This window comes from Eschrichtius robustus, chromosome 1 (assembly GCF_028021215.1).
Source record: "Eschrichtius robustus isolate mEscRob2 chromosome 1, mEscRob2.pri, whole genome shotgun sequence".
Lineage (NCBI taxonomy): Eukaryota > Metazoa > Chordata > Mammalia > Artiodactyla > Eschrichtiidae > Eschrichtius > Eschrichtius robustus.
The window spans coordinates 134,434,915-134,539,700 of NC_090824.1; the positions used below are offsets into that span (position 1 = coordinate 134,434,915).

General features: G+C 51.0%; 3 protein-coding genes across 11 annotated transcripts; 2 read left to right on the top strand and 1 right to left on the bottom strand.

Moving 5' to 3' along the window:
* The first annotated feature begins 5,636 nt into the window (after positions 1-5,636).
* On the top strand, positions 5,637-29,014 carry LOXL1 (lysyl oxidase like 1). Its single transcript, XM_068555258.1, has 7 exons — positions 5,637-7,125; positions 20,464-20,572; positions 23,358-23,495; positions 23,987-24,143; positions 24,735-24,830; positions 26,441-26,556; positions 28,676-29,014. The coding sequence occupies exons 1-7, from the start codon at positions 5,976-5,978 to the stop codon at positions 28,680-28,682; spliced, it is 1,773 nt and encodes a 590-aa protein (XP_068411359.1). The 5' UTR covers positions 5,637-5,975; the 3' UTR covers positions 28,683-29,014.
* Positions 29,015-47,874: 18,860 nt separating this feature from the next.
* On the bottom strand, positions 47,875-56,942 carry STOML1 (stomatin like 1). Of its 4 annotated transcripts, none has more exons than XM_068555297.1 (7): positions 56,712-56,942; positions 54,949-55,055; positions 53,737-53,886; positions 53,253-53,456; positions 49,999-50,194; positions 49,320-49,529; positions 47,875-48,796 (listed from the first exon to the last, which is right to left on the bottom strand). In XM_068555297.1, exons 1-7 carry the CDS (start codon positions 56,842-56,844, stop codon positions 48,603-48,605), a joined length of 1,194 nt encoding a protein of 397 aa, XP_068411398.1. In that variant the 5' UTR covers positions 56,845-56,942; the 3' UTR covers positions 47,875-48,602. The 4 variants fall into 4 exon arrangements, with proteins under 4 accessions (XP_068411398.1, XP_068411389.1, XP_068411380.1 ...); XM_068555288.1 differs by having other exon boundaries at positions 49,320-49,532; XM_068555279.1 differs by having other exon boundaries at positions 53,253-53,483.
* Positions 56,943-59,406: 2,464 nt separating this feature from the next.
* Positions 59,407-102,951, top strand: PML (PML nuclear body scaffold). 6 transcript variants are annotated; one of them, XM_068555306.1, is made up of 9 exons: positions 59,407-59,637; positions 61,345-61,811; positions 79,243-79,823; positions 81,363-81,433; positions 87,216-87,335; positions 87,739-87,997; positions 89,463-89,515; positions 98,228-98,378; positions 99,447-102,951. In XM_068555306.1, exons 1-9 carry the CDS (start codon positions 59,509-59,511, stop codon positions 100,229-100,231), a joined length of 2,616 nt encoding a protein of 871 aa, XP_068411407.1. In that variant the 5' UTR covers positions 59,407-59,508; the 3' UTR covers positions 100,232-102,951. The 6 variants fall into 6 exon arrangements, with proteins under 6 accessions (XP_068411407.1, XP_068411416.1, XP_068411425.1 ...); XM_068555324.1 differs by having other exon boundaries at positions 59,427-59,637; positions 99,452-99,593; XM_068555315.1 differs by lacking the exons at positions 98,228-98,378; positions 99,447-102,951 and adding an exon at positions 90,178-91,375.
* The last annotated feature ends 1,835 nt before the right edge of the window (positions 102,952-104,786 follow it).

Genomic DNA, 104,786 nt, shown 5'->3' on the forward strand with positions numbered 1-104,786 from the left:
ACACTCAGTGTTGAGAAGAAGTTAATTATCACTACATTAATCTATAAATTTAATCCAATTCCAATTCCCAGAGGGATATTTTGTTTTGTTTTTGTTTAACTTGGCAACAAAAAAAAATCTAGAATCCATCTAAATGACAAGCACACAAAATAATTTTTGGTGGTCCAGTGGTTAAGATACCGTGCTTCCATTGCAGCGGGCACGGGTTCAATCCCTGGTCTGGAAACTAAGATCCCACATGCTGCACGGTGCGGCCAATAAATAAATAAATAAATAAATAGGACTTGTACTCTCAGTTAATAACCCTTGTTTAAAAGTCACAATTACTAATATAGGGCATATCAGTGTAAAAATGATCTGATAAGCCAATGGAACGGAATAGAAAGCCCAGTCAAACAGAAGAATATTCAGTATGTGATAAAATGGACTTTCAGATCACTAGGAATTCATTTATGGATTAATTTATGATTCATGTTGGGACAGTGGCTTAATTTGTTTTAAAGTTGTGTTCTTACCTCTCACCACATATGAAGATAAAATAGTTCAATAAAAAAGTGAAATGAAATTATAAAATCTTGAAATTTAATTGAAAATGTATACATTCTTGATGAAGGCAAAGGCCATACAACGATAAAGTCTGAGATCATAAAGGAAAAATCAATAATTTGACAGCTTAAAAATGAAGCACTTCAGTATATCAGGAAAGTATTAAAAATACTGATGCAAATGACAAACTTCAAAAATTACTTGCACAATATGTGACAAAGTGATATACAAAAAGATGCTAAATATACTACATTTTATAAATCAATACTAAGCAGATGAACGTTACAACAGAAAATAGTCAAAGAATATGAACAGGAAATTCACCATTTATTCAACAAATATTTATTGAGTGACTCAAAGGTCACAGAGTCAGCACAATGATTCACCTCTATTCAGGACAGTCACTCTGTTCTTGTCTGTTTACGTGTATCACTCTCACTAGACTGTGAGCTCTCTGGGGATCCCGCAGCCAGCACAGGGCCTGCATGCAGCAGGCACCCAGGGAACATGCTGACTGAATGAGTGGACAAATGAAGGAATAATTGGGAGAAACAGATGAGGCAGAGTAAGAGAGATGTGAAAGAACAGAAACGAATAGTAGAGACTGCAAGCCACTGAAACGGAGGGAGACAGAGAAAATGAATGAATGAAAGAATGAATGAGAAAATGGGGAGTATTGAAAACAGAAACAAAAAAAGGTAGAGTAACCCGGAAAGACCCAAATGGAAGTTAAAGATATAGAGGCAGGAAAACAAAAGCAGAGAGACAGAGAGAGAAAAGAGCCTCCCTTAACCTTGCCAGGCTGCTATTAGAACCACTGGGTTCCTGCCTCAGTTTCTCTGCCAGTTCTCCAGAGTTTGCCACGCTGCAGCCCAAGGGACTGGCATCCTGCTTGGTCTCACCAGCTCTCTCCTTCGGGCAGGGGCCTCTGTTAGCTCCTTCTCCCTACCGCATGCTGGCTGAGTGCTACCCACCCCCCAACCTTGACATAAGGGGCTCTCCTACCCAGCAGGCCCCACCCAACATCTTCGGCAAAATCCCTCCCCGCAAGGAAAGCCCCTGGGATGATATCCCCTCTCCTGTTCCTGTAATAATGATCTTCCCTGCCTCTGCCAGCTCTGGACCCTGGGATGGAGGAATGGGGGGCGGGGGTGGGGTGGAGTGGGGTGGACAGGGAATGTTACCATTCAGCAAGCCCCAGAGCCCCGCCTGCCTCTCCCGAGGAGGAGAAAGTCAGGAAGGGGAGAAGCTGCTGGGCTGGTGGCTGAGGGGATCAGGGGATGGAGGAGGCTTCCTGCCTCACAGAGCTTTGCCTTGATGCCCAGACTATTTTATCAACTCTGGTGTTTCCAATTCCCCAGGGAACCTTGGAAGCTAAGAGGAAAAACAGAGTAGGAGGTGGCCAGGGCCACCGAATTCCCCTGGGTCCTAGAGAAGGGTGGGTTCCTTCCCTCCCCCACCTCCCCCCACCCCATTTGTCCCTCAAAAGACTCTGACCTCACCACCCCCATTTCCGGGCTTCTCCAGAGTTCCAGCCCTGAAGAGAGGCGCTTCCAAACCAAAGGCCCCCAGCCCCCTCCGAGGGCCCTTCCACAGCTGCCTTCCTTGGTTCTGGGGACCAAAGCCCCCCTGCCTCCCCGACCATTGCACCAGATGTGGCTTCGGGGGAGGGGTGGGCACAGGGCCCAGCTGGCAGTGGTCACTTGGTGGTCCTCTCCCTGCAGAGTCAGCGTGTTCTGTGCCAGCTCGCCAGGCCTCCTCACTCAGCACTTCCTCCAGCCCAATTCCTAGAGGCAGCGGCTGGGGCCTGCACAGTCCAGTGCTGGCTGGGCTGGGGCTTCCATCCCCAGTTCAGCACAAATCCCATCAATGGCCTTTGCTGAGCTGCCCACCCAGGTGCTGCCCACCCAGGTGCCCACCCAGGGTCCTGGGCTCAGCAGCCAGGGATCAGGGTGGGTGGGGGAGACCCAGGCCTGTCCCATGTGGGGGACAGAGGGCAGGGGCTCCCTGGAGCCTGCCTCATTGTTTTCCTCCAACCATAGAAACATTCTGACCCACAGTGGGCCTCCTGGTCCTTTCCTCTGCAAAGCAGTAAGGCATCCCACTGCTCCTGTCCTTTCTCGGCTTCCCAAACCCTCTACTGATTGGGTCTAAGGCCTCCTCGTTCCCCCACAGATTTTCCAGAGCCTAGAGTTCTAGCACAGGGTCAAAGAACACTGGCTGTCCCATGGGAAGCCCAGCAGCAGAGCAGCCCGGTCCAGAACGTATTAGATTCTTAATAAAGTCACACACTACCAACAAGCTCTTTCAGCCCTATACCCCAGCCCTCCAAGAACCCTTGAGCCTGGTTCCTAGTGCCAGGGACTGGCAACAAGCTTCAACCACATGGCTACGTCTTAAAACTGTGGGTGTGAACACAGCCTGTATGGACTGGGCCTAGTAAGGAGCTGCCCACCACCCCATCACCTCCAGACAGCTCAGGCCCAGCCTAGCCTGGTGACTGGAAGCCCTCATTTGACCCTAGCTCTGCATCCTTTGCAGCCTGCCCAGTTCTCTCTCAGACCCCCACTCTGCAGCTTCCAATCAAAGGATGCCAGGACCCCTCCAGCTACTTGGGCAAGGCCTTGCCCTGTGTGTGGAGAGGTGGAACTAGGCAGGCTCCCCTGGGCTCAGAGATCTGAGGGGGTGTTGCCAGCAACTTTGGGAGACCCAGACTGGAAGAGAGAAGGAGGACGAGGGAGGGAGTGGAGAGGAGGGAAGAGGACAGGCCCCAGAGGTTCACCCTGAGCTGGGCACAATGAAGGATGCTGAAGACAGATAAAACATATGAAAGGGACAGAGAAAATGGGGAAGGGGGGAACACCTTTGGGGATGAACCCCTCCCTTCTCTCACCAGTCCAGAGGAAAGAAAAAATAGTGGCCACATGCCTGGTACTGTGCTGGGTACTTTTCATAAACCTCTTATTTCATCCTCCCAAATATACCACAGGAAAGGTATTATTACCCCCAAGTTATAGATGAAGACTGTAGCTCCGAGAGCTTAACGAGCTTCCCCGGGGGAGCATCTGGAGGCCAGGCCAAGACCCCAGGTCTCCAGTCTCAGCAGAGATGGCTGGCAGGGCCACAGCCCTGGCCCCAGGAGCCTGTGCAGAGGCCCAAGCTATGTTCAGAGCAGAGTTTATTCAAACAGAGCCTAACAGGAAACTTGGCTCCTCTGACTCACTCTGATTCGACCTTATTAAGAAACAAGAAAGAGCAGCAGGAGCCAGCATTGGGTAGGGTTTCACGCCAAGAGTTGGCTCCCAGGCAGAGGCCGGCTGAGCACAACAGCCTGTGCCCTGATCTCCCCACAGCTCCAAAGCCCTGAGGCAGCCCCTGTCCCCTGCCTGGCTCAAGAAGAAGGGTTCTGCCTTCTCCACTCTGCCAGTGGGGCTCCCCTACCTCACAGCCATCCTGTATCCTTCCTCTGTTCCTCGTCTTCCCTTCCCCTCCCTGCCTGGGGGTACCCTGAGGCCTGTTTCCACTGCTCCTCCTCCTCTCCTGGCGCTGCTGCCCATCTGGCTGGCGGGAGGGCCCTACAGGACCCCAGGGATTCCAAGCAGCTGAGGCCAGCACTGCAGGGGGCAGGCGGGAGGGAGGGAAAGCTTAACCCTCCTGGTCCCGGCCCTCAGCATCTGGTTCAATGTCCTGAGCCAAACCAATTGCTCTTTGCAGGATTCCTGTCTGGAGTCTGAGATCAAACCCCATACCGGGGAGCTGAGGGGCCTGTGTTGAACGGTTGCTGGCTGGACTACGAGGGTAGACAGAGGCACCGAGTCACCTGAACCAAGCCTCATCCTGAAGCACAGTGGGATGGGGGAACAAATGCTGTCTGGCAAGGATGAGGAAGCAGGGGTCCAGGGTGTCTGAGGAATGTCCACTCTGGCTGTCTCCTCCCAAGGTGGTCTCCAGGCATTTCCAAAGTAGAAGGGGAATCTGGAGAGACCAAGTTAAGGGCAGGTTCTTCCTCCTTAGTGTATAAGCACAAGAGGGAAATTTCTGTCCTCCAGTTCCCATGACCAAGGATGGAGAAGGCAGTCCAGGGGAGGCATTCAGAGTGATTTCTTGGATGCCAAAGTGTTCAAACTTCTGAGGCCCCTCTTATTTCTGCTGAGAGAATAGAGAACCTGCCAAAGCACTCTTGGGGACCATCTGGTCTAATCCTCCACTGATCAGATGTGACTGGGTCAGAATGGGGAAAGGACTTGCCCAAGATCACCCAGCAACCTAATCACAGCAACTGGACTAGTCCCATTCTCCTGAATCCCCCTTTCTGCTATGTGCTTACAGCACATAGTGCCTCCCAATGACACCTATCCCATATCAAAGACAGCCCCTGAGTTTCACTTTATCCATGTGCACACTCAGGTTATTTCTAGGTTATACAGGACAGAAACCACACAGGATGGGCAGGAAGTTGATCTCTCCCATGAGTTCACAACTTCTGTTCAGCACAGGGGCATACTTCCGTTCTACGTACTGGTAGAGTAAGGCCCAGGGATGTGCCAAGAGGGAAAAAGCTGAAGCTCCATCTGCTTTGTGCTCAGGCCCAGTGAACTAAGGTACACCCGAGGTCCAGAATTAGAGAGTGGCTCAGCTGGGATTCAGCATCTCGCCCAAGAAGGCCCACCAACAAGGAGGGTGTCTGATCACTGGCTTTGGATAATGGGAGCCCAGGAATCCTGGGGAGAGGCTGGAGTGGACAGGAGTCAGGGGCTTATTCAAGCCCAAACAAGAAGCCAGTAAGGTGAGACCAAGGATGCTGGGTCCAAAGCAAAGAGAAACGGCCAGAGTGGTGCTGACACCTCAGCCCTGTTATGGCTGCCAGGGCCCCACTCACCGGGCCTGAGTCCCCAGAGGCCCCCTCCCACTCCCTTCTTCATTCCCTTCCTCAGAGGCAGGTCTGGGGCTTGGCTGGGAGCTCCAGGGACTGAGGGAGCACAGCAGCTGTGGGACAGGCCACATAGCTAAAACCCGGCGGGCCATAGGGCCCCGCGGAGGAGGCCCCAGCAGGCGGACCAGGCTGCCCGAAACCTCCCTACGCTCGCTCCCAGCCTGTTGCTTATTCATTCAGAGTGGGAAAGCGCCAGCCCAGCGGCCAGCCAGTGCCGGGCTGGCCATGTAAGGCCCCCAGGCGGTCCTGCCTGCCCGGTGCCCTGCAGAGAGCCTCGTGCAGCCCTGGGCACCGCCCCTGCCCTGCCCTGACCCCTTGGCCTCGAAATGCTGTCATCGGAGGAGCCGTCCCGCTCGGGACAAGGCCAGGATGGACAAAGCTAGAGCTGGGGCAGGCAAGGAGCCGTCCTGTCCTCGAGCCCGTGGGAAGAGAAGCACGCACAGGGAGCCACTCCTGAGAGCCTCTCAGTCCACCAGGCCTCTTCAGAGGGGCCACCATGGCTCTGGCCCCAGCCGGTTGGCAGCTGGGGGCCCTGGTGTGGGGCGCCTGCGTCTGCGTCCTGGTGCACGGGCAGCAGGCGCATCCAGGGCAGGGCTCGGACCAGGGACGCTGGCGGCAGCTGATCCAGTGGGAGAACAACGGGCAGGTGTACAGCCTGCTCAACTCGGGCGCAGAGTACGTGCCTGCTGGGACTCAGCCCTCCGAGGGTAACTCCCGGGTGCTGCTGGCGGGCGCCCCCCAGGCCCCGCATCGGCGCAGCCACGGGGGCCTCCGGCGTCGGCAGGCCCCGTCGCTGCCCCTGCCCGGGCGCATCGGCTCGGACACCGTGCGCGGCCAAGCGCGGCACCCATTCGGCTTCGGCCAGGTGCCCGACAACTGGCGCGAGGTGGCCGTCGGGGACAGCACGGCCATGGCCCGGGCCCGCACCTCCGTCTCCCAGCAACGGCACGGGGGCTCCGCCTCCTCGGTCTCGGCCTCGGCCTTCGCCACCACCTACCGCCAGCCGTCCTCCTTTCCGCAGCAGTTCCCCTATCCGCAGACGCCCTTCGTCAGCCAGTACGAGACGTACGACCCCGCGTCGCGGACCTACGACCAGGGCTACGTGTACTACCGCGGCATGGGCGGCGGTCTGGGCGCAGGGACGGCGGCCGTGGCCTCGGCGGGGGTCATCTACCCCTTCCAGCCCCGGGCGCGCTACGAGGAGTACGGCGGCGGGGAGGAGCAGCCCGAGTACCCGCCGCAGGGCTTCTATCCGGCCCCGGAGAGGCCGTACGCGCCGCAGCCGCAGCCGCAGCCGCAGCCAGCCGACGGCCTGGACCGCCGCTACTCGCACAGCCTGTACAACGAGGGCACCGCGGGCCTCGAGCAGGCCTACCCCGACCCGGGCCCCGACGCCGCGCAGCCCAACGGTGGCGCCTACGGCGGCGACCCCCGCCTCGGCTGGTACCCGCCCTACGGCAACATGCCACCCGAGGCCTACAGCCCGCCGCGAGCCGTGGAGCCGCAGCCCCCCTTCCGCGTGCTGGAGCCTCCCTACCTGCCGGTGCGCAGCTCCGACGCGCCCCCGCCGGCTTCGGAGCGCAATGGAGCGCAGCAGGGCCGCCTGAGTGTGGGCAGCGTGTACCGGCCCAGCCAAAACGGTAGAGGTGAGTACGACCCGTCCCGACGCCCAGGCCCTCCTCCATCCTTTACCGAAGGCCTCCCCCAGCTGCTACGTAAGGGCCCCCACCCTCCTCCCCATCGGCAGCCCCAGTGCTTCCCACCTCCCGGCCTTCGCCCTGTCCACGCATCATCATCGGTGCCACGATTTGGCTAGGCAGGCCGGGGCTCTGACTTGGGGGGTAGGGGGTGGAGGGACTGCACAGGCTTTGGAAAGAGACACCTTCCAGACCTGGCTTGGGTCATCTGAGGACAAAGTAAAGGAGCCCCTCTGGCCTCCTCTCCCTCATTCCCATCAGGGCATGTCCTCCACTCTTGGAGGTGCCCCTCTGCCAGCCTCACAGGGTGAAGCAGGGAGCATCAGGGTCAGAAAGGCCTTAGGGGACGCCTCTGGAGGTGTGGCAAGTTCCCGGTCACTGGCCCTGTGTGAGCTTGGCCTGAATGAACAGGAGGTTAGAAGAGAGATTCTGGGCTGACAGGAGTGCAGACTAGACAACCCAGAGTTCCTTCAGGGGCACACTGCAAGGCCCAGACTAGAGAGGCGAGTGGGGCACCGGCCTGGGCACCAAGAAACTTACTCATCGAGATAAGTAATATTTTAATGCATTTTTAAATCAAAAATAATGCAAAAAAATGAACAAAATATCAAAATTTTAAATAGAATCAGTTATGGTGCCATGCCAAACTGTATTCAAGCATGAGGCAAACTGAAAAATCAGCAATACTGATCGTCTTTATTTGAAATTTTGATGTTTTGTTCATCACAGATTTTTTTTTTGGGGTTAATTTTGATTTTTAAAAATATTGTCTGAAATGTTACTTCTCTTAGCTACTGAGTTTTTAGGTGCCCTCTTAAATTTTGCACCCCAGGCCAGGGCCTCAGTCACTTCACTCAGTTCGCCCTAGTCCTGGCCCTGGGGGAGAGTCCCAGGAGGCAGCTGTGGACAGGGGTGCAGGGGGTGTTGAAGATATGACCTAGTCTTGGGAAAGCCCAAGCCATCTACACACGAGGACTCAGTGGAAGGGGCAGCCTTCCTTCTTCAGATGAGCAACTCCACATATGCTGATAGCAGGCGGGCTACCTTGGCAAGGGCCCACTAGTGGTCTGGCCAGGGCTGAACGGCCATTGGTCCTGCTGTCCTAGAATTCCCCTTCCTGTTTCTGTCTCTGCAAGTCCAGAGTCAGCTTTGGTCAAGGTTTTCCATTCAGTCCCCAATGCATATGCGTTCCACCCCAGCCTTGCCTCTTTCAGGCTGCAATTAATACCCTGATTCTTTACTCCTGACTCTCTGCTCCACAACAACGTTTCTGTGCCAGGCGCACCAGGTGAGGGCTGAGCACTGCAGGGCTCAGGGGCACAGGTAGTGCACCCCCAGCCTTTGCTCCTCTGCCTCTGTCCGCACGGGGACGCTTCCTTGTCTCCAGCCATACTGACCTTGGGTGAGAGAGGCTGCCGCTGGGGTGCAGGGGTGGGGACTCCCGTCTCTCTAGGGGCTGCTGGAGCCCAAGGCTAGGGGAGAGGAGTGTCCACACTGGCAGTACTCACTCCCTCACATTCAAGGCGTAGCACTCAATTTGGGTGCTGAATCCCACTTTGAGAACCTGCAGGAGCTCAGGACAGGAGCTAGATGGAAGGCCCTTCTGTGATGTGATGAAGGATGCATCCTCCTGCCACCGTGGCCTCGCCCACATCTGATCCTCACCAGGGCTTGCAGCATCCCTGCAGCAGGGTTTCTTACAGCTCTGCATCAACTGCTCCCAGAGCTCCGTGGAGGAGAGCATGTTTTACCTATAGGCTAAACTTTTGTGGTGGCTTTTCTTAGAATGCAAGACCGCAGAGTGGGGCTCAGCCAGAAGGGCTCCACCTCTGGGCAGAGGAGAAAACCGAGGCCTCAAATAGCACTGCTGGCAGAGCCAGGCCTGGGACTTGACATCTACGCCCAAAGCCAGTGGGTTTTCTAAGGTCCTTCTTTAGCCTCTCAGTTCTTAAGGTTCAGAGGGGGACTGGCCAGAGCAAGGCTATATTTGGAGCGGGGGGTGCTTGGTGCTTAGCAGGGCCTCTGGCCATTGCCCCTGAGCCCCAGTGTTCAAATGGGATTAAAGACATTTCTCCCTGGAACGCAGTATACTAGATGCCAAGCTGAATCCAGGCCCTGCCCTGAGGTAGGAATAGAAAAGGGGGCACCTCAGTGCTGTGATTGGGCAGGCACTGGGGGGATGGGTTAGGGGACCCAGGGGAGGGGCCTCCCCAGTCGGGGGCGCTAGGAACTCAGGGAGGACTTCCAAGAGGAGGAGGTGCCCAAGCATTGCCGCAAGCTGTCAGCACCCTCCAAGTGCCCCTTCCCTAGTCATGGGGGGGGAAGGTTTGTGTGGGGCGGTGCAGGCTAAATCGGGGCTCACAGAGAGGCCAGAGAGGGAGCAGACCTTCTCCCCCATCACTTGTTCCCCTTCCCACCCTGCTAGGCTGGGACCATGGAAAATCCCGGTTTGGGGAAGGCCAAGCCTTGTGCTTGAGATCAGACCCCCAGGCCTGGTGTGGGAGTCCAGAGCGGATTCTCCGAGACTGACCTCATTCCTCCTGGCCGCACACCCAAGGGTCTGAGGCTGGGCGCTGGCAGCCCGCGCGCGTGTGGGCGTGGACGTGGACATGTCCTCACAACACCAAACACATGTGCGCACCACCCACGTCCTCCACGTTTGGGCAGTTTCCAAGCGCCTGTCCAGAGCCTGGTTTCTTCCTTGGGTGCCTGCACCCCCTTCCCTCCCACCCCGGGAAGGGGGGCTGCCCAAGGCCTCCTGCAGTACCGTTGTCTCTGAAACGTGTAACGGGAGGGAAGGCGAGGAAACAGAGGCCCAGGTCACATACCTGGTCTGCCTGTCACAGCAGATCCGTGCAGAGGCCTGGAGGGTGGCTGCCTGCTTCCCAGCCCCCTGCGCTGTGCCCCTCCCTCTCCCAAGCCGGGCCCTCTTCTCCTAGCCTCCTTGTCCCTGTTCCTGCCTCCTCACAGCCTCAGCTTCCCTGAGCTGGTGGTATCGGTGCAGACTAAGACGACTTCTGGCCCTAGAAGACCACGGCTTTTCTCTCAGGGCCTCCCCCTTACACCCTCAGCCTGATTCACTGCCTCTGGCCACCCTATGAAAGTAACGTGGAGCAGCCGCCCTGGCTGTCCTCCCGGGGCATCTCTGATGGCCATGCCCACCTTGCCTGGCGTGGGTCCTCCTTCCCTGTCCTCACACAACCAATCAGAGCGGTGACTGCCTCCACCCTGGTCCCTTCCAGTCCGTCCTACGCGTGGGGCAGATACACCCTTGCATTGCTGACCATATTACTCTCCTGCTCAAGAAGGCTCTGTGGCTCCCAAGGCCTTCAGGACAAAATCTCAGTGCCTTAGCCTTTTGCACCAGAACCTGAGGCACCTCCTTCCTCTCCTCTCCTCCTTCTCCCTCTCTCAGGCCTCCACAGCCCCCACGAGGATCGTGCTGCTCCTAGGCCTAGGTGTTTCATGTCCCTGCGCTCACACAGGGGTGTTTCTAGGGTATGTCCCTCTCCATCCAGCCTCCTGCACCCAAGAGGCCAGACGGGGCCCCTTAGTCCCTGAGAGCAGCCCTGGCTCCCTGCTGCACCCCCTACTACCTGCCCCCCTGACTCAGGTTGCCCACCCACCTCCACAAGGCTTGGAGTAGATGCAGGGAAGGACAGAGCAGGCCTGGCCACCCAGAGCATCCAGAGTTAGAGCCCCCAGGCGAGGATGATGATGACAACTTCAGCCATTGCAGAGGAGCACTTGCTGAGCTTTGTGGCTTGAATGTGCAATTTCATTCACCCGCACAGCCTCCTAGAGGGGTGGGGATTATGGTCCTCTGGTACAGATGAGAAAACTGAGACCTGGGGAGGTCTCACAGCTGGATGCAGCCGAGCCAGAATTCAAACAGCCTGTCATCTCTGCATTGCACTGAGTTGACCCAGGAGGACCCTCACACCACCTGCAAGCCAGCTGGGGCAGGACTTGAGCCTGGACCTCAGTTCCCCCAGCCACCTCCAGAGGGATAATTCTGTTAGCATACGTTGGACATTTTATACATCATCTCTTAATTCCCACAGCAACCCCACCAGCCAGATGCTGTTATCCATCCTGTTTCATAGATAAGGTGACAGGCTCACTTGCTGATTGTCACATGAACTCTTAGTAGTGAAACCAGGATATGAGTCTGCATGACTCCCCATCCTGAGTTCTTAACCCCCATGCATTATTTTTTTTTCTAAATTTTCATGTATTAAGGCTTACCTTGCACATCCATTTGGTCATTCAGCAGATACTTGACTCCTACCGTGTTCTGGGCACTGGTTGCGACAGAGTGAGATGAAACAGAGAGAGTGCACAGCTTTGAGCACTTCCCCAGTGAGGTGTTAGCGTGAAGCCTTGTCATTCCCACTCTAGACTCCAGAACATTTGTTTAACAAGCACATCTACAGCACCTGACACTGTTCTTGGAGCTTTACAATTAGCTTAATCCTCATAACAACCCTCGGTATTGTTATTACCCCCATTTTGCAGATGAGGAAACTGAGGCCCTCGGAGGTTAAGCCTAAGGTTGCATAACTGGTGACTGGTGGAGGCAGAATCACAGCTCAGCATCCCTCCTTCCTTCCCTGAAGTTGTCTCAAGTTGCTCCTTCAGAAAGAAATGGAGTCTTCAGGCTGAGGAAGTTGGGGTAAAGGGTCAGACAGCTATGGAGATAGAGGGACCTGGATCCTCTTGTTACTCCCCTGTTTGGCAATGGAAGGTCACTAGTGTCGGAACAAACAAGTCGTGTCCGGGGCAGCCTCATCGCAGGCAGATTTCCTGTCTCCTCTTGTATCATTTAGTTGCAAGGCCACATCCTCTCTCCCCTGTTCTCAAACTGGGCCATCCCTGCAAGAAGAGACAGCTCCCATTTTAAATAATCATTATAGCAACTGATATTATTGAACCCTTAATATGCACCAGACACTATGCCAAGCATTTTATTTTTATTTCCTCATTTAGTACCCCCAGCAAGCTTGTGAGGTAGATGATATTATACCCCCATTTTACAGAGGAGGCAACTGAGGCTAGAGAAGTTCAGTAACTCATCCAAGGTCTCAGAATTCATCAGCAGCCAAGCTCGGACCCAGGCTGACTCTCTCCCCCACTGAACCATCCCAGCCTTCCCTCTGCTTCTGCCCCTCAGGGAAGGGTATGTCTCCGTGTTCATTGTTTCTCTCAGGTCTAAACCCCCTAGGACACAAAAAGTTGGATTTTTTGCCTTGAGTTCACAGGCCCCACAGAGCCTTTTGGGATGGTGGCTGAGCAGGGTGGGGAGTCCTTCGGGACTTACAGGCACCAGGCTACTGCCGCACTTGGCCCAGGAATTCTGGCCTTTCGTCCCGGCCTTTCGTCTCCTCTCCTCCCTCTCTCCCCACCCCAGGGACCCCCATCTCAATCTCCTCTCACCTCCAAAGGGGCACTTCTCCCTAGTAGTCCCAGCCCAAGTCCACCCCACTGCTGTCCAAGCCAAGAGCACATGGAAAACTCCCCAGGGCAGTGGCTGGAATGGTAGGAGAGGAAGGGCGGGGGGAGAGGAGCGGGTGGTCCGCCCAGGCAGCCCGCACCTGCTTCCAATTCTGTGCCCGGCATTCCTGCGGAGTAGCAAGCCGCTTGGGAGGAGGCTGGAAGGAAAGGCTGGGTCTCGTGCCTCTGCTGCCCTGACCTAACAGCCTCCTCACCACAGGCAGCTGGACCCAGAGGGCCTTTTTGTCTGGATCCAGGATTACAGGGCCGGGGCTGCACCTGGGTCCCTCTCCCCCTTACTGATGGACACCCAGAAACTGGGCATTTAGGTATCACCTGAAAATGGGAAGAGGGTGTCAGAACACCAGAGCAGGAAGGTACACGAATGCGGAAGTCGAGGCCTGAGGGGCCTTTGCCACCAAAGTCTCAGGAGACAACCCACCCTTCCTCCCCGTTGTGGGCCAACTGGAACCATGGGTTTTCCAACCCCAAAGCTAATCCTTTTTCAAAAGAAAGGGCTTTTGGAGTCTGTCCCAGCCTCTGCCTGATAATGAAGGCTGTGCTCACACAGGCAGTGCCAACAGACCCTTTGTGGGGTGCCAGTATTTGTGCTTGTGCTCGCTGAGGGCGTACAGGTGCCAGGCCCTGAGCTGGGTACAGGGAATTCAGGGGCGGCCTGGACCCAACCCTGTTCTCACCGAGGTCTCAGCCCAGCAGCAAGAGACCAGGCAGGCAGGATGCCGCGGCCCAGACCCACTTCCATCTCACCCAACTTGCCAGCTCTCAGAATACGCTGTGCACCAGAGACCTGGGCCAGCAGCTGGGCGGCAGGCAAAGGACAATCCCACCCTCCCCTTCCCCCAGGGGCTCTTGCCTGGCTGAGGAGAGCAGATATCATCTCATGAGGAAATTCAGCCATTCAACAAATATTCATGGGGTGCCTTACTTTGTGCTAATGCTGGTCTAGAGCTGGGTATTCATTAGTTTTAGAAAAGAGACAAAATCCTTGTCCTTGTGGATCTTGTATTTTCATGGGTAAACATAATAAGTAAATAATAGAAGGGGGTAAGTACTGTGGAAAAAATACAGATAAGTCAGGGAGGTCTGGAGTGTTGGGAGAGGTTGCAAAGGTAGTCAGGGTGGGCCTCATGAAGGTGACGTTTGAGCAAAGACTTGAAGGAGGCAAATGAGTGATCCATGCAGCTATCTGCAGGTGGAGCATTCCAGACAGAAGAAACAGCCAGTGCAAAGGCCCCAAGGCAGGAATCCCCTGGGGCTTTCAAGTGTGTTCCAGTGTGGTTAGAGCAGCGTGGCATGGGTGTGGGTGCATTACGGGAGACAGATCAGAGAGGCAACTGGGTCCAGACCATGGAGAGCCTGTAGGCCACTGTGAGGACTTTGGCTTTTACTCTCCATGCATTGGGGAGCTCCTGCAGTGACATTTAAACAGGGTCTCTGACTGCTGTGCTGGGAATGGACAGTGGTGGGGGCAGGCAGGGGGAGTCTGAGAGGAGGCCGGTACAGAGATCCAGGTGGAGATATTGGTGGCCGGGCCAGGGGCAACAACGGAGGTGGTGGGCAGTCAGTTTTGGGATATATTTTGGAGATAGAGCTGATGGGATTTTCTGATGGATTGGGTGTGGGGTGGAAGAGAAAGAGAGGGGTCAGGCATAACAGAAAGGATTATGTCCTGTGCAGCTGAAAGGATGAAGTTGCCATAAGCTGAGATGGGAAGGCCATGGGCCGAGTGGGTTTTGTAAGAAAGATAAAAAGTTCAGGTCACTGTGAAGGGTCTGAGGGGCAGGGAGGGAACCCAGGAGACCGTACGATCCTCAGGGGCTTCTGGAGGTGGAGAGAGGGGCACTAAGCAGGGCCTGCAAGGGTGGGCTGGCAGGAAGGTAGGGGCTGCCTTCACACTGGGAAGAGTGTGAGTGAGTGAGGTGTGCAAGGAAGTGGCAGAAGGCTTGAACAGAGGGGAAGGGAGCTTACCTCCCCAAAGGTGAGCGGCAGCCTCCTTCCAGCTCAGCCCCGGCTACTTCCTGGGCAGTTTGCTCAACTGAACAAACACACATCCCCACCTCTGAGTCTGGTCCTGCCACTCAGAGGAGCAAGGTCATCGCTGCCCGTGAACTGCCTCTCCCAGCCTGGTGGGGGCAGCAGGCCCCTGCTGGAAGAGGGAAGAGGGAGGAGCACCGGGTGGTGGCAGAGGAGGGCCTACAGGCTTTATGACCATCCTGGCTCCTTTGCCTGGGCTGTATTGCCCTTCATGGTGGACCGCAGCAGATCCTGCAGCCACCTTGCCTGCCTGCTCGTCACTCAGGTGTGGCACTGCCAGGCTGATGCTGACAATTTAATGTCCTGATTATTAGATAATAATTTCTCAGGACCCAGAGCGCTGGCTCCCGCCCTGGAGGCCCTCCCAGCTCATCTTTATTCAGGCCATGTTCTGTGAGCTTTCCGCTTTCCCCACCTAGGGGCTCCTCTGCAGTCTGGCAGCTGGAGCCAAAATATCCCGCTCTGCGCATATTTCACAACCCACTGACCGGTTCCTGCTGGACATTGTTTATCCTCCAGCCCCAGGCTCAAGAGATTAGGGCTCTTTTGCATTCTGTTTTCCTTCATCTGCTTCTTGTGAGCAGGAGGCCTGGGGAGGAAAGATTTCAAAGGAGACGAGGTTTAAGGAACCCACAGAAAAAGGGAAGCCAAAAGGAAAACAGGTGAGGCGTGGGCAAAGCAGCAGGAATGTAACCTCAGACCCTCCACTCCGGGCAGCCGCCAGGAACTGCTGAGCAGAAGAGAACAGAATCCTCCTAAAGCAGGAAGGATTTAGGTCAGACGGTGGGAGAATTTCCTGGCAGCTAAAGTATCGTCTGCAGAGGTTGTGAGAGGTCTTGGGCTCTTGCCCAAGGCTGGGGAATGGACTGAATAGCTCCTGAAAATATTTTAATCTCCAAGTGTTTATGGAGCCATCAGAACTGCACTCAAGGGGCAGTTAGTCTAATCTCCCCATCGTCCACATGGGAGACTGACCCTAAGAAAGGGAAGGGACCTGGACAGTAGGGCGTTGGGCAAGATGGCAAAATTGCCTGCTGGAGTCTTTCCCACAGGAAGGCCCCGGCTGAGTCCTGCCAGGGAAGGGGAGGACAGTCCTCGGCTTCCCACGGGCTGGCATGTGGGCCAGCTGGCAGCTCCAGGCCCAGCCTGGGTGAGGTGGGAGGACATCGGCCCTGCAAGAGGCCTTGTGAAGGGGCCCTGGATCCCCCACAGAGGAAGCTCCAGGGGCAGAGCAGGGATGCAGAGTGCTGGTGCTTATCCCTCAGCTCTGTGTCTTCACTGCCCTGGAGGGTCTGATGGGGCCCCCTCAAGGCTGAAGGGCTTCCTCCAGACCAGAGGCTGCCTGCAGAATGGCCTTGGGACCCGATTCACTCACATCCAGCCCCTCCCCAGCCAAATAGCCTGGCTTTGGTCATCCCAGGGGTCTTTGCTACCCTCTGACTCAGTGTTCCCCCCAGTCCTGGTCCAGGCTGTCTGCAGCCTGAACCCCCGTGGTCAGCACATTGCTTCTGAGGAAGAGTTCTCACAGCGGGCCGGCCCCAGGCTCTAGGGCATGAGCAAGGTGGAGGACAGTCAGTCTGCATAAATGGAAGCAGTGAGGCCTAGAGAGGGGCCAGGCCCACCCAGGGCCACGCAGAAGATCTGTGACAGCAGGGTAAGAAGTCTGGCTCCTGCCTACCTCCTGGGCATGGAAGGCAGGATGCTGATGGTGACCAGGCCTCCCTGGGTAGCCTGAGCAAGACCATCCACCCAGCCTTTGAGTGGTCGGCCCCATCCGCAGGGGTCCATCCCTGGGAGACTGGCTAGATGGGCCAAGGAGGTTGCATACTGTGGAATCCTACTAGCAATGACAAGCAATGAACTTGACATATCTTAAAAGTTTACATTGGAAATCAAGAAACAGAATGAGACTATAAGACAATGTCATTTATATACTTCAAGGATACATACCCGCTTCCAACACACTGCAGATTTTACACAGAGACACAGATGTTCAAAGATACGTCTGAGGGTCAGGGTAAGGATAAAGGTTAAAAAAAAATTAATTACAAGAGGGGCCTTGCATAGACCAGTTTAGTTTGTTGGTTTGCTCTGAAATGAGAATTATGATCAATTCAGTTCTCTGCGTTTATGAAAACAGGAGTCTGTGGGAAAATTTCCCACTGGAACCTACTTTATAATGTCTCCAGTGCCAGGTGCAAGGGCTGGATGACTCCGTATGTTCTGGATAAGAGATCCCAGCCCCCCAACACACAAAAGTATATCCCATGACTGATGGTTCTCCCTGCCTTTGAGTAAGCTTTATCCTCTCTCCAGGATCTTCCCTTAAAATGCACACTTCTTGGGATGGTGGGGAGGGGTGGGGAGCACAGGTCTGGTTGTAACCGGACTTCACCCAACATTGGCCACCCTGCCTGGAGGGCCTGGTTGTACCCCACAAGCCAGAGACGGCAAACTGGTACCCTACATCCACAAGCCCCGACTCAAGCCTTCCCTCATCCTCCTTCCAACATCACACAACCCACCCACACACCCAAGCCCCTATGGAGGGGCTGAAAGCCCAAGCCTGCAGGCCCAGCTGCTGATGGAATGCCTCCTGGGAGAGCAGTGGAGAAGGAGGCATTGTTCCTTCCTGGGAAAACATACCAGCTGAGGGAGGGGGTCTGCTGTTCCCAGGGACCTCTGCAGGGATCCTGAAGGGGGTGGGGGGGACCCAACCTGAACTCCCAAGGCTGCTCTCTTTTCCAGCAGCTTACCCCAGGGCAGTGAGGGTGTGACAGGGGTGGAGGGCGGGCCAGGGGGAGCTGGTTAGGGGAGTCACAGGATCCCTGTGATGGTCAGAGATGCAGAACAAAGAACATAAAATAATGATCAGGGTGATTCCATTTAAGCTCTGGAAAAGGCCATAGCATCTAAGGTGATTAAAAAAAAGATCAGTGGTTACCTGGGGAGGAGGGAGGGGGGATTTACGGGGAAGGGGCTGGAGGGAACTTCCAGGGATGATGGAAACAATCCATAGCTTGATTGTGGTGGTAGCTACACCATGTATACGTTTGTCAAAACTTACCAAACTGTATGCCTAAAATCTGTGCATTTGACTGTATGTAAATTATAACTAAAAGAAATCATTTTTATAAAAAGAATAACAAGTAGAGTCCTGGAAGGAGGTTGGGACCTAAGAGCTCCTCCTGGGGCTTCCCTGACTTGCTGTGTGATTGGGCAAATTCATTGCCCTCTCTGACCCTCTGTTCCCTCCAGCACCTCTGTGTGCCCTGGTGTCCTGAGGGAGACAGGGTGAGGAGCACACTCGTGGATGACTGGAACAGTATAGTATGAAGCCAGTAATCATTAAAGAAGCCTGCCTGACAAGAGACTGACTGCCTAACGGTCAGTCAGCCCTGAAGCATGGTGGGTTGCCCCACTGAGGGGGTGAGTGGGGCCCAGGCCCTGCCCTCAGGGAGTGCATAGTCTGGAGGGGAGTAGACACAAGTAAATACGATAGAATCTAGTTTTAGATCAATACAGATCTAGTAGTGAGACAGAAGTGTGTGCAGCTTGGAATGTCACTGCCAATCAGGGAGGACTTCCTGGAGCAGGAGGCACCTGCCTGAACCTGAGATTCCTCCACAGTAAAAGGAAGATGGTCATCTTTGGCTCAGTATAGGACCAGGATCAGGACCCAGTATGTGATCATAGCCGGGGTGCAGTCAGAGGCCAAGAGTGGTACCAGCCCTTGCTGGCCCTGAATACCCCTGGCCTCTTAGCTGGCTCTTCCAGCTTCCCTGGACTGCATAGCCAACTCATGAGATGGCCTAGAGAGGAAGGGTCGGGCCAGAAAAGCTTTGTAGAGCCATCTGTGCAGTGTTTATTGAAACCGGGCCTGGGGTGGGCGGTGGTAGGCCATCTGGTGCCAAATGCTGGGTCTCATGAAGCTTCAGGCCCAGCTGACCCACCACCACATGTTGCTGAGGGAAAGGCTCTTTGGTAATGGGAAAGGGGACCATTCCTGTCTTCTTCACCTCCCCCCTCCCCCACACACAAGCTTCTAGGGACCAGAGGGTGAGAAACAGCTTGATACGGAGGTGGCCCTTGCTTTCAAGGCCTGAGGATCCCTTGGGAAATGACTGCAGGCATTCCTGGGGGCTTGAGTAATGGGGCCTAGGCTGGCCAAGACAGCCCCCATCAGCCAGGAGCCACCTCATCCTCACCCACCCTTGTGTTCCAAGCTTCCTCTTCATTCCGAGTAGGTGAGATCACACCGGCTGCTCCTGCATGAGGCCGGGGCCCCAGGGCAAGCAGGGGTAGGGTCTGGGAACCCCAGGCATGTGTTTGTGAGGGGTGGCGTAGCAGACACCTCTGGGAAAGGCTTAGAAGCCAGAGTTCCCCTCCTCTGCCTCATCTTCTGGACCTATAAGCTGACAAGAGGGTTTTGGCAGCAAGAAGGGGCTAGAAGCCTGTCTGCATGACTCAAGCCCCTTCACTGTGCCTGCCCCCCAAGAACTGAGGGCTTGAAAGAAGCTAAGAGGAACTTACAGCTTCATTTTATCATTTATCTGCCAGAATCCCTGCAGCCTGAGAGGGGAGGGTACATGGAGGTCCAGGCCCATTCCCGTTTAAGCCGGTGGCTGAGCTGAGATGGAGCCCAGGGCTCTGGAGTCCCCCTGCCCACCTCCCACCCCACCACGTGCCCCACCCCTTCCACACACCCAACATCAAGATCTTTCCTTCTTTATTCCATGTGCATAGGGTCTGGACACCTGAGTTCGGTTTCTGCTTATTCCTAATCATTCTCACTGGGACTAAGTTACGTACGGGGACGGGGTCAGGGTGGGAGGCAGAATGGACAGACCCCTGGCTCTAGCATAACCTGGGAACAAGTGATCCAGGGGCTGGAGCAGACTCCAGACTTCCCCTGGGCACTGGGCTCTAGGCCCTGCAGGGCAGGGAGCCAGGCCCTCCTCAGATTGGAGGCCTGAGGCTGCGGACAGGGGAAGGTGTGGTCAGGTCTGGGGGCCAATGACAGGATGAAAGGAATCCTGAGAAGGGCGGGCTGGGCGCCCAGGCTGAGAATCCTGCCGGGTCAGCAGCCTGCTCTGGGGACATGTTTTCCTGTGAGCCCCTCCCTTCCTCATCACCCCCACTTCTGCCAACCACCAGTTCACCTGGCTCTGCCCAGGAGCCTTCTGGGACCCACTTGGGGTCAGAAGGCCAGGGTTCTCTCTTGGCGGTTCACAAAGAATGCCAGCTTCAGGGGTGAGAGGAGCAGAGGGTGTCTGGGGTCTGGTGACCAGAGGCCTGGGAAATAAGGACACCAAGGGGAGTGTCTCTGTCAGGAAATTACTTGGTTCACTCAGTCCTCCCTCCAGGCCCTTGTTCATGCTACTCCCCCTGCCGAGAATACCCTTTTGTCTTCTCCCACCCCCCAAATTCTGCCCAGTCTCCCAGATCTGGCTCATGTCCCAGGAGACTCAGCGGTCCCAACAGCATGGAATTCCAGAGGTGAGCCCCTGCTCCCTGACCTCCCTGACCCCACACCTGAGCCTAGGGAGAATGGTTCAGATCACACACCTTGCTCACACTGGGAGGCTTCCAGGAGGAAGTGACAGCCTGTGTAGAGGAAGGAGAACAGCACAGGGCGTTTGGGGTTGGGGAGGTCTCTGGGCTTTAAACCTGACCAGCCTGACCCTCCTCAATGCCAACTATTACTCCCTCCTCCCTCTCTCCCTCTCCCCACTCCAGGTCTCCCTGACTTGGTCCCGGACCCCAGCTACGTGCAAGCGTCCACTTACGTCCAGAGAGCCCACCTGTACTCCCTGCGCTGTGCTGCAGAGGAGAAGTGTCTGGCCAGGTAAGGAGATGAGGCTGAAGCGTGGACAGTCCCCAGGGGTCACCCAGAACCTGTGTTCATGGCGGCTAGGCTGTCTGCAGGCTGCACGACCCTGGCCTCTTCTTCGGTGGGCCTTGCCTGCCCCAAGGCAGTCAGGAGGGGAAGGGAATGAGAGTGCGCCAACATTTCCGTATTCATCACTATATGAGGAACTTAATGGCATTTAATCTTCACAGCAGCCCCAAAGGTCTGTGTTGCCCTGTCAGTAACTGCGGAGCAGTGAGAGGAACTAAAACCTTCAGATCTGAGGTGTCTCATGAGAAGGTTCCTCGTGGGGAGCCCAGGGAAGTCTTATAGACGCCTTCAGGATAGAGGGCAGGATTATGCAGCCATCTCCACAGAGGACGGGTGTGGGTTGTCCAGCAGGGGCTGTGGGCATGGGTGACAATGAGGCCTCAGTTATGTGTTGCACTAGAGAGAAGGGAAGGACACCAGTTTACCTGAGCCTGGGAGGTGAGCACAGCCAACTCTCCATTATTCCTGGTTTTTCTGCCTCTTGCAGAGCTTGCTTCTGAATTTATTGACAGCGAATGTTCTGTTCAAATATGTATGCTTTGGGGACATCTCCCTGTGCTTAAAGAACTCATTAAAGATTATATTGACCTACTTCTTTTGTTGACATCTGTGTATGTTGAAAGCTCCATATATTTCTTAATTATTTGCTTTTTTTAAACATTTGAACTCTATTTACTTTCACTTTTGAGTATCTGGGAAGCCCTTTAGAATCTCAACATTTTCTCACTAATGAAACCTCGTTCACTGCCACTCAGAATAGCTGACCACAAATTGTTATCCGTCTGTAACAAGATAAGGAGCTTGCACTGGAATGTAACTCAACTCACTGCTTCCTTCGTCGAGAAAGTCTTGCTTCAAAAAAAGAAGTAGCAGCTGAACGAGACATTGTGATTCGTGATGTAGTTGTTTTACATGCTGGTGCAATTTCCTTATCTCACAACAGACTGGCAACAGACAGTGTGCAAACTGGCACCAGTCCAGGGACCACACGTGAGTTCCACTCAGTCGGCCTGCCCACTCAGGTCTCGTCCCTGGGAAGAGAGCATAATGTACTGCTCCTGCTACAGTTCCTCCAGTGGGGAGGAACTCAGCCTCCACGGCCGTCCATTGAGGCTGAGTTTTGAGGAGTTTGAGTCAAAACCAAACTGTTATTCCGTCTTCATGGAATACCCCGTGTGCCCACACCTGAGCTCCCAGATGGGCTGGGGCGGAGGCACTGGGGCTCCATCCCAGGGCTATCCCGGTCTAGCTGGAGAAAGTGGCCTCTTACCCAGAACCAAGTGACAGGGAGTGGAAGGAGAGCTAGAAGGAGCGGTTGGCAGGCTGGAACTGTGGGCTGGGCGGCCAGAGGAGGGAGAGGTTGGCAAGGGCTGAGGCATCAGCGGAGGTAGGGTGTGGGATACAGACCTAGAAAATGCAGCAGAACTGAAGCCCTGGAGCAGCAGGGCCCTCGGAGATTATCGAAAGTGTGGGCTGCAGACCGGTGCCAGTTCACAGACAGCAGGCAGAACTCAGATGAGGGAAGGGACTTGCTCCAAGTCTCACCACGAGTTTGTGGCCAAGCTGGGCCTAGAACCCAGACCCTAATGGTTTCCCACGGTGTGCTGAGCCCAACAGAGGGGTAGGACTTAACTGAACAGAGGGAAGGAGGATGTTTTGTTCCAATACAGACAAAGACAGATTCCAAGCCTCCCTCAGACAAGGCCAAGGGCCTTACGTCCTGGCAGACAGGATCCTACACCGCCTGTTGTCCAGACATCCTCTCAGAGAGAGCTAATCCCCATGACTGGCCACCTCCTGCCTCTAGCCTTAGGGCCCAGACCTTAATGATTGCCAGGGAAGTGCCCCTGAGTCTGGCCAAGACAGCTGTCCACAGTCAGCTGAAGAGGAAGGAGCCTTCAGCTAGCCCTCGTTCCTACCTATGGGATGTGTGATGTGTGTCCCCTCACTGCTGCCCCTCAGTTTTCTCTTTTTTCCCTTCTCTCCTCACAAGGCCTATCTCAGTTGGCAATTGGGGGTCAGCAGGTGAATTGTGAACAGGCAGTCTACACCAGACCAGTGCTTCCTGAGCAAAAAAGGGCAGGTCACTGGCCCTGAAGCCACACAATCAGGGAGAGGTGGCCTACTCACACTGACCCAGCTCAGGATGTGTATGGTATCAGGGTGTGTTGTAGGCAGCACTGTTAGATCTCACAGGCAGTCACGAGTCCTCTGAGTGGGGCAATCAAGGCAGACTTCCTGGAGGAGAGGACCCGAGTTGGGTCTAGGAGGCTGGGCGAGTTCTGGGTCAAGTGAACGGCACAGGCAAAAGTACAGATTAGTGAAAGAGTTAAGTCTGTTTAGGAAACAGTGTTTGAAGCTGGAACCCAGGTGTAGGGGGAGGGAGAAGGTCAGAATCTCCTGGATAGGGCTATTTTATAAAAGCCCTCCGAAGATTTTGATTGCCCCCACCCTCAGGGGCTGTCCCCAGCTGAGAGTCACCTGCAGGCATCAGGGACCCTCAGAGGGTCATTATCAGGCCAAATGCTGCTTTAGAAAGACTCCTTTGGCAGCTGCCAGCCACATGGCAGAGGCCAGAAAGGAGGGGATGGCCCGCAGAGGGGAGCAGAGGCCTGAGCCTTGGCTGCAGGGCAGGGGTCAGATGTGAGAATCTTCAGGAACAAGCCGACCTACGCTGGGTGTTTGCGTCTGGTACCCAAGCCCACTCTGGTCTCCCTGCCTGTCCCCACAGCACAGCCTACGCCCCTGAGGCCACCGACTACGACGTGCGGGTGCTGCTGCGTTTCCCCCAGCGCGTGAAGAACCAGGGCACCGCAGACTTCCTTCCGAACCGGCCGCGGCACACCTGGGAGTGGCACAGCTGCCACCAGTGAGTGGGCTGCCTGGCCCGCCCCCTCTTCTGGGCCAGGGCCCTGGGCCTGAGTGCCCCTCCCCAGGAGCACTCCAGAGGGGCAGTGCTGGTGGGAGGGCCCCGTGAGCTGTTTTCTGCCAAGGATCCATCACTGGGGCAAGGATTTGTCAGAGAAGCCTTAGCAAAAGCCGCAATGGAAGATGGGACACAGAAGGATCGGTCTTGATAGGGGACGGAAGTATCTAGAATACAGGGCATCACCCAAGGGAGGCCGGTACAGGTGGGAGCCCAAGAGGAAGTGAGGGGTCCTGAGGAGGTGCCCTCCTAGGGTGACTGGCTCGGTGAGGACACCAGAGATGCTGCCTGTGGGGCACAGCCACCAAGGAGCCCCAGGAGCCCTCAGGAGGCGGTGTCACAGCAGGGTCACCTGGGCCCATCTCAGGAGGGGAACAGGCTGGGAAGCCAGGGGTGACTAGGCCCTCTTCTCCCTCTTCTTCTCCTGCCCCCAGGCACTACCACAGCATGGACGAGTTCAGCCACTACGACCTGCTGGATGCAGTCACAGGCAAGAAGGTAGCCGAGGGCCACAAGGCCAGCTTCTGCCTGGAGGACAGCACCTGCGACTTCGGCAACCTCAAGCGCTACGCGTGCACCTCTCACACGCAGGTTGGGCTGGAGAGGCAGGGCAGGGGCTCTGAAGGACAGGGGGAAGCCCGCCAGGGATGGGGAGGCTGAGCCGAGCTAAAGACGGGCTAGTGCCAAGGCTCCTGGCCGCTCAGCTCAGAGAGTGCAGGTCTTCTTGCCAGTCCTGAAGCCACCAGAGAGCCCCTCGGGGACTACCCTCCACCTCCATTCCCAGGGGTGTCTGCTCATGGAAGGAGAGGAACATTTCAGCAAATTCTGGATGGCATGATATTCCATTTGCCTAGCTGTCCACCCGAATCCATCTTCCTGTCCAAACATCCAGAGAGTGTCCATCTATCCTGCCTGTCCGTCTCTCTATCCATTCCTCCATCCATCTCTCCCAGGCATCCCCCCACCTTCATCTCATCCCTCCATCTGACTATTATATCCATCATCTCTCTGGTCCATCCACCCAGTGGGCTTAGGATGGGGCAGACCTACTCTGAGCAGCTACCCCGGGCCAGGGTCAGGACGAATCACAGAGGAAGGAGGGCCCCAGGCTGCTGAAGTGGGCATGGGGTGGCTCTGAGGAGTGCACAGCACCCCAACCTCTCTTCCTGTCCCTTTTCCTAGGGCCTGAGCCCAGGCTGCTATGACACGTACAATGCAGACATCGACTGCCAGTGGATTGACATAACCGATGTGCAGCCCGGGAACTACATCCTCAAGGTGGGGCCCCTGGTTGGAGGCACTCCTCCAACCTGATGTTCACGCTCGGTGTCCCCGCCTCTGACATAAGCGTCACCCTCTGGGCATATCAGCTGATGACGTCCCTGAGGCCTGCACTTCCCACCTGAAGGTTTTAGCCTCAGGCAGACACAGCCTCTTCCCATAAAAACACCGAGGAACCTTCGGCCCAAGTGTGGTGATCCTAGAGGAGGTGGTGACTCTGTCTTCCCTAAGTGGCAGAGGACTTGGAGAGCCATGGGGTCCATTCCCCTGTCTGTGGGCAGGGCAGGCTCTGTGCCATCTGGGAGAGGACACTGCCCTCCCTGAGAGAGACCCTCAGCTCCTCATAGGACGCCTGCAAAGCCAAGGGCACTTGTGACCAATGGTTCCTTCTGGCCTGAACCCCTCCTCCATGTACACTCACTCCAGTGCCCCGTCCCTTGCGGAGACAAGTAGAAGAGCACGTTAAGGACACACAGCCCAACATGGAACATACATGCAGGCTGAGCGGGGGCCGGGTCATCATGACCTCACCGGGGGAAGACAAATCTTAGCCTCCTCTTTGCAGGTGCAAAGCGAGCGTAGGGCTCACTCTGCGAGGCCCCCTGGGCCCACTGCTCTATGCTGGAGTAAAGGAAGAGCAGAGAAGCTGGGCCTGGGAGGCGGCTTTAACCTGCACGAGGACAGGCTGCTGGGTGGCTGCATTCAGAACACGGCAACCTGGGAGCAGTTGGTTGCGCCCCAACCTGAGCACCTCTCAGTGGGCTCGGTGGGGCCTCTGCTCAGCCTCACACAAGGGCCAGGACTGTCAAGGTTATTCTTTTCCTTCCCTTATTCATCCACTCTCGACAAACTCGTGCAAAGGCCTTTCTGAGTTCTAGGTTCCGAGGATTCAAGACACATAAGTAATGCACAGTTCCTGCCCCTAAGGAATGTAACTTAAATGTAACATCATTTCCTCTCTTCTTAAATGCTCTGCAAATAAGGCTGGGTGTAGCCCACCCCAGCGAAGCCCTCCCCTATCAATCCAACAATTTAAAGGATTTCCTTGTGTCCGGACAGTTCCTCTTCAGACAGGTTATGCTTGGGTCATCATCTCAATGAGTGTCAGGTGCCTTGGGCTCCAGGGCAGGAGATGCTACCTGGCATCAGACAGGCCTTCCACGGGTCACCTAGACAGGCATGCAAGGTGAAAGGGTGCGAGCCTCGGAGTCGGGGAGACCAGGCATGGGGTCCCTGCTCGGCCCCTCACTCACTGCTGGGTTCCCTCGGGCAGTGGCTCTGAATGCCCCATGCGGGGCCCCCTGGCCTGGGCTCTGACTCTGGGGAAACCTATCTTCCAAGAAGGATGATGCAGTGATGCTTCCTTTGACTATGAGCTGTCTCTCTCTTCATTCCTCTCTCTGTCTCTCTGCATCTTCCCCCATCTCTCCATTCGTGTGTCTCTGTCTCTGTGTCTCTTGGTCTCTCATGGTCTTTCTCCATCTCCCTGTCTCCCTCTCTCTGGCTCCTCTGTGTCTGCCTGTCTGCCTCTCCGCCTTCCCTGGTGACCAAGTGAAGCACAGCCTCATGACCAGATCCCTTTTCCTTCTGTTTCTTTCCTTCTTCAGGTGCACGTGAACCCAAAGTACATTGTTTTGGAGTCTGACTTCACCAACAATGTGGTGAGATGCAACATCCACTATACAGGTCGCTATGTTTCTACAACAAACTGCAAAATTGTCCAGTAAGTGCTCTTCCCCCAACTCTCCATACCCCAGCCCCTCTCCTACCTGAGGAGCAGGCAGGGCCACGTGAAACACGTAGGATACCTGCCCTGTGGGTCACCTTGATGGCCGCACACAGCTGCGGCTGGACCAGCCCACAGGCTGGGCAGGAGGACCCTCATCCGTGCCCACCCCAAGTGGAGCGCTCAGGCTGCGGGCATTGATCCGGGGCGTGGCTCCCGATCTCTCCTCAAGTGGAGACCAGCAGCAGGCAGCGGGGTTGGGTGGAGGTGCACGGGCTCTGCAATCCTAGTTCTGTGACCCCCTCACTCTGTGACATCGGGCAGTTCACCTCACCTCTCTGAACTACTTTTCTCTTCAACACTTCCCACGCAGACTCGTGAGGAGGATTTAAAGGCCTGACATCTGTGTGTGTTCCAGGACCCTTCACACTGGTGCTCAATGAATGGCAGCTGTGTGATCATTAGTGTCCGTATCAGGTGGATTGAATTAAGCAGTCTCAGATTAGAACTGATGCTGGTTGGAATCACTTCTAAGCAGTCACCAGTCCCTGGGCCCAGATGTGGAGGCAGCTGATAAACTCTGCGGCCCAGGCCTTTGGCACATGGCTCCTCAGCTGTTGCTGCCCCGGACTGGCTATCCTCAGCCTCTCTCCTGATTCCTCACATGAAGTACTCTGCAGAGGGACCCCCTGCTTACGAACTCATTAAAAACCCCATCCCACTCCATGTGAATTTTAAATGCTTGATCAGGTCAAAGCAACTCTTGTCCATTTAAAAAATAAAGAAAAAAAGAGGAGTCTCCTAGAGCTTTAGTCCATCAGCTGAGGAACAAATGGCAGGGATTCCAAGGCCCAGAGAACCGTCTTTCCCCAAATATGTCTGCTTATTAATGGTTGATAGGTATGAGAGGTTTAGGCTGTCACCAGGGTCAGGGCTCAGCGTGTGACCAGGATTAAGGCTCAGCATGCGACCAGGGTCAGGGCTCAGCATGTGACCAGGCTCAGAGCTTGGTGTGTGAGGGCTCAGTGTGTGTTTAGAAGTAGCCCTTGCACCCTTGGCTGCTACCACTAAGCTAATGTTCACAGCCCTCCACCACACCGTGAGAACAGTAGCCTCTGGTTCAATTCAGAGATTAGGTTCCTCATTCACAGAATTAGATCAGAATTATCCAGGTCACAGAGCGTGTTTGAAACAACTGACTCCCGCCCCATCCCTGGCAACTTAGCCCTTCGGCAGGCCTGGGTTTGCAGCACCTTCTCGCTCCTCAGGGCTTGTCTTGTTCAGCCATTAAAAATCCAGGAGTCACCTAAACGGTAGAGGCTTTCTGGGAAGCCATTCTAGGGAAGGAGAAGGAGGGCAGGGGGAAGGGAGGCAGGGGCATACATGGGCTGAGGGGTGCAAGGGAGGTGGGGAGCCTACATGCCCTCTTGTCCCCCCCTGCTGCTGGGAAAGGTACATCCAAATAGCCTCCCACTTCCCCAGGTGGCACCATGAGCTGGGCCCCTCAGCGGGGCGGACAGAGAAGTTGCCCTGCGCCCCCCTCCAGCTACCCAGGGGCCTGTGGGCACAGGGCATGCCGAGGCCCTTCCTCCCGAGCCCTTTACATAAGTGCTTGGGGAGGCTCAGGTCTCATTAGTGCGTCTCCTCGACCCTGACCACAGGCGGGCAGCTGGGCCAGCGCGCAGGAAGCCGGACAGAGCGTTTCCAGAAAGGCCACGGGACTGACGCCTGTGGGTTTCAATCATGTTTCTGAAGAGGAAAGAGGAGGACTTTTTTTTTTTTTTTCAGAAGTACTGAGTTAGAGAAAACAAGAAAGTATTTCCAGACAGTAGCAGCTCTGCTAATGGCCTAGAAAAGAATCTGGAACTCAGGGCATGGGGAGGGATGATGCCGAGACCGTGCCCTGCATGGGAGTCCATGAAACCCCTCTTTTTGGAGCCCCTTTTCCTGAGCCCAGATTACTGACGGAAATGGAGGCCCATGCCTGCCCTCCCACTTGGGATCCAGGCTGTGGAAGGGAAGCGCTCAGCTGGGGAGGCAGTGGGCGCCTTGCTGACAGTTGAGCGAGGGGCCCACGCCTCAGCCTGCCTTTGACCTGCTCTCTCTCTTTCCTTAGATCCTGATCTCGGAGAGGGTGCGCAGATGGCCAACCTCCCCACCTCCCAAAGCAGGCCCTGCTCCCCAGGCAGCCTCCCGCCAGGACAGGCCCGGCCCGAGGGGCCCAGCCACCACCCACAGGCAGGGGCAGCTGGACACTGGGAGCATCCTTCCCTGCCCGCCTCAGGGAGCGAACGTGGACCAAAACCACAGGGATTCCGGACGCCAGGCCCAGTTGTGTACTTAACTTTCCCCTACAGCGTGATTTTGTTGGTTGTTGGTTTTTATTTTTTATAGTTTGGCCATACCACAGAGCAAGATTGCCCAGGCCTGGGCTGAATAAAACAAGGTTTTTCTACTCTGTGGTTCTGCACGTAGTCTGCCGGCCGGGTTGGCCAAAGCTAGGTTGGGCTCAGAGGACATCCTTGGGCTTCGTCCTTCCCTAGCAGAATGTGGAAAGGGCAGCCACCACCGTCTGAGGACCACAGCTTGACCAAGAGGGCCTCAAACCCACTGTGGAAACCCCACAGGGTTTATCTCAGGGCCCAGCCTGCTGCGTGGGAAGAAGCCCACATCCTGCTGGGGGAGGGGCCCTGGGTATCTTACCCTCCACCACCACCCACCCTGCAGCCTCCCACTCCCACCCCCCTACTCACTCACACAGTCACCCACTCCACCTGCGACTTGCTCTCTTACTCTCATATTGAGCACCTACTGATTGCCAGGCCTGTGGCGGGACTGAGCACACCCAGGAGAATCAGACACATTTCCTGCTCACAGTGGGGCGGGTGCACCCACCAGTGTGAACCCCATACCTAGTGAGACAGCCCCTGGGGGCAACTGTGGAGGCTTCATCTGGGAGGCAGCGTCTCCCAGGAAGGGAAGGGAGAAGAGTTTACTTGGGAGAGGCTGATGGGGGCGGTGGCCCTCTAGCCCCTGTCCTGGCAGTGGTACCCCGAGCTCCTGGACACTGGATCGGGGCAGGGAGAAGCAGAAGGAAGGCACCTCCCCTGTTCCTTCCCCTCCCAGAAGCCCTCAGGACACCTTTGCACCCACCTGCCTCCTGCCAGCTCCCTTCCTTCCCAGGGGAGTAACACTAGTGAGAAAGGGAGAGAAACTTGGTCCAAGAACCAGGGCTCTGGGTTCCAGGGCCAGTTCTCCTGCTCACTGTGTGAGCTGTGTGACTCTGGGCAAGGCATACTACACCTCTGGGCCTCCGTTTCCCCATCAGTAAGACAGGAATGCTCTCCTGCCTGGCCCACATGCTGACTTGGAGAGCCGGTAAGCTACTCCTGCAGAGGCAGGTACTGGGTGAGCTGCAGGGTGTTGGACCCACCCCTCCAGATCACTGTGGTCTCCCCAGCCTATTGCACTCAGCACTCAGAGTTCTCCAAGGAGAAGGGGGTCCCCCCTTTTGGCTCTCACACTATTCATGCCTCAGGATCCCTGGCAGCAAGTAGGTACTCTGACAGGGTGGAGAGGGGGTGCTTCTTGGAGCCATGCTGTGCCTCCAGAAGGACCTGGCCCCAACCTACTGGAGCCCCTGGGCCACTCACCAGCCCAGGCAGGGGATGGAGCGGAATGTGGCTGCAGCCCCTCTAGCCTTCCCTCACTGAGTCCGTCCTGGCATGGGGTGAGTGCTGCGGCTCTGCCACTCTCCATCTGGGGCCGGGTGGCAGGACTGAGACGGGGTGTGGGCAGAAGCCTGTCATCCAGAGGTCACCGTTCTGCTGCACCCTGCACCCATGTGTGCCTCAGAGATGCTGTCCTGATTCCAGCCCCACCCCTCTTCTCCTTTCTAGGTGCCCCCAGGAGGGAAGGGGAGGGCTGAGACAAGGTCACCAAACTCCAGACTGTCTACCTATGAGGTAGAGTCAAAAGTCCCCAGATCCCAGGTCAGAAAGCTGAAGCCTAGAATGGGAGCCTATCCCACTGAGGCCACAGGCTTCAGCAGATGCTCAAGGGGCTCCTGGGGAGGCACAGTGCTCTTGGTTCGGGGAGGGGGTGCTCTGGCTCTGGAAGGGCTAGAGGGTGGGGATGAGCGAGACCACAGCAGGAGGAACAGAAGGGGAGGAAGAGCAAACCGCCTTCGTGCCTGAGCCAGAAAAGGGTTGTTCCTTGGACGCCGTATTCCAAGAAAACAGTATGGGGCTTTCCTGGGCGGCGGGGGTCTGGGTACCAAAGAGGCTCTCTCTTGGTCCACAGCAGTGCCTGTGCGTCCAGCCCCTCCCCTCTGCGCTGGAGGTCCCTCAGCCTGCTTCCACGGCACCTGCGCCGGCCCCACACCTGATGCCCACCCCTTGGGCCAGCCTCCTGAGGAAGGTTCCCGCTTGCCCTGCTGATTCAGGCTGAGTGAGGTTAACAACATCTGCCCTTCCAGCTTGGGGCAGGGGGATCACTCCCCAGCTCCCACCGGGCATCTCCCCTTCATGGTCAAGATACCAAGGCCATCCTCCAAAGCCTCTGAGCCCTGCCGGTCACGCCCAGGGATGGGGCCTCCCCAGCTGCTCTCACTGTGGCTGCATCAGGTACACACCCAACCACAGCATTTGTTGGGAAGCCCTGCATGTGTCCCCACCAACCCCTGCCGTCCCCCAGATTTAGTCTTACAGGCAGTGTCTGCGGGCAGGGTTGGCACCAGAAGGCCAAGGAGAATGAGAGGCAGTGCCCACACCCTGGAAACCTCACTGAAGTCCGGGGATTTGGGTGAGGAGAGCAGCCAGAACCCGGGACCCAAGGGTGCATCTGACACACATCACCCTGGAAATAGCAGCAGAACTTTCTAAGAGTGAGAAAGTCCTGAAAAAGCTTTAACAAAGAAACTCAAGGTATGGAAGGCAGGGGAAGCAGATATGGATTTTGGTTCCCATATGCCCTGGCTATGTGAAATCACTTATTTAAAAAAAAATTTCTAAATAAAATTTAATCCACTTTGAGCCTCTGGCTACCAGGTGGGAAATTCAATGTCCTGAGTAATTTTACTCCCACCCTGGAGGCCTCAAAAGGCCCAGAACATCAGAGAGGGGCCCTGCGGTCTTAGGTCCCATCTAGTCACTGCATGCAGGCTCGTTGACTGAACCCCCGAGGGCGGGTGTCTCCACTTCCTGCAAAGCTTGGGCACAAGGACACCCAAGCAGCGTGTCCCTCAAGGTTCATACCTGCTCAGGGCACCACCAGGAGCAGGACACCCTCCTTGCTACTAGCAGAGCCATGGCCCCCATCTCCCAAGTCTGGGGGAAGCTGTCTCGACCTCTTTCCTCTGCCTGCTTCCACCACAACCCCCCTAACTCCTCACTCCTTTCCTCCTCCTAGTTGGGGCAACCTTCCGTCACCCCACAGTGTGCCTTGGCTCACCGAAGCCACCTCAGATCTGGCCCTTGGGGTGGGGAAGCACAAGTACCTCCTGGGGGTGGAGGGAGAAAAAGAGCCAGCAGGAGAATACCACTAATGATGATGTTTAACTTCTTGAATAGTTAGCCATGGCCAGGCTCTGCCCTAAATGCTATACAAAGGTTATCCTATTTAATCCTCACAATGACCCTACGAGGAAGGCACTGTTATTATTCCCATTTTGCAGATGGGGAAGCTGAGGCATCGAGAGTCATGTAACTTGGCCCAGTCCCCTCAGCTAGTAAATAGGAGAGCCAGGGTTCAAAGGCAGGCAAATTTCTGGAGACAGGGGCGTGGCTTCCACCAGATCCTCAAAGGCATCTGAAACCAGACAAAAAGCCACATGCCAGTGCTTTGAAGCACAGCCAGGTCACTGTTCAAAGCTTCATCTCCTTCCTCCTCAGCTCTCCGGATTCATGACTCCTGGAAACAGCAGCTCAAAAAGTGGCTGGGCAAGGAGAAGCATAATTCCTCCTAGAAGTAGTGGAATTCATATTTAGATTGTTCTTTATGGGAAGAAGCAAATTAAAATAGACAACCCATCAACTGGTCTAATCAAGAAAAATAATACAAAATGTAAGGTTAGAAAGGAAATATTAACACAGCTATGGAGATGACTTTTGTTAATGTACTTTTTAAAAAATATTTATTTATTTGGCTGCGTCGGGTCCTAGTTGCGGCACGTGGGATCTTATTTGCCCCACAGCATGTGGGATCTTAGTTCCCCAACCAGGGATCGAACCCATGTTCCCTGCATTGGAAGGCGGATTCTTAACCACTGGATCGCCAGGGAAGTCCCTGACTTTTGAAATTTAAGAGAATAGTACATACATTCTCTGTGCTTATTAATTAGTGTTTCAACATTAAATAAAAATATTCTAGGAATATATTTGTAAATTGCCAAAATTGACTCAATGAGTGAAACACCTATAACTACAGAAGAAATTTTACAGGTCATCTCTAAAATAGATCCGAGATGCAGAGAGTATTCTCATGAATTCTTTCAAACTGGAAAAACAGGTCACTTCTACTTCTCTATTTCAACTTTTCCCAAGCATATGGAGGAAATGATAGATGGATTTTATGCTTCTGAATTGATTTTACGAAGCTCACGTAATCCTGACACTCAAATCTGACAAAGATAAGCATGCTACCCTACCCACCTTCATGATGATAACCACAGACCAGTTTTACTTTGGCAATGGATACAGAACCCTGGATAAAAGGCCAGCAAATGGAACCCTGTATTATGGTGTTGCCTAATGCTGTCAGCGTTGCCCACAATTGTCCAGCACCCAGTGTTTGGCATGCTTTCCCGTGCCCCACATCTGTTCTGGGGCAAAACTGGACCCGATATTTGGATCCAGGCAATTTGGACACAACATTCCCTTTTTATGGTCCTAAGTGCCCCTCTTAGGAAGCAGAGAAAATAAAATGGAGCAGGTGTGCAAAGCTTGCAAAAATACAAAAAGGCTACAGCTTGAAAAATTGCCGCTTGTTGGAAACTTGCGGTCAGCTAGAATATTCCGTTAGGTTGATAATTTGTCATTTCTTTTCCTTTTTGAGAAGTTCTTAAGTGTTTGTTTGTTTTTAAATGTTACATTCTCTGCTTTCTCCCTGCTGGGCTTGGCAACGTCTGATTAAATAGTTAAGTCCTGGCGGAATTCCCTCTTTGCTGTATCAATATGCATACCCCCCAAAAACTTGGGGACAGTGCCTGCGGGGACCTGGGCAACAGAACCCTGGGCCCAAGGGGCTTGATCCAGCTGGCAGCGCACCCCTGGCAGACAAGAGAGGTGGGTCCTTGGCCTCTGTCTGGGGTCCCGGTAGCCTGGGAGTTTCTCAGCCAGCAAATAGGACTGTCACTGCCCCTGGAGGCCACCAGATGGCGCAGGACTCTATTTCCAGAATATGTGACATCAAAGGCCATCTTATTTCTTTCTTTTTAGAAATATGATTTCTATAGGATAATTTTTTAAAATTACTTTATTCATTTAGTTTTGGCTGCGTTGGGTCTTTGTTGCTGCACGCGGGCTTTCTCTAGTTGCGGCGAGCGGGGGCTACTCTTCGTTGCGCTGCGCGGGCTTCTCATTGCAGTGGCTTCTCTTGTCGTGGAGCACGGGCTCTAGGTGCACGGGCTTCAGCAGTTGTGGCTCGCGGGCTCTAGAGCACAGGCTCGGTAGTTGTGGCACAGGGGCTTAGTTGCTCCGCGGCATGTGGGATCTTCTCGGACCAGGGATCGAACCCACGTCCCCTGCTTCGGCAGGCAGATTCTTAACCACTGCGCCACCAGGGAAGCCCCAGGCCATCTTATTTCTGATTCAAAGCTATTGTCTCTTTCACTTTTGAAATATAATTCAGGCATATTAGGGAATAATCCGCATCCAGTAAAATTCACCCATTTTAGGCATAATTTTGACGAGTTTTGACAAGTATGTGCAGTCGTAGAAAACCCCCCACAATCAAGATGTAAAATATTCCATCGCCTTAAGTTTTCTTATGCCTCTTTGTAGCCAGTTTTCTACCCTCACCCACCATCCCCTGGCAACCATTAATCTGCTCTCTGTTCCTACAGTTTTGTCTTTTCCAGAATCTCATATAAATGGAATCATTCAGTATGTGGCCTTTTGCCTCTGTCTTCTTTCTCTTAACATAATGCTTTTGAAACTCCTCCATGTTGTTGTATGTATCCGTAGTTTGTTCCTTTTTGTTGCTAAGTAGTATTCCACTGTGTGGACCACAATTTGTTTTTCCATTTATCAGAAGATCTGTCTTTGGGTTGTTTCCGGTTTGGGGCCATTATGCAAAAAATCTGCTGTCAATATTCACCTACAGGTCTTTGAGTGGACGTACGTTTTCATTTTTCTTGGGTAAATACCTAGGAATTAGGTTTAGTCATGTAAGTGTTATGTTTAACTGTACAAGAAACTGCCAAACTGTTTTCCAAAGCAGCTACTGCTCCACTAAGTGGCTATTGCCAGCAACTTCGTATCGTGTGTGTGTTGTTTAAACCATTCTAGCAAGTATGTAGTGGTATTTCGTTGTGGTTTTAATTTTCATGTCCCTAATGACTAACCATGTTAAGCATCTGTTCACATACATATTTTCCATCATATCCCGTGCTTGATTTAGTGTCTGTTCAAATCCTTTGCCCATTTTTAATTGACTTGTCTGTCATTATAGAGTTGGCAGAGTTCTTTATTCCGGATACAGATCCTTTATCAGTTATATGTTTTGCAAATATTTTTTCCCAATCTGTGGTTTGTATTTTCATTTTCTTACCAGTACCTTTGGAAGAGCAGACGTTTTTGATTTGGGTGAAAGCCAATATAATCATGGTTTTTATTTCTTTTATGGATCGTACTGTTTATCTTATCTAAGAAATCTCTACCTAAGCAGCCATATTCTCTTCTATTTTCTAATATAGAGCATGTAACGCTATAATTTCCCTCTAAGTGCTGCTTTAAATTTTGATATGTTGTTTTCACTTTCGTTTAATTAAAATGTTTCTAATTACTCTCATGGTTTTTTCTTCTTTGAATCATGAGTTATTTAAAAATGTGTTGTTTAATTTGCAACTATTTGGGGTTTTCCAGATATCTTTTTGTTATTGACTTATAGTTTAATTTTATTATGATGAGAGAACAAACTTGCGTGATTTTAATTATTTTTAATTTGTTGAGACTTGTTTTATGGCTCAGCATATGGTCTGGCTTGGTGCAGTTCCATATGCCTTGAAAAGAATGTGTATCCTGCTGTTGTTGGGTGGAGTCAATCCTATAAATGTCATTCGGATTAAGGTGGTTAATAGTGTTATTCAAGTTATCCATAGCCAGGCTGATTTTCTGTTTAGTCACTCATTCTATCAAATATTGAGAGACAAGTGGATTTGCCTATTTCTCCTTTCAGTTCTATCAGTCGTACTTGTATGTATCCTGATGGTCTGTTCTCCAGTGCATACACTTTGAAGTCGTTTTTCTTCTTGATGAACTTGACCTCTTTATCATTATGTATTGCCCCTCTTTATTCCTGGAAATATTCTCTGTTCCGTAGTCTACTTTGTCTCGTGTTAATATGGACACTTGAGCTTTGGATCAGTGCACGTCTTTTTTTCATTCTTTTACTTTTAACTAGCTCTTTAAGATGGGTTTCTTGTAGACAGCCTTGGGTTCTGGAGGGTTTTTCCCCCGCTGTTTGCCTTCAGAGGTCCCTGCCTGCCTCCACCTCGGAGCGGGTCCCTCTACATGCTCTTGCTCGCCCCCTGGTGGTAGACTGCTGTTGCTGTGTCTCGGTCCTCCTGGCCCAGCCTCACTGAGCCTGCGCACCTGGGGCTCAGAGGGTGGGCCTTGGCAGTGTTCCTGAGGGTCGTCTGTGGGTCTGGACAGGAGAACCTTTCCTGCCCCTCCCACAGGGACAAGTGGGTGCGTTGACTTACCCTTCCCCCAGAAGCAGTGGATCTTAGTTTCTGCCTCTCTTTCAGCAGCCCTGGGACCAAGTCTGCTGTGGCCTGCCCTCGCCCCCCTCTCACACAGTGGCTTTTTTTTTTTTTTATTTTTTTTTATTTTTGGCTGTGTTGGGTCTTCGTTCCTGTGCGAGGGCTTTCCCTAGTTGCGGCAAGCGGGGGCCACTCTTCATCGCGGTGCGCGGGCCTCTCACCATCGCGGCCTCTCCCGCTGCAGAGCACAAGCTCCAGACGCGCAGGCTCAGCAGTTGTGGCTCACGGGCCCAGCCGCTCCGCGGCACGTGGGATCCTCCCAGACCAGGGCCCGAACCCGTGTCCCCTGCATTGGCAGGCAGACTCTCAACCACTGCGCCACCAGGGGAGCCCTCACACAGTGGCTTTGAGAGAACTTCCTTCAGGAAGAAGGTGAGGTTGTGAGCCTGCCCTGCAGCAGCAGCCAGTGAACCCCTTGCACGTCTGTGCCACCAAGGGGGTCTCCTCCCTCTCCCATTACTGCTCTGCCTCCAATCCTCCTGGGAAAGAGCTGGGAGGTGTGGAAAACTCCCCACCCCCATACATGCTCTCCCCAAGGCAAAACCCTTGGGCTCTTTGGAATTCAATTCTCTTGGTTGTCTATGATGAGCTCAGTTCTCTGATGGGTTTAAAAAATTATAGTTTTGCAAATTACCTGGCTTCTTCTTCTTGTCAGAATGGGAGTGACATTTTCTTGTGGCTTTCTACATCCTAAGAGGAAGTGAAACTCTGCTTTCACTTCTACGTGCAAATAATCAAAGGGGTTTCTGTACACTAAGTGCCCTCTGAGTGAGTCCTAACGCTTTCTCGGGCAACATCTGTGGCGTGTCTCACGGGTTTTTTCATTTCCCCATGGTTTGGGTTGTATTTGCTGTCACTTGTGTAGCTGACTGACATTTACTGAGCCCTCACTATGTTCCAGCACTAAGTGCATTAGCCCATTTCAAACCACCCCTCTCTTTTTCTCTCACGCCCACATCCAATCTATCAGGCTATCCTTTGGCTCTATCCTTAAAATATACCCAGTTCAAAACTAAAAACAGACTTAACAAGGGCCCAGCCATATGCCAGAGAAATGAAGACTTATTTTCATGGAGGAACTTGTATACGATCGTTCACAGCAGCTTTACTTGTAATAGCCCAAACCTGGAAATTACCCAGATGTCCTTCAGAAGCGCAAAGGTGAAACCAACTGTGGTGCATCCACACCATAGAATAGCACTCGGCAATAAAGGGGTGAACCGCTGACACATGCAACACCTAGGATGCATCTCCAGGGACTTAGGCTGAGTGAAAAAGCCAACTTCAAAAGAATACATACTGCATGATTCCATTTATGCAACAATCCTGAGTAACACAATCACAGAGATAGAGTGCAGATTAGTGGCTATCAGGGTTAGGAACAGGAAGGAGGGGTGTGGCTATAAACGGGTGACACCAGGGATCTCATGGTGATGGTACCATCGAGCATCTTGATTGCTGTGGTGGTTACTCCAGGCTACACACGTGACAAAATTGTGTAGAGCTACACACACACACACACACACGCGCGCGCACACGTATAACCAGTGAAATCTGAGTAAACTTGATTGATTATGCCAATGTCAGTTCCTTGGTTTTGATGCGGTTCTGTGGTTATACGAGATGCTAGTATGGCTGGGAGAGGGGCACATGGGACTTCTCTGTGCATTTCTTTGCAACTGCTAGTGAATCTATAATTTCAAAATAAAAATAATAAAATATGCATAACTGTAATCCAACCCCTTCTAATCGCCTGCCCTACTGCCAGCCTGGTCCAAGCCACTATCATCTCTTGCCTGGATTATTACAATGGCTTCTTAATGGGTCTCCCTATTTTACATACAGTCTGTTCTCAGCAGCTTTTATAATGTAAGGCAGTTTCCGTCATTTGTGGAAATAAATGAAGACCAGCCAAATGAGAAAAGCAAAGTCTGTTTTTTTGGAGCTTGCAAGGGAGTCAGCCACCATCGCTCTGTTTTGGCAGAGACTCAAAGACAGGCAGAGGAGTGGAAAGCTCTGTAGTGGAAGACAGGGAAGGCTTCAGGTGTGCCCTGACCGGAGGCTGCGAGCCCCAGGAGCTGGAGGCGGGCTAACCAGAAGGGGGCAGCCTATGTGATTGGTTAGGGATGCATATTTGGCTTTCTCTGGTTGGTCCCAAGTTGGAAGCAGGGACAAAAATTAGTGAAGCTGTGAGTTATTAATCGAGTCCTGACTATTGGGGGCTGATTGTTACGGAAGTTATTGTTTTGCTTCCTGGATTGTCACTCGAGATAGCAGGCTGGCTTCCTGCGAGTCTGACTTCTGGCAGGCTGGCTTTCTGGGCTGACTGTTGCATATAAGGGGTTGGTTTCCTGGCACGTTGCTGCAGGTTGAGGATCAGAGTTGTTTTTATATGTGGTCTGGCCCTTGTCTGTTTGTACAGTCAGTCCCCCACGTTCCTCTCCTAGAACTCTCCAGCCGCATCCCACTGCACAGAGTCCTTACAATGGCTGCAAGGCTCCACATGAGCTGGCCCCATTTTCACCTGTAGCCTCATCTCCCACTCTCCCCCGCTCTCCACTCCAGGCACGCTGGCCTCCGTGCTGTTCCAAAACATGCCAGGCCCTCTCCCAAGGCACCGGTGGCCTTCTAACATACTGTATGACTTTATTATTTTTTTTTTAATTATGTATATTTAGGCGAAGGGGCAGTGATCAGGGGAGCTGGTATCAACATAAGCTGCCCTCTGGAACCTTCATCCTCTGTGCCTGAGTCGCAGACTGGGTTTTTAAGGTGCCAAAGCTGTTTGGATAATCGAGGCTGTTTGCAGTTCTTCCCAGCCCACTATCCCGTTCAGCACGGGTGTAAAAATCAGTTCCGGATGAGCAGGCCCTCATGCGGTACCCATGTCCTTTCTTATTCTTAATGCTTGTTGTTTATGCCTGGCTCTCCAAACTAGAATGTAAATTCCACAAGGATAGGCATCTTGGTTTATTCGTTCACTACTATTCCAACACCTATGACATTGCCTTGTCTAGCACAGAGTGAGTGCCCAATACAATTTTTTAGAATGAATGATTCAAAGAAGAGGGGATTATGCGTGTGTGCAGATATATTTAATGACATCTACTAATTCTTATGGGGTGCTTGGAGTTCACTGGGCATTGTGCTTAATGCTTTCATATATTATCCCATTTTTATTCTTTATAGCTCTCCTATAGGGTAGGTATTATCAGGGCCACTTAATTGTTCAGGTAAGGTAGTCCCAAGGGACACAGTGCCCAGAGTTCCAGAGCTTCTCAGGAACCTACATAAATGATTAAAACCTGAGAAAAGTCTGACTCCAAAATGCAAAAACTACAGAATAACCCAAATGAATAAATGTTTAATCAAATGTCTACAAACTGTCACAAACTGTTAATTTAGGTCATTAATTCTGTGTCAATTTCTTTAATTATTAAATGTAGTGTTCATAAGAACTTCATTCTATTTGAAAATAATTTGTAGATTTTTTTAAACTCTGCAAGTACTTCCAGAATGCAAACGAATGCCCACAGAGTGCTGAGAACTTGCAGATAATTATACTGTGAGTGAATTACTCTTAGCCAAATAATTTCCAAGGCAAACTTACGAAAATCACTTCATATTATTTTACAGTAATATATTATATTTAATGTAGCAATTCTGTGCATTTTAATAATTGATTTGGGGGAGGAACCTCCAAAACTAATAGCACCTTATCCTAGGAAGGTCTTAAAATGGCCTTTGATATAATTAGCCCCATTTCGCAGATTTAGCTCCATGATCTGCAGTTTCCTGGTTACTCTGGTCAACCTCCCCCAATTCTCCTGGCCAAATTCTCCCACTTTCCTGTCCCTCACTTCCCTCCCTAACCCCATCACCGCTCAGCCCGCCCTGGGCCTGGGTGCACACAGGGATGTGTGTATGTGTGAACGTGTATGGGGAAAGTCAGGCAAGGTGAGCATCTCCTAGGCCTGCACCTCAGGCTCTGGTTCTGCTCTGCACTTTTTCTCCACAGTGGCAACTCCTCTGTCCCCAAGATCCTTCCCAGCCCTTGCAAGCACATCGGGAAAGAGAAAACCAGCCATCTCCCAAACTGCCACAAGATGGTGCCACAAGCTCATGACTGGGCTTCTGTGGGCTCCCTTCAAGGGGAGGAAACTCAGACCAGGAGGACAAGGCGCCCGGGAGGCCACGTGGGTGCCATCCTCACAAGCGTCTTCTGCTCCTCAGGGGTGACTCTGGCCCCTCCAGGGTGACTCTCAGGGCCCTGTTCTGGGCCCTGTGGCAGGCACAGCGGTTTGGCTCCTACTTCCTCTTGCTGCCCCTGTCTCCCTGTTTTGTCTCTCCTTGTTCATCTTCCAGCCTCCCTGTCTGTCTGTCTCTATCTTTCCCTCTCTCTCAGTCTCTCCCTCCATCTCTATCTCTGTCTCTCCTCTCTCCCTATCCCCACCTGTCTCCCTCTGTCCTCTGTCTGTCTCTCTCTACCTCCACCTTCCTTGGTAAATCTAATGCTGCTTCATCTTATTCAACAAGTCCATTTTAAAAACCAGCGGCTGGGACTTCCCTGGTCATCCAGTGGTTAAGAATCCGCCTTCCAATGCAGGAGACGCGGGTTCACTCCCTGGTCGGGGAACTAAGATCTCACATGCTGTGGGGCAACTAAGCCCACGCGCTGCAACTACTGAGCCCGCATGCCGCCATCTACAGCGCCCTGGAGCCTGCGTGCCACAACTGGAGAGAGAAAACCCACGCGCCACAACTAGAGAGTAGCCCGTGCGCCACAACGAAGAGCCCGCGCCACAACGAAAGATCCCACATGCCTCAACTAAGACCCGATGCAGCCAAAAAAATAAAAAATAAAGGAATAAAAGAGAAATAACTATAAAAAAATAAAAATAAAAACCAGTTGCTGGTGCCCATTATATGGCGGACACTGTGCCAGGCTCTGGAAAGTCGATGGCAGGACACTGGACTCACAGTCCAGGGGAAGAGGCTCCCAGCAGAGGACTGTGGTGGGCAAGTCCCTTTTATCCTCAGCCTCCTCCCTCCCCTCGCCCCTCCCTTTCCTCTCTGTTCTTCTCCCGTCTTCTCGCCTTTCCTCTCTCTCTTTCCAGCCTCTCTCCTGGCTTAGTGGCAGAGAATCTGGGGCAGCATGTGGGGAACGTGTCCCTCTCTGTCTACCCCTACACAGTCCACACCCATCCCCATACAGTGGAGTTGGGCTTAGCAGAGCAACACAAAGCCCCAGGATCTTGAGACCCCCTTTATTCTAAGCCATTCCCACTGCCCCACGGCCCCCACTGATGTAGAGGAAGAGTCATGGGCTGGGAGCTATGAGACATAGGTTCTGGGCCCAGCCATGCCACAAATCCCTCTGGGAAGGCTTTCTCTGGGCCTTGGTCTTCCCATCTGTGGACCAATCATCTCCTGCTCCCTTTCAGCTCTGCACCCTAGTTCTCCAGGACTGTCCCTACCTGGCCACCTTCTAGGCTCACCTTGCACTCCCAGCTTCTCTTTGTCAGTCTTGAAGACATTGGCCTGTGGCCATCACTAAACGACTTGCTGTCATGGCTGGGGAGCTGGACTCCACTTGGCCTAGGATGGGAATCAAGAACCACTCACCAGGATGAGCCAGAAAACTTCGCCTTCCAGCTACCCCTCAAACACACAAATCTCCCCAAGTCCCCACCCCCTCATCACTCTCATTTCATGGTTTTTGGCTTGGAGGCCCCACCGAAAGGCTAACCCTGTGAGGCCTGTGTGAATGACCCAATGACTAAGATTCTACCACTAGCACTTCTTTCCCTTGAACTCGTTACAGTTAACAAACATCCCAGAGCTGCACCCCTACCCCACCCCATCCCCATGTGCTAGGCTGTGCGTGGGGGAGGGGTGGGGGTGGGGTTTGCCCCCATCCTTATTTCCTCCCTTCTTTCTCCAGGGTTGAGGGAGGTGTCAGTCTTCGTCCACAGCTAATCCCTCCATCAGGGCTCAGGGTACCATTCCCTTCTCTTCCTCTAGAGTCTCCCTCTCTCTCTCCCTACTGGATCTTTCCCCTCAGCATAATACCCTCTCACTTCCACCTTAAAAATACCCACCTCTATGCTAACCAATGCAATTACACAAGAGAAAGCATTTTAAAGCACTGAAATGAGGAGGTGACGTTTGCAGGTGATTGTATATTGAAGATGAAGTACTAAGAATAAAAATACAGTTAGTAAGGTAAGAATTAAGTTAGTACGGTACAGAATTCCTACAGAGCAGTAAATTGCGTTCTGATCAGCTAATATAATGAAAGGAAAGACCTTATTTATAGTAATAGTATCAGAAAAGGTCAAGTACCTGGGAATAAGCTTGATAAGAAATGTTCAAGACCAATATGAACACTGTAAAACTTCTGAAGAACATTTTAAAAAAGACATAAAAACATGCCAAGTTCACAGATAGGAAGAGTCAGTATCATAAAGATTGCAATTTTCTGAGTTACTTCACACATTTAACATGATCTCAATAAAGATATAAACAATTTGTTTTAACTAGACTGGGTAATTCTAAAGTTTATTTTTAAAAAAACAAAAGAAGAAGAAGAAGAATAGGCAGGAAGAATTTTTTTTTCCTTTTCTTCTCTTTTCTTTTTTAATTTGGCCGGGCTGCGCGGCTTGCAGGATCTTACTTCCCCTACCAGGGATTGAACCCACGCACTCTGCAGTGAAAGCACGGAGTCCTAACCACTGGACCACCAGGGAATTCCCAGGAAGAATTTCTTAAGAAGCATTAAAAAGTATTAATCTTACAGATATTACACATTTTATGAAGCCTCAATCATTAAAACCATGTGGCCCCAGTGCATGGACAAACATTAGTCCAGTGGAACACAACAGAAAACCCAGATATGGACCCCAAGACAAACAGAAATACATGGCATTGAAAAAAAAATGTGGTTCTATATATTTTATGCTCATTTAAATCCCGAGTGGGTCAAACAGCTACATGTAAAAAATAAAATAATGGGAGTACATGGAATTCCTTTATGATCTCAGAATGGAAGTTTTTCTTATGACTTAAAACCTAAAAGCCATAAAATAAAATATATATCATTTCAAATACATTTGTCAAATTTCATGGAAAAGTATCATAAGCAAAGTCAAAATACAAACAACAAATTGGGTTAAAAAAATTTTACAGCTCATATAAAAAACAGCTAATCTCCCTAGCATTTAAAGAGCTCCCAGGTGTCAAAAGAAAAATAGAAACAACCAACACTAAAAAAATGGACAAAGTAGATGAAATAACAGTTCACAGAAAAAGAAACACAATGGCTCTTAAACATATTACAAAATATTCAACTTCACACAAAATAAGAGAAATGAAAAAATTTAAGTTTCGAGGTAATTCAATGGGGAAAATATATCTTTTCAACAAGAAGTGCTAGAATATTTGGATACCCATGGTGGGGAGGGAAGGGGGGGAAACACCTCAGCCTTTTATCTCATACCATACACAGAAAGTAACTCAAAATGGATCACAAGCCTAAAAGTAATACCTGAATCCATAAGCTTTTAGATTTTAGTAGAAAACATAGGGGAAAATCTTCAAGGCCTTGAGCAAAGATGAGCAAAGACTTCCAGGAAAGGACACAAAACCTCTAACCATTGAAAAGTTATAGGGCTTCCCTGGTGGCCCAGTGGTTAAGAATCCGCCTGCCAATGCAGGGGACACAGGTTCGAGCCCCGGTCCAGGAAGATCTCACATGCCACAGAGCAACTAAGCCCATGCGCCATAACTACTGAGCCTGCACTCTAGAGCCTGTGAACCACAACTACTGAAGCTTGCGCACCTAGAGCCCGCACACCACAACAAGAGAAGCCACCACCCGCTGCAACTAGAGAAAGCCCACGCACACCAATGAAGACCCAACGCAGCCAAAAATAAATAAAATAAATAAATTTAGGAAAAAAAACCTGGATTAAAAAAAAGTTGTAGACTGGACTTTATCAAAATTAAAATCTACTGCTTTTCAAGATAAAGCACTAAGAAGTTAGAAAGGCAAGCTACAGACTGAGAGAAAATATTCCAAATATGTGCTAAAAAACATGTATCCAGGATTTACTAAGAAGTCTTAAAGCTAATACGAATCTATACCGACAAGATAAATAAGCCATTTTTTAAAGTGAGAAAAAATATTGGAGACATATGTCCAATAAGCATCCAAAAGGAGGCTCAAAGCCATCAGTCACACCCAGTGAAAAAGACTGACAGCACCAAGTGTTGGCACGACTATCTTGGAATTGGTTTGTTAGTTTCTTGACCCAGAAATTCTACTCCTGAGTATTTACCCAAATGAAAACATATATCCATACAAAGACTTGTACACAGACAGATGTTCACAGGAGCTCTGATAATCAAAACTGAAAACTACTCAAATGTCCATGAACAGATGAGTATATAAATTGTACATCTATCCATACAACAGAATATCACTAACAATAAAAAAGAACAAACTACAAATACACATAATAACACAGATGATTCAAAAACACTAAAGGGAAAGAAGCTAGACACAGAAGGGTACACACGGTATAGTTTCACTTGTATGAAACTCTAGAAAAGTGAAATTTAATCAACAGTTACAGAAAGCAGATCAGTGGTGACCTGGACCTGGGGGGGTGGGGGCGGGGACAGTGAGGCTTGAATGGGAAGGGACACAAGGGAACTACGTGAGTTGATAGAAATGTTCTATATCTTGATTGTGGTGGTTGGTGGTTACACGGTGTTCACATTTGTCAAAACACATCAAGCACATTTAAAATGGGTGCATTTTATCATATCACACTTAAAAAAGTAAATGCTGGAGAAAGACAGCAAAAACCCTGTGCTTTTGCTGGGACTGAAAATCCAAGTCTTAAAAAGCAATAAACAATTGAACAACTTTAAAAAATTACACGGAGATGTAATTTTTCACTTACTAGACTGTCAAAAAATCCAAAAGTTTAAAAACACATTGTGTTGGCATGGATATGAGGAAAAACAGACTCTCACTCACTGATAATGGGAGTGTAAATTAGAATAACCCCCAGAGAAGGCATTTGGGCAATGTTAAATTAGAAACGCTTTGACCTAGCAATTTCCTTTCTAGGACTTTATCCCACAGATGAACTTCAACCACAGGTGAAATAGCATATGTGAAAGATTATTACTGCAAGATTGTTTGAAATAGCAAAACACACACAAAAAATCTGAATGTCCATCAATGCAAACCAGGTTAAATAAACTATGATACACCCATTCAATGGAATCCTATGTAGCTACAAAACTGAATAGGGAAAGTCTAGGTGTGCTAATATGGAAAGATCCTCAACTGTAAGGTTAAGTGAACGAATCAACATTGTATTTGCTATGCTGCCATTTCTGTAAAAAAACAAAAAACAACCGACCCCCGTCCAGAGAGTAATATATTTGGATTTTCTTGTAAATGTATTTTTTTTAAACCTCAACTTCTGGAAGAATAACCAAGAAACTAATACCATGGGATTCCTGTTTGAAAATATGTGGATGGAATCAGGAGTGTGAGGGACAATTTTCATAGCACGCCTTTTTAAAATTCTCTATTCAAAATTAAATACTTATTTAAAAGTAACATCAGAATAATACATTATATATCAATATAGCGTAATAATATAACTATTTATCACTATTCATCAGGTTATCTTGAGGAAAACAAATACAGGAAGTGCCTAGTGCAGTACAGGGGCATACTTGGCACAGTATCAGTTACTACTGTTACCCCCTCCCCCCCAAATCCCTGCCTACATCCCCCTTCAGACTTTAGGTTCCACTTCCCCAAATCGGAGGTGCCCACTTCCTCTTCCTGTGCTCTCACAGGGACTTTCCCCTCTGCCGAATGTCCTTCCCCCATTTCCTTTCTTCTCTCATCTCCATGTAGCTGTGAGTCTCAGGCATCACCTCCTCAGGAAGCCTTCTTTGAGGGACACCCTCCCCCTCCCTCCCCACACCCTGGCCCCATTAGGTGCCCCTCGTCCCCCACTGGGGACTACAAAGTCTGCTGGGTCCTCCGAAACTCAGAGGCCTTGAACCTGTGGGCTCCCTTTCCTGGAGTGCTGGCTTCACCAAGGAATGAGTTCCCCTCGACAGGAGGGTATTAACCGCGGGCAGCAGGCTTTGCTCTCCACCCACACAGACATCTAGAAAAGTTTGTTGCCCCTGTGATGCTGGTCCTCCAACAGCCACGGAGAAAATCTGAGTTTCGGTTTCCCTTAAGCTTTCAAGAGGAAGACGCCTGGGGTTTCCCCTCTTCCCCCTGGGGCGCTGTGTGCAGTAGCAATGGAGGGAACAGCGATGGACGGCTCAGGCAGGAAGCTCATGGTCCAGCAGGGAGGGTGGGCACTTACACAAGACCCGACAGACACAGTGGGGAACAGGCACAATGACAGCGCCAGAGCAGAGGGGGAGCCCAGGCCAAGCAGAGAAGATCACGCCCCACCAGGGCTCACGGGCAGCGGGAGTGTGGCCGGTGGGGATTGGAGGGAAGGCTTTTGAACAGGCAGCCCTGGCTGGGCGGCCTCCAGGAGTGGAGAGAGGGACAGGGCAGGGGCAGCAACCTGGGGCTCTGGCCCTCCAGGAAGGGGCCCTGGGGCTGAAACCGGAACCCAGTGGTGGTTTGGTCTATGCTGGGAGGACCTACAAGAGGCCAAGGCGGGCACTGGCAGGAACAAAAGGGCAAACTGGATGGAGCCTGGTGCCAAGGCAGCTGGAGAGGGCCCTGAGGGGAAGGCCTGGTGCCAGAGCACAAGCCAGAGACTGCTCCTCAAAGAGGAGCCTCAAATTTCTGTGGTTTGTTTTTTTTTTTTTTTTTTTAACAAGTCTCTCCAGGATGTGAGATTCATCATTTCTTAGAACCCGAGATGTCTAAGGCCCCCCCCTTCTCCGGGGTCCCTGAGGTTTGGGCCAGAACAGTAGGGAAACAGTGACCAGGGGTATAACATGAGGGGCAGCTGAAAGCAGCTCCTACCCCTCTCTTGAATGTGATACGAGCCCCCAGCCCTGCCTTCGTTAGGTTAATGTTTGCCAGACCAGCTCTGTCACACCCACACCCGCTCTTTCCTGCCAAACCTCTACCCTGACTATAAAGAGGAACAGAGTGCCCTGCTTCTGCCTGCTTTGAGACCCATGGCAGGAAGGGGAACTGTGGGTGACTGAAGAACACTGTCAGGGCTTGTGCCACCCTTCAGGGCCTGGGCCCCGGTCTGGCAGCAGGGGCATCACCTCAGAGACCCTCCGACCCACCTCCATTACCCCTATTTCTCTCCAAATACATTGTAAACATCACATTTATTTGAGGTTTTCACACCTCCGGGAAGCACAGGAACAGCAGGGCTCTCCTTCATGCTGCCCTGGGCTCCAGTCCTTCAGGCATGCAAGACCGAGCTGGGAGATGAGTCAAGACATCTTCACGAGCAGGGCCGGGGAGGAGCCAGCCCCTTTCCTGTCCCCATCCCCCCCAGCCTGGGCCTGGACTGCAGTCAGCGGGGCGGACCCAGCCCATCCCCAGATCCCTCCCACTGCAGGGACCTCTTCTTGGTGGCCACCTTCCCTCTCCCTCCTCCAGCCTCTCTGACCCCGCTTCTGGAGCTTGGAGCCTGAGCTGCATGCACTGCTCCCTCACACTGGGACCAAACCCGCGGCTGTCAGGCTGTTTTCTGTCAGCCCTGACTCTCCAGTCAGGCAGCCAGCAGAGCACAGCAGGCCTGGCTCTCCTGTCATGCGCTGTGTACCCAGCTCAGACCGGGTACTCGGCAGGGGACCAGGATCAGCAAAGGCTTGTCCAGAGAACCACTGTGGGTGAGAAGGGCAGGGCTGCCTGACTCGGCCTTTCCCAGTCTCCAGGGTCTCCCAGCCTCCACTCATTGGCTCTTGCTGGGCCTGAAACTTCTCAGGGCCTCAACAATCCAAGGTGCAGTGTCAATGACTCCTCCTCCAAGATGCCCCCCTGGCTTGGTGCCAGGCTCGGGGCTGGGCTATGGACAGTCAGACAAACCTGCTACTTCAAGGCTCTGAGGACAGCCTCCAGCTTCATGGCCACAGCCAGGTCGCCCTTCACCTTCAGCCGTCCGCTCATGTAGGCCCCCAGGGGCCGCAGCTCCCTGCACAACAGGGCCTGCAGGTCCTCCTCAGCCATCTCCACCACCACATCAGGGATGGCATCAGGCACCCCATGTCCCACCCTCCCTTGCCCTGTGGGGAGAAAGAAAACTGAGCATTAGTACGGGGATGACTATGCTGCAGGGGGTAGAAGAGGTTAGCATGTCCCACTGGGAGGGGTGGAAATAGTGGTTAAGCGTTCAAGTTCTAATACCCTGGGTTCAAGTCCCATTGGCTGTGTGACCACTCAGAGCCTCAGTTTCCAAATTGGTGAAATGGGGACGACGATAATCCCTAAATCATACGCTGATGATAAGTAGGTGAGATAACGCACAAAACAAGCTCAGCACTGAGCCTGCCATGAACAGGACTGCAACGTGTGTGGGGCTCTTGGTACAGGAAGCTCGGCCATCTGAGTTGTCCTGCTGACGAGGACAGGGCAGTGAGATCGAGGCCTGGATAGTCAATGTCCGCAAATGGCATCTGAGCCCCTGACTGCTATGGGTTTGCCCTAAACTGCTGGCAGGAGCAAGGCCCAGTCTGAAAAAGGATCATGGGTGGTAGGGGCTATGAGCAACCCAGGTGGGAAGGAAGAGAGCAGGGAGGGCAGCTGCACCTGTAGTGAGGTCCAAGAAGTAGATGCTCTGAGTGCCACTGGACAGGACGACATTGAACTGGTAGCAGGCCCCGACCTGGCTGACCAGGGCCTCAGACAGGAAGGGCTTCAGAGCCATCAGCAGCCCCTCGGCCACAGGCTGCTTGGGGCTGGACCTGGCACCACCATGAGGGGCAGACGGCTCAACCTCGTTCACCATATCCAAGGTATCTGCTGGGGGTGCCAAGGGGATTGGGGAGGGAGGCAGAGAGAAGGAGGTCAATGTGCTGCCAAGGTCAACGTGTGGCCTCCGTACCTTCGCGGCAGTTCCCTCTTACACACTCTTCAGGCCCACGTTCAGTTTCCTCCTCATTTTCCTAAGAAGCTGCCCTTGAGTTTTTAGCCATAACCCCAAATCCCATTTCTAAGCTACTCCAGCCTTGAATCCAAAACTCTTTTCTGGATGCTGTTGCTTCCTCCCATGGAGGCTCCCAAAGGCCTCCACACACTCAGACACCTGGACTCTTCTCACTGCCTTAGCTCTGGTCAGCTCTAGAATCGGGGTGGCCTGAACAGCTGGGCGGGGTGTGCACTGCACAAGCTGCTTGGTTAAGGGAACAAGCAGCAAAGTTCAGCCTGTGCTGGACGCCAAGCTGAGCGCCCTGGGGAGCACCCTCGCTCTTTCCCCGAGGCTCCTTACCCGGCTCGGGGAGTGGGGCACCTCCTGCCACTGAAGACATGCCTCCTCCCAGGAAGTGGAGGGCCAGCTGCTGCAGGGTGCTGTCCAGGCTGGGCCCAGCTGGACCGTCCTGGGGCAGCTGGAGCACGGCCTCCACTGCCAGCTCCACGCGGTCCACCTCCAGCCCCCAGGCCCTGGTCACGTCGTTGATCTCCAGCTGGAGGATGGTGTGGGGAGAAATGGCACTCATTCAACAAACCTTTCCAGAGCACGTTCTTTAGGCAGGCTGGTATGGCCATGGTGGCACATGAGGCACCAGGCCTGCCCTTGAGAAGTTCCCAGCCTGGGACGGAGGCAGAGGGCAATTACAACCCAGCTGTGGGCAGCTGGTAGTGAGCAATCAGGAGAGGGTGTGGGGCAGGGAGGAGGGGGTGATGCCAGGAGGAGGAGGAATCATCCAGGTGAAGGGGCATCAAAGGAGGACCTTTCCAGGCAATGGGAACAGCAGGTGCAAAAACGCAGAAAGGAGCACCTCAAATGTTCGGGGAACTGTGAGGAACCACAGTTCCATTCAGCTGGACCCTCAATTGTGGCCTGGGACACCAGAGACAGCCGAGGGCTCAGAGGAGGCTACTCCCTCTCACTTGGATTTATTCTGAGGCACAAGGAGTCCCGGAGATGAGTATAGCAGGCAAGTGTCAGAGCAGTCTTGCGTGTTGCAAAGATTCTCTTGGCGGCTATGTGGACACTGGATTGGAGGGGCTGAGGGTAGAGGCATGGAGACCAGGTAGGACGTTGTTTCAAACTGCAGGCAAAAGTGATGCAGATGCGGTGTCAGGCAGAGAGGCAGCTGTGAGCCGAGACACACCAGGGGAGGGGCACAACTCTGTAAACTCTATTAAGCTACAGAAGGACACCAGAGAAATAGAACCGCTGGGCTTGTCGGCTGCCCGGATGTGCGAAAACAAGGAGGGCGGTGAGGAGTTGGAGGAGTCACGTTTCTAGTATGGCTTCCTGCACGGATCATGAATGCGGGCGTTTATCCAGAGAGCATACACGGAGGAAGACACAGATTTGGGGGTGGGTAGGGAAGGAATGGTGACTTTTTAAACACGTTAAGCTTGAGGTGTCTACAGGACGGCCAACCGCAATTGGATAAGTGGGGCCAGGAAGCAGGGCAGAGTGGGACTGGATCAGAGTGTTGAGAATAATTAGTGTCTAGAGTTAGCAAAAAGCCTCAGGTGGGTAAGCTCTCCTGGGAGGTCACAGGTGAGAAGAGACCACTGAGGGAAACCTGGAAACAGAAGGGCAGGAGAACAGGGAGTAACCAGGAGTGTGGAATAATGGAAGCCCGAGGAAGCAGAGGATCCAAGAATAAGAGAAGGATGGGTCCATGGAGTCAAAGGCTGCCTCCAGGTGAAGTAAGGGGAGGACTGAGAAGTGCCCCTGTGCTAGCAAGAGGGAGGTCACCATGAGGTCGGCAGTGACGTCAGTCTTAGGAGCGTGGGGGGAGCCTAGATTAAGGACAGAAGGGGAGGAAGGAAAGGGGAGAGAGGGGTTAAGAGCTAGAGGGGGTCTGGGACAAAGGGAGAACATGTGTCCTTGCAAAAAGGCAAGAAGAGGCTGAACTGAGGAAGGGAGCCGAGTCCTGGGACCAGAGCACTGCCCGGTGCAGAGGAAGCAGATGCTTCCAGTGAGGCAGGAAAACAGCACAGATGTAGATGAGTTTGAAGGGGTGATGCTGGAGGAAGCTGAAAGAGTTCTCACCCTAGAGTGTTTTCTCCTGAGGATTAAGAGGCAAGGCCTGTGGCAGAGGGACGGGTGGGGTGGCAATGGGGGAGGCTGGGCTGGGGCAGTGAGGGGTGAAGCGGCTGGCCTGGAGCACGCGGGTAAGCAGCTAAGGAGGGCCCAGCAAGTGAGAGGTGGGGAGCGTGCAATCCCTCTAGAGGAAAAGTACGCAGAAGTGGAGGCGCGGTGAGAATGAGAAACGTATGCCTGAAACAGGCCTTAGGGAGGTGTGCTGGATTTCCTGAGATTTCATTTTAACCAGGAACTGACCCCACTTTACCAGGAGCCAACTCAATCTGGGCAATGGCCCTACATGACTCTAATGCCCTGGTATGGGACTCACTCCCTCAGATGGCCTCTCTTGGCTTTGTTGCACCAAAGCCATGTACAACAAGGCCGAGAGCAATTTTCTCTTCCTAAAGGTAGATCAAAACTGAATGTGGTTTCATGAATAAAAATTATCAAATTGTGATCTGAGTTGTATAAGACTGAGCACTGGATGGGGGGATGGGGGGGCAGGTGATCTGGCTCTGGTCCAGCTCTGCCCTGACCACAGCTCTTAGGGGCAAGTCAAATAATTTCTGAGCCTTAGTTTCCTTCCTCCAAAATAAAACAATAATACCAGCCTTTGCAGCAAAATGTAAAGCAGAGATACACTGAGGCAGGCAAAATGCTATGCATATGAGAGCTTCTCTTGGGAATTTCACCCAGATGATTTACTTCCTGAAGGGATTGCGACCTCCAGGACTGGCATTACCCCACTCCCCTTCCTGTCCTTTAACCCTGGGGAAAGCAGATCTTAGGGGAACGAGGGGAAACTTCACCCACGGTCCCCTGCCAGGACACGGGAGAAAGCACAAGGTGAACGTGAGGAGCAGGGGACACGCCTTCACACGTGTATTTCAACCCCATCTTGTCACAGGAGGGATTTGAGATGAATGCCAGTGTAATTGCTCACACTCAGAGAAGAGGCAGGAAAAAGGTCCAAATGTCCTCAGGTCCCTTTGTTCTCTTCAGAACAAAGAACACAAACCCACAAAAATGCACATGCTGCCTCGAGGAGCATGGAATTCCCCTGAAGGTGACTGGGCCAGGAAGGCCCCTGCTCCTTTCACCCACCTGCCTGCCCCGAGGCTGCTGAGTGCCCCTGAGGCCCAGTGTTGTCATGGCAATGCCTGCAGAGCAGTGAAGAGTAAAACCTCAGGCAGTCGGGGCAGGACCCAAGAATTTGTGTCAGGCCACTCCCCCGTCCCAGCCCCTTCACCTCTCAGGGCTAGATGTGCCCAAGATCCCTATGGTCTGTGCCACCTTCTGTTCCTCAACTCACAGTCCCACCCAGACCACTGACTCTTCAAAAGTTGTTACACTCTTGGGACATAAGGTAAACTGAGGCCCAGAGTGATCTCGTGCTCTGCTAAAGTGCCCTGGCAGGCAGAGCTGGGCCGAGGTGCCAGCCATCGAACTCTGCCCTGTGTGGAGCTGCCTACCAGGAGCTGGTCGCTGATCTTGAGCTTCTCCATCTGGATCTCCCGCAGAGGCCTCTTGAGCAGAGCCTTGGTCATGGCATTCTGGGCCGTCATGCGTGTGGCTGCGTTCAGGTCCTTCACTGTCATCACCGACAGTACCGGGTCCCAGATGCGGAACTGGACGTCAGCCCCCACAGACAGCACAGCCCCATCCTTAGAGGCCAACTGTTGGGGGAGGCCATGAAAGAGGGGCTGGGGGTGCAAAGAGGCCAGGCCCACTGAGACCACCCCACTTGACCCACTCACCTGGTCACTAGCTCCTCAAGAGCAAAATGGTATCCCCAAGTGCGTGGGCTTAGGTATATGGATCAAGGATGTCCTCCCAGCCCCCTCCCCCTTTTTCTGGTATCTTCCTCATTCCTCACCCCTAATGGCTACTCACAGGCCAATACACCCAGCATAAGCCCCCACTCCCTCTGTCCAGGGGAGCCAAGAAGCCCCTCACCTTGCAAGGAGGGACACTGAAGGCTCGTGTCCTCAGATCCACCCTCTGAAAAGAGTCAATGAAGGGCAGGAGGAGAACCATACCGGGTCCTTGAGGGGTGCGGATCCGGCCCAGTCGAAACACGATCATGCGCTCATAGGTGGGCACGATCTGTCCATAGCAGCAAGGGAAAGGGTTGAAAGCACTGAGCTGCTGCTGGCAATGATGTCTCCCCAGGTCCCTCCCTCACCTCTCCCTCTGGCCTTGTTCAGTGTCAGGTATCCTGAGCTCTGTCTTTAGATGAAAAAACCAAAGCTCTGAGACGTTAACTGATGTGCTCAAAAATCACAAAGCCCCCAAGTGAAACACGCAAGATCTGAACGCAGTCCTGAATGACTCCCAAAGCCATGCTCTCATCTGCCATACTGTATGGACTTGATCCTCAGTGAAACCTTTCACCTGTGTGATCTGAAGCTAGACATGACTCAAACCAGGAAACTGTCTGCCCTTGTCTTAGTTAAGGGAAAAGCTGGGCTGCTCTAATAGCAGCCCCGAGCAAAGGGTTTTGCCAACTTCAGGTTCCTGGAGTCCTCAAACAAGGAAATATGTCCAAATTGAGAAATGAAGGCTCAGAGAGGCAGTGACTTGCCCAAGGTCACATGATATTTGTTTCAGTGGCAGTTTGGGGACTAGGATTTAGGAACTTCTAAGGACTCCCTTCAAGACCACACCAAACCCCAAGCTTTCTAGAGACACTGGCTGTTGCCTGGGGCCGCACGAGGGTAGGCTTCCACCTTCACTGCAGCTCTCAGGTGCAATCCTCAACTCTAGCTCATCCTTTCCCATCTGCACCATCCCTTGTTGAAAACGAGGCCTGAATTCCTATTACTCATCACCTGCTGGGCCAGGTTGAGTGATTTTCATTTCTAATTTAACCTAACCCTAAGGGAGGAAGATATCTGTGTGCACCTTAAAGCCAGTGTTCAGACCCCCAAACTTGGGAGTTTGGGAAGACTTGTTTCTGCCACTTATTGGCTCCCAGTATGACTTTGGACAAGTCTGAGCTTCAGTTTCCTCATCTGAAAGGTGAGAATGAACAATTCTTGTCCAGCCCATTTCACAGAGCTGTGATAATATTTAGGGGAAGGGGGCAGAGGATGGGGAATTCACCCACCAATGCCAAAGCTCTCAACATGGCCCAACCATTCTGGGGGCTGACCCAGCCAGCCTTACCTTCAGGGCAAACCAACCAGAAATGGGGAAGGTGATCAGCAGCAGCAAGAACCCCAGGAAACTGATGAGGCCATGGCAGAGGCAGGAAGGCCAGCTCTGAGGTGCATCTGGGGACAAGAGAGCAGAGGTAGTCAAGGAATGCCAGCTGGGTCTGGCAGGACAGCTGCTGGCTGAGTGAACTCAGTCAAGTGTACCTTTTGCCCACCTCCCCTTTCAGTGGCTCCTTCCTTTTCAGGGCTAAGATGTTCTTTCCTAGCTCACAAGTCTTCACTCCACTTTAGTGCCGTGCCCTAAGGACCATCAAATACTCGCCTTGCCTAATACTACTCCTATATCTTTGGGCAGGTGCTAGTTAAGGACTGTTCCTTCCTCCCATACACCAAAACAAATCTGTCCCAAGTCCCATCCTCACAAGGCCTATTCTCTGCTAGACGGTAGTCATTGGAGTTGAGAAGCCAATCACACGATGCTCTCCTCACTGGGCTGAGCAGGAGTCAATCCTTTTGTCTGATTTATATTGCCTCCCATAGCTGGCAAAGCCAGGAGTACCTGGGCATCTGTAAACACACGCTGGGTTGAACTGAATGCTGCTGGCATAACACCTCCTCTACTATCAGCCCCAGAAGTGTGCTTTCAAGGAGTCCTTTTGGAGACAGCCTAAGGCTATCTGGTGAGGGGAGAAAGCACAACTCCAGGTGGCATCACTGGACCTTAGCCTAAAGGGATAAAGCATCAATTGCTCTTCAACAGATGCCAGAGATGAGGGCAAAGCTGTTCTTTCCTAGCTCACAATTCTTTACCCCCCTTTAATGCCCTCTGGGCCATGCCTCGCTTGAAGCAGCTTCAGGTGAGAGGTGGGGGGGCGGAGAACTAGGAAAATGAGATTCATCTGAACCACAGGTCCCTGCCCCTGTGAACCAGAAGCCCAGAATGGGAGTGAAAGCTGAGAAAGCCCCAGAATCTGGGAGAGGTTATTTTCTGCTCTCTTTCCTCTCCCAACCCTGAACAGAAAGCAGACAGGAGCCGCTACTCCACACTTCCAGGAACCCTATACTTCTGGGCTCTCTGAGCCCCAGAATGCTTAATCTCCTTTCTTGCCTCGTTCTGACCCATGTGGCCCCTGCAGGAAAGGAACCCTTGGATAGGGGCAGCTTTCATTAGAGGAGGGTCACAGAGGGGCCACATCCTCTGAGGTTTTGGTTGTTAGGCTGTGGCATGTGGGATCTGGCCTACGGGCCAAGGGAATTACTCAAGGATTTGGAGCAAGACAGGGCCTGGAAGACATGACAGGCACCTGAGGGCCTGCCTTTGGGGCCTGTGCATCTCCACCAGGAAACAGGGAGATGCTCAAGCTCAGGGAGTCTAGAGGTGCCCCCTGAGGTGAAGATTCTGCCATTTCTCTGCAGCCAAGTGCCCTTGGCGTGCTGGTGACCTCCTATGCCTAGACCTTAGTTTCTTTCTAGGCAAAATGGAAACCGAAAACCTCTGGGCTGATAAAAGCCGAGGAGAAACGAGGTGGGGAGCGGCTTCTTGGAAGATGAGAGAGCTCTGGTGCTGCAGCCCCGTAGCCCTCGGAGGGCTGGATCAGCAGTAGCATCCCAGCGCCTGGTCCAAGCCCTTCTCCACATTGTGGAGACCCCCTCTCGGTCCCTCCTCTTAGAATGTGAGCGCGCAAGACCGGCTGACTCCCGAGAGGCAGAGAGTTCGGGCCCAGGGGTGCCAGCCGATCTCTCCCGGGTCCGCTGTGCTGGGCGGCCACTCACCGGCCCCCGGCCCCACGCCGCCCGGCTCCGGGGACAAGCAACCCTTCTGCGAGCCCAGGAAGCCGAAGCTCGACTGCTGGAAACGGTCAAAGTCCCCCAAGGGCAGCGCCCGGTACCCAGACCTGCCGAGCATGGCTCCTAACGGGGGTTACGCCCCGCGCCCCAGCACGGTGCGGAGCCTGACCAGCCGGCCGCTACACTGCCCCGCCCCTGCTGGCCGCCGCTCCCGGTTTCGCCTGCGCGGCCATGGGCGGTGGCCCTGGCGCAGGAGGAGGAGGCAGGTCGGGCTCGGCTCTCACCGTCGCACAGCACCCCCTGCGCTGGGAGGACCGAACTGCGGCCGTGGGGCAGGGACGGCGGGTAGTCTGTGCTCCTGGAAGCCCGCAGGAGTCCGTCCTCCTACACCCTGCTCCCACTAGGCCTTAGAAAAGGAGCAGGAAGAGAAGTTGAGCTTTGTAAGGGGGTTTTCAGGAGCTGAATCTTCTCCAGAAGCAAGGAAATGCTACCAGCCTTCTCAGCACAAACTCAAAAACTAGGGACGGATTTTGGGAAGGTTCCCCTTATATGGAATTAGGGTTTCTCCAAGGCATGATAAACAAATTATTCCTCTTTGTGTCCCCCCAGCCCGCAAGCAGGGCCTGGCACAGAGTGGATCCCAGTGCTTATCTGTTGAATGAAGGAGTAGCCAGGTCATTGTGGGTCAAGGTGGGGCAGGAGGGCCTGAACTTGGGCACACAAAGAAAGAAATTTCGTGTGCACACCTCAGGGAGCAAGGCAGAGTAAGGAAGGAGGGGATTGCACAGCGGTAACCCAAGGCAGCCCTCCAGAGCATCACAGAGGTGAGATCCTCAGTCTTCCGGATGCAGAAGCAGCATGCCCCTTGATCCAGGTACCCAGAGGTAACTTGTCTGTCCATGGCTTGAGAAAACTCAAATGCAGATGGTGAATTTACTCTGAGAAGCATTCATTTCCAACAAGGTGTTGGGCAGGCTGTCTTCCAAAGCGGGCAAAGAAATTAATAAAGCTTTCCTTGTCTCACACATGCCAGCCCTCAGGCCCCTCAGTCCACTTCCAGGTCCCTTCTGCAGATGGCTGCTTACCATCTTTGGCTTTTACTAGTTTGATGGCCTGATTCTAAACCCCTGGGGGCACTGATCAAGCTGCAGGGTAGGGTAGGCTCTTGAGGCTTTGCACTGTCCCTGGGAAGTTAGTTCTCCCCGCATCCCCCCGCCCCCACCCCAGACTATAAACTTTACAAGAGATAGGCCCTGTCACCATCCCTCTAGTCTGTCCCAGACTGGAACTGAGCACAAAATGGGTACACGGGAGTCAGCACAACGACTGGGATGCTTTGAAGTTTGAAGACAGGGGTATTGGCCCAGTGATGCCACCTGGAGTTGTGCTTTCTCCCCTCACCAGCTTGGAGCTGGGCTTCTCCTTTGGCCAAGAGCTAACTTGCTCTCTCCTCATTTTTTTTTTTTTTTTAATAAATAAATTTATTTATATTTGGCTGCGTTGTCTTCGTTGCTGCGCACGGGCTTTCTCTAGTTGCGGCGAGCGGGGGCTACTCTTCGTTGTGGTGCGGGGGCTTCTCATTGCGGTGGCTCCTCTTGTTCCAGAGCACAGGCTCTAGGCACGTGGGCTTCAGTAGTAGTGGCATGCGGGCTCAGTAGTTGTGGCGCATGGGCTTAGCTGCTCCGTGGGATCTTCCCAGACCAGGGCTCGAACCCGTGTCCCCTGCCTTGGCAGGAGGATTCTTAACCACTGTGTCTCTCCTCACTCTTCTCATACCTGCCCACCGGCTCTTCCCATTCCCTCCCCACTCCCTACTGCCTCGGATTCACCAGCCCTTCCAACTGTCACACAAGGCATCATCTTGTTCCCCTCATCTCCACTCAGTGTCCTCCTAGCGTCTCTGACTCAGGTCTCTCCCCACATCCCACAGCCACTATCCTAGACCAGGCCACCTGCCCCTAGGTTGTCAGAATGACTGTCCCAATATACACAACAGATCATGTTGTTCCTCGTTTCCAAACCTTTCACCGACTCTCTGTTGCCCGCAGTACTTGTCCATCTGCTTAGCTATCACCTTGCCCCAGGCCACTCCTGGGCCGACGTTACTCACGGGTCCCCTCTTAAATCTGAAAATAACCAAAACTGAAACTGAAAACTAGTTGTTTTCTCTCAAAACTAGTTTCTAAACAAGCTCTCCTGTTTCAAACCTCCATGCCTTTGCATGTGCTGTCCTCTCTGCTTAAAGTGTCCCTCCAATTTCTGAATCCCTGGCGAATTCCCACCATTCCTTCATGTCCCAGCTGAGGGATCTCCTTTCCAGCCAGTCTCAATACTGTGTGAAAATCTCCTTTTGGGGGCCTGCTCCTCCATTAGACCTGGGGTTCTTCCAAAGTAGGAGCCACGTGTGGCTCACCTCTGCGGCTCCGGCTCCCAGCTGAGGGCTGGCACAAAGCTGTGCCAGTGTGAGATGAATGAATGTTTCAAAACCGAGGGCGGGGGCTGCCTCCTTCCTGGTCAGCTCTGACACTGTCCAGCTGTGCGTCTACTCCTCTCCTCCCTCTTCCTCCTCCCTGCTCGGGGCGAGTCTTCGGAACCCACAGTCGATTTCTCCGCCCCTAGAACCGCCCACAGCTAGTGTCTCACTTCCTCTCGGGAGGCGGACCCTCGGCGGGCCCCTCCCCTTTCGGAGGCTTCGGGAGCTCAGACGTCTGGCGCACGCCTCTGGTTCAGCTTCTCCCGCCCTTCAACATCAAAACCGAGAATCGAAACTGCGCTGGATTCCATGCAGCAGGAGGCTGCACCCGCCCGATCTCCGGGGCCCCAGCAGGACCCCGCACTGCCCCACGCCCCCACCATGCCTCCCCCGGAGTCCCTCTCCGAAGGCCACGAGCCCAGCCACAGCCCCACAGAGGTACTAGTACTGCGTTTGGGGAGATGGGGTTCAGGCTTTGTTGATTTTGCTTGGGGGAGATGTGGGGAGGGACAGGGGAACTTGGCCACGTACCTTAAAGAGTGATACAAAGAAGGAAGACCAGGCATGAGGTCCTGACCTTCTCGGTTTGGGGTAGCTGTCACGGAAAGTAGAAAATGGGACGAGGATAAGTAGGGGGGGCTCTCTGGGCTGCGATTCTCCACGAGCAGGGGGGGTAAGATGCTGAGGGTCAGTGGCACCCCGGACCGGACTCTTCCGCCCCCACGCTGGGACCTTCCTCTTATCCCCTGCCTCAGACGAAGGACCTACCTAATAGTAGCCTTATTGCACCGGCCTGGGAACCCCCAACATGTCCCAGGTGTGGAAAAACAAGAACCCTAGTGCCCAGATCAGAAAGTGGGAGAGAGGTGTCTTGGCTAAGGCCTCAGAGTTCCTGTGGTCTCTCCTTTAGGAAGCTTCTTGGATCCTTTTCTTGGAGCACCCTGCTCCCCTAACCCCCATCCCCAAGGGGTTTATTAGGGGTTTATTAGTCTTCTCCTGCACAAACCCCCTAGCCAACCCCGACCCCCAAAGGAACTACTTAGATCACTTGCTCTATGTTCTTCCAGGCCCTTTTTACTGTCCTTCATGAAAGTACAAATAACACCATATTGCAGTAACTTTCATTATTTGCATTTACACCTAGGAATAATATTAACAATACTAGTTAACATTTATGAATATTTCTCATGGGCCAGGTACTGTATTAAGCACTTTTTTTGTGGTAAAATGTTATCAAATATATATATTATGTATGTTTTCTCCATTTCTAAGTGTACAATTCAGTGGCATTAAATACATTCACAATGTTGTGTAGCCATCACCACCGTCTATTTACAGAATTTTTTTATCCAAACAAAGTCTGTACCCTTTAAGCAATAGCTCCTCATTCCCCTCTTCCCCCAGTGGCTAGTAACCTGTAATCTACTTTCTCTGTGGATTTGCCTAGTCTAGATATTTCCTATAAGTGGATTCCTACAATATTTGTCCCTTTGTCTCTGGATGATCTTACTTGGCATAATGTCTTCAAGGTTCATTCATGTTGTAGCATGTGTCAGAATTTACTTTTTAAGGCTGAATAATATTCCATTGTGTGTATATACCACATTTTGTTTATCCATTTGTCTGTTGATGGACACTTGGGTCGTTTCCACCTTTTGGCTATTGTGAATAATGCCGTGTACAGAATAATGAGTGTACAAGTATCTGGGTACTTGTTTTCAGTTCTTTGGGGTATATATCTAGGTGTGGAATTGCTGGATCATATGGTAGTTCTATGTTTAACTTTCTGAGGAAACATCAAAGTGTATTAAGCACTTTATGTGAGGTTATATGATGTACACTTAATGAATCTCCTTTTTAAACTTAAGTTCCTTGAAGGCAGGGATTTGTCCTATACATCCTTGTATCTCAGGGCCTAGTACTGTGTCTTAGGAGAAGTAGATGCTCAGTAAATTGTGAAGTGAGAGTGGGAAGGCCTGAGTAAGTGGAGGATTGGGGTACTGATAAGCCTGGATTTCGCATCATCCAATGACAGCCTGGTATGGAATAGGAAGTCCCACTCTGAGCCTGCAGCCATAGGGGCGGGTGTCCATTGGGTGGAGACTCCTGGGACTTCAGATCTCACCTCCCTCTCTGATCCCCCAGCAAGCCACGGAGGAAGAGTTCCAGTTCTTGCGCTGCCAGGGCTGCCGGGCAGAAGCCAAGTGCCCCAAGCTGCTGCCCTGTCTGCACACGCTGTGTTCAGGATGCCTGGAGGAGCCAGGCATGCAGTGCCCCATCTGCCAGGCTCCCTGGCCCCCAGGCCCTGATGCGCAGGCCTTGGACAACGTCTTCTTCGAAAGCTTGCAGCGGCGCCTGTCGGTGTACCGGCAAATCGTGGATGCGCAGGCACTGTGCACCCGCTGCAAAGAGCCGGCCGACTACTGGTGCTTCGAGTGCGAGCAGCTCCTCTGCGCCAAGTGCATCGAGGCGCACCAGTGGTTCCTCAAGCACGAGGCCCGGCCACTGGCGGAACTCCGCAGCCAGTCGGCGCGGGACTTTCTGGATGGCACGCGCAAGTCCAACAACATCTTCTGTTCCAACCCTAACCACCGCAACCCTACGCTGACCAGGTGAGCAGGCCTGCCCAGGGTGGGGTGAGGCATCTAAGAGCGAGGTAGAAGGTGCGGGGAACAGAGTTCCAAAGTCTCACAGCCGGGAACGTGGGTCAAGGAGCTTCTAACGTCTTGCAACTCAAAATAAGGTCCACAGACCAGCAGCATCAATAGCGATGACCACAATTTATGCTGTCCCGTGCGAATGGATGGATAGCAATAGTTTCCAATTTCCGCTTATAAGAAATAATGCTGCAGAATCATCTTTTCACCCATATCCTGTCATTTCTTCAGGATAAATTTTTAGAAATGCCATTTCTAGGTGAAGGGTTATGAAAGTTTTACATTTCGATACATGTGGCCAAACTGCCCTTTAGAAAGTCTTATAGTGGAATTTTCCAGAAGCACTGCCATGGAGTCTCAGTATAGCTGGATTCTAGAATGAGATGTGGGTAGTTAGTTTCTGTCTGAAAAGTCAAAACCGGAACACCGCACTTCCTGTGAGTGTCTGTATGAGAAAAAAAAAAAAAAGTCGTGTCCAATATTAATGATTTTTACTAAACAGCACAGGATTTTAATTCAGGATTTTTTGGATAGATAATACATTTATATGGTGCAAAAAATTACAAAGAAAATTTATAGAGAGGACAAAGTCTCCATTCCACTCTGTCCCCCATCTGCCTAATACCCACCACTTCTCCCTCCCCCATCCACGTTTAACCGTGGTTACCAGTTTTGAATGTTTCCAGAGTTTGTGAATATACACACAGGTAGGAGTATATAGTGTTATAGGTCTCATTTTTCCTCCTTTAAGCAAAAAGGTAGCATACCTATGTGAACTTTTAATACTCCCCCCCACAATAGATAGCTTGTATAAGATTCTTGGGGATCTGCTTGCAAAGTGAAGTATTCTTTGCCCATTGGGGGCACACTCAGACAGAGCTCCATTCCTGCTAAACTGACTGTGGCTTGCTTACTTCCCGCTTGGAGATTTACCACCTGTACTACCAGATTCCTCCACAGCTGATACTACTGTTGGAATTTGGATTTCTTTGTTTATTGTTAAGGTTGAGGTCCAGTGGCTTTTCATGTGTTTGTTGGCCATTGAGCTTCTGCATTTGTGAATTGCCTCCTGAGGTCCTTTGCTTCTTTGTTTGTTTACTTTTAGGAATTAGTCTTTAATTGTAAGAGCTTGTTATAGTGCAGATATTTTTCCTGTGTTGACCTTTGTCATTCATTCAATATGAGGTGTTGTGTTTAAGTTTTTAGTTCTATGTAGTCCAATCCATCAATCTCCTCCTTTATGGTATCTGGCTTTGATCATCCTAGGAAAGATTTTTCCCACGCCAATGTTGAAAATATTTACTTATACTCTATTTTAATAATTTGTTTTTATAGTTAAATTTTTCATTCCCATGGAATTTATTTTTGTGTGTGGTATAAGGTAAGAACCCTTGCTTTGCATTTCTCTCCAAATGGAAAGCCAGTTCTCTCAACAACTTTTATTGAATAATTCACTCTTTTTGTTTGTTTTTTTACCATTTTTTAAAATCGAAGTATAGTTGATGTACAATATTCTATGTTACAGGTGTACAATATAGTGATTCACAATTTTTAAAGGTTATACTTCATTTATAGTTATTATAAAATATTGGCTATATTCCCCATGTTGTACAATATATCCTTGTAGCTTATGAATAATCCACTCTTGCTTTGATCTGAAATGCCCTTTTAATCTTGTACTAAATGTCCATGTAGTCATGAATATGTTTGTAAATCTCTGTTTTGCACCAAACTATTCTTATGCTAATCCTTACTACTGTAAGGAGTTCTGTAGCTTTATATTTGATAGGGTGAATTCCCATTCTTCTTCAAAAATAATTTTGCTTTCATAATTTGTACAGTTGCTTTTGCTCTTACAATTCATGCAGTTTCAGAACTTACATATTCATTGAGATTTTGACTGAGATGGCATTAAATCTTGGAAGAATTGGCCTCATCTCTGGTTATATCTTTGGGTTTTATAGTTTTATTCACAAACATCTTGAACTTTTAAATTATAGTGAAATTTCTAATATGTAATAATATTATGAATGGAATCTTTTTCCATTATAATTTCTAACTGGTTACCATTAACATTCACTAATGCTATTAATTTATGTATATTTATATTACATCTAGCCAGCTTATTGGGCTCTTTTATTCTTGTAAGTTTTTCAGTTGATTTTTTGGATTTTCTAGGTAAACAGTCATATCAGCTGCAAATAATAAAAACTATTTTCTTTCCAGTATTTATACATATTACCTCTTTGTAGCTTTGTTTCATTGGATTGGCCAGAACTGCCAGGACAGTATTGAATAATGTGAAGCAGTGGTTAGAAAAGGCAACTTTGTCTTGTACCTATCTTTCATGAGAAAGTTTCTTATGTTTTCTTGTTTAGTATGATGCTTATTATTGATTTCCTTAGGTGACTTTTAAAAATCACATTAAGTTGCCTCCCAGTTCTAGTTTTCTAAGAGTTTTGTTGTTGCTGTTATTTTGTTTTATTTTTAACTCAGGAATAGATGTTCTTTTGGACTCTGAAGATGTCCTTTCACCTTTTAATATGATGAATTATATCAATAGGTTTCTTTATGTTGAACCATTTTTTAATTCCTGGGAGGAAGAACTCTATTTGGTCATGATATACTATTATTTTAATTTCTAGCTAGATTCCATTTAGTACTGTTTTATTTAGGCTATTATCTATATTTATAAATGTGATCAAATTTTATGAATATGTATGATTTCCTTGTCAAGTTTTCTTATTCATTTGATAAGACAACTCTTTCAATGAGTTTGCAAACTTTTTTGAACATGATAATATATATAAATTGCTTAGCATAGTGCCTGGCACATATTAAATACTCAATAAATGTTAAAATGCTACTCTTATAATTTTTCTGCTGTAGACTAGTTTAAAGAACATAGCAATTCAAGCTTGTAGAAGTTTCTTGAAAAACTATCTGATACAGGTACCTTTTTTGAAGAGTAGGGTTTTTTCCTCTTTTTTTTGGATCTTGAATCAGATTTTTTGGAATGTTTTCTAGTTCATCCTGAGTTATCTTTTATAATTTAAAAATCTCCTCTATACCTGTAACTGTGTTCCCTTTCTTATTTCTAATGTTGTATATTTGTGGTTACTTTAGTGATCTTTTCAAAGCACTGGCTTTTTGGTCTTTCCTTTTATTGCTTACTGATATTAATGTTTTCCTTTTTTCTAATTAATCATTTTGTTTTTAATCATCATTATTTTCTTTCTTCTACTTGTCTCTCATTATTCATCATCTAACTGAACATTTAATTCATTTATTTGTTATCCTTATTGTTTAATACGTTCTCCTGTGAGTATGACATTGGCTGCATCCCATAACTTTGATGTAGTGTAATCATAGTCAATCATTTCTCAAATATCTATAATTTCAGTCTTTTCTCTTTTTAAACATTTTTTCTTTGATAGAAGAGTTTGGGGGAGGGAGTTTTCTAAAATTTTCAAGTGGCTTGTGATGTTTGATTTAAATATTTGATGTTAATTTCTACAGTATGGTCACCTAGTATTTGAGTTATATCTGGGACTATACTGATGTTTTCTTTGGGGCCTTGGACCATATTCCGTGGACTAGCATATTCCTAGGATTTTTTAAAAATGTGTATTCTTTGTAGAGATATATCATATATATCTCTCCTCTTTCTATTCTGGTTTAAATTTTTAACAAACATATTAGAACATGTGTGTGTGTGTGTGTGTGTGTGTGTGTGTGTGTGTCTCTCACCATCAAGAGTAGATTACAATTGTTCTTCCAGATAAGATAAAACTTTTAGCATACTTTTTCTTCTCCCCTCTTTCTCTTCCCACATTCAGATATAGTTGAAATAACATGAAATTTTAGTTCTAGATTATTACCAAATTTTATGTCTTTTCTATTCTAAGCATCCTTTTTTGACAGTTATTAAATGTCATCATCACATTATAACCCACTTGTTATCTATAATCTTAGATTTTAATTAGTTTCATTGCTCACAATAATTTTTTCTATAACATATCTTCCTCTTCAATTATTTAATGTTATTAATTTCCCATTTGGCTGGAATACTTCAAGTAATTTTTTTTTGGTTGCTTTTCAGAGTTTACTTTCTGGAATCTTGATTGTCTTAACTTGCATGTCCTTCATTTGCTGTCACATTTATTTTTTAATTTATTTTTTATTTTTATTTTTGGCCATGCCACACAGCTTGTGGGATTTTAGTTCCCTGACTAGGGATCAAACCTGGACCCTCAGCAGTGAGAGCATGGAATCCTAACCACTGGACCGCCAGGGAGTTCTCTGCTGTCACATTTAAAGGAAAGTTTAGCTAGGTGTAAAATTCTGAGGTCACAATCACAAATCTTTCATCTTGGAATATATACACATTGCTTCATAAATTTGTGGCCTCCAGTGCTGCAGATGAGAAATTTAATTATTATATAATTATTTTTCCCCTGTGGGTAATCTGTTTTTGTTTGCTAAGGATTTTTATATAATTTTTCTTTATTCTTGAAAATGATTGATCAAGCTATAGGTCTTTTCTTTTTTCAATAATCCTCTCTGACGTTGTTGAACTGAAAATTCAAGTCTTTCTTCAGCTCAAAGAAATTGTCTTCTACTTTTCTGTATATTGATTTCTGTTCATTTGCTTATTTTTTCTTTTTATAACTATTGTTTTTTTGTGTGTGTGGCTTTTTTTTAATTAACTTTTTATTGGAGTATAGTTGATTTACAATGTTGTGTTAGTTTCTGCTGTACAGCAAAGTGAATCAGTTATACATATACATATATCCATTCTTTTTTAGATTCTTTTCCCATATAGGTCATTACAGAGTATTGAGTAGTGTTCCCTGTGCTATACAGGAGGTCCTTATTAGTTATCTATTTTATATATTGTACTGTGTATATGTCAATACCAATCTCCCAATTTATCTCTCCCTCCCCCACTTTCCCCCACAACCCTTAAGTTTGTGTTTTACATCTGTGACTACGTTTCTACTTTGTAAATAAGTTCATTTGTATCATTTTTTTAGATTCCACATATAAGTGAGATCATATGATACTTATCTTTCTCTGCCTGACTTATTTCACTCAGTATGACAGTCTCTAGGTCCATCCATGGTGCTGCAACAATTGCAATCATGTTTTTTTAATTGCCAAACAAGGTCAGTGTTCTCAGGATGCTTTTTCTTGTCAGCCTGTTCTTGTTTTCTCAGTGTATATTCTTAAATCTCCCTGAAAAACAAACTTAGAATTTTTAGAAGGTTTATGTTTCCTATATTACCCTTTTTTTCAGTGAGAGCCACGAATCAGTTTGGTCCCCATTTTGGCTGCTGATTCTCTTTGTAGGTCCTGTGGTTCTGTGTTGTCTGCTCACATGTACATGTGGACATCTAGACTGCACAGTCTTAGTAGCTGATAGGGGCTGGCAGCAATTGTATAAACCACAGTTTACATCTCCTACCCTGCAGTGAGGATGGGGCCTCTCCCAGAGCCCCAGATGGTGGTAGCTTACAGAGTGCTTCACCTCTAGTGTGGGGAGTGGATTTCTCCACAGTGGGCAAGGTACAAGGGGCAAGGAGGTCCAGCCAGCAAGAGAACAGGATTCTTTTCCCTTGAGCATGGTAGATGGCTTCAAAAACCTGACAGTATTGCTTAAAAATCGTACACACACAGTCACAATTCACAGTTGTTTCATAATCTACCATTGGTTACTAGGAAAACTCAACTTGTTTCTTCTGCACAAAACCTCAGTGTCATAAATAACCCACAACTTCCTGCAGGTTACAAGTCAATAATAAACCATTCCATCCTTTGACATTGAGCTGACTTAGGGCTCACACTGGGAGCGGCATCAGAAGTGGCTTTAAACTTTCAAACTCAGCTTGGGAGTGTCCTCCCTGGGGCCATTGGCATTTGATCACCATGCCTGTGGAGTCCATTCTTTCAGCCCACATTCCTACTATGTAGCAAGCCCTCTGCTAGGTGCTAGGGTATAAGTACAAACAGATACAGCCCTGGCCCTCTGAGGTCACAGTCTGCTGGAGGAACCAGATCTGCAGTTAACAATCAAGGCTGCAAAGTGCTTCAAGGAAGCCTGCTCACCATTGTCACTCTGTGCTGATAGTCGCCCTTAGGACAGTGTGATAAGACACAGTCCTCTCCCTCATATTTTCCCTTGCCAGACGGCTGACATCCCGTGTGTGCTCAGTTATTTAAGGGCAGAAGGAAGAAGGAAGGCAGGCACCAGGCATGTGATCTCAGAAAAGGCCACCTGCCCAGCCTGGATTGGCTGGGGATGGCAGCTTCCAAGGGGGTGTCACACTTAGCCTGGCCTGTAAGGAAGCAGAAAGGGGAGGGAGCATGTGCAAAGGCAGAGGCACCAGCAAGTCTGCTGCATTTCCGGAACTGCAAATAAAGGCTGTGCTGGAGGGCAGGGTCTGGAAGGGTGAGCTAGGGTCAAACATGGGAGAGTTTGGACTCTATCCTACAATTTCCGGGACAAAGGAATGTTCTCAGTTTGCTCCATTTTCCTGCAGTTTACTCTTGTACCAGCGAGTATCCTGTAGAACACAGTGTGAATGGACCTTTGGGGACTCTGTTGGAAACCCACTGGTGGTATTAAGGCAGAGAGTGGGATAATGTTCAGATCCTCTTCTGCACTCTGGTACTTTGATTGAAGTGGGCAAGTTTAGGAGCAAGGAGACCAGGATTTTTTTTCTTTGGCTGCATGCTTATTTACATTTTACCCTATTCCATAAAGAATTTGAGATTTACCACCTTACTGTTGGATATATGACCCAAGCGGAACTGAAGCAAAGAATCTGGACCTGGGGAAAGGGAGCTGCATTAGGAGGCTGAGCCATGGTGCAGGTGGGGGTGAGGCCTGCAAGAATGCAGAGGTGGCAGCATGGGGAGAAGGCCAGAGTCTCACACGGCCATGACCTGCCTGACCTGGAGGTCAAGGTGGCTGCCAGCCTTTTCATCATATGTGCTGGGGAGCGCTGCGGAGTGCCTTGCAGCCAAGGGTAATGGGGGTTTAGGACTGTCGATGAGACCCATGTTGGGGTGTCAGATCCCAAAGCTTGGCTGGATGGGGTAGGGGAATTAATCCAGGACCATCAAAACTTGTAGCAGGAAGAGCTTTAGTTACAGTTGAGTGGGGAAAATGAAAGACCTGTTATTCAAGTTTGAGACGTATGATGAGATCATAAACTGGGAAAAGAGCTCCCAAGACCAGAAGTTGGAGTGATTGGCAACAGGTGGGGAGAGGCATCCTGGGCAGCCCAGGGGAGGGTTCAGGGCAGAGGTGGACGTCACGCAGTGGTGGCAGGAACCAGAGTGCAGGGGACAGGCTTAAAATCAGCCTTGAGTGACGCTCCCCGATCCCTTGGTACCTGGGCAGCACCTTTCAATAGGAAACTGAAACCTTTTCCAATATGGTCAGAGAATGGGCTCTTCTGGTTGGATTTAACCTCTTCTTAACACAATAAAGCACTTTCCTGTCTTTTGAGATGTTTTTTCCTGTGCTGTTACCTTAATTCCCAGACCCTCCTATGAGATTATTGAGGAAGAGAGAATTGTTGCAAGAGGCCCAGACATTAATGGGAGCTCATCCGCAAATAGAAGATCTTATCCGAGCTAGGGCCAGGACAGGATGCAGGATTTCCTGACTGCAGACTCCGCAGAGTCTGTCCTGGTGCTGCCAGCCTCCACATACAGGTAGTTTTCAACTAACAACCCGGCCGAGTTGCAAAAAAAGGATTCTGCAAGTTGCTTGTTTCGAGCTCAGAGTGTATCTTCCCTTACAATTAGCTTATTCAAAGGAAGCATGCTATTTAAGCAATGTTAAATTTAATTTTCCTTGACTTTGATGAAAGAAAAAGATACTAAAGTAAAATTAGACTTGCTAAACTTCAAAGAAATATTTCTTCATCCTAAAATATTTCCTAAAAGACCTCTCTAAGATTAAGCAAAAAAATTACCAAGGCATCAAGAGGCTGGAGTCATTATAGTTTGTTTTTAATGAAATGCATCCATTTTAGACAGTAACAAAGTCTTTGCCCTGAAAGATCAGGATGGTCCACTCCCATGTTTGTAGTCTTGGTTCCATGTCACAATGGCTGTAATTCACAGCACTGGTCCTTTCACTTTAACACCACTTTTCATGGATTCTTTTTGTTTTGATTCAGCTCTTGGTTGGACGGATGTTGTCAATCAGCAGTTTTTCTCAAGAAGGACTTCTGTGTTCTGAATTCCTAGAGTGTCTTGGTGTTGAGAATGTCTATCAGTTGCTTTTACGCTTGCATGACATCTTGGCTGGGTGTAATATACCTGGTCACGGTCTTTCCTTTAGAGCTTTGTAGACTTTGCTGCATTATCTTCGAGCATCAAACAAACGTCCACCAGGAGAGGCCTGAGGCCAAATTTATTTGCTTTTTCTGTCTCGATGCCTAAAGATATTTTTCATTCCTTAAGTTTATCAATTTAACCAAGCTGTCTTGGTGTGGAGCATATTGTATCAAATTATTCTGAAACCTGGCTTGCTCCTTTAGTTTAAAAATTCTGTTTATTTCAATGAAATTTTCTAACATAACCCCTCCTCCTCTTTCTTCCCATTCCTTTCCTTCTCATTTTCCTCTTGCTCTATTACCATTAGTATTACAGTTTTTAATTTATGATTTTATTTTTTTTCTGATTAGTAATCTTAAGAGTATTACCACAGTTTGGGGGAAACTTAAATATTTAGTGAGTATTGAATGAGTAACAAAGATCAGAACCACAGTATACACTCAGAGCTACATAAAATCATTTTATACCTATTTTAATAAAAGTACTTCTGGAGGATATCAAAATTGTTTGTGTCACGTAAGGAGTTACTGCTTGTTTCTGATGTCACCAGATTCTATTAACATTTAATGATTAACTTTATAGTCATTGAATTTTGTAACAAATGCCTGCTTTGGCATATTTTTTAAAAAATAAATTTATTTACTTAATTATTTTATTTTTGGCTGTGTTGGGTCTTCTTTGCTGTGCGCGGGCTTTCTCTAGTTGGCGGCGAGCGGGGGCTACTCTTCGTTGCAGTGCGCGGGCTTCTCATTGCGGTGGCTTCTCTTGTGGAGCACGGGCTCTAGGCGCGCGGGCTTTAGTAGTTGCGGCACGTGGGCTCACTAGTTGTGGCTCACGGGCTCTAGAGCACAGGCTCAGTAGTTGTGGCGCATGGGCTTAGTTGCTCCACGACGTGTGGGATCTTCCTGGACCAAGGATCGAACCCGTGTCCCCTGCATTGGCAGGCGGGTTCTCAGCCACTGCGCCACCAGGGAAGCCCGCTTTGGCGTGTTTTACAGTTTGGATTTGTTCTGCCGAAGCTGTTAGAGTTGGGGAGGTATTTTGAGATAGGTACAACTAAATAGAAGAGCTGCCTGTTTATACCATATATTATTTAATACAGTATTAAGTTATTGTTACCTTAATATCCAATAACATTTTTCTTATTCATGGCTTTAGTTAATTGATTGTTTCAGCTATTTCCATCTCTTTTGCCGTTTTATTTATTGAAATTAGGTTGGATTTAAGTGAAATAGCTTAATCAGATTAATAAGTAATCACTGTACTTATCTATGTGATAAACTTTGCCTTGTCCTCTTGCAACATTTACTGGCATGTAAATCCAAATTGTGTTCATGTTCACTAATATCCAATACTATATAATTATAGTGCATTATTATAAAACTCAGTGAATCTGCCCAAGTGATCTTTGTTCAAAAATTGAATCTCCTTCATTAACATATTACTTATGTGTTACCTAAGATATTTCTTGCACTTGATACTATTCTGACTGTATTTCCAAGGGGCATCATTGCAGTCACCTCAGTGTATGGTGATAATCACTTTTTTTTTTTTTTTTTTTTTTTGGCTGCTCCACGCGGCTTGTGGGATCTCAGTTCCCTGACTAGGGATCAAACCAGGGCCCTTGGCAGTGAAAGCACGGAGTCCTAACCACTGGACCGCCAGGGAATTCCCAGATGATCACATTTTAGAAATACCATGTGGTGGCACTGGGAAAGGTTGATTGGAGAGACCAGAGGCAAGGAGGCCTATTAGGGGACAGTGCTAAAGGAGATAAGCCATAATTGGGGCAAGAACAAAGGCAGTATCAATGGGAACTGATGTGACAGATTTAGGAACCAGAATTCTACCTTAATCGTCTCTACATTCTAACCCCATACCTGTACATAGCTGGTACTCAGTAATTTTTTTTAAGTAAATGAAGGTAGACCTTAACAAGACTTAATAATGAGTTATTGCTGAAGCAGTCGAAGAGGGGAGGAATCTGGAATTCGCCTTGATCTTTGGCTTGAGTGGCCTTTGAACAGTAGTGCCATTCACTGCCATAGAGAGGGCAGGAGAGGCAGGGCACCCATGTGCAGCAGTGCACCTGCTACCTACTGAATGAGTGACGTGGCCCAGCAGAACACTGTCCACCATGGATATGCCAGTCTTGAAAGCAGAGACCTACATAGAAAAGAGTGGGGAAGGGAAACTACAAACTTTCTCTTCCTCTTTCTTGGGTGTGGGACCAGCATAAGACCATAGTGTGAAATAGACAAGCCTCCCTCCTCTCCTCTTTCTTTGCTGCTTCTCTTTTTTTTTTTTTTAATTTATTTTATTTATTTACTTTTGGTTGCGTTGGGTCTTCGTTGCTGCTCGTGGGCTTTACTCTAGTTGCAGCGAGCGGGGGCTACTCTTCGTTGTGGTGCGCGGGCTTCTCACTGTGGTGGCTTTTCTTGTTGAGGAGCACGGGCTCTAGGTGTGTGGGCTTCAGTAGCTGCGGTGCGTGGGCTCAGTAGTTGTGGCTCGTGGGCTCCAGAGCGCAGGCTCAGTAGTTGTGGCGCACGGACTTAGTTGCTCCGCGACATGTGGGATCTTCCCGGACCAGGGCTTGAACCCGTGTCCCCTGCATTGGCAGGCGGATTCTTAACCACTGCGCCACCAGGGAAGTCCCTCTTTGCCGCTTCTCTTAACTTCTGTTATCTTCCTCTCTGAGACCGCAGGTTTTCCTATCTCTGTCACCACCTTCTCAACTAATGAATAGTTGGAGGAGGGGAGGTCAACAGGAATAATGCTTTCACTCTCTTTGAGCATCCCAGTCTCTACAATTAACGCATCTCCTCTCCTGGCTTCAGAAATCTTATTTCCTCAACTGTGTCACCCTGGAGATGGCAGGAAACCAGCCTCATTAAATGCATCCATACTACTGTGTAAATGACTGACGGACGGATCCCTTTAATTACCCTCTAGCTAATTATTTGAATTTCCAAAGGAGGCTGCTCCTTTCCATACTCCACCAAAGTGAGATCCCCCGTCAACCCTTGTTGAGATGGGGGCGGTGAAGTGGAGAGTTTTTCCATCACCATTCAGGCAAGCCAGGGCCTGCCCTGGAGTTTTGCTCTGGGGCCATCTCTCCTCCACTGGTCCTGTTTTCATAGGATTTTTGCTTCCTGCATTCTGAGTTACCCTGTTTCCTAGGACAGCAGAAGTGCCATGCTGCTCTGGTCCTAGTGAGAAGTGCGGCTGGTCTAGGGCGGCATGTCCCTACTGGGAAGGGAACAGCCCAGAGACCACACTCAGTGGTGATGTTTCCTTACTGCCTGAGGTTGAGAGGCTCACCCACCAGCAGCAGGGCTCTCCCATGCCACGTGTACATGTGTGGTTAATGCCCCCTCTTCTTTCACAGCTCCAGAATGTCCAATGTGTATCTGGCACTGTGCTGGTCACTTCACATACACCAGCCCCTCGTCTTTGTAACAGTCTATGAGAGAGCATCCTTATGCCCATTGTATAGATGGGGAAATTAAGACTCAGAGAGAGAAAGTAATTTACTCAAGGCCTCATAGCTAGGAATTGTGGAGGAGCTCAGATTCAGGCCTAGGTCGGGCCGTCTCCAGAACCCATACCCTGTCTGCTGTCACGTGGCCTCTGGGATGGCAGTTTAGACACAGGCAGCTTTTGGATGGGAAGACTGAGAACCCAGGAAACATGTTGGGGTTTCTATTAAGATATTAATCATGCAGTCAATTCGCTGAACAGTCATAAAGGGATAAACAAAACAATATATCACAAGGCAGAAGAGAAAGAGCTTGTTGTAATTCCTAGAAGGGATGTTCTTTTACGGTTCCCCATTGCCTCCTATTTGAAGTCCAAACTCGTTTGTTTAGAATTGATTACGGAAACTTTTGGAAAATCTCAGTAAGTAAAAACGGGGAAGGAGGAAGAGAAAGAGGTAACTACTATCAATCTAGACTTTTTCCTTTCCTTCCTGCTGTCTCTATAATCATCTAAAACAGAATGAACAACACTTAGTGTTACAAAGTGTGCTTTTCTTATAATAGGAGGTCATGAATGTCTTTCCAAAAAATAGATAGTTTTGAATTTTCAGGCAGCTGCATCTGTTGATAGTATGATTTCTTCCACTTCTTCACTGGTTATAAGGTCTTTACCGTCATGAGAGTAAATAGTCAACTATTATGTCTCCGTGGTGTTATTTTTCATATTTAACTCCGATTCATCAAAAATATATCTTGGTGTAGTGTATGAAGCAAAGCTCGAACTTGATTTATTTCCCCCCCTGTAGCCAGTTTTCATGATCTAATAGTTGAAAATCCTTTAATGTCCGTTAGTTTGGGATGCTTTGTTTATTATATAAAATATTACATTTTGATAGATGCCAGGGCCTCTTTCAGGACTATCTGGTCTGTTGTGCTGATCATTCTCCTAACTATTAGACTAGTATGTACACTTTTAATAATGGTAGTTCTATAATGTTGTCAGTGGCAGAGAAAATCCCCTTCCTTACACTGATTTTTCAAAAAATTTCTTAGCTATTTGATCTGTTTACTCCTTCATGTGAAATTTATTCTTTTTTCTTTTTTTTCATCATGTGAGATTTAGAATCAGTTGGTTGAGTTTTAAAATCTCATTCGTAATTTGGCTCAAATGGCTTTAAACCTTTATATTAACTTGAGGAAAATTAATACTATACTATTTAGTCTCTCCAGTCGGGACCTTGATACACTTTTCTGTTTTTAGACTTTCTCTCTTAGTGGGTTTTTGTCATTTACTCCATATAAGTTCTATGTATTTCTTGCTAGGATTATGTCTAGGTTTTTTTTTTTTTTTTTTAGCATTTTTAAAATTGCTGTTGTGAATGAGAACATGGAAAATTTTTCCATATTTCTTTTCATTTGCTTTGCTGGAATAGAATTAAGCTGTTTTCTTCTCTTAATTCTGGTATAATCCAGCCACTTTGCTGAGCAACTTCTTATTGATTCCGTGGTATTTTAGTTCATTCTTTCGAGTCTTCCAGAAGCAAATAAGTGCCCTTTTGCTTTCCAGAGCTACACCTCTCTGTCTGTGTTAAGTCTGGGTCCTTGTCATGGAGCTCCTTGTGGGTAGGTGCCCACCTCACCTCTGTCTCCCCCAAAAGTGCCAAGCACACAGTGGGTGCTCAGTAAGTGTCCTTTGAATGAGGGTGAAGGAACCCTAGGCCAAGGAAGTCATCCTTGGTCTTGGGTGGCAGGCCCAAAATGGGTCATTCTGATTCAGGGTTTGCACCTCAGTCTTATCAGAAAGTTGGGGGCTTTGGACCCCAGGGCGTCCGATGTAGGCCCCTCAACAGAGACCTGAAGCCAATTGTCTTCTTCCATCCATAGGGGCAGGGGTGGCTGGTTTCCCTGGGGAGACCCCATTTGGGGCAGAAGGGGCTTAAGAAGAGGACCCAGCAGAGACTGTGGTCCCCCCAGCAAGTCTTGCTCTCCCTCCAGCCAGGCCACCCTAGGGGTCCCCTTCCCAGGCCTGGAGCACTCTTTCTAAGGAAGAGTCACTCACCTCGGTCTCAGCCCCTCTTCCCATGGATCCAAAGCTAGGAAAATGACAACTGGTTCTAGTTCTCCCTTTATTTCTATAGCCTATCTAATTGCCCACATCTAGTAGAATTCTGTTCTTTAATTAAAAACATAGGTAATATCAATACATTCACAAGGTTCAAACATGAGAGCAACCTAAAAGGCATACAGTGAAATGCCTCACTCCACCTCTTCCCTGCCCCATCCTGTAAATACTTTTATTAATTTGTATCCTTCCAAGGTTTCTTTATTCAAATGCAATCAAATATGAATATATTCTTATTTTTCTCCATTCTTACACAAAAGGCAGCATCCTATAATGCACTTTGGGTTTTTTTTTGGCTGCGTTGGGTCTTTGTTGCTGCACGCGGGCTTTCTCTAGTTGCGGCGAGCGGGGGCTGCTCTTCATCGTGGTGCACGGGCATCTCATTGCGGTGGCTTCTCTTGTTGCAGGGAATGGGCTCTAGGCACACAGGCTTCAGTAGTTGTGGTGTGCGGGCTCTAGGGCGCGCAAGCTTTAGTAGTTGTGGCACGCAGGCTCAGTAGTTGTGGCGCCCGGGCTTAGTTGCTCCACGGCATGTGGGATCTTCCCGGCCCAGGGATCGAACCCGTGTCCCCTGCCTTGGCAGGCAGATTCTTAACCACTGCGCCACCAGGGGAGGTCCCCTATAATACACTTCTGTGCCTTGATTTTTTTACTTAAAATGTACATTGGCATAATTGAACACATTATATGGTAGTCACTGTTCTAACCTTTTATATATATTAACTCATCGAATCCTCCTAATACTCCTATTATTATCCTTATTTTGCCAGAGAGATTTTTCCATATAATGAACTTCCTCAGTGTTTTTCAGCTGCATAGTGCTCCACTGTACGGGTGCATTGTAATTTATGTAACTCATTGCCTAGTGATGGGCACTTAGGTTGTTTCTATTCTTTGCTATTATGGACTGTGTTACGTTGTACAAATGTTATTTTTTATGTATGGAGATAGAGCTGCAGAAAAGATATCTAGAAGGGAGAGTGCTGGGTCAAAGGATAAATACATTTGTAATTTTGATGAATACTGCCAAATTGCCCTCTGTCGAGTTATTCATTCCTTTCATAATTGCTTAACATTTCTCATTAGTAGTGTCTAATTAGGGAGCACTAACATTTCAGTCAATTATAATCATAGTCTTTTTTAAAAACATTCATGTAGGGCTGACCTCATTTGATCCTCTCCAGCACTCCCATATGAGGTAGGAATTATCCCTATTTTACAGGTAAGAAAACTGAGGTGCAGAGAGGTTAAATGACCTGCCAAGGAAGGGCACAGAGCTGAGGTCAGATCCACATCTGCCCAGCTTTTTTCTCTGCTCCACCTGCCACTTACCACAGCCACTGGCCCTGCCTCTGGGTGACGTGGGTCTCTGTTACTTAGATGCGATTTCCTGAGGCTGGAGGAGCTCAAGGCTTATGACCCAGTGGCAACCCCCATCCCACTTTCCACACACTTTTCTGTCTGCAGAAAAGCTTTGCTAGCATGGCATAAGTCTCCTGTGTTTGAGCAGGAGGGTCAAGCCCTGGGACCCTACCACCTTGGGTGACTTGGGTAGGTTGAGAGCTGGCAAAGCTGAGGACTAGTACCTGGTGTCAAGATTTTAGAATTGGGTCGGCCAGCAGGCTCTCTGTTGGCAGTTCTGGGACAAGTTGATCTCAGTAATTAAGGCCAAAGTGGCCCCAGCTAAAATCCTTTCTCCTGGCCTCAGGTGGGCTAACTTATTATTTTCATTGCTGGTGAGAGTAAATTACAGCAGTATTTCTAGGGAAGTGACTAATATTTTTCCTGGTAATATTTGAAGAAGCAGGACTGCAGTGTTTCAGAGCATGGACTCTGAGCCAGGCTGCTTGGGTTTTTATATTAGTTTCCTGTTGCTGCTGTAACATTTACCACAAATTTAGGGACCTAAACCATTAGAGGTATATCGTTTTGTACCTCTGGAGGTCAGAAGTCTGAAATGGGTCTCATTGAGCTAAAATCATGACGTCAGTAGGGCTGTGTTCCTTCTGGAGGCTCTTGAGGAGAATCCATTTTCTTGCCTTTTCCAGCTTCTAGAGGCTGCCTGCATTCTGTATTTCATGATCCCCTTCCATCTTCAAAGCCAGCAGGATAGTGTCACTGTGACCTCTACTTCCATCATCACCTCTCTCTTCTCTCACTCTCCTGCCTCCTGCCTCTTTCCTTTATGAGGATTCTTGTGATTACATTGGGTCCACCCAGATAATCCTGGATAATCTTCCCATCTCAAGATCCTTAATGTAATTACACCTGTCAAGTCTCTTTTGCCATGTAAGGTACCATATTCAGGTTCCAGGAATTAGTACTTGGATGGGGGCCATTATTCTGCCTACTACAATTTGCATCTGGACTCTACCACTTACTGATTGTGTGACCTTGGACAAGTTATTGTACCTCTTGCTCAGTTTCCCCATCCTTAAAATAGGGATAATAATAATCCCCACTCCATAAGATTGTTAGAAGGATTAAATGAGCTGATATTTGTCAAATGCTTATAATAGTGTCTGACACATAGTAAATGCTATGGAAGTGTCTGCTGGCTAAAATATATTAAATAAATAAAAATATACATACTCTTTGATCTAGCAATCCTATTATTTTGTAATGTATTTCATAGAAACAAAAGGATGCATGCATTAGGCTACAGAAAGCATTGTGCATATTGGGGAAAAATGCACAAACAGGAAATCACTGGAATGTCCATTAACAGGGTGAATGAATCAGTGTGGTCCATCTGGAATGTAAAGACGCTATTAACGAGAATACATCAGATCCATACTTGCAGACCTAGAGGAGTGTCCTGAACAAAAGTTCAATTAAAGGAGGAAGTTACAAAGGTTTAGCATGCTCTTATTTTTTTTAAGAACATCAACCTGCCCAAAACTGTGGTAGATATTTGAGCCAATTATTTAAACTCTGAATGTCTTGGTTTCTTTATCTGTGAAATGAGGATAACAGTAAGAAACTCTACGGAGGATTAAGTGGAATGAAATGTATCAAGTCCTTAGAATTCTGCTAGCAGCAGCATAGTCTGGATATTTATGTAAAGCTGTTGGAATAGAGAGAGGTGTGAAGGATGCACCCAGGGTGCTCACCTGGTTGCCTCCGAGGTGGGGAAAGGAAATTCGGAAACGCTGGGAAGAGGTGATTAACATTCTTGTTGTACGTCTTGGCATTGTTTCAGGGATGGAGGCTAGCTATCATTACTTTAGTAACTTTTGATGTTCTAATACGTTTTATTGGTAGTTTGGGTACTATCACCATAGCCACAAACACTGAATTGAGAAAAGCACGAACGTAGGAACATACCATGATGCAAAGTTTTGTAATTTCTGAAGAGGAATTTAATAACGAATGTAAAGAGAAAAAAAGCAGGCGAGCCCTAACTCAGGCCAGCCTTATGTGTCCGCAGCATCTACTGCCGAGGCTGCTCCAAGCCGCTGTGCTGCTCGTGTGCGCTCCTGGATACGGGCCACAGCGAGCTCAAGTGCGACATCGGGACGGAGATCCAGCAGCGGCAGGAGGAGCTGGACGTCATGACCCAGGACCTGCAGGAGCAGGACCGCGCCTTTGGCGCGGCGCAGGCGAAAATGAGCTCGGCCATCAGCCAGCTGGGCCGCGTGCGCGCGGACACCGAGGAGCTGATCCAAACGCACATGCGCCAGGTGGTGGAGCACGTGCTGGAGCTGGAGCGCCAACTGCTGGAGGAGGTGAATGCACGGTACCAGCGCGATTACGAAGAGATAGCAGGCCAACTGGGCCGCCTGGATGCTGTGCTGCAGCGCATCCGTATGGGCAGCGTGCTTGTGCAGAGGATGAAGCTCTATGCTTCCGACCAGGAGGTGCTGGACATGCACGGCTTCCTGCGCAAGGCGCTCCACCAGCTGCGCCAGGAGGAGCCCCAGAGCCTGCGAGCTGCCGTGCGCACGGACAGCTTCGATGAATTCAAGGTGCGCCTGCAGGATCTCGTCTCTTGTATCACCCAGGGCACAGGTAAGCCACCCTCATGGCTGCCCTGTTTACCGTTTAAGGGCTTGGGCCTTGCCGCTGCCTCTTGGGAAAGGCGGGGTAGAGAAGATCAGTTCCGTATGACAGAAAAGGAAACTGGGGGCGGGGGGGGGGGTTTATTTAAGTCTCTTGGGTTTGATCACATCATAGGTTACAGGGTGCAGGATAAATCTGGGGGAGAGGAGGCACTGACACGAGGCTGCAGCCACCCAGAGGGGTCACGTTTGACTGATTAACGAGGCCCTATGGATTAGCTGCGATCTTGTGACACTAGAGGAAGTTAAGAAACGACAAAGCTGAGAACCAGACCCTGTATCATTTTAGCCCCAGAGGGACCAACCACTTCAGGAGGTTCTCTTAAGCCACCTGTGTCCAGCAACAGAGAAGTTAACTGGAACATGAGGTATGGGCAGAGGGGCTGAAAACCACTACCCCCATCCCCCTGTGGTTGGGTGCTTACCCAGAACCATGCTAGGGCTCAGTGGAGGAGATCTTTTTCCTCTGGGATGGCCCGCCATCTGGACCAACTGCCAACCTTTATGGGCCCTGCCTTGTACTGGGCACTTGGGAAGTATGGAGACAGCACACCAGTTCCTGACCTGGAGTTTTCCAGTCCAACTGGGAGACAAGGTTGGGGCACATTACATAGCTGGAGAATTGAGACAGTGCTTGGCTCTGCAATACAAATCCAGGAGTTGCAGCACCTTTATAGGAGCTGGAGATATCAGGGGGGTTCCAAGAGACACAGGGGGTGCACAAGAGGGCCTCCAGGGTGGGGAGGCTTTAATGGCTCTTTGACAAAATCTCTAGGCTGGACTCTGAGTTCTGGTCAGCTGGTGTGAGGATGCCCTTACTGGGTAAGGGGAGGGAGGCTACAGAATCCGAAGGTTCTCAGGTAGGTGCCAGTGATGGAGACCTTGCTCACTCCTGCCCTTGGAGATAGTGGACGTGGGCTCATAAAAGTGCAGTACTAGAGTGGGCATGGACTTGTGCCTTCTCCACCTAGGTGGTGACTGTTACCCCATGTACAGGAAATGACCTGCATAGAGTTTAAACAGCTTGCCTTGGGTGTTGTAACCAGGCAGTGGCAGAGAAAGGAGTTATTTTATTCTGAAGCATGAGAGATTTAGATTTAATAAAAACAGGGTGCAGGTCAGAAGAGTATCACGGAGCTCTCACTATGCAGAGAAATCAGTGAGCAGTAACGGTGTTAGGATTGTCCATGCTTTGCCTTGGTGATAGCCCCAAGATGGAGAGAGCTGTGCTTGGGGTTTGGAGCCAAAGGCAAGCACTCTCTAGTGCTGCCTCTCTCTTCCTTCTGGCTGAGTGCATGCCCATTGCAGTCAGGGAGCTTTCTTTCCAATTACAGCCCCTCCATGGAGCTGCCCCAGTGCTGCCAGAGGCCCTGGAGAATGGGTCTCCAGGAAAAGCAACGGGGATGTTTCCTTTGTCACTGTCCCGAGACAGGATGCTTCTCACCAGGGATGTCTCTGACTTGCCTGTGACCTTCTCTGTGTTCTCCAGATGCAGCTGTTTCCAGGAGAGCCAGCCCAGAAGCTGCCCGCACACCCAGAGACACTTTTGACGTTGACCTGGTGAGATGGGCTTGAGGTCTGAAGGGGAGGTGGTATGTCCTGCCGGTCAGGTGGGTTGGGAGTTCCCCTGTGTAAGGAAGGAAACTGAGTCTTGCTCTCCCTGTGTCTACAGGCAGTAGAGGAGGGAGAGCACCTGAGAGAGGGACAGCAAGGACCTGGACTGGGGCCTTCAGTGGGAGGGAACAAAGGAAGGGCTGGCTGGCTGGCTCTGGGCTCCCAAATGCCAAAGTGTAGCTCTTGATGGGTTCAGGAGGGGTTAGGCCCAAGGATGGACAGGAGATAAAGGAGGTGGTCGCTGGTAGGCAGGCCCTTGATAGATGTGGCAGATGACCCTCCCCTCCATGTGCCCCACCCCAGGTACGTGGACCTTCCCCTCGTCTCCCCCCACACATGGATCTTGGAGACAAATGAAGAATGGGGCCAGGAGTCAGACAGTGATCACGGTAGCCTGGGTTCCATCGGTGTGATTTCAGGGCCAGCATAGTTCCAAGAACCATAGTTTTCAGGGTTGGGAAGTGCCCACACTCCCTCTAATGTTGGCATCACCTCTGCAGCACCCCTGACCTGCGGCTGTCCAGCTATCATGCACACCCTCCAGGGACATTCTTGAGGCAGCCACTCCCATCTCTGGACTGCTCTGACTTAGAGTGCGTCCCTGGGTGGAAATGCAACGGCATCCCTTTAATCTGTCCTCTTGGGTGCTTGCATGCATGGCTCCTCTCTGCCAGGATAAGCTTCTTCAGTTTCTTCTTGGACCGGGCATCTGGTCTGCTCCCCATCCTGGTCATCCAGGTGTACGTGCCTATTGAGGATCTGGGCCCAGGACTGACTAGTCCTCCATGGAAAGCAGGTCTTATGGTGAGGGTGATCAGCTTTTCTAGCTTTGCCATGGCATGGCCTACAGGAGAGAGAGATTGCTGTAGGCTGAGGCAATCAGGAGAGGCTTCCTGTTAGGAGGCAGAACTTAGGATCTGAGAGTTTCAAAGCTAGGAGAGATCTTGGATTCGAACCTTCTCTTGTACAGAGGATGAAGCTAAGGCTCCCAGAGAGGGTGTGACTTAACCTGAGGCCACACAGCAAGCTAGGGGCAGGACTTGAAGCCACTTCCTAACTGCCTTGGGTACTGCATTCCCATATACCCATATACAAAAGTAAAAAACACCAGGGGGGAACCTCCCCGGTGGTCCAGTGGTAAAGACTCCACACTTCCACTACAGGGGGTGCAAGTTCAATCCCTGGTTGGGGAACTAAGATTGCATGTGCCTCACAGCACACCCTAAAAAAATAAATAAATAAAAATAAAATAAGATGGTGCATTAAAAAAAAAAAAAAAAAAAAAAAACAATAAAAATAAATAAATAAATAAAATAAAACAAAAATCATTAAAAAAAAAAATAAAACAAAAAAACACCACGGGAGTTCTCTGGTGATCTAGTGGTTAGGATTCCAGGCTTTCACTGCCGTGGCCTGGGTTCAACATCCCGCAAGCCACATGGTGCAGCCAAAAAAAAAAAAGTTAAAAAAGGACATTTTAGCCCATTTTTTTTTAACATGAAAAAACACATTTTATTGCACCTAAGTTATAAGAAAATAAAATTTCTAAGTGAATCAAACCATAGACACAATCCCTTTAAAGGTTGTTTTCCTCCATCATGTCAGGTTGTTACATAACTAAAATTAACCAACTTGAATCTGATCGTTTTAAATCAGATTATAAATAAAACAAACAAAAAAATAAACTGGAGGAGGGAAAAAAAGATCACCTAGGATACAGTGTTAAACCACTTTCACAGTTCAGCTTGAGTTGTGGCTCTTGGAGAATGAGGCAAACCATTTGACTTTTTCATGCATTTTGCTTGTTTGCGTGTGACGCCTTTACTACAAAAACTGGATAGTTTCTGCTTTGTCAGTTACTCAGAGCAATAAAACTGTAACAGTTGTTTTCCCAAATACTGTAAAACACTAAGACTGACCAGCAACTTTTATTTTAATTTTGTTTTATATATTTTTTAAATATTTTTTCAGTTTTTTTATGTATGTTCATCCATTCACCACAACCCTCAAAAAGAAAAGTTTCTCTGCAGAACAGGCAGCAACAGCTCTGTTCCAAGGAATGTGTTTTAATTTTTGCCCAGATAAAAGAAAATAAGCTTTGCACACACTCTCAATTCTTTACTTGCAGGCATACTTCACTCCTTATTTTCTGAAACTCTCCCATTCAAAGCCTGTTAGAGGCACAGATGGTTCAAGTTTCAGTTAGCCCATTTTTTGGATAAACAATACAATCACATGGTCAGAAATAAAAACCTAAAAGTAATAATGTCTCTCTCCCACCTTGTCCCCTGTCTGTCCAGTTCTTACACCCATATTCCTATCTTTATTAATTTTTACATATCCTTCCAAAATTTTTTTATGTAATTACAAGCAAATATGACTATATATATTTGCTTTCCATTGTTTTTTTTTTTTTTGTACAAAAGTAGCACAGTATCACATATACATAGTATTGTGCCCTAGGCATAATAGTATTTGGGAATTCTTACCTTATCAGTAGACAGGGAGCTTCCTGATGCCTTTTTGCATCTGCACAGTGGTCCATTAAGTGGATGTAGCATGGTTTATTTTTAGCTGACTCCTTGGCTATTTAGGTTGTTTGGGCATTACAAACAGTGCTAGAATGAAAAATGTCCCCAAAGAAATCATATGAGTGATAGTTGAAAGTGCCCTGGGTCCACAGATTGTGCTGTCTTCCAGGTGCCAGTTGCTGGTTAATGAACAGCAAGAGAGCCCGTACTCCCTTGTGTGAATAAGGTCTAGGCATTTTGCCAGGTCTTGTCTTGTGACCTCTCACTACCAACTACTAAGCAGTTTGAATTTGGAGCCTCAGAAGAATCCTCTTCCTGCAAAGTCTCTTGCTTTCACTTTGGTAATAGGCTTGGGGGTGAGGGTGGATGGAGCTGGGGAATGGAAGTGGGTCACACACCATGCGTGCAAAGGACAGGTGTGGCCGCTTGAGGGTGGCAGGCATGGTCTTGTTGTGCCAGAAGAAAGGCAACTCTTGGACCCACGTTCCTGCCTTAGGAGGCAGGAACTGGGCTTCTAGGGCCAACACTCATCCCTCTTGAAACTGCTGGTGTACTTTCATCGCCACCCTGTGCCTGTAGGCGGAGAGGATGAAAAATACCAACAGGCTTAACTAGGAGCACTTGGGTGGGATAGTGGCTCGGGCATTTTCCCTCCTCCATTTCTCACAGGCTCTTTTTGCAATGACGTCACAATACAATGGAAAAAAAATAAATTGTTTTAAAACTGTAAAACAACTATAAATCAGTCATCATGATTTTTTTTCTTTACTGAGCCCTGATGTGTGTCCCCTGCTCCATTAACATTGCAGGGGGTGTCAGGGAGGTTGGGACAGAGGTGGAGAGGAGCCCAGCCCTGTCTTGGGGGAGTTCACAGCCCAGGTGGAAAGAGGTTCTCTTACATGCCAGCAGTTTGCAGAGACACACATGAAGGATAGACCAGGACCTTTTCAACTCTTTCATTTTTAATGGTGATCAAATACATACAACATAAAATTTGCCTAGAAGTGGAATTGCTGGATCATATACTAATTCTGTTTTTAATTTCTGAGGAACCACCATAGAGTTTTCCGTAGTGGCTGCGTCTTATTCTGCGTTACCACCGACAGTGCACAGCGGTTCCAATTTCTCTACATTTCTCATTCACACTTTTTTTTAAAATAGTGGCCATCTTAATGAATGTGAAGTGGTTTAAACTTTTTTGACCACAACCCACTGTAAAAAATATATTTTACATCTAACCTACAGGGTATACACATGCACATACCTGTAGCTAAAACAGAAGTTTTGCAAAACAAATTATGCTTATAAACATGGGAGCTACTCTAATTTTCTGTTCTGTACTATTCTATGTAATACAAAAAAATGCTAGTCATGACATTGCTTTCATGATCCACTCATGGGTCACAACTGTAGTTTGCAGAACACTGGCACAGAGAGTACTGTGGAGATTGTGTACTTTCCCTAGAGGCCTGGGAGAATATGACCTGGGAGATCATCCCCTCGCCCCTTCCCACACACAGGTGCGCTCTCTGATCCAGCTCTCCTCCCTTTCTGTAAAGATGTTGAGAAAAAGAAACCTGGGAAGCAAGGAGGAGGGAAGGAAATCAGTCCATTATAGCCAATGATTTGGGAGCCCCACATTTCACATGAGAGCACTCGATACCAAGAAGAGCCCCACCTCAGGGTCCCGGTCCCCAGCACATGGCCTGTCGTGCGGGGCTTTCCCTGCCTTCCCCAGCCTGGGCTCGTGGGCCTTACCACGTCCCCCACCATACGGGAGGGACAGAGCTTGTCCTGAGGAAAGCACATCCCTGGCCTCATCCTCTTACAGCCCAGTGCCTGGCTTTTCTCTGCTCAACCCAGAGCCCCCTCCAGCTGTGTGGGAATCCCCTTCCTTCACTGGGTGGACGGACTGCAGGCTCCTGATGGATGGTCATCCACTGAGCAAACAGGGGGTGTGAGGTGCCAAGGGGTCAGGACTGCAGGCAGGAGTGGCAGGCCAGGGCGCCTGGATTGAGCCCCGGAGTCTGGGCCTCCCCTTTCGGAGGGACACTCCCCACGTCACCCACTTGGTTTCAGCAAAAGGTCCAGCCTATTCTTCAGTGTCACACGGTAGAGAAAGATGGTGCAGAGGGATGTTAAAGGATACAGTGGGTGCAGGAAGGGAACTTGCATTTCAAAAACATGATTCAAGCCCTGGTCCAGGCCCTTATTAGGTATGTGACCTTAGGAAATCACTTCACCTCTTTGTGCCTCGGTTTCCTTCTCTGTAGATTGGCAATAATCGTAATATAGTACCATCCTCTTTTTCTTAACTATAATTTTATTGTAAAATTCACATAAGAAAATTCACCATTTTAACTATTTTAAAGTGTACAATCCAGTGACATTTAGTACACTCACAGTCTGGTACAACCATCCCACCTCTAGTTCCAGAGTACTTTCATTACCCCAAAAGGAAACCCGGTACCCATGAAGCAGTCACTCCTCACTTCCCCTCCCCCATCCCCTGGCAACCACCAATCTGCTGTCTCTGTGCATTGGCACTTCTGAATATTTCATATAAGGAATCACACAGTATGTATTCTTCTGTGGCTGGCTTTCCACTTAGCCTGATGTGTTCAGGGTTCATCCACGTTGTGTGTGTCAGAACTTCATTCCTTTTTATGGCTGGATAATATTCCCCTGAATGGCTGTCCCACATTTTGTTTATCCATTCATCAACTGATGGACATTTGGGTTGTTTCCACCTTTTGGCTATTGTGAACAGGTGACAGGGAGGCCAGTGTCAGCTCAGTGGAAGGATTTCCTCCCTGTTATGACTTTGCAGCTGGAGACGAACTGCTTCCATTAGTAGTGAGCACTTTGTCCCTGGAGTTGTCTAGGCTGGGCCTAGTTGTCAAGCGAACCTTGAGTTGTTGGGCAGTGTGATCCCTGAGGTCATCTTCCAGCCCCGTTAGGATGCACAGGCATTGAAGTGGTCCCTGGATGCCAGCACCTCAGGGTCACAAGGGGGTGAAGTCATGGAGGCTGTGGGGAGGACTTCTGGTCCCCAATAGGCTCTGGGCTTTGGACTGGGCAGCCTGCACCTGTTTCTGGGTGAGGCCTTGGGGACTGGGCTGACCCCAGGCCTGGGGACCTGGCCCTGGTCCTGCTGCCTGGTCATTTCTGACTACCCTCATTTCCTGACTTTGCAGCCAGAGGAGGCGCAGAGGGCCCAGGTGCAGGTCCCAGGATTGGCTGTGGTACAGCCGGTGCCAGGGGCACACCCTGTGCCAGTGTACGCCTACTCCATCAAAGACCCCTCCTGCAGAGAGGTAAGGTTCTCCCCCGCCCTCCCCTCCCCTCCCGAGGGCCCAGATGCTCCTAGGCGGTAAGAGATGGAGCTGAAGTGAGAATCCAGACCTCAATAGGCACCTACTCTACGCTCTCCCTGCTCTTGGTTGCCCTGTCAGGAAGCTCCTCTCCAAGCATGAGCCCCTCCCAGGGCAGTCAGAGGCCAGCAGAGGTCGGTGGTCAGTGGTCACCAGCAGGGCCAGTGTGCATGCTGACCTGGGAGGGCATCCTGTATAGAGAGGTGTGATCTGCATGGCAGATAGCAGAGGGAAGAGCAGGAGCAAAGGGCACGGGGGGCACAGGTTCCTGCCACCCGGGTCTGGTCTCTGCCCGCTGCCCCAGTGGGAGGCTCCTGACCCTACCCTGTGACTCCCCGCTGCACAGGAGGTCTCCAACACAGCCACACCACAGAAGAGGAAGTCCTGCCAGACCGAGTGCCCCAGGAAGGTCATCAAGATGGAGTCTGAGGAGGAGAAAGAGTCAAGGTTGGCTCGGAGCTCCCCCGAGCAGCCCAGGCCCAGCACCTCCAAGGCAGTCTCACCACCCCACCTGGACAGGGCCCCCAGCCCCAAGAGCCCCGTCATAGGAAATGAGACCTTGCTGCCCGAGAGCAACCATGCGACCAGCGACCCTGGGGAGGCAGGTAGGGAGGTGGGTGGGCAGCAGAGGCTGAGGCCTGCACGCTGTCCTCCAGGGGCTGGGTGGGACCCCTCTTCTGCATCCTGACCCTACCCACGGAGCCCAAAGCCAACAGCATTCCCTGTGTGTCCTGCCCTCAGCTGCCACCAAACGGGGAAGGGAAAGCCCAGGGTTGGTCTAGGGGGTGTGAGTGGATAGTTTAGCCTGTGCTTTGCTGGGATGCCAGTGTGATGAGCGTGACGGGCCAAAGACCACATCTCCTTAGTTCCTTCCCCTAACACACTGTTCACACTCTTACAGAACCCAGCACTGTGCCTCTGCACGGGGTGGGTCTCCCCAAGAAATGTTTGTTGGCGGGTGCCTGGCATGTGCCCAGAGAGGACTTGGGTAAAGTCCACATCCATCGGTTCCCAGATTTTTCTGCCACTTGCCTAAGGTACCTCGTTTGTCCTAGATACCTTTTCCGGCCCCTGCCAGGGAGGGAGTCTTTTCACGTGAGTTGAGGTCAACCCATAGAATTCTGGAACGTTCAAGACAGTTCTTCCTGGATCTGTTTTACCCAGAGTCCAGCTTTATTTTCATTCTAGGTCCCACACTGACCCCTGTCCCTGGTCACACTGAACCCCGACCCTGGTCACACACTCAGCCCTGACTGATAATCCTTGCTCACAAATACTATTGTAATCAGAAGGTTTTGATTAACCTAGATAAAGTATCCTTTTTTAAAATTAATTAATTAAGTTGTTTATTTATTTATTGGCTGCGTTGGGTCTTTGTTGCTGTGCGCGGGCTTTCTCTAGTTGCGGCAGGTGGGGGCTACTCTTCCTTCTGGTGCACGGGCTTCTCATTGCAGTGGCTTACTCTTGGTGCGGAGCACGGGCTCTAGGCGTGCGGGCTTCAGTAATTGTGGCACGCGGGCTCAGTAGCTGTGGTTCGTGGGCTCTAGAGCGCAGGCTCAGTAGTTGTGGCGCACGGGCTTAGTTGCTCTAGGGCATGTGGGATCTTCCCGGACCAGGGCTCGAACCCGTGTCCCCTGCATCGGCAGGCGCATTCTTAACCACTGCGCCACCAGGGAAGCCCGATAAAGTATCTTTTAACTCAAACATCTCGTGGCTCACGGAACTGAGAAGTGGAACAAACCAGTGTGCTGCTTTAGGACGGCAAAAGGTTCCAAACCAGGTGGTGCTTGTCACGCCCCCTCCACAGGTAGTAAATTCTGAATCACTCCAGGGCCAACAGCTGAATTAAGTGTTCACAGGCGAGGCACAGTAGGCAGTGATGGAAAGCCACCTTGAACAACCCCTCTGCACAAGCAGATCCACACGCTGAACGTTCACATCCCCCCTTGCAGGGCACACGTCACCCACCCGGTCCACTGGCCTGCAAGGATCCCCACGGGAGAACACCCTGGGCCCCATCCACGGGCACCCCTGGCAGGCCCTAACATTGTCTCCCCTACCCCATTTCAGAGGAGCGCGTCGTGGTGATCAGCAGCTCGGAAGACTCAGATGCCGAAAACTCGGTGAGTGGCTCAGAAGTTCGGCCTAGGACTCCTGCCTCCCCCCATTCCAGGTCCCAGGGGGCGCAGCCACAGCAGGTGACTCTCAGACTCGCCTTGCGCCTGGGGAATTTACCACCAAGGCAGTGAGTCCTGAGCTGTCCAGAGGATAGTCTCCAAATGCCAGCTGTGGTCTGGATCACCCCGACCCTCCCTCCATTCCAGGGCAGGAGCCTTCAGTAATCATATGTACTCTTCTGAAAAGCTGGGAGAGGGCTTCCTTCCAGAGCTCTGTCTCATTTCTGGACTAGCCAATGCCTGTGTCTGGAGCTTCCTTATGCATTTTCTGCCCTCTTAAGTCCTCGGTGAGGAGGGTGGACAAGCGTTCATTCCCTGGTTAATGGCAGCTGTTGAGGGCTCTCTGGGGGTGTGAGGGCACAGGGCAGCCCCGTGCAGGGCCCAAACAAGCACATGGTGACTCCATGTAAGAAGAACTTCTTTAAAGCCATCCCACAATGGAACAAGTGACCTTACGGGTTGTGACCCTTCTGTCCCTGGAGGTTTGTTAATGGAGGCTGGGCTGTCACCTGTCCAGGGGCAAAAGGGATCGGAATAGAGTGGAAGGTTGGACTGGGTGGCCCCTGAGGTCCCTTCCAGCCCTCAGTCTGAGGTTCTGTGTTGGAAAGCGTGTGGAGCCCACGGAGACCGTCGCACCTCCCTCCTCGCCAGCCCACCCCCCGCCGAGAGCTCACCGAGCGTCCCACCCCTGCCGGGCCTCTCGTCTGCCCCGTGGCACATGCCGACCCCCGGCTTGGCCTCCCCACCATCCTGCCGAGCAAGCTGCCGTCCCTGATGCCGAGTGTCCCGGACAGCCTGCCGCTCACCAGGAGCAAGCTGCCATCCACCGTGGGATCAACTTCCTATCACGCAGAGCACAAAGAAACCCGCGCCTTCGCCACATCTTACGCCTGCCCCTCAGAGTGTATTGTGCCCCCATGTGGACTTGTTCTCCCTCCCAAGGGCCGGTCCAGGCCACCACCCCGGCCACCACCGGGACTCCCAGCCAACCTGCCAATCCCCAGGAGTGTCCTGCCCGCCTCCAAAGGGCCAGCGGCCAACCCCGCCGGGCGGGACAGGCAGCACTATCCCGCGGGCGCTCCCTCCGCGGCTCCCCGCGTGTGGCCCAGTGGCTCAACAACTTCTTTGCCCTTCCTCTCTCTGTGGCTCCCCAGCTTGATGCCTCTCTTAGGGGGGGGCTCGGGGGAGGCAGAGCACCCCAGACTCTTGGAGCAGGAGTCTCCCCTGGGGACTCTGGCAGAGCCCCCATGGAGAATCCCCAAGTCCAGGTCCCACTGGAAGTCCCTCCAGATGCATTCCCACCACCCCACCCTCCAAAGAGGCCTCCCACCAGCACGGGCCCCCCGCAGACAAGCCTCTGAGAGCCCCAAGTGCCTCCCTCCTCTGCAGCCCTGACCCTGGTCACCTTCCTCTTGTAACCTTGTGGCCAACACACGCCCTCTGCTCCCCGAGCCCCCTCCACCCTGCTGCCCAGCCCACGCACCTAAAGGCCCTACACACGGTAGGCATCCAATACATCATCAGAGAGTGAACCAGGGAATGAATGGCTCCATGGACCTCTGGGCAAAGAGACCAGTCCTCCCCAGCCAGGGGGCCGTGACTGAGATTCAGGCCCTTGTTCCTCACATCCTCGGGCCTCTTTGCCCAAGACAAGGAAGCTTCTCACACCCTTTGCACCTCCCACTGCCCCATCCCCCCACCCCAAGCCTTCCCACTGGGCCTCTGCCAGGATGTAAGCCCACGAGGGCAGGGACTGTGTCGCTCCCAGGCCCTGGCAGGTGCGGCTGCTCAATAAATACTTGTTGAACGATCACCCTTGCAAACCCTTCTTCCATGACCATCAGATTCCCTGCTGGGCTTAGCTCTTCCCTGCAGGTGGTTTTTGTCTCCTCCCTGCACTGACGCTTGGTTCACCTGTGAGGCTGCTATGTCCCTCTTTCCCCCACATCAGAGGTGGGAGGTGGGGTCCAGGCCCTCTGTGCCTCCTGTTTGGGTCCCACCGTCTGGCAAGATCCCCTGTGCCTTTGAGGTTCGGGCTCTCCAGATGAACCCCACTTTCCCCAGCTCATCTCAGACATCCTCCTGCCTCCCCCCACGTAGGAAGACTGCCTCCTAGGTTTCCTCTCCCCACGCAGGTCCAGCCTTCCTGGGTGACTTCAATATCCACCACCCTGGTCTCTCCTCACCTTGACCTTTCAGGGTTCTTTGCCCCATTCCCCTGCAGCCGCCAACCCCATCCCCCATGCCCCCTCCCCCCAGACCTCGCCATCACTGAGAACTTTCCATCTCTAAACTGTCCCATGCAGACTCTGACCACAGCCGTCTGCTCCTTGAGCTCTCAATCCGTTCCTTCCAGGACCTCTGCCCTCTCCCTTCCAGCTCCTTCTGCCTCTGCCTCTGCCTTCTGCCCACCAGCCAGCAAGGTCCCCCATTTCAGCCAACCTTTCAACAGGATCTCAGTGCCCTGCCTCCCCCACCCCCGGCCTCCTGGTAGCCTGCCCTCCAAAGACAGCCCTGGAAGGATTCGGTAGCGTTCCCCCGCTCCACGCCGCCACCTGGAGGCCAACTTGGCGTTGGAGAAAAGTCAAGGCCAGGAAAGCTACAAATGATTGTCTCCTGGGCTCCCTGGCCTCCTGCCTCAGCATGCCCCTCTGCTCTCCATGGCCCCTCGCTGCACCTCCACTTCCCTAGCTCTGGTCCCTCATCCCCGCCCCCCTCGCTCTTGCCAGTGGGCCGCACCTTCTGCCCTCGGAGGATGACAGGTGGCATGGGAGCAGCCCCCATCTCGCTCTCTGATGACAGATTGACCCGACCAGGTTACATCCTTCCCCCGTTCCTTCTGTTAGGGTGGTGGGGATGGCCACCTCCCTCTAGGACTCACTCCCCCTCTTCCTGGCCCCGCCCTCCTGTCTCCTTGGGAGCCTACTGCATCTCCCCATCCTTATTTGTGTCTTCAAACACATCCTATGGGCTACAGCTAGGCACCCTGAAGAAAGTCTTTCCTATCTCAGCAACCCCCCACCCCAGACCTTCACCCCCTTGGTGCTCCTTCCTCACCCCACTCCCCTGCCCTTCCCCACCATGCCAGTGAGCCCTGCCACCAGCGCCAAGGTAACCTCCACACCTCCGAGTCCAGTGGTCATCTTCAGTCCTAACTCCCCAAAAGACTCTGCATCCCTTGGGTTCAGGACACTTCGTCCTGCAGCTCTGGCTGCTCCTCCCCACTCCCCCTTCAGGTCTCTTTGCTCTTTTAACCGTTGTTCTCCAGCTTAGGTCTGGGCCTTCTTCTCTTTCTAGTCTGTGTACTAACCCCATGATCTCAGCCACACCCACGGCTTCACTATGGGCTCCTGCCCGCCGGACCCGTAGAGCCAATGGCGTCCTGACGGCTCCACTCGGATGCCCCACAGAAGCCTCAAACTCACCTCTCCGCCTCTCCTCCCAGGAAGTTGCACCATCTGCCTAGTTACAGAAGCCATAGACCCCAGAGCTGCCCAGGACTCCCGCTATGCTTTTTATTATTCCTCACAGCCAATCACTTTTTGAGTCTTTCCATGTTCTAAATTCCTCTGAAATCTGGACACTTCTTTCTATCCCACAATCTTGATAAAATTAAAACAAGACTAACCTTGGGTAGCGACAGAAGCCTGGGAAGGAAAGAGCGAGAAAAGGATTGGAACGCCCTTAGTCTTGCCAGACTTCATGAGTGTCAGGTGGAGGCACTGAAACCAGCAATATTTTGGGGGTGGGGAGGGACAGGGGGTGGTTAGTCTAGGGCTCAGCTGTCAGCAAGGAGCCACTGGATGATATCTGAGGTTGATCAACTCAGGAAGGAGAAGCACATTTCAGGTTATGAAGAATTAGACGATTAGAAGCAGCTGCTCACCTTTGGAGAGCAGGTCTGGAGGCAAAAGAGCCAGAGGATCACTGCCTTTGTGTAGGGGTTCTTCCGACAAGTTTTTCAAATTAACCATTACACGAGTCCGAAACTCGTTGGAAAAAAAAAAATGTAAGAAGAACACAAATTAGATCCCCCTAAGTAGGTGCATCTCTCACCCACCTTCCATACCCCCTTCCAGATCCCTGGTGTTCCCAGAGTTCCTTGGAGGAAGGGAGCAGGGCAACATTTGCAGGGTGCTCCAGACTCCCCTGTCCTCCCCTCTCTGCAGCCTTTATCTAACCTGCCAGTGTGTGAGAGTTGTAGAATACTGGTCTGCTAAGATGCTGCGTTTCCAAGTGTACCAGGGTGTGTAGGCCCCCTGCTCGGGCTGCAGCTGTGTCAGTGGCTGGAATCGAGACGTCGGGGGGGTCGGTTCTGGCACAGAGCTGGCGTGGTGGGCAGGGCTGCTGGGGAGAGGCTGCCTGGGCAGCAGGGGTGTTCTGTAGGAGACCCCGCCCCTGCTGGGAGAGGCAGTGGGGCTGTAGTCTTGGGGTTCAGGGGCGAGACACAGGTCTGATGCTGGAGACCTGGAGTGAGGACTGTGCTTAAAAATGAGGTGGGTCAGACACATGTCTGCTGCGGGCCCCGTGTTAACGGATCCGAAGCTGAAAAAGGTAGATGCTCTCATCCACTCTTCAGACAGAAGACTCACCCCAGTGCCCGATAGCAGCAGGACCAAGTGGAATCAGGAGGAGGCCTAGCCGAGGGGGCAGCCCCTGGCAGAAGTGGCAGTGGTGACCGGCAGTGGAAGGGAGGCCTGTGGGAGCAGCTGATCCAGGGGAGGGACCGTGATGCTGGTGAGTGTGCGTATCAGAAAAAGAAACAGGTGCTCAGCCGAGAAGATGGGAGCCGTGTCCTCCGATGGGCAGCAGCAGCCTGCAGAGAGGCCAGAGCAGTGGGCAGAGGGCAGTAGGGGCCACAGGCTGGCTAATGGGATCGTTTAGGTTAACAGATAACATGTGAAGTATCTCTGGGGCCTTCAGGCTTTGCAAGAGCTGTGGTTTTGTGTCTGCAAAATACAGCGGTGCGTGCCTTGCCACACTGATCCCAGCTGTTGCTTAAGCTCGGGTGCTAAGAAAGTTCCTCAGGAGCTGGGGACTCTTGATTAGTATTAATGTCAGATACTAGATAGGTATCTTCAGGTGAGGATGTTGAATATCAAAGAGTTTGGCTCCTGTCTGATTTGCTGATGCCCAAACGTGGAATAAATCAGTAATTAGGACAGTGGTTGCCAATCCTGGCTGTACACTGGTGTCACTTGGGGGGTTTTACCAAGGACAGATTCCTGGGTCCCACCCCCAGAGATTCTAACTGACTTGGTCTGGGGTGCAGCCTGGACCTCAAGATTTTTTTAAGCTGCTTATGCACAACCAAGGCAGAGACTCACTAAATTGGGGGAGTCAACTGCACATTTGTGTCAGAGAAATGCTGCCCATTTGTATACGTTATCAGCCTTGAGCAGAGGTGAGGTGTACATTGCTGGGATATGATCCAGGTGCGGAGGGGAAATACTGGATCTTCCAAGCTAAACCTCCTAGACTTCTGGAAGGCGATGTCAACCCAGCTGCTTCCTATGAGCACCTTGGACTGGCCATTACACCTGCTGTGTTGAGTTGGGATGTGATTGATCTGCTAAGTTGACTGTGATGAAGATGAGTGAAATAGAGCTCGCGAACCTGATTGCCTGTGTGTCCTAGTTGCCTGTGTATCCCGAAAAAAATCCCAGATCCTACGTGGCTCAGTCTGAACGCAGTTTTGCAGTCAAAGAAACACAGTCCATTAACCAAGTGTCCAGTATTTACTTACATCTTTCAAAGACTATTACAGGGGATCCAACTCATAACTCACAGCAGCACTCCTTAAATCCTCCACCACTTCACCCTAGCCCTCGTCATCTCCCACTCCCTGGTCCCTCAAAGCCTTATCCCACTTTTCACTTTGAGTCCTCACACGTGGGCTCTGGTCTCTTCCCCGCTCCAGTTCCTTCTGTTGCCATTCCTTTCCCTTCCAAGCAAATCTCAGCTTTTTCCAATGAAAGGCCCTCTCCTAGATTCTTGGGTTCTGGTCTCTGCCACTCTCCCCTCTATCCCCCACTCCCCATTATCCTGATTGTGGAATAAAGTCGGGAAGTGGCAGTGTCGGGGTGTGGAACAGGGGCAGAAAATGAGCAGGGCCAGAAAGACATCCTGCACTGGAGCCTCTATGTGCTGATTCTGTTAACTCTGGGTCTTTAAAAAAAGTCTTTTTTAATTGTGTCAGTACTTCCCAGCTGTACTGCTGGGATTTAAGGCAGGGAGGGGGAATTGCGTTTACAGCTGGCTGGAGTTCAGTGGGAGGCATTCCAGTGAGACCAGTCCCATGGGGTAGACATACTTTATGGAAGTTCCCAAGGACAAGAGGAATCTGGGAGGAAGAGGAGTCATGGCTGGAAGATTCAGCCCTCCCTCCCCTGACAACTCAGCGGAAAGGGGTGTCCTTTTATTAAGGGAGCCAGCAGGTCTTCAATAAGTTCAGGATGAAGGATATTTCCATGACTATAAAAGAGAAAATGACCCCAGGACCATGGGAAGCTCTTAAAAAATGAGGTTCTCATGGCTATCATAAATGACCCTGGTATAAAGATGGGGGAGTTAGCCCAAGGATGCAGCTGTGCTGCTTGCCAGGGAACTCAACCCTTGGAAGAGAATATCTGAAGAGAAGACTCTGGCTCTACAGCCTGAAGAGAGTACCAGAAGACAGATGGAGGCACCCTGAGCCACTGCAAGGGCTTCTGCAGTTTGGAGCAAAGAGAAGAAGGAAGAAGGAAAAGCCCAGCGTACTGTGTCGGTGGGTGGCAGAGAGGACTCGGCCAAGGGGACAGCTCTTCAGCTGAAGCCCAGGGGAGGCCATAGCAAGGGGAGTCCAGCTCTTTCCACCAGCCCAAGTGTGAGAGCACCCCTGCCTTGTGGTCAGAACAGGCACTGGAAGATTGGAGATAGAAAACAACTTAATTCTCCCATGGGGGAAGAAGGCAGCGTCTCCTGTCTACAGGCTAGCAACTTTAAGGAAGACTCCTGGAGAAGGCTCCTTATAGGGAGGCAAGGGAGCCGTGACAGCGAGACAGAGACTCAGAGCAAGACAGGCCAAATGGATGTATGGCCAAATCGAGAATACAGATATGCAAGGCATATCTTTTGTCAAATTAGGGCCTCAGGTATAAAGTCGCAGAACTCACAGGCTGCTGTAAGCAAAACCAGCTCTAGATGGACTCAGAGTGAATGTCTGTTTCTATCAGTGACTAGGAGGAAGTTGGTGAGCCTGGGGTAGGGCTATGAAAGGCAAATACAGATCAGCCCCTCTCAGGAAGCACGTTTTAATTGTGATTAGTAAAGACTTTGCTCTTGGCTGATGTTTTGGTAAAACAAATGTTTCACCCGGAGGGTGGAAAGGCTTAAGAAAGTATGCTAATTCTGCCCCAGACCAGGGATGTTAGCCAGAGGCCAGAGTTCAGGGAGGCCTCCGATGGCCCCAGGTGAGGCCGACTCCATCAGCCACCAGGGGCAGTCCCGAAGAGGGAACGATCGAGGCCTGCTCTGGACTCTGTCCCAGCAGTGCCCCCAGCCGGCCCTGTGACATTGGCCGTGTCCCTCCCGGTGTCTGATTAGCGTCCACAGGTGGCATTCACAGGAGGTTCTGAGCAGGCCACCAAAGACTGCACGTCTGGCTTTGGCAGGTGTGCAAATGATAAGCAATTAACTCTACATTACAAAAGACGCCACCTCTCTCTTTAGCCCCAGCCCTGGGGTTTAAACTCTTATAGCCAGAGCTCTTCCCCACCCCCAAGGCATTTCAACAGTGTTCTTGCCTTGGTGCGGGAGAGAACAGACCCTCAGGTGCCAGCCTTGGAGGAGGCCTGGCCTCCGGCTTCCCTAAGCACCGTCTCCTGGACGCCAAACCTGGGGAGCCTTCTCTCCACTGTTCTCACAGCCAGGCTCCGTGTGTCCCCCTAGATGTGGCTGGCGTCCCAGAGGCCCAGCAGCCCTCCCCTCTCCTTTGTGCGGGACACTGGGACCTCAGCTCGCTTGGGGGACAGGAAAAGCCAGGCACCTTGCCCCTTTCAGAGAAACACCTGAGGTTCGAGATGAGCCTCCTTCCCCGTCCCAGGTTTATGATGTTTGTTCTGAGTCTGCTCAGAGAGACGAAGTCAGGAGCAGACACGTCGGGCCCTGCCAGCCTCGGCACTGGCACCTTCCCTGATCCTCCATGCCCAGCCCTGCTCGCCCGTGGGCGCACACTCACCCACACAGTATCACACTTACACACACACTTGTGTCAGCACAGGTCCACAATCCCACACCCCTCGTGCACACCCAGATGCACACACACACGATATTTGCATTCATTCCCACACGTTTTCCACACACACTCACACTTGCCCGTGTGATCTCATCCTACTCACGCACTAACGCACATGCCCTGGTTCACACGCACAACCCTCACACATGCACGTTCACATCCATTCATGCTCTCGCTTGGAGACCCATCTTCCCTTTCCCAGTAACATGCCCTCCCTCAGGTGCACACAGATGCCCCCACCATACCCACGTGCTTGAGTCCCCCCTGCCACACTCATGCATGCACAAGCATGCACGCCTGCTCACGGGCACGGGCTCACGTTGCCACCGCGCTCCCTCTCGCCCCCCGCAGACCCCTGACCTGTTGGTTTTTCTGTGTTGCAGTCCTCCCGAGAGCTGGCCGACAGCAGCAGCGAGTCCAGTGACCTCCAGCTGGAGGGCCCCAGTTCCCTCGGGGTCCTGGACGAGAACCTGGAGGACTTCCGAGCAGAAGACAGGCCCCTGGTTTTCTTTGACCTCAAGATTGACAATGAAAGTGGGTTCTCCAATGGCCACCCCCCACCCCTTTCTAGCTTAGTCCCTGAGTCCCCAGGCTAAGTGCAGACAGAGCGATCTGCAAGTCCGGGAGAGCCCTGAGCTCTGGCCGATGGCTGCAGCCAGAGAGTGGGCAGAGCACTGGGCCTCCCAGGTATTTGAACTTGGTTCTTTGAATAAGGATGTCTGCTTTGACCAGTGCCTAAAGGCTTAAGGCAAGAGCCTCCAGGGTTCCTGCCCACCTCACCCCCATCTTAGGGAGCCTTGGGAACACACTTCTAAACAGAAACACGATGTGAAAGTCGCTGCTGTGAGACCAGCAATCCAAGCACAGCCTTAGGCCATGACTACACATTTCTGAATACAGGGCCCATTCGTTCTATGGTAGCTGCACAGGGAGGCCAGCAGAGCCAAGGTCCCAGAGAAATATGACCCCTTCTCCCTCAACTCCACAGTGCTTGCCCTGGCCCTGCAGAAGGCCAGGCCTTGTCCTGTGGCCTGGACTCAATGTGGTGCCAGCCCAGGCAGACGGAAGCAGCAGGTGTTTCCACAGGACAGAGAAGCAGTTTGCAGACCTCACTGGAAGATTCTGGGCCATGCTCTGCATGGAGTGGACCGGGCAGGTGTGCTGTCTGACCCAGTGCTCTGACAGCTGAGGCCCTTAGCTATGTGACCGATGGGATTGGAGGCCAGGGGAAAGGGAGTGGAGGGCTAGGCAGAGACAGTGAGGGGTCTCGAGTGCAGGTGGGTGGAGGCTGGCAGAAGACAGACAGGAGGGACCCGGAGTGAAAGCGTTTGGTGAACTCGGGAAGGTGGCAGGGCAGGAGGGAGCTGGACTCCAGCAGGGGAGCAAGGGGGGCGTGGAGGGCAGCCCCGCCTCCCCTTCTGAGCCCCGTCCCCATCAGAGCCAGGGTCAGAGCTGCATTTGAGGCTGATGTTTGTTTCCTGCCAGCAGGCCCCAAGGTGGGGTCTCTGGATGGGGGGGGTCGGCAGCCCTAGAGGACCCCCTGCTCCCGGTGGTGCCCCGCGGTGCCCTTGGGGCCTCACGCTGCCCTTCTCTCCTGCCCAGCCCAGAATATTAGCCAGCTGGCGGCCGTGAACCAGGAAAGCCAATTCCGCGTGATCATCCAGCCCGAGGCCTTCAACATCTACACCAAGGCCGTCTCCCTGGAGGTGGGGCTGCAGCACTTCCTGTGCTTCCTGGGCAACATGCGCCGGCCCATCCTGGCCTGCTATAAGCTGTGGGGGCCCGGCCTCCCCTACTTCTTCCAGGCCCTGGAGAACATGAACAAGCTGGGGGAGTTCCAGAACGCCATCTCAGGCTTCCTGGCCGCCCTGCCCCTCATCCGGGAGTGCGTGCCCGGGGCCAGCAGCTTCAAACTCAAGAGTCTGGCCAAGACCTACCTGGCGAGAAACATGAGTGAGCGCAGCGCCCTGGCAGCCGTACTGACCATGCGTGACCTGTGCCGCCTCCTCGAGGTGTCCCCGGGCCCCCAGCTGGCCCCGCACGTCCACTCCTTCAGCAGCCTGCAGTGCTTTGCGTCCCTGCAGCCCCTGGTGCGGGCGGCTGTCCTGCCCCGGGCTGAGGCCCGCCTGCTGGCCCTGCACATGGTCAACTTCAAGGAGCTGCTGACCGCACACCGCCGTGATCCGCAGGGGGGCCTGAGGAAGTACAACCGCTTCCTGAGCCTACAGACCCCCTCGCTGCCTGCAAGCCAGCCTGCACTCAACCTGCAGGCTCTGGGCACCTACTTCGAAGGTCTGCTGGAAGGGCCGGCCTCAGCAGGGGCAGAAGGCATTGCTACCACTCTGGCTGCCCACAGCTTGGCAGAAAGGGCTTCCCAGCAGAGCTGAGAGGAAGGGATGACTGGCTCAGACTCTTCTGGGGACAGAGAGGGATGGGGTCCCTGAGCCAGGCCCCGCCCATCACAGCATTCCCAGGTCCTGGTCCCCAGTTCTCCTTTGTCATTTGGTCCAGAATCAGTTTCCTTCTCTGGGACCAAATTCCTCTTCTCTAAAAAGCCCACAGAGAAGGTTCCAAGGCCAAGCAGCCACCTGCCAAGCAGCCACCGCACAGATCCCTGTGCGGCCCTGGGAGCACGGCTAAGTTAGCTCACCAGACCCCTGGCCCCTCTCCTCCAGGTGCCAGAACCAGGGAGGTCCCTGGTGGAGAAGGCCTGGCCGCTGGGCTATCGAAGTGGCCCCCGTATTGCCCCAGCCACCCGATTCCCACTCCCAAGGGTGTCCTTGCCACGCCTCCCTGACCCCTGGCCATGGCCCCCAGGGGGACCTGCTGACAGCACCCACAGACACTGCCTGCAACACCAGCGGTCCCAGGGGTACCAAAGTGCCTTTCAAACCAAACCACCCCTTAGGGATTTGGGTTCTCCTAGCTTTTGCCTGCCCAGAGGCCAGCTCTGTTCACCTCCCCTCCGAAGTATTTTCACCCACAAAGGGCCTCCTCTCAGCAGAGACAGGGGCTGCTGCTTGCTCCATGCCTGTCCATGCTTCCAGACTGTGACCCTTCCAAGCCTGCTTCCCTCCTCCTGCCCACACAGATGCCTCCCCTTAGTCAAGGCTTTGCCCTTCACGCCCTCTGCACTGCCCCCGGCCCCCAGCCCTCCTGAGGTGTGTCCTCCAACCCAGCACCGCTTTCAGTGGACTCCAGGGACCCGCAGCATTGGAATCTCCCAGCAAGCTGCTTTAGTGCATTCTCCAGACAATTCTGATGCCTGCCAAGTTTCAGAACCATTGCTCTGATAGACTGCTCCTCCAGGGAGAAGCAGTGTGGAACAGCAGAGAAGGTCCTGGCCCTGGCCCTGACTGTGTGCATTGAGCGGAACCCAGGGAAGGGCCCCTTCCTGAGCCCCCACGTCCCCACCTATAAAATGGGCTGGTTAGCCAGCATGGTCCTAGAGCTCGCATCCAGCTCTGCCATTCTGGGGTTTTAGGAATGGACAGCAGGCCTCTGAGGCAGTGGTCAAGGAGGTTTTCATTCTTGAACCCTTGGTCCCAGCCCTAAGCTAAGGTCCCCAACCTTGTGGTCACACTAGAGGTCAGCAGCAGAACACAGGCAGGTCAGGCCAGTCTCGTCTGACTAGCAGAACCACTGTCCCTTCCCCTCTGCCCCTCTCCCATCCCTCTTCCTTGGCCCCCTGATACTGGGATGCCTCCATGGCCTCAGCTTTCACGTGGGTGAAGGCTTTGCACCCACACCCCTGCCCCCATCCAGCGGGGGCCCTGAAGACCCACTGAGGGATCGCATAGGAACGTGCCGCCACGTTGAGAGTGCTGGCTCTAACAGTGAACTCTGATGCATTTCAAATAAGATTCCGATTTAAAGTAGGCGCTGGCTCTGAAGCTCAGTAAAACAGGCTGGTGGGTGAGGGGAGGAGGGGGCTGGAGCCTCAGTCTGGCTGTGATGACCATCTTGGCAGCAGCAAGGCAGCGCTTGGGCCACTCCTCACAGCATCTTCCCCTCAGCCCCACCTCGGGACTGAGCCTGCTGATTGCCAGCTCCAAGCCCAGCCTCACAATGCTTTCTACCTTCAGATGGAGTTGATCACAGGTTTTACAGCAAAGGGCTGTTCTGCCCTCTCTCCACTGTCACAGCCTCCAATAAAGATGCAAATCGTCAAAGCCTGATGCACCAATCACAAACTCTGCTCAGCCCACCCCAGGAGCCACTGAGCAGCCTCTTGCCTGGCGAAGGGGGCACTTGCTGGCATAGCTGTTCTTTGCGGGAGGTCTTTCAGGACTTAGCAGAGCTGAGCGCCCCTTGTTGCTCAGGTATGGGCATCAAGGATAAGAACCCCCATTCCAAGTGGGCAGACCAGGGTGGGCCTGTCTGGGATCATCTCCAAAGCGGGGCGCCACCTGGAGGGAAAGAAGCACCAGCTTCAAGAATTACCCGCTAGAGGGAGTCAGGGGCCAGAGACCAGGGTCTGTAGGAACTTTACCTCTGCCCCCTGCTGGATAATCCTGTACCCTGGATGTCACAGATGGAGTTCTCATTAGTGCCTGCAGGGATTCCCCTGGCACAGGCAGTGTAGGAATTAGCACCCCCATGGCCTGGGTGACAAGCCAGGTAATGTGATTTGAGCAGTGCCACTACCCTTAGCCCCACCTAGCTGTCCCAGGTGCCCAAATTCCAGTCCTGGAGTTTTAGTCTCTCATTGCAAATCTAAATATGTCTCCTGTGCTTCATCTTTGAATTCTATCTCAGGTTTATCCGTGTCAACTAACCACAAGCTTGCTGGGGTAGAAGTCAGGACACTGAGTTTCAATCCTCACTTAGTTGCCTCTGACTCTAGTCTGGTGCATCAAACTCGTTGATGCTTAGGCTCTGACTCTGTAAAATGGTATAATATGGGTTGTTTTTACCTCATAGGATCTTGTGTGAACCAATGAGAAAATGTTTGTGAAAGTAGCCTTTTAATGTATGAAGAGCCACACAAATGTAAGATCTTATTTTACTGACAACAAAGATGACAGTCTTATTGCTTTATAAGTTATAGAAAAGTAAACAGATATTGGATCTTAGCCAACAAAGGACTTCCGCTTGTCTTCAAGGGAATAAAGAACAAGATCTGGCATGGAGCAGACAACTTAGTGGGGCGGGGGGGTCCTGGAGCAGACAACAGCTTTCCTGTGGCAGCCCAGCTCAGCCCTTCCCAGCCCTCCCCTACTCTCAGGCCTCTTTTTGAGGCCCAAGAGCTCAGTGACACCCCCAGGAAGGTCACTTGAAAATCTGCTTTAACCTCAACCTTGCTCTTCCTTTTAACTGCACAAAACTCAGCCGCTGCTCCAGTGCTTGGCCCTGCTGTTCCCCCACCCTGCACCCTGCACCCTCCCCTCATCTAGCCCTGGCCAGCCCCACCTCCACCCTTGTTCCTACCCTAGACTCACTCTGACCCCTAGTGCCAACCTTGACAATTCTCCATAATTCAGAGTTGACCTTTCACCCTGCACCTCCCGCAGGCCCCGCCCCCACCCACCTCCTCTGACCTTAGGCTTGTCTCCACCTCACACCCCGGCTGCCCTATACCTAGAGGAAGGGGTCCTTTCTCACCTCTCTTCAGTCCTCACAATTAAGGGAACTACACAGCTAGTGACATGAAATGTCAAGTCAGAGAGAGTCGCACCTTGTGGATCCTGCCCAGATGGAAGGGGAGCTGAGCTAGAGCAGCTCCCAGACTCAGCAGCAGAGGGCGCTGCAGCCTCACAGGGCCTGGTGTCGAGGCTGCTGCTCTCTGCGGATGGCGAGGGGTGTGGTGTCAGATAAAGGCTCTGGGTAGCAGCAGTCTTTTCCAAAGTGCCACGCATACTTCCGGTGGTGTGGGAGATATCTTTAGGTAGATGGTGCATGGAGAAACATTTTTAACGTGTTAACCGCTTTGTATTTATTTTAACATCTATTAGAAAAAATATAGCCAGCCTCTCAACACCGTGATTTCTGGAACATGGTTGCTCAGAATGATGCTAAAATGGGATTCTTTACAGGTCTAATTTAAAGACAAATATGAAGTAACTACAAGCTCAGAAGGAACACAGGTATAGCAAAACTTGTGACTGTGGAAGTGAGGGACTTAATTTTGGGAAATACTGGGTTACCAGGGGCATTAGAGTAAGGATTAGAGCTAAGGTTAGGGCCCACGTTAGAACCGGAATAAGATGGGGTGGGGTTAGGAGTCCAGGTGAGGCCTAAGGTTAAGATTTGGGGTTATATCAAATTTAGGGTCATATTTGGTCATTAAGGTCAGGAATTGAGTTAGGAATTTAATTAGGAATGGAGTTAGATAGGGAGTTCCCTGGTGGTCTAATGGTTAGGATTCGGTGCCATCACGGCTGTGGCCTGGGTTCAATCCCTGGTCGGGGAACTAACTGAGATCCTGCAAGCCTCGTGGCATGGCCAAAATATATATTTAAAAAAAAAAAAAAGGAATGGAGTTAGAGTCACTCTTCAAGATACAGGTGTCACTTGAGCAACAGAAAAGTCCATGAAACTGTGGACAGATGGGCAGGAACTTCTGAGGAGGACCCCCTAATACAGAGCCTCAAGTGTAGTCAGACTCCCTCCGCATCCTCTTCTAGAAGCATCCAGCAGGGGTTCCACCTGAGCTCACTGAACCCTGGAGAGAGCACAGTGACCCATCCCATCCAGGTGTGAAAGGCTCCTGGACAACCAGGAGAATAAAGCTCCCAGCTAACACGACTGAAAGATAACTACATGCTGGACACTCTTTTCTCATTCAGCACAGCTAACCTCATTTAGTCTCCCCAGACACCCTGTGCGGTTACATCATCATCCTCGTTCTGTCCAGGACGTGGGGTGAGGGTTAGGGCAGGAAGGCGGAGTACCTTGCTCCGGGTCATTAAACTTGAATGTGGCAGAGTTGGGATTTGCCCC

What these genes read in the sequence shown, in the direction of transcription:
- LOXL1 (XM_068555258.1), top strand. Translation starts at nt 5,976, where the DNA reads ATGGCTCTGGCCCCAGCCGGTTGGCAGCTGGGGGCCCTGGTGTGGGGC. An exon ending in GAGGAGAAGTGTCTGGCCAG is followed by an intron (nt 20,573 to 23,357) that starts GTAAGGAGATGA and finishes CTGTCCCCACAG; the next exon opens with CACAGCCTACGCCCCTGAGG. An exon ending in GAGTGGCACAGCTGCCACCA is followed by an intron (nt 23,496 to 23,986) that starts GTGAGTGGGCTG and finishes TCCTGCCCCCAG; the next exon opens with GCACTACCACAGCATGGACG.
- PML (XM_068555306.1), top strand. Translation starts at nt 59,509, where the DNA reads ATGCAGCAGGAGGCTGCACCCGCCCGATCTCCGGGGCCCCAGCAGGAC. An exon ending in ACTCAGATGCCGAAAACTCG is followed by an intron (nt 89,516 to 98,227) that starts GTGAGTGGCTCA and finishes TCTGTGTTGCAG; the next exon opens with TCCTCCCGAGAGCTGGCCGA. An exon ending in CCTCAAGATTGACAATGAAA is followed by an intron (nt 98,379 to 99,446) that starts GTGGGTTCTCCA and finishes TCTCCTGCCCAG; the next exon opens with CCCAGAATATTAGCCAGCTG.
- STOML1 (XM_068555270.1), bottom strand. Translation starts at nt 56,844, where the DNA reads ATGCTCGGCAGGTCTGGGTACCGGGCGCTGCCCTTGGGGGACTTTGAC. An exon ending in TCAGTGTCCCTCCTTGCAAG is followed by an intron (nt 53,484 to 53,736) that starts GTGAGGGGCTTC and finishes TTGCACCCCCAG; the next exon opens with CCCCTCTTTCATGGCCTCCC. An exon ending in CTTCTTGGACCTCACTACAG is followed by an intron (nt 48,797 to 49,319) that starts GTGCAGCTGCCC and finishes TTCTCCCCACAG; the next exon opens with GGCAAGGGAGGGTGGGACAT.